General features: G+C 44.1%; 1 protein-coding gene across 1 annotated transcript; it reads right to left on the bottom strand.

Annotated features, from left to right (window-relative positions):
- Positions 1-40,433: 40,433 nt before the first annotated feature.
- Positions 40,434-136,931, bottom strand: Ppp1r14c (protein phosphatase 1 regulatory inhibitor subunit 14C). Its single transcript, XM_041679951.1, has 4 exons — positions 136,056-136,931; positions 76,393-76,476; positions 74,634-74,666; positions 40,434-42,008 (listed from the first exon to the last, which is right to left on the bottom strand). The coding sequence occupies exons 1-4, from the start codon at positions 136,356-136,358 to the stop codon at positions 41,934-41,936; spliced, it is 495 nt and encodes a 164-aa protein (XP_041535885.1). The 5' UTR covers positions 136,359-136,931; the 3' UTR covers positions 40,434-41,933.
- Between the last annotated feature and the right edge of the window lie 7,248 nt (positions 136,932-144,179).

Genomic DNA, 144,179 nt, shown 5'->3' with positions numbered 1-144,179 from the left:
TGGCCTTGGTGAGTTCCCAAATGAACATTATTTTTTGAGACACGACTTTTGTCAACCTGGAACTTTCTGATTCAGCTAGACTGACTAGGCTGCAAAGCCCCAGGACTCTTCTGTGTCTAGTGTTGCAACCTGCACTACCTTGCCTGGCTTTTTTACACTGCTTCCTGGAGGCTGAAGTGAGGTCGTCATGCTTGGGCAGTAAGAACCTTGCTAACTGAGCCATGTTCCTGGTCCTGTCTGCTTACACCCCACGACTGGGGCTTGTATATTCGCACCATGGCAGAGGAACGCCGGGAGACACTGAGATTGACAAGAAGCCACGGGTTTTCATTGAGCATCTGTGTGAGCCGTTTTCGCAGTGCTGTGTTGACAGTGAATTACATGCGCCAGCTGACGTGCTGTCCTGTAATTCACTATGAGTACTGGGAGAAGTAGGTCACGGTTGAGCTCTCATCATAGGCGCTGCGGTCTCTCCTCACACTCCCGGCCACTCCATTAGAGCTGGAGACCTCTTGGCCAGAGTGTTCATTTTTCAAAATGAGAATTGGGGTGGGGGTGGCGCAGTGGTTTCATAATCGGGGATGTCTAACTTAGACTTGCTTTATCTTTCCTGCTGGAGGCTGCTTTCCCTCTCTACTGGGCAGTGTACCAGCTGGCTTTCTGCCTCACTCAGCTCCACTCTGGCTCAGAACCAGAAACACAGAGGGCCTCTTTGAAGATTTTGCTTCAGTATCAAGCCCTATGGGAGTTTGAATAAGAATGGCTTCCATAGGCTCATGTATTTGAACGCCTAGTGTCTTAGTTAGGACACCATGACCGTGGCAACTCTTATAAAGGAAAACAATTAACTGGGGTGCCTTACAGTTTCAGAGATTTAGCCCATTTATCATGATGGTGTGACGTGGTGTGCAGGCAGACAGGGTGCTAGAGAACGAGCTGAGAGCCCTACATCTTGACCCACAGGCAACAGGAAGTGGTCTGAGTGTCACACTAAGCAAATCTTGAGCAAAGGAAACTTGAAAGCTCACCTCCACAGTGACATACTTCTTCCAACAAGGCTATACCTACTCTAACAAAGCCACACTTCCAAATAGTGCTACTCCCTACGAGCTTGTAGGGGCCAATTATATTCAAACTACCACACCTAGTCACCACAGAGTGGAATCATCTGAAAGCATTAGAAGGATTAGGAGGTGTGGCCTTGTTAGAGTATGGCTTTATTGAAGGAAGTCTGTCACTGGGGGTGGGCTGTGAGGTTTCAAAAGCCCACAAGTTCAGTGTCTCTCTTTTAACATGTGGATTAGGATGTAGCTCGCAGCTACTGCTCCAGAGGCACACATGCCCCATCCTCCCTGTCATGATGACAATGGACTAAACCTCTGAAACTGTAAGCAAGGCCCCCACTTAAGTGTTTTATTTTATGAGTTGCCTTGGTCATGGTGTCTTCTCACAGCCATAGAGCACCGACCACGAAAGCCCCATGGTTAACTCTGCTTCCTCATTTGGGCAAATGGTCAGACTGATGAAGAATCCTGTGGTTGTATATCACTCTCAGTAAAGATAAGAAGTTCACATCAGAATCCTTGGTGTATGGGGCTCAGTATGAACCAACAGTCAAGGAGTCTACTCTAAGGGAGTCACGTGCAGGCAAAACATCCACACATATAAAATATTTCTGATTCTTTTTTTCTCTGTTTCTAAGTTCTTAGGATTATTTTTGTCTTCCTATTTAACTTTTAGATTGGACACTCAGATTCTACTTTTTGTTGTTCCTGGTTTTGGTTGATTTCGTTCTGCCTCTATGAGACAGGGTCTTGTTGTACCCCACTCCTGGGGTTCTCATCTCTCATAAGGAAATATAAATGGTGCCTGCTTCTTAGTGCCTTTCAAAAGAGATAAGTGAAAATTTAACAGTTTCTACCATGTGATGGGGACCCTCTGTCAGCCAATAACCTTAAAGAGATTGGACCAGGTTAGGGTATGACCTTTTGGGTACCCAGAGAAAACCGCCGGCCCGCCCAGGGTTCACTCTCTCTGTGATTCCTGCACTACACATCTTAGGTTGGACTTCTTGTTCCTGTTTTGTGAGTTTGCCCCTTATAATAAAGATGTAATTAAAATATTTTGGATTTAGTCTGGGATTCTCTGACCCACATCCTCACCCCTCAGCAACCATGTGCATTGTGCTCAGCTCAGTAAATGCTTTAAGGTTTCTTTCTTGATTTTAGTTTCATGTTTAATACTGAATAAATGGAGAATGTGTTCTTATAAACAAACTTACATCCTCGTGTGTTTTTGTTTACAAGACAGAGAATCTGAACTGGGAATGCTAGACCCTAGGACAAAGTCTTTTTAAATTTTACTTGGATTGCAAGGAAAAATTGTAAGAATTTCAACATCTTTATTGGTTTTATTATTTTTACAATCAGCCAAAACTTCATACAGTAAAATAGAATAAATAAATAAGCACTCCAATGAGCAGAATAAGTTGGTTTTTCAGACAGAAAATGGCTAAAAAAAGCAGAAATAAAAGCCAGTGGATTGTCATTTCAAAGCTACCTTCCCTACAAATAGGGACAGAGATAATAGGAAAAGGATTGGCTGGTTGACATCAGATCACTCAAGTGATTTTCTCGTGTCTGGGAAACCCAGACATTATCTCTGTGGTCCTGATTTCTTGGAAGTTCAGCTAAATAGTCAAGTTTCCTCCTGGTGACATGGAACCTCACATGACACTTCCTGTTTTCATTTTTTCTGTTTGGGCTTGCTGCAGGAGACTAGTCCAAAATGATAGCCTTTAAAAATGTTTATTTCACTCTAGTTTACTATATACATGATAATAAAAATATGTAACAAATCTATAATAAATGGAATTCACAAATGTGGTATCCATTCACATTTTTGCTCACTTGTTCATAGAGGTTCTTTGTTAATTGTCAGTAAAGACATAATTGTCTTGTGCATTATATATCATTTTTCCCAAAAGATTCTGCTTGCTGATTTTGTATTATAATTTTTCCCTAAAAGATTTTTCATTTGTTTTAAATTTTAGCAATGTATTTAGCTTTTCTCTTATATCTTCTATGTAAGTTTTCAGTCCAAGACTTAGTGTGTGGAAATGCAGCCCCTGCTCTGATAATGAGTCCCTTGCTAGTGATTCCTCTCTTCTTGTGCCAGCTTTCTAAATTTTAAAGAAAGGTCGCAGTTAATTGACTAAATATTGAATGCTAAATAATCTTTCTTTAGATTTATAAAACCCAGAAAATATGGTGACCTTCAGGTAACAAAATATATAGCTCATGTAACACAAAGTGTATAATTTGCTTTAGATTTTAAGTTTCAGAAAAGTAAAATGTTTTGTCCAGAAAATTCTAGAAAGCAACTCCAGGAAGCCAAAACTGATTCTAATGAGTGTTCTAACCAGAAAAAAAGAAATTTAAGAAATGTGTGTCCTATGTGAGGAAGACCCCTCAACCCCCAATCAAGCATGGAGTCTTCTTGCCCATTGCCCTCTGCACCTTTTATCCCTTCATATCACAGTGGTAAAGCCTGTGATTACCCCATGGGAAGTCCTGGGTTCATGCTGTAGTACAGAATGAGTAAATAAACAAACAAACAAATTAATTAATTAAAAGGAAATAACTTTCACATATTTGAGTTCCCCAGTGAGAACTCTGAGACAGTGATTACTTCCATCTTCCAAGGTGCTGACCCTTGAATAAACCTAGGTTTCTTCCTAGTGACTCTTGTCTTCCTATTATTGGCCTATGAATAGGGAGCAGATATACTTGAGCCGAACTATAACATTATGAGATACCTAAAGGGTAGAAGCTTAATTTGGCCATGACATTTAGAAGTGGGACCTCTTAGAGGTAATGAAGATGAAGGTTGTTAGGGTTGAGTTCCCATAATTTGAATACAGACGGCTTTGTAAGAAGAGGTAGAAGAAACTCAGATCCATCCATTTCTTCCTCCTCTCTAATCCCATGATGCATCACATCAGGACTCTGATGGCAAAAAGGCCATCACTAGATATGACCACTCAGTGATACCTTAGAGACCACGAGTCAAAATAAACCCAATTTACAGAGCAGCACTTAGTCCTTGGCATTTAGTTATCAGCAAGAGATGTGGACCGAAATAGTTAAGAAGGCACCCTCACCCCCCTAGATAGTTGACACAGTCATCTAGATTATAGCACTTTTTTCCCTATTTATGTGTCAAATCGTGTTTCTGGAGCTCCACCATATCTATGGAAAACTCTTCTCCCAGGTGTTGCAACTGACATGAACACTTGGTCTCAGAATTCACAGCCTTCACAGTTCACAGGGACAAAAGTTACTTTTTTTCTACCACATGGACTGCTGCCCCACTCCTCCAACTTAGTCCTCCAAGTTGTGTATCTGAAGGGAAGGTTACATACATTCTAGGGGGACTCACACATCGATGAACAGACTCATACTACTCAGCCTCAGTAGACTGTGATCTATAAACCAACTTGTTGACAATGACACTGAGTTCATTTGCCACAGATGATATCTGAAATTCAGAGTGGCTCAGCTGAGTCTTGCCTCAGGCTTCTACTATAAAACACCATGACCAAAGAGCAACCTGGGGAGGAAAGTCAGTTTATGGTTCCTCATCATAGTTCTTTATTGAAGGGAGTCAGGGCAGGAACTCAAATAGCACAGGAACCTGGAGACAGGAACTGATCCAGTAACCATGGAGGGATGCTGCTGATTGCTGACTGGCTTACTCATGGCTTGCTACAGCCTTTTTGCTTCCTTGCTCTCTCTCTCTCTCTCTCTCTCTCTCTCTCTCTCTCTCTCTGTAGGGTTAAGACAGCCCCTTTAGGGGGCGGGGTTTGCCTCCGGCGTATGCCTGCCGATAGGCTCAGCGGCTTGGCCCTTTTTCCCCCCCGCCCTACCTCCTGTACTACTCTGGAACTTTGGTTCTGTAAGTTTATCATTAAAGTGGTAAATATTCTTTGATATCTGCATTGCATTTATTTTGCGCGGATACAATTGGCGCCCTCCCCGTGGGGCTTTGCCGAGAACCGGCCCAAAATCGGAGTCTCTTGCACCCCGGGCCGCTGCGGCGGTCTCTCTGGGCGCCCGCAGAAGCAGCTGAGATTCTGAGCAGCCTCTCTGGGCGTGCATTCTGAGCAACTCGATTTTCCCTGCTGCTTGCTAGAGAATCAAGCAGCGGGTTTGAAATCTACAGAGCCTTTTTAACACCGCCTAAATCTCCATTCCCCTCCCACCTCCACCGGAGCTCGGGTCACGTGACAGCGGCCTGCAAGCCCTGGCACAAAAACGCCAGCATCCCTTTGATTTGTTTACTTTGCTGACTTTTCTTTATTCCCTTTCTGGCCCAATTGCTACTTATCAGCCTGGTGTCTGTTTCAATTTTGTTTTTGAGTCATTTTATTTCAGATTTAGGACACGTAGATTCAACTGGACTCTTTCGCCACCACTGGCAGGAACCAGTCATTACAGGTAAGAGAATTTTTTCTTTTATAAATAATGTCTGACAACGTGACAATTTCGAATTTCAACAGTTTTTTTGAATGCACCATTTGGGAGATCTTACAAGAGGTGTCTACCACCCCACACCTATGGATATTCCTGGGATTTTTAATTTTCCTTAGCACTATTTGGTTTGATAATAGGAAAATGATCAAATCTCTTAAGGCAGAGGTTGAACGTTTAAAAACTATTGAGAATGACAACAATCTTCTCAAGAATCAGTTTGAAGTTCTCCAGGAAGAAAACAAATCTTTGTTTAACATGACTCGGTTAACTGAGCAAAATCTAGAAAAGGTACAGGCTGATGTTAAGGAGAAACTCATTACTATGGAAGAAGGAACAGCTGAATTAGATCATAAGTTCCAGCAGTCCCTTTCTGTAGGAACTGAAACATTAACTGAGAGAATCAAAACTGCTGAATGTGACAATCGGATTTTGTCTAAAGCTTATGACAGATTGGCGGAAAGATTGTCAATACAAGAAGGCACGGTTTATGCCATAAAAATTATGTCCAAAGATGACAAGTTATCTCTACTGGACAAATTTCATACTTTAGAATCCTCAATGAAGGCTTTAGAACATAATTCTGGGCAGGAGATTCAGACATTACAAAAAGCAATGGTGAATAGAATTAAAAAGATTGAGGAATTTCTAAATTCTGATGAAGAAGAGCAAAGGGTAGAAAGGCAAATTTTAACTACATCTGTGGATAAACCCCTCCGGGACAATTTCCACAAAGCTCTACCTACAGCTCTACATGCCTTTCCTGTAATAACAACAGAAAAGGTGATTGGTTCCAGAAACCCTAGGGTCATCAAGGAAGATACATGGGAGCCTGTCTATATGAATGATCTCAAAGAAATTAAACAGGCTGTCATGACTTTTGGGATGTACGCCTCTTTTGTTAAAGAGATGCTAAAATCTTGGGCCACAACAAGCAGAGCAACACCCTCGGACTGGCTCCAGCTGAGCTCCGCGGTCCTTGAGAGTGGACCGCAATTAAAATGGAAATGCTTATTCAGGCAAGAGGCTAGACTTTTAGAACAGCAGGAAAAGGCGAAGGGAATTGACGTTTCCCTAGATAAAATTCTAGGTGAAGGGCTCTTTTCCGACCCTCAGGAACAAGCTAATTTGGATGAAAACATACTCTCCATGTGTACTACAGCAGCCTTAAGGGCTTGGGACAGAGTACAAGACCCAGGACAGAGAATGGAATCATTTGTCGCAGTTAAACAGGGTCAGAGAGAACCCTTTAGTGACTTTTTACAAAGATTAACTAAGGCTGTACAAATAGGGATATCTGACCCAGAAGCAAGACGTATAATAATTGAGTCTTTGGCTTATGAAAATGCTAATGTGGAATGCAAAAAGCTCTTGGGGCCTTTAAAGTTCAGATCAGCATCTTTGGAAGAATGGGTCTTGCATACACTAAATGTTGACACATTTGACTATGGCACTGAAGCATGGGTAGAAGAAGCAATTTCCAATGGTAAAAGGAGACACCAGAATACCAAATGTTTTAATTGTGGCAAAATGGGTCATATGAAAAGGAATTGTAAACAACGGGTTTTCAAAAATAATAATAATGCATCTTCTAGAAATAACAGCAAAGGAGGACTCAGCCTTCAGGTTTATGTAGAAGATGTGGAAAGGGCAGACACTGGACGAATGAATGCAGGTCTACAAGAGATAGACAAGGCAACCTGATACAGACGGGAAACGTGAGAGAGGGGGCCTCTCAGGCCCCCATGGCAAACATGGTTCAGTCATTTCCAGTTTCTGCAGAGAACATGCCTCGTCAGGACAATTAGAAAGCCACATGCCTACTGTTACAAGCAATAGTAATCAGAAAGATGAGTTACGTGTGTTTTGGCAAACTTCTATAAATGATCAAAGACCTAAGCTGAGAGTGTGTGTAAATGGCATTTTTATTACTGGCCTGCTGGACACAGGTGCTGATGTAAGTATCATTACCCCAAAATCTTGGCGTCCATATTGGCCTCTTCAGAATGTAAATGTTCAGCTCCTGGGAATTGGAACCCTCTCTCGAGTAAGGCAGAGCACGAGATGGGTTGAATGTATAGGGCCTGAGGGACAAATAGAAAAATTAAGGCCATATGTAGCCAATATTGCAATGAATTTATGGGGTCGTGACCTATTACAACAATGGAATACCCAAATTAACATTCCTGCTACTTCTAGAGCCCATATTTCTGAAAATAATATTAAAAGTCATTACAAATGGAGAAAACCGGCCATTAGGGCTGTGCAAGAACAAGCAATTGATGTCCCTTCAGAAATGCCAACAGCCTTGCCTCTAAAATGGTTGACTGAGAAACCAATATGGATAAAGCAATGGCCTTTAGCTGAGGAAAAGTTACAGGCTTTAGAACAGCTGGTACAAGAACAACTAGATGCTGGACATATAGAAGAATCTACCAGCCCTTGGAATTCTCCTGTATTTGTGGTTAAGAAAAAATCAGGTAAATGGAGAATGGTGACAGATCTCAGGGCCATCAACAAGGTTATTCAACCTATGGGCCCTCTGCAATCTGGAATTCCTTTGCCCTCTTTATTACCAAAAGGATGGCCTCTCATAGTTATTGATTTAATGGATTGTTTTTTCACTATACCTTTACAAAAAGAAGATAGAGAAAAATTTGCCTTCACAGTGCCTACTTATAACAATTCTCAACCTTCAAGGGGTTTTATTTGGTTTAGTTCTGCCTTATTTAGACAAAAGGGGGAGATGTAGGGTTAAGACAGCCCCTTTAGGGGGCGGGGTTTGCCTCGGGCGTATACCTGCCGATAAATGGGCGCGCGGCTCAGCGGCTTGGCCCTTTTTTCCCCGCCCTACCTCCTGTACTACGCTGGAACTTTGGTTCTGTAAGTTTATCATTAAAGTGGTAAATATTCTTTGATATCTGCATTGCATTTATTTTGCGTGGATACATCTCTCTCTCTCTCTCTCTCTCTCTCTCTCTCTGTGTGTGTGTGTGTGTGTGTGTTTTGAAATAAGTAAGTCTCACTATGTAGCAAGAGCTGTCCTGGAACTCACTATGTAGACCACTCTGGCCTCAAACTCAAAGAGACCTACTTGCCTCTGCCTCCAATGTGCAGGAAATGAATTCATGGACCACTATACCCAGCACTAGCCTGTTTTTGTATAGAATCAGCAGCCCAGGGTGGCATAGCCTACACCAATCACCAATCAAGAAAATGCAGTGTAGGATTGCCCACAGGCCAATCTGGCAGGGATACTCTCTCAAGTAAAGTTCCCTCTTCCAAAATGACTCCAGCTTGTGCCAAGTTGACATAATGCTAGCTACACAAGTATTAATAGTTTAACTACTGAATTTTACAAAAGTTATATCTTTAGCTCTCTCTCTCTCTTTCTATCCCTCTTGATGTCACATTGAAGGGCACTCTGCCCTCAGCAGAAAGACTTATCAAAGTCAAAACTTGGAATTGATGATTAAATTATCTAGTCATGTATGGATGAATAGTCTGATTTAGAGCCTGGACTGATTAACCTTATTGGTGTCATTTTCCCAGCCTGAACTTCTAATGTCATTTCAGTTAGGCGAGAAGAATTAGAAAGGTACAGAGCATGCCTGGGTCTTGGCAACCATGAAGATCAAAGCCAAGTTCACCACTTACCATCTTTGTGACTTCGGGAGGTCACTCAGCCACTCTGGACTCTGTCTCCTTTCCTACAGCCACCAACCATGTGACAATGAAGAGCCTACTTGTTCTCTCTCAGGACTGCTTCAGAAACTACTGTTGTGTATGAGCCTGAGTCACTAGGAGCCCAGCATCCTGGGGTTTCTATTGATGGCTGTCATCCTTTGCAACACTATGTATTCCAAATCAAGCAGTACAAATATCAAAGTGTTATTTGGTATTTTGTGTATATGATGCATTCGTTACAATGTGTTGCCAAGTGCTTCTTAAGAAATATTATCCAGTCTTTTCTTACAGAGGATAGTGAGACTCAAAACTTTAATCTTTTCTGGTCTTTAATTATTTTAGTTTATGGTGTTCTTTGGGGGAAGTATGTAAATGACACATTTTGTGGCGAAATATATCAATAGGTTACAACTAAATGAGTACCACAAAATACCACCGAGATAAATAAAAAACCAAAAGTGTTGTAGAGGATTTTCTAGGCTATTATCTAGTTTCTCCCCATACCCCAAAGCAACTGCCAGCTTGTATTCTAAAACTCATACTTACTTTTGTGCATTTCTTACAATTACAATCAAAAGACAATGATTTTGTTGACTTCTCTGTAGTTATTCCTTTGGCTCAATATGTTTTTGAGACATAGTTATCTTTTTAGGGGCATAGCAGTAATGAACTTATTTGAACTTCCGAACAGAATTCCACGTTGTGCTCTCGTCCATCCATCCTACTGATGATTAACATTGTAGGCTACTCATTTATAGATATTCTGATGCTATAGAAACTCTTTATGCTTCTCTTTGTGTTGAAAACACCCTGGAGTAAGACTCCTAGATCACAGAGTGTGCATATATCTTCTCCTTCAGTAAACGTGAGCAGATATATTCCTAAGTATTTCCACTCACCTACATTCCTACCAGCCACATATTCACCACCAACAACCATATCTCATTATTCCATAATTTTCACCAGGTAGAAGAATATGATTTTCTGCATTGCTCTTATAGGCTCTGCTATCGTTGGTATCGATGCTATTTTATATAGTTATATTTTAAAATATGAAGATACTACATTTGTCATTTTATTGTTTGTTTGGGATTTAGTTATGTTCCAGTAGGCAAAGCACCATCTCCCTGTGCCTGGGCTACCAAACCTGCTTGGTCATGTGCCAGTGTGTCATCTGCACATGTGGAACACCACTCCTGTAAGAGATATCAGGATGCTTAACTAATTATTATTAACTAGAAATTTGTATATCATGTAGTTAAAATTTTCTCTTTTGCTCTGTAAAACCAAGTTAAATATGCAAAGAAAGCTGTAAAAAAAAACCCAGCTTTTACTTTCTGTGAGTTTTCATTGGGTTAGATATTTCTAAGCAGCAGCTCTTCTGCATATTGAATGGAATACTCTCAGACTTTTCGAGAAGATACCAAGTAAGTGTCCTTTATGTAAGCCATTTGCATGGACACTTTCTTGAAGGTCACAACCAAAGTACCAGGAAGAACTTAGAAAAGCCACTTTCGGATCACTAAAATTGACAATGAAAACCATGTTTTGTCCAAAGTGGGAGAACCATTTAAACAAACCAAACCAAGCAAATGATAACAAAATGGCAAACCAGAACTATCCTTGATTCTCATCAGAATGAACAAGGATGAGAACAGGGCTCAGTTGTTGGAAGCTTTACTCTGATCCTGCCAAAACAGTCTGGAATGAAGCCAACCTGCAGAAAGAAATGAACCATGTATTTGCTTCTACCTGAACTTCCTTTGGAACAGACTTTCACAAGACTCAGGAATCTGAGGTGCAGTTAAAGGATACAGGCTAGTTTGTTTGTTATTGCTGTTTTAATGGTTCATATCTTTAATGAGAGCAATGATAACTTAAAGCTGGGGGTAATGTAAAATGCTAGTGAACCCCACTATGAGCCACAAGAGCTACGAGCCTTGATGCAAGAGTCCCCAATAGTAGTGGGTCTCCCCTCTGGGCTCTCAGACGGTCCGGGCCAGGCTTACTACAATGCCTCCTTCTTTGCTTTGCTTTCATTTTGGCAGGAAATGTCCCTGGTTTAGAAGAAAAACTTCCTTTGGAAGTCAATCTCTGCCCTTCTTCTGAGTCCACAAGCTCAATGTTTTAAGGAAACAAAAGACATCTCTCCACAAAGTATTTCTGGGTTGATCTGAGAATATTTCAAGTTGTAGTAACATTGAACCCCTGTTGGATTCTACAGTGCACAGCACAAATGCACTGGGTAAATATATGTCTGAATCCTTTGGAATACTCAAGTATTTAGTATCATAGTCATACCCTTCCAATTTCTTTTTAATCTAAAATTGTATTATTATCACCACCTTTATCATCATTATCATCATTATTATTTTTTTTTTTTTTTGGTTTTTTGAGACAGGGTTTCTCTGTGGTTTTGGAGCCTGTCCTGGAACTAGCTCTTGTAGACCAGGCTGGTCTCGAACTCACAGAGATCCACCTGCCTCTGCCTCCCGAGTGCTGGGATTAAAGGCATGCACCACCACCGCCCGGCCTATCATCATCATTATTATAGTGTGTTGGTGTGTGTGTGTGTGTGTGTGAATATGGTGTGCATGAGTATACGTGCATATATTGTGGTAAATACATGGAGGCCATAAATAAATTTTAGGAGTCAGTTTTCTCCTTCCACTGTGAGGATTAAACAACTCTCATCAACAGGTTTACACAGCAAGTATTTTTATCTGCTGAGTCATCTTGCAGGCCCACTTGCTTCCGATTTTATTAAAATCTTTTCATAGTATGATTTAAGTGTTTTCTATGAAGATGCCACTTTCCAAGACTTTCTTTTGGAAGTCATCTTTCCTTTCAATATTCAAGAAAAATGGTGGGATTGAAGGCCAAGTATGATGCGACCCAGCTGTCATGCATCTTTTCAGATGTCTGCTCACCCCAGATAGGGCGTTGGCCATGGATTCTACTCAAGCCTAGCCTGGTGAATTTATTGGAATTACCCACGTGATCACAGGTGAGGGATTACTTGTAGGAGCATGGACAGCTCAATAGTGGCTGTATCACCAAAGGCTCACCAGCATAGACAAGAACTTGTGAAGGCTGGAGACCTAGAAATCGATGCACAATGTTCTGGTAGCTTAGCCTCTTCCAGGCAGTTTAGTCAGCCTGAGAGTCTCCTCAGCAATCCTTACTGCTTGGGGAAGGAGGGGTCTTGTACATCTGATTAGTTTCAGGGACTTCCTAGGACTTATGAATTGTTTACTTCCTGAATCTCAATGAGCCTCTCTTTGGAACAATGAATGGTTCCCAATCTGTGGGTCAAGAACCCTCTGTGGTTGAATGACCCTTTCACAAAGGTTGCCAAAGGCCATCAGAAAACATTTATATTATGATTTATAACAGTAACACAATTACAGTTGTAATGTAGAAAGGAAAATAATTTTATGGTAGAGGTCACCACAACACAAAGAACCGTATGAAAGGGCCACAGCACTAGGAAGGTTGATAACCACTACTTTAGAACTTCTTAGGTCTTAATGAGTGTCCTACAGGATTGAAAGTCTCCACACAGAGGAATTTGCTACGTAACAGCTTCTATGACAACATGGATATTTTTGAGTATTTGGTATATTTTAGAAATAATTGCTGAATGTCTATAAAGTACATAGCAGTGAAAAGCGGTGAGTTGTTTTCAGGAGCCCGTGTATCCAGTGGGTTTTCTTTTATCTCACCAAGCTTCCAAATAATACCTCAGTAAAGGCAGCTAGGGGTTGATTTTCTACAATGACTGGGAAAACAGGGCCTTGAGAGGCAAAGTCACTGTGGGCAGGGGTGACTCATACTGGTAGCCAATGACTAAAGCATCAGGACGTCACACAGTAGGGATGCTTGTGCAGACTCATTAGTAAGCTACCTGCTGTTTTTCTGTGGGTTTCAGGACCCTGCTGCTTTCCTCTCCTGGCTGGGAACCCTTGCCATCATGCTTGTTGACAAGCTTGTAGGTGCAACTGGGCGCTTCAGAGAATCTTACTGAGTTCCTTTAGGCCCTCTGTTCCTGGGAGGATGATATTTCTCTAATCAGCATTCCTATGAAGTCTCAAACAAATTTTGCTGGATTTCCAGTAAATTTCGAACAAAATTGGCATGTGGGGAATGTGGATTTGAAGAAGAAAAAGAAATGGAGGAAAATCCTTATTATGCTTTGGGTCAGAGAGAAGGGAAAGATAAGGAGACTTGTTGCCAGGCAACACCCCTCCAGCTCCTGGTTTGGGACCTTGACTGTGGAAATTATTTCCTTTGTCCTCATATGTGTCTCCCTAGCTGCTGAGAATCCTCTGGCAGCTCAGATTACCCCATGTATGACACCTCAATCTCAATGCTGATTTGTAGTGTCCTAGCAAAGGCCCATTTCGAAGCTTCTCTCATTCCCAAGACGCAGCAGTCTTTCTGTCCATGTCATGGACATTGTATGGTCTATTTGCAAACAGCGTGTGTGAACGAATCTCACATGCACACTGAGCCTTTCTCGGAAGGTCTCAGTTCTAGCCCTGTTAGCTGACAGTTTGGCAGTCCAGCTGACACTGAGCCATGACACTGTATTCATCTCTGTACAAAACTTGACTTTGGCTCCTCTCTTGCTAGGAATCACGAAATGCAAAGGCTGGAAGAGCTGAGGGAAATCCTTTCTTCTCCCTTGGCAACTCTGGCCCCTTCCTAGAGTTGAAAATAAGCATTTAGCTGCTCTCCGCTATTGTAAACCTGTCTCCCTCATGATAGAGTCCCTGCAGCAATTGTTCTTTGGGGAGCATTGAAATGAACCCAAAGAACAGCCAGATGGCATGGGGGAGGGCAGTAGCAGCCTCTCTAGGGAGGATCCATCAGGACCTCAGACTTCTACGGAAGGAACGTGTGGAGGATAGCATGGCTCTGGGATGTCAGCCTTTCTGATACAGCCCAGGCATTTGCTGTTCAGGCATCAATACTCAAATTTTATCAGACAATCCCTTGCTTTAACATCCAAGAGTTGTAGCTTAAGTGGCTGCACATTTATTCCAAAGTCCAGTGTCCCATGCCTCCTAGGAGTCCAAAAACAAGGTTCCCTCTGCTCCTCCTTACTTTTCAATTGAACCAGCCATCCTCATGAGTTATCATTTTAACCTAGGCTGTTCTTCCTTCATTCCCAAAGCAGCAGCCTAGGTCAGGGAGGGTTGAAGGCACTTCAGTGAAAGTTTCAGCACCAGAGAAAGGATCATGAGATAATTGAAGGGGCTGGGTAGATGGCTGTCAGGAAGGTGCTTGCTGTGGAAGCATGGGGACCTGATACAAAGCCAGACCTAGGCACACACCTGTAAGTTAACACTCCATAGGTAGAGACCTGAGCATCCTTTGGACTTGTTTGCTAGCCAGTCTGGCCCAATTAGTAAACTCCAATTTTTGTGCAAGACTTTAAAAAAAATAAGGTGGAGGTTCTACAAAATAGCTCAGAAGATAAAGGTGCTTGCCACCATCAAAGCTGATGACCTGAGTTCTGTTCCCAGAACCTACACAGTGGAAGGACAGAAGAGACTCCTGCCAGTTGCTTTCTGACCTTCAAAAGTCTGCACATAATCTAGTAATAAACAAACAAATACAAACATACTTTAAAATGTGGAGAATGGTAGAGGAAAACACCTGACCCTGATCTCTGTCCAACACATACACACACACACGTACATGCACACACATGCATGCACACTCACATACACATACACACACATGCAGGCATGCACACAAACACTCCCCTCCCCTCTCCCTTATAAGCACAAATATACAAATGCTTATACATATATATAAGCATTATATATATATATATATATATATATATATATATATATATATGATGGAGGAAGGTCATTGATTAAAAAATAAAGAAACTGCTTGGCTGGCCCTCATAGGTTAAAACATAGGTGGGAGGAGTAAACAGAACAGAAAGCTGGGAGGAAGAGGAAGTGAGCTCAGAGACACCATGCTCCCCACTCCTGGGCAGGCACACGTGATGAAGCTCCAAACCAGGATGGACGTAGGCTAGAATCTCCCTGGTAAGCCACCTCATGGGCTACACAGATTATTAGAAATGGGCTAAATTAATATGTGAGAATTAGCCTAGAAGAGGCTAGATAGAAATGGGCCAAGCAGTGATTAAATGAATACAGTTTGTGTGTTGTTATTTCGGGCATAAGCTAGCCAGGCAGCCAGGGTGCTGGGGACGCAGCCCCGCCGCCCTTATTACTACATATATACACCTCCCCCAAAGGATTATATGACAGTTGGTGAAATAACAAAAATCGAAGCACGCTAGCACTGGGACAACCCCAACTGTCTGTTTTCTACCAATATACTCTGGACAGCCAATGCAAAACCATTCTGTGAGCAGATGTGAGGAAACTTTTTTAGGGTAGTCAGTTCTCCAACATCGGTTGATTCAGTTCAGTTGTGACACTAGCTCCCTGGAGTTAGCATCAAATCCTACAAGTCAAGGACTTGGTTCCGTGGGATAGTCTCCCTCCTCTTCAGATTCCCATGGAAAACAGTTCAGGTGCTTGTGACCAAGTGACTCTAAATTGGAGCCTTGTCCCAACTCACCCTTGAGTTAAGTCATTTGCTAGAGTGTCTGAGACTTGGGAATAGACACATAGAAAAAATGCATAGGGCAGGGTTTGGAAAAAGGGGTGTGGAAGATAGGACTTGCCTACCTCATTAGCATATAAAAGACACTGGACTATTAGGAGATACCCGGAGTTTTAGAAGCTATATGCCAGGAAGAAGAAACTAAATAGCTTTTAAATTACTACATTGATGGAGGAGGGTCATCTGTCTATGTGTTGCTTTCATTGGTTAATTAATAAAGACACTGCTTGGCCTGATAGGTCAGAAAATTAAGTGAGTGGAGTAGATAGAACAGAATGCTGGGAAGACAGGAAGTGAGGCAGTTGCCATACTTCTCCTATCCAAGACAGATGTAGTCTAGAATCTTTCCCGATAAGCCACCATCTCATGGTGCTACACAGATTATTAGAAATGGGTTAATCAAGATGTGAGAATTAGCCAATAAGAGGCTGAAACTAATGGGCCAGACAGTGTTTAAAAGAATACAGTTTGTGTGTTGTTATTTTGGGGCATAAACTAGCCAGGCATGAGGGAGCCAGGTGGGAACGCAGCCCACCACTCCTTCTACACTACATCACAACACAAGCCATCATAGTCTATCTCCCCAACCATAACCCGTGGAGACTCTTTCTCTCATGGCCACTCCTTCCTGTCAGAATTACTGCCTATGGTGTTCACAGGAATCCTATGATCATTGACTTGACCTCAAGTTCTCACCAGTGACCCCCCTTTTTTAGGCTATAGTTCACAATCCAGGAATCCTGATACTTATAAAGTCAATTATCTTTTACTTATGTCTTCTACACCCCAGCAAATGAAAAATTTCATTCCAAATTAAAAATAAGCCAGACATTTGTATATCCAATCTAAAAATGAGATACATTTTCATCCCTACTTAAGTCCATCACTAGAAAGGTCTCATTAAGAAAACTATTATCATGTGATATTTCAAAATAACTGTAAAAAATAAAAAGAAGACTCAAAAGCCTTTGTCTTAGGGTTTGTGTTGCTGTGACAAAACTCCAGGACCAAAAAGCAAGTTGGGGAGCAAAGAGTTTATTTGGCTTGTACTTCCAGATTATTGTCCATCATTGGAGGAAGACAGAACAGGAACTCAAGCAGGAAGACCCTGGAGGCCAAAGCTGATGCAGAGGCCATGGGGAGAGTGCTGCCCACTGGCTTGTTTCCCCTAGCTTCCTTAGCCTGCTTTCTTATAGAACCCAGGGCCACCAGTGTAGGGATGGCACCACCCACCATGGCCCTCCCATTCATCATTAATTGAGAATAAGCCTTACAGTTGGGTCTCTTGGAGGCATTTTCTCAACCTAGACTCCTTTCTCTCTGATGGTTCTAGCTTGTGTCAAGTTGACACACAAAACTAGCTAGTACAACTGACCCCTTGTCATTTTGACACACAAACTCATCACTGTTAAGCCACAACCCTTCCCTTCTTATTTATCCCCAAGATCTCACATTAAAATCATAAATAATTTAAAATCCCACAGTCTTTACAAATTCAGAACATTAAAATTTCAGTCTCTTTAAAAATTCAGTCTCTTAAAAGTTCAAGTCTTTCATCTATGAACTCCTTTAAAACTCAAAATTAAATACCTTCTTCAAGAGGGAAGAACCAGGGCACAGTCACAGTCTGAACAAAGCAAATCCAAACTCCAACGGTATAAATAATTCAATGTCTGATGTCTAAGATTCACTCACTATCTTCTGGGCTCCTCCAAGGACCTTGAATCTCTTATCTAACTCTGCCCTCTGCAGCACACACAGCCTGTCTTCTTGGCTCCAGCTGGATCCACTCCACTGCTGCTGCTATTCTTGGGGGTCATCCCATGGTACTGGCATCCCTAAAATGCTGGGGTCTTCTGCTGAAACTGAGGAGCACTGTCACCAATAGCCTCTCATAGGCTCTCTTCATGGTGTCAATCCTCAACTTTTTTTGCATGACCCCTTCAGTCCTGGGCCTTCAACTGCCACTGGGGCTGCACCTTCACCGTGGCCCTAGCTGCTCTCCATGACCCCTTCATGCTTTCAAGTCCAGTATCACTTGAATGACTCTTATGTGTTATCAAGTTCAACTGCCACGTCTTAACACTCAATGGGTCTTTTAGTCAAAACTTCCAAACTCCTTCTATAACCCACTCCAAAACATGGTCAGGTCGGTCACAGCAACACCCCATGACACTAGTACCAGTTTCTCTTAGGTAGGGTTTGTATCTCTGTGACGAAACACCATGGCCAAAAGTAATTTGGGGAGGAAAAGGTTTATTTGGCTTACACTTCCAAATCATAGCCCATTATTGGAAGAAGTCAGGAACAGGAACTTAGAGGCAGGAGCTAATGCAGATGCCATGGAGGAGTGCTGCTTACTGGCTTGCTTCCCCCGACTTCCTCAGCCTGCTTTGTTAGAGAACCTAGGACCACCAGCCCAGGGATGGCACCACCCACCATGGGCTGGGCCCTCCCCCATTGATCACTAATCGAGAAAATGCCTTATAGCTGGATCTCATGGGGGCATTTCCTCAGCGGAGGCTCCTTCCTCTCTGATGACTCTAGTTTGTGTCAAGGGTCAAGTTGGCAGATAAAACCAACCAGTACAGCCTTTAGCTTAGAAATGACAGTTGTGTAGGGAAATGGAAATGCTTTTTTCTTCCATATTGTAGCTAAGTATCAAGTTATCCTATGTATTTGTATTCAAAAGCATACGTAATTACTATAGGACAATTAAGGATGAATAAATAAATGAATAAATTCCTCTCAAAACTAGCGTCAGACTTCAATTCTGATTTTCATTATTATACCTAAAGTAACTGTTAGCTGTAAGATTTCATTATTTCACACAACAATACGAAAGAAAATAAGAAAAATAATCTTGTGCAGTATTGGGAGACTTCAAATAAAGCAGCTTTGCCCAGGCAGGGGTCCAGTTTGATTTCTGTTGCTGTGATAGACATCACAACCAAAGCAGCTTGGAGAGGAGAAAGTTTATTTCAGGTTATGTTTCAGAGTTTATCATTGAGGGAAGCCAGGACAGGAACCTTAAGGCAGGAGCCTGAAGATAGGAACTGAAGCAGAGATCCCAGGGGAACACTGGTCTGCAGTGACTTGTCCAGTGATCTGTCCTATAAAGCCCAGGCCTCCTTCCTAGGGGTGACACTACCCACAGTGGGTTGGGTCCTCCTATACCAATTAGCAATTAAGAAAATGCTGCACAGACACTGATATGGGCAATCTTATCTGGGCAATTCAGCTGAGGTTCCTTCTTCTCAGATGACACACTGTGGTGAGTAGCAGAAGACTTCCAAGTCCCCCTAATAATTGATGCGAGAGAGGGAGAAAATGATTTCCTGGAAAATTTAAATTTGAACAATCAGACCACCAACCGAGACAACTTTAGACAGGACCATTTGCAAGTGTTTTTGAACAACTTGATTTCCAGCCCAACGAATAACAACTGCAGGGCAGATCCCCCCACAGAGGATGTGAAAATGTGGACGAACAAGGAAACAATCACGTCAGTGAAGACTCCAGAAAGCGAGCAGGGGTGGTTTCAAGTTGTCGTTCCTTAGGGCAAGATGATGAAAATGGAGTCTTATTTACGAAAAGGGACAGAATTACAGCCCATCTGCTGTGTTCCCTTAGCCAATGCTGTGTCCTTTCTCACATTCATTTCTTGGACGCAGATAATTGTAGACCAGAAAGACATAAAAAGTAGTGAGCTTCTGAAGGGAGCGAGTGTAAAATCCCTAGAAATAGAATGCATTCTGAGCTAGGCAGAGCCACTTAGGTCCATGTCTTGGATGTCTGTGTTATACTGAGCAAATCGCTTTGCTTCTCTGGGCTTCTGCTCGTATGACTTTCTAGCAATGCCAAGGCTGTACGCAGAGCTGTAGGAACTGATCTGCACATCCATAAAATGCTGAGTGTGGTGTACCTGGTATTTACTCAACAGTGATGGCTAGTATTGACACTGGAGGATATAGAGTTTCAGTGAGCACCCAGGAATTGGATAGAGGCAGGCACAGGAGCACCAACAGTTTACTGATAGACAATACACTTCCAAGGAGTGGAAACCAACAAAAATGGGGGTGGTTTTAGAAGCTCAAACAGCAGTAGTGGTCTAAATACGGGAGGTTTTGTCAGACGGTGTATACTTCGGGTATTAACTACATAGCATGGATGGAGGTGGCATTTACATGGACATAAAATTTCTTGCTCATGTTCCTTCTGTCATTAGTTTTACATATGACTTCATGCATGGCATGGCTCATTAGCATCTTGAATCTCCACCCAAGGGTAGACATTTTAGTATCATAATGAGTGACAGATCACCTTTAGATGCTGGACTGCTTGTGCACTGGCACCAGGGCCTACAGCCAGGTCTAGTGAGTCTCAGGCAGGATTTTCCAGTCCAGTCCAGTCCGGAGTTGATTTCTTTCATACGTTAACTCTGTTGCCTTTGTAAAAGGATTTCTGACCTTTATTCACATCTTGACTCTCCCGACTTGGTATTATAATCACTATCACTTTCAAAGACTCACTCTCTTTTAAAGAGGGCTTATTTTTTTGTTTTTTATTTTTTTGGTTTTTCGAGACAGGGTTTCTCTGTGGTTTTGGAGCCTGTCCTGGAACTAGCTCTTGTAGACCAGACTGGTCTTGAACTCACAGAGATCCGCCTGCCTCTGCCTTCCAGGTGCTGGGATTAAAGGCGTGCGCCACCACAGCCCGGCTAAGAGGGTTTATTTTTAAGACTCAACTCATAGGAAGCACAATACCTAAAGAAGACTCCATCCCTCTGGCTGCCCATTCACTAATAAATATGACTATTAGAACCAGACAGATGGTGCAAATGTTGAGTGTGGTTGCTATGAAATATGCACACGGGTGCAACAGAGACACAAATGCTGTGAGGGAAACCAACTGAATTCTGATTGGATATAAGGTCTGCTCCCCAAAAGGAAATGCATGCCTGCTATTGTAAATATGACCAAATATCCACAAATGGGGGTGCTCACAAGCCCCAGGGATGAACTTACTACTACTGTTTTATTAGACAGATACAGTACCAAGCTCCCTCTAAATCTGTACCTCTCTACCCATAGAGTAATGTAGCTGGAGATTGTGCTGTTGTTTCCTGGTCACCCAGACCCAAATAATCACACAGAAGCTATATTAATTACAACACTGTTCGGATGATGGCTCAGGTATATTTCTATTTAGTTCTTACATCTTAAATCAACACATTTCTATTAATCTATATATCACCACCAGGCTGTGGCTTACTAGTAATGTTGTGGCATCCTTCTCCTTTGGCACCTACATGGTGTCTCTTTGACTCTGCCTACTCTCTCTCTATATCTCTGATTGGATTTTCTGCCTGGCTTTATTCTGCTAAGCCATTGGCCGAAACAGCTTTATTCATCAACCAATAAAAGCAACATATATACAGAAGGACATTCCATATCAGATTAGTGCAGCTCTCAGACCTCATCAGAGAAGTTTCTTTGTGCAGAATATGAAGGTTAATGCAGACGCAACTGATCAAAGTTTAGAGGGTCAATGTCAGGGAAGTGCTTAGTTACAAATGGGATGTCAATATCACACCTTCTTCTCAAGGCTCAGGGGCCATCACAACAGAGGAGGCAAAAAAAGTATTTTAAGAGCCAAAGGTTGCCAAGGATGGGAGAGAAGTAATGTCTTCTGGGCATGGCAAGATGGCTGTACTCGTAACCTCACAGCTGGGCATGGCAGGATGATTGTACTCATGACCTCACAGGTGGGCGTGGCAGGATGGCTTCACTCATGACCTCGCAACTGGGCGTGAGGACACAGCACTTGTGACCTCACAGCAGCTGTGGCTGTCAGCACAAGACCTGTCTAAGATGAAACCAGTCAGCACTCTAGCCCAAGGCAAATGGGAGAAAGGAGTTCACAGGCCGCACCCTCACTGAGAGCTATTGACAATTGCTGGCTTCTGGGGAAGAGGGCCCCTCCCCCATTTTCCATTCCCCTTTCTACTGTGAACTGAAGCATCTTGAGTCTCTTACCAGGCACCAAACAGACGGCATCCGCAAGCTGCTCTGTTCAGCCTCCAGAACCGTAAGTCATACAATCCTCTTGCTTTTATAAACCACCAAGTCATGGGTAGTCTGTTAAAGCCACTTGTAAAAATGACTGCAGTGGTCCCTGTTCCCTGGTAAATGCTCAGTGGGTTTACACTGTTACTATGTTGTACATTGAAACATGAAGTCAGGCAAAAAAGATGAACATGAAAGAAGCTACAACGTTCTAGAAGCAGCCACTACAGGATCAGGGAGACAGAAGAGGCCTGGGGATCCTTAGTGACTCCCACAGCTCTCAGCTGTCACTGCTGCAAGGACTTATCAGACAGGATCTGACTGGATCAGAAAGACAGACTCAGGCATGAAAGCCGTGGGACACCAGGGTGTTCACCCTTTCAGAGAGAAGTGGGAAGACAGTAGGTAGGACTTCTTTGAACTGACCAGTGTCCTAGTCTGCTATGATAGGCACCACCACCAAAAACAAACTGGGCAGAAAGGTGTGCTAGGGCGGGTTGCTTCGGCTACCCGGCTCCCGCACCACTAGCTTTACCCGAAATAATTACATGGAAACTGTATTCTTTTAAACACTGCTTGGCCCATTAGTTCTAGCCTCTTATTGGCTAGCTCTTACATATTGATCTAACCCATTTCTAATATTCTGTATACCCCACGAGGTGGCTTACCAGGGAAGATCTTAACCTGCCGCTGTGTCAGGTGGGAGAATCATGGCGACTCCCTGACTCGGCTTCTTTCTCCCAGAATTCTGTTCAGTCTACCCCGCCTACCTAATTTTCTGTCCTATTAAAGGGCCAAGGCAGTCTCTTTATTTAACCAATGAAATTAACACAAAACAGAAGACTCTCCCCCATCAGAAAGGGGGTTAATTTATCTGGTTACAGTCTATCGTAAGTTAAGGGAGAACTTGAGCAAGGCAGGAACTTGAAGCAGAAACCGTAGAGGAAGGTTGCCTACCAGTCATGTCTCTCTGCCTTTGCTCAGTCAGCTATCCAGAGGTGGCCCCGCCCACAGTTGGCCAGACTCTTCCACATCAATCAGCAGTGAAGGAAATGCACCCATGGCTGTGCCCACAGTACAGTCTGTTTAAGGCAACTCTTCAATTGAGGTTTTCTATTCCCAGGTGACTCTAGGTTGTGTCCAGTTGGCGATAGCAGCTAATAAATACAGACAAACAATAAATAGTCCACGTGGTGCAGGCCAAAAGGTCAAACTCAACTACGCCATTTAGACACGTACAGGCGAGGGAAAATATTTTTATTGTGAATCTTGAAAACTGACTGGAATTCTAGAACATGGGGTATATATAACCTGTATACCCCTGCTTGATGGCACCAGTGATGCAAAGGCATTGCTTCACTGCTCCTGTCTTGATGGTCAGGCCCCTGCCCTGGAGTCCACATGGGTTAAAACCTCAGAGGAATACAGCCAGAAAGATTGAGGGACTTTGCTGTCTATGATTGTCAGCAAAATTCTTAACTCCCATTGAGTCAGCGGACTGTACCCCAGATCTCTACCTTCTCAACGCTATGGTCTGTTGTCTTTGGAGAAGCTGGCAACCAAAAATAAATTAAGACAAGTTAGTATCGGTTCAGGGCTGGAATGGAAGCTGCCCCACAGTGATTTATCGTGTGAGGAGCTGTGCTGACAGGGTAGCACAGGCTTTTGGAAACTACCTTGACTTTGTGGAGGAAGAGTTGTGCTATATGTCAGGCCAGCAAACACACGTGATCTGTATCCCAAGGGAATTTCATTTACGGATGCTAAAAGTATAATTTCATACAATTTTTACATGTCACGAAGTAACCTTCTCTCTCTCTCTCTCTCCCGACCATTTTAAAAAGGAAAACGCTATGCTTAGCTTGAGGATGCTATAAAAACCCACAGTGGGCTGGATTCAGCCTGCTGGCCATGGTTTCCTCCCCTTGTATTTCAAGCTAGTTCCTCCAAGTCCTTACCAAATCACATACCTTATGCAACAACTTGTATATTTAAGGGAGAAAAACAAGTGTCCTTGCTGCATGAGACAGCAAGGTCTCAAGGTGACTGTGTGAGGTCCTATGTCTCCTCCGTCTCTTTGGACACTGTTCCTCATTCCTCTGTAGTGGTAGGTGTCGCAGATGGCAGACACTCTGAAAAAAAAAAAACAAACTAATGATTCCAAATGCAGCCAATTCTGGCCTCCTGCCACCATTAAAAGAAAGCTTAGCCTGATGACTGTTGCCAAAACCATGGGCACAATTCAACTGCCAGCATTCATATTGGCAGCTGAGGGAATCTAGCCACACAGCCAGGGACTTCGACTGGGCCTAAAGAGAGCATCAGGAGAACAAGCAAGGATTGATCACACACAACTATGCCATTTCTCCCCAATCTCAGAAGAGAAAATTTGAAATTAGGAGTGATGCCCACAGATGCTGCCATTCACCCTGGTGCAGAATAAGGGACAGACACTAGATGAATAAGGGAAGATAATGTAAAAGAAGGACAGCTTTGGCATTGCACGACTCCAGTGCCCACCTGATACTCCAGAGCATGCTGTGTAGATACCCTTCATCTGCTCGGAGTCTTTCTTTCTTCTGTGCCTCTTCCTCTGCCTTGTGGTGGCTTAATAACCTTTTCCCTAAAACCAAAGGTGTGGTCCTCCTGGGTAGTTTTTGATTAATGAAAGATTCAATCAATCAGATAGTCCATGGTGGAAGGTCAAAGGGGAACAGGACATTGAGATTCACACAATCCAAAATGTTCTCTCCTTGTCCTGGTAGGGTCTAGATCTACTTTCTCAATGGCCTAGCCTTCAACCTACAGACCCACACACTCCTTTCACTGGGCCTTTAGGTTTTTTAATGCTTGACCTGAGGAAGAAAAAGGAAAAGCCTAGGTTAGAAAACACTGAAATTATTATACCACAAACATATCTGCTAGTCCTTTCTTCAACTACTAGATTTGGGGATAAAGTGTCCTCAGTCCACTGACTATTGAGTGAGTCCTTGGACATACACATTTTTATTAACCCAAAGCAACCGGCATTGGCTGGCATCGCACCACAAACAGGCAGAGGACTGACAGCTACTAGAGCTGCCAACACTGTTCTGCTTCTGGATTCTGACTTACAAGACTTTCTCTCTGAGCCTTTCTTCATATCACAATTAACTTCCTTTGGCCTGGCTGTGTTTCCTTGGAACTTCTTACTTCTAAACAATAAAAAGAGGAAAACATAGGGCAATATGGCAAGAGAAAAAAAATTGAGGAGGATGCTGAGAGCCCAGGTTGCTCTTCCCCATCAGCCCAGCACGCTTAGGTTAGGATGCTCAGAGCCCAGGGTGCTTTTCCCCATCAGCCCATTACACCCAGGTTAGTTTGCTGAGAGCCCATGGTGCTCATCCCCATCAGCCCATTACACCCAGGTTAGGATGCTGAGAGCCCAGGATGCTCTACCCCCATCAGACCATTACACCCAGGTTAGGATGCTGAGAGCCCAGGATGCTTTCCCCCCATCAACCCATTACACCCAGGTTAGGATGCTGAGAGCCCATGGTGCTCGTTCCCATCAGCCCAGCACACCCAGATTAGGATGCTGAGCGCCCAGGATGCTCTCCCCCCATCAGCCCATCACACCCAGATTAGGATGCTGAGAGCCCAGGATGCTCTCCCAACATCAGCCCATCACACCCAGATTAGGATGCTGAGAGCCCATGGTGCTCATCCCCATCAGCCCAGTACACCCAGATTAGGATGCTGAGAGCCCAGGATGCTCTCCCCCCATCAGCCCATTACACCCAGATTAGGATGCTGAGAGCCCAGGATGCTCTCCCCCCATCAGCCCATTATACCCAGGTCAGGATACTGAGAGCCCAGGATGCTCATCCCCATCATCCCAGTCACTCACGTCAGGCCATGCTGAGGAGTGTGGTAGGAAGAGCCACAAAGCCCTCTTGTTATACAGTGCTTTCACTCTTGGAGACCCAGGTGGCTCCAGGCAGAGGATGAAAGGATTTGACCCCAGAGGGACCATTTTTTTAAGACCTGTGCTTTGGCAAATTTTCACAGTGACTGAAGGAGATGTGTGGGGGTTAGGGTGCTGTCCCATTTGTTCTGCGGACAGTAGAATCCACCAGTAGACCTCCTTGCTCTCACAGACAACTTGTCAGGTGAACCAGATCTGCTGGGAGTCCCGTAGTGAATAGTTACTTACAGTAACACCTCTAATATGCCATCTTCCAGAAGGAAGGAGAACATTTATGTCCATCACACAAGCACACATATGTGTGCTTACACAGATATAAGTACATACTAACATGTAAATGTCTTGCTTGTGTGTATAAGAGAGTGTATTTTTTCCACATGTGTGTCTTATTGGTTATTTCCTTAGAGATTGCGGATACAATCAATATCTAGTTGGAAAAAAATCACAGTATTAAGTGTGGAAGACTTTCCACACGCCAGTTTTAGGTTATTCAGAAATTTCTGGAAGGGGTTCTGATCAGAACTTCAAATGAGCACATTGGTCAACCCTCAGCAGAGAAGATTCTTCTTAGAGTAGTTGGTGATCAACACAGAGGCCCACAACTGGTCAACTTGCAGAGACTGAAAGACTTGGGAGAGCTCAAGTCTGAATGGGACGTCTGTATCACACTCCTTCCCTCAAGGCTCAGGGATGGATGAAGATCCGAGGGTTTGGATAACTTCAAGGATATAGTGTTTTCCATGCACAACAGGGTTGATGTGCATATGAACTCACAGAGACTCTGACAGCATACAGAAGACAAAATCCCAGCACAGAAGAGAACTGGACAGGAAGTACCACTCCTCAAAAAGAAAATATTCACAACTGATCACTCCTGGGAGAGGAAAAATCAATTCCTCCACTCCAGCGGGATGACACTCGATATCAACCACACTCTAGGGCAGGCCCCATGTTCAGGAGCAGGAAGTCAACACAATTTAGACTCCAGTTTTTTTTTCTCCTCCTCCTTTTATTAAGAGGCAAACAGCATCAAGCTGTGTAGGTAGATGGGGAGGATTTGGGAGGAGTTGTGGGGTAATAGAGAATATGATCAAAATATATTGTCTAGAAAAGAATAAATAAAAATACTATTTAAAAATAATAAAATTTTGGAGGGCCTGAAACCCTCTTTAGACACTTCTATAATTTTAAATCCCCAAGTATAAAGTGACAGCAAAAGCATTTTTAAATGATCATTATTTTGCCTTATCTTCATGGAGTCATTGTGAACAGCAGGTGGCAGAGGTCAAAATACTTTTTAAACAGTAAAATGTCACTCTAATGTCAGTTATTAAATGTGGAGGGTGTATTTCCTACAGATAACAGTCAATCATTTCTTTGTTAACTCAGGGCTTACAAAATTGATCTCCAAGTAGGACAGTGAAAAGATGATGCTCAGTTTCAGATGGAAAGAATGTGCACCAGGCTGGGCTCAGGAACCCCATGAGTGGATCCAGGAAGTCATCAATGAAGACATTGCTCTCCTGACTGTCACTGTCCTGTACAAAGACTATGGAAGACAGACAGCTGCAGGTAGACAAAAAAGAGACAAGGAGCTTCCCATCTGTCCTGCAATCTCCAGAGGAGATGTGTGACCAGGAACTAGCAGTGTGGTCCTCCTCAGCTTTGTGACTGAAACTGCTGACCCCACACACCTGTGTCTGGGCTTGAGCCAAAACATGGTCTGAGCTAGTTATTTTCCCATGGGGGTGAAAAAGGGATGAGGGATGCTCTGACCTATTTGGGCCTCAGATGTGTGCACACTAGAGGGACAGTGTCAGTTGGGAGCAGCTGCATCTACTCTGTGCCTACTTGTATATAAGCAGATATGGGAAAGGAGGGTGTGGTTGAATGAGAATGACCGCCATAGGTTTATATGTTTTGAACTTTGATCTCTGGTTAGTGGAACTATTTGGGAAAGATTAAAAGGTGTGACCTTGTTGAAGGGGGTTGTCACTGAAATGGGCTTTAAGGTTTAAAAGCCCATGCTATTCCCCGTGTTCTCTTTCTCTCTCTCTCTCTCTCTCTCTCTCTCTCTCTCTCTCTCTCTCTCTCTCTGCTTCTCTCTGCACCTCTTGCTTGTGGATCATATGTAAGCTCTCAGCTACCATTCCAGAACCATGACTGCCTGTCTAGTGCCAAGTTCCTCACCATGATCATCATGAACTCTAACCCTCTGGAATCATGAAGTTCTAAACTAAATTCTTTTGTAAGTTGCATTGGTCATGGAATCTTATCACAGTAATAAAAATGTAAATAAGGCAGAGGGGGAAAGCACAATCATACAGTGCCAGGAGGACCACTGCATAATGTGCCTATGAGCCCCATTTGTGTACCATTGTGTACATACAGCATCATGTGACTACAGCATCTGTGAAGATGAAGGATGAGCAGTGACAGAGTCTACACGTGACTTGCCAAGAGAAGGCATGTATGACCTAGCTATTAATAAAAGCGTGTGTTCTAGAGCATCTGAGGTTTCCTTATGGGGACTGACGCTCTCAGGGATTCTTATGGGGATATCTGATGCAAGGGTGCCCAGAGGTCTGTATTTTCAACAATGCCCTCAGGGTCCCAGGATCGGGTAGTTTGGGAAGGAGTGCCTAAAGTAGAGTCTCATTTCTGTGATCAGTAGGAGCCTGGACCATCAGAGTAACACTCTGCATCACTGCAAGTCTGGGTTGCTGGGAACATACAAGCAGTAGAGCTATGATATGTCCTTTAGAGTAAGCAAGAAGGTCAAAATCACTGACACTGAATCTCCCCATAGAGACAGCAGGTTGCAGCTGGATCACTGAATCTGATACCATGGGAGGATGCTTTTAATGCATACATGTGGAACCTGCACAAATCAAAACATATGCATATATAAAACAAATAGCCACTTGAAGTCACCTCTATGAATGGAGAGGAAAGAGCCAGGGAGGAATCCAAAGACAACTTCCATTTCATCCATAATGTTTCATTTCCTGATGTAATGTCAGGCAGACTAATAGCAGAGCCATGTTACCCAGAAGACCCCTGACAGAAACAACTCGATGGAGGGGGTTTTGTTTTGGCTCAGGGTTCAGGAGAGTCCAGTCCTCCGTGGGGCTGAAGGTCTGGCGGAGTTCATGGCCATGAAAGTGCAGCTGAGACTCCTCAGATCTCATTGGATTAGCCGGCAGAGAGCTTGGGCCAGCACCAGAGCCTGGCTACACCATGAGGCCCACCTCTGGTGGCCTAGTTGCTCTGGCTAGGCCCCACCTCCTAAAGGTACTGCCACTCATCAAATCAAAACTACCATCTCACGACCATGCTGCCAAACACATGAGGCTGTGTGGGACATTTTATATTCAAACCAAAATAAACTGATTAATCTCAATATTATTCCCTAGGATTTTCCTATATTCAGAAATACTTTATATTGATTTCTAAGCAATCACTGCTGGGATGCTGGCTCCTTCAGTAATTGCTTGCTGGGAAGGCATGACGTCCTGCATTCAATCCATAGCACACATAAAAAGTCTTAGCATGGCTGTTCACTTGTAATCCCAGGACTCCGGTGCAGCTAGGCCCACCCACTGCCTAGTGGACGATTTCTAGGTCATTGAGAGCTCTTGTTGCAAAACAGGAGCATCCTGAGGAAGGGCACCTGGGTTTGTTCATGGGTTCCACATGTATGTGTGTGCGTGCGCGCGCGCGCACACACACACCACTGTAAAATGATTATAATTTTTAATTTCAGAACACCTAAGTCGGGAGTCTAATGTCTTAGTTGTAGGAAAGTTGCTTTAATTTTTTGGTGTCACTTAAGCACTTATTGAAGCTCTTTTTAAGAATCCTCTGACTTTTTTCAGTCACTTTGAGGGGCAGAGCCCACAAAGACATCCTCCATTGAGGGGTTGCTGCTGCTTCCCCTAGGAGGCCTTTTGTATTTCAGTTCTTCTAGCTGAAGGATGAACCTCTTTCCAGAAGGTTCTCTCTAGAAGCAGCACCTAAGGTTTAGTTCTTACAATGCCTTCCAAAAGCTGTTTATTAAAAGGCTTGGTCTCTAGTCTGTGGCACCACTGTGAGGGCGGCAGAATCTTCAGGAGGTGCAGCCTAATGGAAGGAAGTTAGCTAATGAGATGTTGAATACCTGCTCTCTCTCTCTCCCTCCCTCCTTCTCCTCCTCTTCCTCCTCCTCTTCACTCCCCTCTCCTTGCCTCTCCTCTCTTCTCCCTGCCCTACCATGAGCTTTTCCCACTATGCACTCTTGCTACCAGGCACAGGCCCAAAGCTACTACCAGGTCAAGTGACTCACCCCCAAAACTTTGAACCAAAACAAGTCATTCCTTTTTAAGGAATTCATCTCTTAAAATGAGAGAAAGCTGATTAATATACAGTTAGAAACACAGGCAGGCCAACATCTTTACTGAAATCTCATAGACAGACATATGGCAGTGCTGGGCAGAGTGTGGCCATTTAAGTTAGAAAGCATCCCCCAGCAGGGCTCTCAACAAAATGTGCACCAGGAAAGAAAATGAATGTGACCCAAGACAACAGAGAAACCGCACTGAGGATGTTTCCAGGGAGAGCCAAGCAGGTTACAGCTATGGAGAACGGACAGAGCTGTAAATAAAGCCTGGAGGCCAGGAGGAAGGATGCTGCTAATTGGAGTATGCGTTTGCAAAGGTGAACACTGCATGCTGCCCCAGAGGGACGGACTGCAGGTTTAATTAGAGATGATTATCTGTAGCCTTGTCCTTGATCTAACAACAGTGGCCCTAGAGATGCCTGGGAGACGTGAGCTCATTAGATTCAGCTCTTGTTCTTCGAATTTAGACAGGGTGGGTTGTTTTCCCACCTCTACGCTTCCCAGTTATGATTTAAGAATCTTGCTCTTCGACTACCTCCATTCTGGCCAAATATGGCCCTAAGAGGGAAGGATAAAATGAACACATTACAATACACATTACAATGTTTAAAAGGGTGAGACGCTGCACACAGACAATGTGTGTGTGTGTGTGTGTGTGTGTGTGTGTATAATTTTAAATCATTTTGTGCTTCCTTCCAGGTCTCCCAAATCTCCAACTATGGAGTTTAGGAGCTAGAGAGTTTGAGGGGAGAGTCCTTGATCCTGGAGGGCAGGCACTCCACTCTGTTTCTCAGGAGGTAGTTTATAGCCTGGCAGGCATATTGTGAGATACCAACCTCACTGCGGTCCCCTGTTTTAATGCCTGTTGCTAAGCAGTATCAAATATCAAAGAGTATCAAAGAGCCTGGGAAGAGGAGAAAACAAAGGCTTTAGGATAGTGGTGATTGCTCTTAAAATTGAAAATGAGTGAGAATATTCTATATAACTACGTGTAGGCTTCCACCTACAGAACAGCGAAAAAGTGCTTCATGTGTGCACATATATGTGTGTGTGTACATACATGTAAATATACATGCTTACACAGACAGGCCCTGACATGACAGATTTTGTGATGGGCATTCAGTAGCCATCACACTTTGAATTTCGAATTTCCCCCCAGGCTAGCAGCCTGCCCTCCAACCCTCTTTCCACCTTGGACAGAAACAGCAACTGGCGTCTGGTCAGGAGTACTGTCATGAGAAACAACACTCCCGTGTCTCAGAGGAGAAGGCTTCTAGCACTTTCTAAGCTCCAGCTATCACCATAAGCTTCACATGGTTTAGCAGAATTTGCTAGATAACTCAGTTATCAGTCTTGAAGTCAAAGCTCTCTCACCTGCTGATTGTATGAGCCCAGAATATGGGCTACTCTCTGCATCTGTGGGCTCTACTCCCATAGGTCTAGCTAACTGTGGGGTCAAAATGGCTTTTGGAAAATCTGGCTTCTAAGCTGGATATGTATAGATATTTTTGGCATTATTCCCTAAACAATAATTCTCTGCAATAACTAATTCCATAGCCGTCCCATTGTTAATGATTACAATTACTGAGAGTCGATCTGACAAGAGTTTGGGCTTGGGAGGATGCATGCAAGTTATGTGAAAATATTGTCACTTTATATGATAGACTTGCATGTACTGGGTTTTGTTATTCTGGGAGGGTTCTTGTAAGCGAGGTCCCGAGGATGGCAAGAGATGAGTGTATTTTCGGATCTAGGTTGGTGAGACTAACAACAGCAGGTATTGACTAAGGGAGTCTGTGAACCGGGCATCCGAGTTCACAGAGGCTGATACAGTGAGCACTCTGTAGTAGGCAGCTTGACCTCACTTGCTCGGCTGATGATGGGTATCTTAAGTTTAAAGCACATGAGTGAGGAAAGGGATGCCCTCCCATGTTCTTCGTGTTCACTGGGCAGGCAGGACAGGCAAAGGCTGGAGGATTCTGTTGGGATTATCAGAGCTAAGAGTGAAAGGGGGGGCAAAGCCTTACCCTGGAACATTCTCTCTACGAGTGCTTCCGATCATCTAGTGTGACAGATGGATGTACTCTCTGCCCAGCCTCTAAATCTTCAAAGTCTCTTCATGGATACTTTAACCATCCCTCAGTGTGTGTCCCCACCCCGTGGATCAGGGGAAGGGCTCTGGGGAGCAAGTCCTCTGGTTACTCCCATCTGCAAGGCTCACTGAAGGTATTCCACATGTGCACAGGTGCTTGAGGCCAGATGCAGGGGTCAGTTCTTGCTGACCGCTGTTAGCATGGGCACAAGAGCCTCACATGCGAGTCAATAGCACTGCCCATTAGCACTGTGACTTTTGGCAAATGTGTCATATTTTCAAATTTTGCTACCCATTAAACCCTCTCCTGAATTTTCTGTTACCTCTTAGTCACACCTGAAGCTGGTTCTACACAATTATCTCCGGGAGGGCATGGCTTGCTCCTCATTCGGATCCTCATTTACTATAAATATAAAAAGAACCATATGTGAATTTGCATACATATTAGGCATATTTGTGAAAGTGGAACTTAGGGGTTGAATGATATTTACACATAATATATTTTTAAAGATTTATTTGTATTATTTTTAAAAACATGCATATGTGTGGAGATATGATTTGAGTTCAGGTGCCCACAGAGATCAGAAGAAGGCATCGAACCCCCTGGTGTTGCAACTATAGAGGCTGAGAGCCCTTTCTGTGTGGTACTAGTAAGTAAACTCAGGTCCTCTTGTAAGAACAATATGCCAAGCCATCTCTCCAGCCCCTGCATGTTGTGTTTCATAGCTACTTCCAAGCGGCCTTCCAAAATTATGTCCCATTAGTTCCCCTCCCTTGCTCCATCAGTGGGCAGCATGGTCCTGAATGTGGATTTGATATTGCTTACATTACAAGGCTATAGACTGGCTTACTCTGTAAGCTGCCTAATGATATCTGAGTGACAGTTGTAATATCTTCCCCCACCATTCTCCACAAGTCTCTCACAGCCCTCACATTCAGGTAGTTCCCTCAATAAGGAATCTGACAGAAGCAGAAGTGATGGCTGCTGAGGACTCCCAGCGGGAGTTCATGAGTGTGTCCTAGATGAGAATGAATGGTGATTACGCAATCACAGACTTGGATGTGGTGGGGGACATGTTAGCTCCACTCTGCCTGCTAACTGATGTTTGTTGCCTGTGGATTTCTTCTCTTAAGATCTGTGGCATTATAGCCTGACCTCAGAAGCATGAACTGGAATGTGGGAGTAGGGGAAGACATGGCTACGGCTGGGTTATCTTTAAAAGCCAAGCGGAGGAGAGTGGGCAGGCTCCGCCCATTTCCTCATAGAGACTTCCTTGCCATACTCTATGGTCCTTTAAAAGTTCCAGGAAGCCTTGGTAAGCAGACCATGAGGCCTTCAGATTCAGGTAGCTCAATATGAGCATCCGACAGGTCAGTTAAAACACACCCTTTCTACTCTACAGCAGACATTACTTTCCCAATGGCCAGTGACTAATCCCCAAGGGCTTTTCTCCAATGCTCTATCAATGGAAAATGAATTTGCCTCTTGCTCATGAAGTGAGTATTCAAGGGAGGTCGGATCAGTGGCTATGAGTTTTAAAGCCCCTTCATTTCTGTCTGGCTTTCCCTGGATAATCCTCATTGAATGAATACTGTCTGATTTTGTTCTTGGCAACAAAATGAGGATTTCAGCTCTTACATGTTTTCTGCCTTCGGGCTCTGGCACTCATTAGACATGTGGCTTTGTCTTGTTCATTCACTGTGAATCATTCTTGATCACCAGTGGTAGAAAGCTGAGCAGGTACCTAAGCCAGGGTGGTTTCTGTTCCTAGCCTTGAATATATATATTCGAATTAAGAAGCAGTGCCTTAAGAGAAATGAAAGTCGCGATAAAACATGAGTGACAAAAAGAGCAATTAAGAGTGTACTTCCCCGGGCAGTGGTGGCGCATGCCTTTAATCCCAGCACTCGGGAGGCAGAGGCAGGCGGATCTCTGGGAGTTAGAGGCCAGCCTGGTCTACAAGAGCTAGTTCCGGGACAGGCACCAAAGCTACAGAGAAACCCTGTCTCAAAAAAAAAAAAAAAACCAAAAAAGTGTACTTCCTCCTGGAAGGTGTGCAATGTTTTATGGAAATAAAATTTCTAGCAAAGTATAATGCAATAGCTTTGCATTTACAGGGCTACACAACAATAAAAAAGATACATAAAAATGGGTTTCATCAAGACACAGCATTGCTACTATTCTGCTCCTTTTTATTTCTCCAGCGACAAGAAGACAGCATGTACACTTTTCCTGTGTCTATCACTCTGTATTTGCACACTATGGTTCATGGTGTTGTCTTAATTTTCCTGTTAGGTGAGCTAGACTGGACAGTGGAGAGTGGAAGGAGGTGGCAGCGGGGCAGAGTGTTCACTGTTGAGAAAGACATTGAAGGGGAATCTCCACAAAAGAACCCGTGGGGAGAAGTTATCACAGGAAAAAGGGAGATTCAATACTCACCCTTGTAAGAGTCCAGAAGAAAGGAAGGAAGAAAGGAAAGAAGGAAGGAAGGAAGGAAGGAAGGAAGGAAGGAAGGAAGGAAAACAGGAAATCCAATCAGGTTGAGGTCTGGGACTTGGAACAGGCCTCAGAACTCCACACCAGTTGCTACTGAGATAATGGGACTGGATCTCAGATTCTATGGGTCTGGGATCCAAGGTTCTTGGCCCCGTTCTTTGCCTCCATTAGTTGTAGGCATTCTCAGGATATGAAGGCAGTGTGGGTCCCTCCTTCCCAGATGTTCACATGATTCCCCTGAATGCTTTGTTACTTTTCTTTTGGCTTCTAATCTTCATGCTGTTCTCTCTCCCTCTTCGCTCTCTCCCTCTCCCCGCTCCCTTCCATGACTATAATGTATTTGTCTCATGTTTTCCATGGCTTGAAGACCCTATGGATCTACAGGAACTATAGCTTTAATAACTTCTAGTAAAATGATATGGCTAAGTTGAGTTTTCAACTCTAAAGGAAACAGTTGCTTGAAACAGAAAATAAGATTTAGGGGAGAAATAAAAATCTAAGTTACTTTTTTTAAAAAAATCTGTTTGAAGGGTTTCTTTAAAGACTAATGCCACTTACAAAGAGACACTTTGGCTAATGTCTGAAACATTCTTGGATGAAGATACAAGCAGACCGCACAGAATGTGCATGTTGGTCACTGCCTTAGGATTACAGCCCTGGTGGTCCAGACACTGCCCAAAGGGTCTTTAAAAGATGAAGAGTCTTGCCTGCCATCTGCCAGCCAGCATCTGCAGGGACATCTGAGCTGGTGGCACTGCTCTAACGGCTGCGCTGGCACTGAAGTGATAATTTGCTGCTACTAAACCGCAGGAAAAACAAACAGGAAGTCACTTACCTGCCAGCAAAGTTGACAAAGAGGGTGTCAGACTACCATAACCAGTCACCTAGGGACCAGACAAGAACCGATCTGGTGGCACCAGATATTATTTTTTTCCTGAGCTCAATTTCTATTTAAGTTTTAACAACAATTTGATGGACTGTGGTGCAACAAAGGAATTGAGCTCACTAACATCTTCCTGGGTTTGCTTTTATACATACGTGCTGTCTGTACAAGCTGATAGAGTTCCCTCACGATAGGCCCAACAAGTCTAGAGCACACACCCATTCACTTCAGCCCGCACGGGTCTGGCCAACCCCTGCTCAGATTGACCTCTTCAGTTTCCGCACATGGGAGGAAGTGTGTGCTCTTGGCATTCTGTGTCTGGTTTGTCTCAGTTTAATTGCCTCCATTTCTATTTTGTGGCAAATGACAGGATATTGCTGTTCTTCATGGCTGACCAGTATTCCTGTTGTCTGTTGGTGGATGGGAGGTCACTTGTATCTTAGGTATTGTGAATAGTCCTACTTCAGTGCCTTTCGATACATACTCTGGAGTGATCAGGAGATCATAAGGGAAACATATTGTTAGCTTTTTTATTTTAAAGAGAAAGATTCACAACAAAACTGCTGTGCTGTCTTCCCCACCTCATTCAAGGGGCTCATTTTGCTCTAAGCTCTTAAGCTGTTTAGAAGGAAGGGTATAACGTGGTTTCCACGAAAGTAAACCATTCCCAGGCATGAAGTCCCTTGTAAAGAAAAATGCCTGACTTTATATAGTTAAAAAGATTAACGAAGTTAGAGTCTAAATAAAGGAAAATTTTCATTATAAGAGCAATATACCCAGATCTAGGAAGGCTGAGGCAGGAGGATTGAAAATTTAAGGCTAGCTTGGACTACACAGTGAGACTCTGTCAAGATAAAAAAAGAAAGAAAAGAAAAGAGAATGGGAGGGAGAGAGGGAAAGAGAGAAAAGGGCAAAGAGAAAGATAGAGATGGTCTTGCAGAGCTAGGATGCCAACCAGTGTCAGGCTTGAGAAGGGCCAGAGAGTTTGCCCTCCCATAAGCTCTTGAGTTAACCTGCCACTGTGTATGGATGTTTACAGAAGACTAATGAAGCTCTTCAAGAAGGGCAATTTGTCACTCTCAGTAATTAGCGGCAGCGCGTGCTTGTGTGTGTGCATGCGGTGATTTTTAGTGTCAAGTTTTTGGAAGTCCTGGCTCCTCCAAACATGGTACGCGTGATGAGTTATAGTCTTAGATGAAGTTCGCTGAACTTAGGAAATCCAAACCAGTTATAACAGGCAGCAGGTACTCACTTTGCTCTCAAGGGTGGCACCCCAAACTTCCAAGGCTGTTTGCTACACTCCAAATGTTCTTGAAGAGGGAGCTCAGAACAAAGGTGACCTCTGCTCAGTCAAGAGGGACCCCTGCAGAACTGTCTCGCACCATCTGTAGCAGGGAATTCCAAACATGTATACAAATGGGATCGGGCCTTTGCAGCAACCGTGTTGAAAGCAAACCAATCATTCCTGCTTGCCAGGACCATCCACTTGTAGAATCTGCCAGAACAAGGTGAAGCCGAAGAAGGCTGACCAACTATCTTCACTTACTTCCTCACCCAGGAGCCTGAGCATGGAGAAAGCATGTACCAGAAACAAACCTAGCCTTGGTTACAAAGTTGAGCCGGTACCAGAAAGCAGATTATGAGGGCCTTGTCTGTAGCTGTTTTAACCTGAGTGCCCCATTGAGACATCAGGTGCGGTGCTGTGTGGTGCGGTGTGGTGTGAACGGAGTCAAGGGAGATGGGAAGGAATCAGGTCCTACAAAGCAATTCATCCTCAGGCAAAAATGCACCAGAATCAAGACAGAACCTGTGAGGATCTCTCCATGGTTCTTCATGGAGAAGTGTTCATTCAGTATGCTCCTGAGGTTGGTGGAAGGGCGCTCACAGAGCCTGGGCATCTGGGTCTCTGAGGCTGAGATGATGCTCTCCCATTCACAGGCAATTTATAAACTCATGAGAGATTATATTCCAAAATCACCAAGGAAATGGAGCTAGTTTTCAACAATAACCCTGCAGGCTTATTTAGGATAAGAGGAATTCAAGTAAAAAAAAAATACACTTGTGTCCAATATGAAAATGACTTCCAGAAAGTTCCAACTGTCAAGTGTACTTGTTTTTAGAAAGACCACAGATGAGAGCTCTGCTACCCACAGCATTTCTTTCTGCATCCTCCTGCACTTGACAGCACCATTGAAAGGTCATGAGCCTTGCACACAAAGGTGAGAGTCAGTCTTCCTTTCAGAGAGAGGGAGGGAGGGAAGCACCCCCAAAATGGATGGATTCCAGGCAAGATACCAAGAGAGACTCCCAATGATAATGGACCCATATGAAATTCAGTGCTGGAGTCACATGGATGGTGGTTCATGTTCCCAGCCATTGTGTGTTGTTCAAAAAGATCTGGATACAACCATACTCTCTTCTACTGTTGCTAAGCTCATTTTCAGTCTTTCAAGGAGACTCCAGGAGGTAAGTAAAAATCCAATATCTTATGTGTTCCAAACACCTTCCCCTGAGCTGGTTTTTTTTTTTTTTTTTTTTTTTTTTTTTTTTTTTTTTTTTTGCCTTTCCAGCAAATTGATGATGTGGCTACTCCATGCTTAGCTAATAGGCCAAGTCCAGGAGCATTATATTGGGTCAAGGGGTGAGGGAAGGCACATAAAGAGTTTTGAAACAGAGAGGTAGAACCAGGGTCGGGATGCTGAGCAGGGAGCCTCCTGTCTGCAGCCACGAGGAGGAGCTGAAGTGGCTAAAACCTGCCCAACATCAAAGCCTGCATCCCATCGCCACAGCTCAGAGATCTGAAGCAACTTAACTGAAGCTCTTCGATTTCACTCCTAGGCATGGTATCGATGGTGATGCCCCACAAGAGCCAGGAAATACAGTGGTCATGAGCCATGGGGAATGTTGGAGTTAAACTGGCTCCTGTTTGAGTCTGAGGTCTAAGGTTTAATTACCACCTTAGGGAGGCTGTCAACTCTCCTGAGTTTATCTTCTCGGATGTACAATGATGACGATATGGCCTGCTTCATGAGCTTTAAAGCCGGAATTAAATAAAGGTACAAAGGGGCTTCGCCCAGAGCGAATGCTTATAAGTGGAAGCATACCATCAAGTTTAATTTGTGTGTCCCAGGGTTCCGTGGAACCGGACGTTGACGTCATCCTGCCGTGACAAGCACCTGTATGGTAAAGAACCAGTGTGTCCATGGGCCAGCTGCCTCCTGCACCCATTGCATAAATAAAGGAAAGTGACCTCAAGTCAACATACTTTATAAGAGACTAGTGGGGTTCAGTGCGGGGATCTGGATAAACAAGTCCTGTGGACTTAGGGGATGAATGTAATGGGTCCAAGCTGACTGAGGCCTGTGTTGTTTTAAAGCTCAAGTAATTCCAACAAACACTCAGACCCCAGAACCACCACCCTAGCTGGGGAGGAAGGCGTCTTCTAGAAGACGCTTTAACATTCACTGACTTCTTTGATAAGCCAGGCATAGGACTGGATGCTGAGTTACAATCCATTCCCCAGAATGGCAATCCCAGGGCCTGATCTGAGGGATTCACATGAGGGCAAGCAGGTAGAACATTGTTGGTACGCTCTGTGACGGGGTACATACAGAGCTGTGGAGGACACCTTGGAGGACAGGGGGAATCTGTTCCAGCCCTCTCAACAGAGCCAGCCGGTGAAGAGGGTGTTCTAGGCCGAGGTAAAATATTTTACTAACCCTTGGTGAGAAAATTACATAGGGCATTCTAGAAACCACAAGGGTTCACTGATATCCAACAGGACCAAAAATTGAAACAGGGAGGCAAGGGCCATGTTCCTCTGAAGGTGTGACAAGGGGTTAGTTTTGTTAGACAAAGGTGATTGAATCATTCTAATTACTAGGTAGAAATAGCAAAACGAGATAAGACTGGACATGGAAAAGCCAGTTCTAAGATGGCTGGGCAATCTAAGGAGGTTCAGCATGGACAGGCTTAAAAAGTATTAGTTAAGCTTGGTGACTGGGTGTTTTGGAGAGGGAGAGGAACCAAGTATGTAGCCTAGCATCTAGCAGGATCACTCAGGAAGTCTGATGATGCCATCGAGCAAGGGAGAGAAGCAAGGCCAGAGCATGTACAAGTGGGATGAGAGACCTTGGGTGGAAATGGGACTCCTGCTTCACCTGCTGAACATGACGCCAGCTGGTCAAGCCTGATAGAAACCCTGCACATATCACATATTCCTGACTCTTACTGTGCATGACATACTATTAACAACGGGAATGCTTTCTTAATTTCAAATCTCTACAGGTTTGTCTCAGATGGGAAAAGGGGAGTCTGAATGAAATGAATGGGGGCGCAGCTTGGGAGAACCCAGGAATAGGAGCCCGCAGGGCAGAGTACACATTGCTGATCTGTTTCTTTCCCAGTCCAAGAACACGGTGGGTCCTCTGCTGAAGACACCAAGAAAAATGTCATGATTAAATGCTGGCACATACTTGGAAAATGAGGGGCTAGCCCTCTGAGTGCTCGGCATCTTCATCTGCAGAGCATGCAGCAAAGTGAACACGGCCTTGCATAGTCTGCAATCATACGCGCAAAGTGAACACGGCCTTGCATAATCTGGAATCATCATACGCACAAAGTGAACACGGCCTTGCATAATCTGCAATCATCATACGCACAGACAAGCTTGTAAGCAGCTCCCTTTATTTGAGTAAATAGCTTGTAAATAAATCATTGGTAAACATTACAAAATTAAATACATTTCCAAAAGCTTGCCAGTATACAGAAAATTCACAAACATAGTTCTTTTAAAAAATAAAATATGTTTAAAGCACCCTTGATATAAAATGCCTCGTCCCTGTCTTCAGACAGGGCCACCTGGAGACTTCTTACAGCAGGCAGGGTTTCCAGGGGGAGGCAGTAGGGGCTTCCTGGAAGAAAGGAAGGGTTTCTACTCACTTTTCACCCCGCCTACATCCCATATGAATTTTAATTCTTCTCTAAAGAGCTGGTATGTAACTGAAGGATAAGGGTAGGCACTCAGGCCTAACTCCCAACATGGAAATCAAAGTCACAATTAGGACCATGAACCACTGAGAGAAACCAGAGATGAAGCCATGCTTCTAAACCAACAAGCATCTTGTGGGGTCTTCCCATCGCTACATTTTCTCAATACTCAGTTTACACTTCCAGACTGATGGTATCCAAGCACAGAAGGGGCCAGAATCTACTTCTAAGGAGGAAGAGATTCAATCTGTTGGCTTCCCTTTGGCCGACTTTCACTGACAGAGATAATACACAGTATTGCATTGAAAGTAGAGAGCCCGTTGCTACATGGGGCTTCCTTTCTCCGTTGCAAAACTCTCTTCAGGAAGTGTGGGCATTTCTTTAGAAATCTGGTTGGTTCTTGAAATTAAAAGTTCATAAAACTTCAAAAGACCACAATGAGGCAATAAGGACTTGACCTGGCGAAGCATCTCAACCAATGAAAAAAAAAATGAAAGTCCATATAGTAAGCCCTTGACCAACTCAACATGTGTGTCGTATGGCTCATTATAATAATGAACACACCTAATTCTTCCACTTTGGCGAACAAAGTGGATGCCGAAGGTAGACCACACTTGTATGAAGAATGCCAGGAGGCATCTGGAAAACACACATCCTGTGACCTCTTCTATCAGGACAGGCACAGGTTTATTCCATTAACATGAGATAGAGGTCACATTCTATTTTTGACTTAGAGTTTGTAGATATATATATATATATATACAACCATGAGACATTTTTGACATCTCAGTCAAATGTATAACTTAAGAATGTCTCATCAAACTGACCACAAGAAAACCGTCTTCCCTGTAGAGTAAGATCCTAATTATGCTGAGTCCTTAACAGAAAACACTGCCTGGCTCCGCCCATCCTTACAGATACATCTGTTTTTACAGTCCTTGTTTGGGCTGCAGTCCAAGTTGTGATAGCTTTGCCATTAAAATATTACAGTAACAAAAACCCTTTAAAGTAACAAAAGAAGGAACACTTTTGAATAAATGTCTAACCCCCCCTCCACACACATACACACCAAAAAATGTTGTTTGTAAAAGACAACTATGGTTATTTAATAAAAGTCTTCGTGACGTCCAAATCCCAGGTCGCTTTCTTCGTCTCCGAGAGAATTCTACCCTGTTCCAAGATTATACATTCTTCTTCTGCGGAGGGCTCAGCTTCCTCATGCCTCTTATCCGGGAAAGCAGCTCCCTGATGAATTCCTAAAAGACATGAAGGAAGTTAATACAAGAGGCCACGTTATTAAAACCTGTGCCTAGAAATGTGTCTAGTGTCACTGATGTCAACTGCAGTGAGTGAATTGCTTACTTTATATATATGTGCGTGCACACACATACACACACACGTATATATAATGTTCTATACCCTGAAGTTTCAAATAATCAACCATGTTTACCTCTTTATGAAAAAATAAACAAGTACATTGCTAGAATAAAAAAGTTTTTGTTTTAATAAATGGTAAGCTACATGTATAACAAAGAATTGTTTTAAAATAAATTTCTTTATAATTTATAAATGTCTTTATAATTTACTGTCAGTGGGTGTTTTATTTGTATTCCTGTTTTAAATACCTATAATTTTTCTAAGGCAAATATCAAAGAATAAATATAAATATTATACTAATTACAGAGAAATTCTTGCATAAAAAGGTACTGCTAATAGATAAGGTTTTAGAAGCTCTGCTCTGGGGCATGCTAAGGATCCTTGAGATTTTTTCTTCTTCTGTAAATCATACAAGCAAACAAACAAACAACCAAAATCACATTTGGTGTTACAGATCGGTGTCTACACACACCTGCATTGAAACTTGCAGAATAAATCCCTGCTGTGCACGTGCTTCTGTTTTCTATTCTCACCAAATTTATTCACAAAGAAATGCTGGGGAGACCCACTGAAGTGGGTTCCTGATCTGCACTGTATGACTGATTTGTGCAGAGTTGGGGTGAAATCCAGGGCTTCGAGCAAGTTAGGCAAGCATCCCAGAGATGGAGTCATATCCCTAGTCCCGGTGATTGCCTGGAGACCAAAAACCAAAGGCTGAGTACTGACCCACAATAACTCTCTTGTACCATTAAGAAACTGTCATTTTTGCCTTGTATTTTTAAATGCTCATCTGCTATCAAAGTCGCATGTATTAAGAAGTGATTCCATCTTTTTCCTATTTTGTATTTGTAAAGACAAAGCTGGTAGCCAGCCGGACTTTCTGGCTGGTGAAAAATAATAAAATTACGTGTCATACCAGGGCCAACTGAGAGTAGACACAGATAAACTGATCTTATGAAAGTATCATGGCTTAACTATGTGGAGGCCTTTCAAAAACTAACTCTCTGGCAGTCTCCTCCTGCCAGCTACACCTGCAGTCATTAAGACCCAGGCTCTGTCAGTCCTGCACTGTTCTCTGACCCCACCCAACCCATAATAAGCTGTAGCATGTGATACTTTGCCTACCACCACCACAATTTGATTTTTAATAGTCTTTGCTAGTATAAAACTAATATGTGTTTTGCTTAAATATTTGGGAAACAGAAACCAGGAGTGGTATACTCTGAATTAATCGCACTTAACAGATTTGCTGCCGTAAACCTTGATTTTAGCTACTTAGATCACACTGTGTGATCCTTGTTTGTCTACTTGACATCATGCCAAGCTTTTCCCCACTTACAAGAAAGTCTTCCTAAAAGCTAATGCTCCTGGCTACACAGTCCTTTTATAGGCAGCATCAATTCTAAATTCCTCAGTACTAGATTCACGGATGCTTCTGGCATTTTCCAAATTATAAACAACGGTATAAGTGAAATCTATGTGTGTCAATAACTGTCCTCAGTCCAGACAATTCCTGTTGGAGACTGGTCCCACAAGCTGGGCAGAGAACTCACCCATCTTAATGCCTGCCATCCCTCACAGAGGACAGCAGAGGAGCAAGATGAAAGCCCCATTTTGTGTTTCCGCACACCTATCTAATTTAAAGAATGCTCATGATTGAAATGACATCATTTTCCCCATTTGTATCTAACTTGCATTTTGCAAAGCTAAGTTTCTCATTGTTCACAGCCCATAGCATCTGGCACGTTCAGTTTTCCTTTCACTGTTTTGGGAACGGCTATGCAAACCATTGTTACGTACACGAATGCCATGCAAACGAGCGGCAGGGGCCCAGTAGTCCACTGTGTGTTTCCTCTTTTGATAAAATCCAAGGTCAGAATCACTAACCTCATCATTTATTTCATGAATAACTCTGCTAATTTTCTACTGTTTTAATAAAATTTTCACAAAGTAAAGATAAAAATTCATGAGGAGCAGCATACCCTAAACAGAAGGCCTTCTCCCTCGAGACAAAAGTGGCTTTATCATTTAAATCAGATTCAAGTTCCACAAAAATTAATCATAATGTAGGTGAATCTCAGAGATTAAAATGTTTCAATATTACAATTTGTGCTTATAATTAATTGTGTGTGTGTGTGTGTGTGTGTGTGTGTGTTATACTATGACAAACATGTAGATCAGAGGACGACCTTGGGGTTTTGGTTTTGTCCTTCCACCAAGTGGTCCCAGGCATCAAACTCAGTCAAACTTGACAGCAAGTGCCTTTATCATCTGAGTCATCTTGCTGATCCTTCATTTTGATTTTATAGAAACATAACTTTGATAGACCTAATATACTGTCTGTACATGTGACAACTAATCCTGGTGGTCAATCAATCTGATTACATCCGGAATAAACTAAAATCTACCTTAATAGGCAACACCTCTGAGGGATTTTCTTAATCAGATTATATGAGGTAGGAAGACCTACCTTAAATCTGAGCTACACTTTCTAGTGCAGCCCACATAAAATACCACAGAAGGAGTCTTTTATTTTTTGGCTGCTTGCCTTCACTCTGACCCTTGTTTACCCTGTTGCTGAAGCAGGTATTAAACCCAACTTCTTTAGGATTCCAGCATAGACCGAAAACCATTAGCTCTCCAGAAACCCTCTGGGTCTCCAGCCCTAGACAGGGACTGCTCAGACATCCAGCCTTGTTGACTAAATGTTACTGAGTTCACTGGCTTCACTGGATGTCCCATTGTGACAGCTACCCTTGCACCAACCAGACTGGATCCTGGAGGTCAGTCTAATAACACTCCTTTTTTAATATACATCAGTTCTGTTCATTTAGAGTCCTGACTAACACAAATACATAATGCCTGTTTAAATTATCCATTAAATTTGCACATTTGGGTGCTCAGTTGAATATGTGAAAAACAAGAAGGCCAATATGTATTCCCCATATGGAGATGTGGCCATGGCCCTTGTCCAGAAAGACACAGTTAATTTTCCAGATGATTCTCCAGGAAGACTCAAGGATTTCTAATCAAGAATACCTAAATGACTCTATGTCTGTATCTTAAAGATACTTTCAACCAGTAACAATATAGCTCATTTATTAAAAAAAATAGCCTTGAACTGAGGACACAGATTTAGACAGGGGGTGGGGGCTGTCCCTTTGAAGAAGTGACCTCTGAACTGAGGCCTGAATTAGTTGGTGTGGTAGTTTGAAAAAAAAAATGGCTCCAAAACGAAGTGGAGGTATGGTTTTGTTGGAGTAGGTATGACCTTGTTGAAGAAAGTACGACACTGTGGAGGCAGATTTTGAGGTCTTATACGCTCAAGCCACAACAAGTATCTCAGACCACTTCCTGCTGCTTGTGCATCAAGATGCAAGAACTTGCAACCCCTTCTTTAGCACCAAGCTTTAGTTTGCCTGCATGCTGCCTTGCTTTCTACAATGGTGTAAATTGACTAAATCTCTGAACTGTAAGTAAGCCACCACAATTAAATCTTTTCCTTTGTAGTTGTTGCCATGGTCACTGTGTCTCTTCACAGCAATAGAAATCCTACTCAGAAAACTGGCCATTTTAGAGGAGGCTTGGAGGGGCTTGCTGACAGTACAAGTACAGAGACCTTCAAATGAGTAAGTCAGGAGATGGGTATCCCTGGAACAGAATGCCAGAGTGAGTGGGTAGGGAAATACTGGGGTTCATAGGGCCAGACAGTCAGGACATGGTTCGCCACATAGCAGAGTCTTGTCTTTGCCACGGAAAGCCACGGGAGGCCTTGAAGCATAGAGCAATGTGATTTAATTTAAGTGTCTGAAATAACCTTTTGGAAGCTGTATGGGCTTTGAAGACATGCATGGAAGGAAGGCACATCAATTTGGTGCTATGGTAGTGAACCTGGCAATCAATGCCACGGTCAACACTGAAATAAACAAGAGTATAGATTCTGCATGCATTTCAGAGGCAGAGCCAACAGACCTTCTTGCTAGGCTGAACATGGGTGTAGGATGCGGAGGGGAGAAGAGGCAGAGAAAGCCACCATGGCTCAGTAAAAAAGGGGATGTTGTTGGCTGAGATGAGGACAACTGGAGGGACAGTAGCAGGCTTGCAATGAGATGACAGACAAGATGAATGTCAGGACTGTGGCCCACACCAGCATCCTACCCATCAGAAGCTTTTAGCTTCAATACAAAGCAAATGGCCATTATTGAGGCACAAAGACTCAAGACCAAACAAAACAAACTTTCCTGAAAGAAATACAACTGTTACCATTCCATTTTGAACAAACACAGATCAAGATCAGCTAATAGGTTCATAGGGAGGACTTGTGAACAAAATAGCTTAGAATCACACTCTTCAGTACTGTGGCCGCTGAGTGCATACAGCCATTGAAATAAGTAAAACATAAAATACTTTTTGTTAGTCACACTGATCACATTTTAACCAATCCATACCTGTATGGGTACCCAACAGCACAATGCAGTCAGCTAGGTAATATTTACATTATACCAGAAAATTCTATGGGTCAGTGCAGATGATGACACCTTAAGCTGCACGGCTGGATGAGGAAACCTTGGAGGCATGTATAAGGACAGAAATGTAGATGGAAGAGCAAGGCAGGAGGCTAAGGAACAAGTGGGGACTGGTGGAGGACAGGGGGGCATAAGAGGTAGGGGGGATGCAGACAGGAAGTGGGAAAGGAGCCCAGAGAAGCATGTGCTTCTAGAAGGAAGAGGTTCTAATAAAGTCCCATGCTAAAATAACAATAACAATAGAATAAAAATGTTGGACAAATGAGGGACAGAGACAGACAGAGCCTCTGGAATGGGTGGGAAAGTCACTGTGTCCTGGAACAGAGAAACTTTAACATAATGGTTAGAAAAGAAGCCTCCATCCCTAAGAGGTTCCTAGGGATTTTTTAAAAGAAAGAAAACAATAATAACAAAACAAAACAAAATACAAGAACACCTCCTGCCCAGTGTATTAAGGTTTAATCGAGAAGCTACAAACTAAATATACTAAGGTGTACAACTACCACAAGCGTACTGTCTAGACCAGAAGTTTCCACTCAGCCTGTGGCTCACAACCCCATAGGGAAAGCTCTATCTCCAAAAATTTTCACAGTTCACTCCAGTAGCAAAATTACAGTCATGGAGTAGTAGCGAAAATAATTTTTTGGCTGCAGGCCACCACAACACAAGGAGCTATAATAAATGGTCACAGTATTGGGAAGGTTAAGAACCACTGAACTAGACAATCAACAGAAATTCAGAAATTTCTTCATGACTCTATAATCACTCCCTTTTCCCAACCCCAGGGAAACATGGCTTTGTTTTCTGACTATATGTTAATTTTTATTAACTAGATTATCACATAATTGGAATCCTAACACTGTTTGCTCTTTTATCTAACTTCTTTCAGTCAGCCTATTTTGAAAATCTAGCAGTATTGTGGTGTATATTAAGAGTCCCTTCCTTTTGATTGCCAAATAGTATTCTATTTTATAGATGTACCACAAGTGGTTTATCCATTCACCCACTGACAGAAATCTGTTGTTTCTGGTGTGGGACTGTTATAAATAAGATTGCTTAAAACACACACACACACACACGTATGTATATATGTCTTTGAATGAAATATGCTTCCATTTTCTTTGGTATAGGTTAGGTGTGGAAGAGCTAAATCTATTCATTTGTCTTTCTTTTATAACAACAGTGCACTGTCTCTGCAAATACAATCTGTAAGTCCTAATAATATTAGGTAATGTCATTCGGCCAAGTTTGGTGACTTTTCTCCAAATGAATTTGGCCATTCTAGGCCCTTTAAATTACCCTAAGAATTTTAGAACAAATATACGAGTTTACACTCAGCTCACACTATTCCAGGAAGTCCCTGCTGCCCCACTCCCATAATCCTTTTCTAATAGCATGCCAAGTCTATGCTGCACACTCACGCTTCATTTTCTAAACCCCATGGTTCCCTTGTTCTGCCTCCATGGAGCTTAAAGGGTCCCGCCTCCACTACTCAGTCTAACTCTAAATAAAGGATGAAGCCCATTTTTATGCCTCTGCTAACTTTTGTAATTGCACAGATTTCACCCTGCAGTTTCGCACAGGGCCCTCGGGGTCGCCTTTGTTCATGTTTCCCAGCCAGGCGTGAAGCACAGAGACTTCCCATTAACACTCCATCATATTCAGTCCCCAAATGGATGCATCGCCATTTATTTACAATCTGGAAGACTAGTGACAAAAATCAGGTAGGAAAAGAGTGCATAGGATGAGTATTTTACATGGCTGGGTGACAGTGTGAGGAATGTGTGGTCTCACCCTTCCTCAAAGGAGTGATGCTGGATTTTGAAGGGTGATCATTATTTTCAAATACTTGCCAATTTGGGACATCTGTGACCACAGGGATTGGGTTCTGTTATCCCCTTACTGTAAGACACAGCTCTCTCTAGCTCTTAGCTGGGTTTCTTGGTTTTTAGAGAAGCAAACAAATACTTCAAGTGAAATGCATGTCCTGCTTGGTTTCTGGCACACCGTCTCTACCAATCGCTTCTCTCAAGGCTGCGCCCACCTACTCGGGAACTGGATGAGATAAAGTTAGAGAAAATTCTATTATCTATTCATTAATTTGATTTTGATATTTTTGTGTTTGTATTTTTTTTTTGAGGCAGAGTTTATGTAACCCAAATTGGCATCAAACTCACTGTATAGCTGAGGGTGACCTTGAACTCCTGAGCCTCTTGCCTACTTCCACATCCCTAGTGCTGAGATGACAGGCAAACCAAATGACACCACACCCAGTTTATATGGCATCTGGGATCAAACCCAGGACTTCACACAGGCTAGACAAGCCCTTTACCAGCTGAGCCACAACCTCAAGCTGACTTAAGAGATACTCTATCAGAGACATTTAGTGATGTTTATTCCCCTCCAAGGACTGCTTGAACACATCTTTGATTTTCATTCAGTTTCAAAATATCTTCTTGCTGGGTGGTGGGGGCACCCACCTTTAATCTCAGCACTCAGGAGGCAAAGGCAGTGAATCTCTGTGGGTTCAAGGCCAGCCTGGTCTACAGAGTGAATTCCAGGATAGCCAGGACTGTTTCACAGAGAAACCCTGTCTTGAAAAACCAACCAACCAATCAACCAACCAACCAAACAAACAAACAAACAATGTTCTCATTTCCCTCTCATTTGAAGTGTGACTTGAATCCCTGCCAGTATGAGATTCGCTTTATGGCTCAGAACATTTCTATACTGGCTACTGTTCTGTGCACATTTTATCTAAAAACATAGCCTGTTTCCAAGCCCAACAATTTACCACTGCCTTTATATAGCTTCCTCTCTCCTAAGCCCCATGCACTACACATGCTGAGAGAAAGACTGGCTGCAAGTGGCTTCTCGCTGCATGCTGAAAAGTCGCTTCCCACTGCAAGCTGCTGGATTCCCATAGGAAAGTGAGGGTCATTCAAGGCAATGCCCTGTGCACAAAGGCTGTGACGTTTGCAATACTCAAAAGGGGTAATTCATCCTTTGGGGGACTTTCATTCTCTGGTGGCCTGGATGAGTGATGATGGATGGAGTGCTCCCTGGTGGCTGTGGATTCTGTACTAGGATCTGGCCCTGGGTGGGCTGCATACAAGAAAGAAGAAAACTCGGTAGTCCTCATTGCCCGCCACCGCAATGGGTTTTTGATCCTACTGCACATACTGGCTTTGTGGGAGCCTAGGCAGTTTAGATGCTCACCTTACTAGACCTGGATGGAGGTGGGTGGTCCTTGGACTTCCCACAGGGCAGGGAACCCTGATTGCTCTTTGGGCTGATGAGGGAGGGGGACTTGATTGGGGGAGGGGGAGAGAAATGGGAGGTGGTGGCAGGGAAGAGACAGAAATCTTTAATAAATAAATAAATTTAAAAAAAGAAAGAAGAAAACTAACAGTGATTCATATACTACTTTAGTAAAAGTTGTTCGTATTAAATCAAAAGACAAGTGTTTGAATGCAGGACTGTTGATGCCACCTGAATTGGACAAATGTGGGCTAAGCCCATACTTAGTCCTAGGTGGAATCCATAAGCGATTCTGTCCTAAGTTCTGAGCCATGCAGTGGAAGTGGCTGGAAATCCTGTATTCCAGGGGCTCCTATGCCAGCTGGGGAGGAAGATACAGAAACATGTCCATCAAACAAGGCATGAGATGCAGTGTTAAGTGTGTCTGTGTGTACACTGACAGAGGGGCAGCTATGGCGGCCAACACCTGGATCTTGTAACTGGACTCTCTCTCTCTCTGATGCCAGGGCAAATGAGGGCCATGGTCCTGAAAGTTTATGAAAGAGGAGCTGCCTGGTAAGTGTAAGGGTTGCAGCATCAAGACTGACTACTCTGGTCCATGCCCTTGACCTCAGCATTTGAGAGACAGAGGGAGAGGAATCTATGACACCAGCCTGGTCTACATAAAAAGTTGCAGCCACCCAGGCTACATTGTAAGACCCTATCTCTAAATATTTTTTAAAAAGAAGGAGAGATATGGAGAGGGAAGGGAAGGGGCGGGAAGGAGGAAGGAAGGGAGGGAAGGAAGGAGCAAGGAAGGAAAGGAAAGAGGCATTGCTTTGGAGTAAGGCCTTGTCCTCTACCACCTTCCCCTTCTTTCTCTCTTTATGAAACTTGTATTAGCTGGCCAAGTTTTAAAAATCTGTCCATTCTAGATCCCTGACCATCAAAAGACTGTTTGGATTAACAGGCAAAATTTTTAAAAGGCAAAAAAACATTTTTCTCTGAGCCCTGTGTCAAGATGAATTGTATATTTTATTTCTAGCTGCTTCAGCTGGTTTTGCTCAAACGTTCCTAAAGTAACACCTAAGAGATGCCTGGCACCACCTTAGAGTCACGCTCCAATGGTTGTTCCCTGTGTAGATTGGCCAACAGGAGAGAGTGGGACAAACTATAGCTCCCAGAGAGACCTTCTTGCTGCTTTTTAAGGAGGTGTGAGCCCAAGGTGTTGAAGACTGTAAAGTGAGTTGAGACCCAAGAAGCAGAGAACAGAAGATAAAGACTCCTAGCTGTGAACACAGGAAGGACCCTTTGAAGTAAATGCCTCAGAAAGTCATAATGGGTTTATTCTAGAAGAAAAGAGCTGAACTGTATACACTCGGTAATAAATGGTGCAATCACATGGCAAGGATTGGTGATTCTCATTCAGGAATTGCAGGGTGTAAAGGTTGTGTGCTTTTGCTCGGTTGAGTCCTCCAACTTGAAGCATCCTCTCTTGAAGGGAGCAGAGAACCTCAAGTAAAACACCAGGATCTCAAGAAGTTTCCAGATTCACAAGATCCTGTCCCAAGGTTATATAAGTAGAAACAGTTGCTCACCAGCCAGCTACCTCTGAGTTATGCTGGGCACTCCAGGATGTAGCTTTCCTGAGCTGTCACTGTTACGGAGGATTTGAATGACACTTCTTCATTTGAGTGCTGTAAGCAACACCAATGAAGTCACAGGTTCCCCTGTTTTGGGTGTGGGTGTCTTTTCTTTGTTCTGTCACCCATGCCCTATCTGGGGTGCATAGACATTTGTTATCTCCCCAGGAAAAGTGATACAGCAGTCAGTGTCCCTCTCTTCTAAGTGGGAGAGATGCTAGTGAAACTGCCCTCAAGTTCACTGGAAAAACTCAGCAAATTCACAGGTGAGAGGTGCTTAGGAAAAACCAGATCACAGTAAGTGCTGTGTAACTCCCTTGTCACCAGCCACCACTATCATGGCTTGGCTAGGAAGTGTTCTTCCAAAGCTTCTCATATTGACAATATGGTCCCAGTCAATGGAACTTCTCTGGAAGGTGCTCTACACTTTAGGAAGTGGGGCCTCACTGGATGAGTTAGCTCATAGGGTATCTTGTTCCTGGTGTTCCTTTCCCTAGAAGCCCATGACATGAAGAAGTTTCTCTGCAACTCTCATATGGCTAGGATGACTTATTGAGAAGAGCACAAGGCTCAGCCCTTGGGGAAGGAGGCCTCTAAAAATGGGAGTAAGATAAACCACCATGCTCCGAGGTCTGGGCAGCATCACCATCATGACAGATAGACCACCATGCCCCAAGGTCTGGGTACCACCATTGTGATAGGTAAACCACCACGACCAGAGGTCTGGGTAGTACCGCCATTGTGATCAAGACTTCTATTCCTAACTTTACAGCTATGTCCAGTCTTCTCTGGTTCAAACACATCCTACTAAATTCATGTGGAACTTGAATCACTATTATAACAGAATTAAGAGATATGGTCTGGAAGAGGTGAGTGGGCTCTGAGGTTCTCAGAGTGGATTAATGTCATGATCCTAAGAGAGGATTGGTTCTCTCAACAGTGGATTAGTTACCTTGAAAGTGGATTAGTTATCCTGAATTGTCCTGAAGATAAAGGGTATAGAGAATCATAAAATAAAATTAATGCTTTAAAAAAAGGTGGATTAAAAGGAGTTAAAAAAAAGTCACATAAAAATGGAAAATTCACAAAGAGTCTGTATTATGTATACTATTTGAATTTTTTGACTGTGAATGAGCTAAATACAGAAAGACATTTCATTGTATGGGCTGCTAAGCTAAACCAGCATGTATATTATAAAGGTATCATGACTTCCAAATTTGGGTCTAAGGATAAGGAAATTTGGGTCCTTGGAAAAGAGGTTCTTATCTTGTTTCCACAGAGGATGAGAACCTGTGGATTGCTTATAGACCAATATGGTTTGATGGACTAAGACCCCCTGAAAGGTCGCCTTGAACACCCCTCAAAAATTACTTTGCCCAACTGCTGATTGAGTTAAACCTAGCACACAGGATACACCACAAAAAACCTGATTAACAGTGCCCCCAATCAGCAGGAAACAGTATGGACAAAACTATGCCCATATTCCCAAATATTGTCTATAAATGTTTGTTTACATTTAAAGGGAAATATGATATAGATATAAATAATTTGCAATGGTATGAATCTTGGTTTATTGATAAAAATTAAGTTCAATTTTGTTATATGTATATGTATTTCTGATCTTGATTAAGATATTGTGTTTGTGTAGCTCATTTTAAAATGTAATGTATAATTAAGAAATATAAGTTAATAGATACTCATCTATAATAGTCAAGCTTGTAGCTATGTTAGAATTTCTAGATGTATAGAGATATATTTCAGTTAGATAGATATTCTTCAAATCTTTCAGAGACCTTCAGAATATGACATTTAAAATGTTTTAATAACTTAGGCCTTTTTATAATAATAAGACACATCTGATCCTGGCAACACCAATCTACTTTGAGAGGAAGATGGGCATCGAAAAGGCTCTTTATGGAGTTTGTTAACCATTTGGACAAGAAACTGCTCTTGCCTAACTGCTTAACTGGACATGCAGGACCCATGGAGAAATGACTGCTGAACTTGCCTAAAGCTGAGATGGTCCTTCAGGATTCCTGTTTCATGAAAGAGTCTGCTACACATTCTGCAGGACACAGAAAAATGTGACAGACAAACTGCCAGTATAGGGGGAACTGTCTCTGAAGTTTCCTGCATTGTGGAAAAGTCTGCTAGATACTATGGGCCTGTAGGCTGAAGATGGATGCTCCCAACAGTACAGAGGAACTTTGGGTGACTGTCCAGGCAGCAAGAAGTCTCTGTCAATTCTAGAGTTTTGGAAGTTGCTTACAATGCACTTCCTGTTTACTTAGGTAATATTATATCCTTCTGGAGTCTTTGATTAAGTTTAAGGATTTATAGTTATAGCTATAGGTTTTTAGTTATGATAAAAGATAAAGTATATATAAATATTTTACCTGTTTTGTTATATGTAATTTTACTATGTTAAAGTTGAAGCCTTCCTTTTTGTTTAAACAGAAAAAGGAAAATGGTGTGGGAGGTCCTTCTGTCTATGTGTTGTTTTTATTGGTTAATGAATAAAGAACTTCTTTGAGCTCATGATAGGACAAAACAGAGCTAGGTGGGGGAAAACTAGACTGAATGCTGGGAGGAAGAAGGCAGAGTCAGAGAGATGCAATGGAGCTGCCAGAGTTAGACATGACAAAACTTTAGCCAGTAAGCCACAGCTACAGCCACATGGTAATACACAGATTAATAGAAATGGGTTAAATTAATGTAAGAGCTAGCAGATAAGAAACAAGAGCTAACAGGCCAAGCAGTGATTTAATTAATACAGTTTCTGTGTGATTACTTTGGGGCTGAGCAGACGGGAATGACCAGGTAGCCTCTCTCTATGCAACAAGCCTCTCCCAGTACCTCTGAGCAGAGAGGGCCACAGTTCATCAGACTTCTGCCTTTTCCCTCTCCTTCCACAATCTGAAAGACAGCAGCTAACAAATCAGCCACTCCAATCCACTTGGGTTAAGTAACTTCCCCTCTCAAGGGCTTGCAAGTGAGTGTTTGCTCTTTTTCAAAAGGAGCTTGAAGTGAATGTGGAAACATTCCTTCAGCAGCATTTCTTAGCAGTCACCACCCACCACAATCCACACCATGCACAGACAGGCATGTGTCACAGACATGTGTCACACAAGCGCCCCCCCCCCCCCCGCAGCAGCAGCACAGCCACCACAACTGCCACCATACTATGCCAGAGTAACTTCTTTTAAAACAACCAAAAAGCTTTATATCTTCAATGAACACTTTTCTTCTAAATGACCTTTGGGCCATTCAGTGCTAGTGACTACCTTTGTATCTAAGAATGCCTCACACTTAGTCTTTATATATTTTAGTTTACCCAAAGCCTTTTCTTTCTCATGGTGTGTGCATTTTGCTTGGAATTGTACCATGTTCCGTTGGCACTCGGCGCCTGTCAAGGGTACCTTCCAAGTCAATGCTTCTTGAACTGTGTGCTGCAGCCCCTTGTGGGTCACTGAAATGAATGTGGGGATCGTGACACATGAGTGACATTAAAACGTTTCTGAACTCAAGTGATCCAAAACTTTGTAGCATATAGAGGGTCCCTTGTTTGTCCTAGTTCCCATAGCCAGCAATTCCCACAGAAATCACATAGAGAGTCTATATTAATAATAAATGGATTGGTCCATTAGCTCAGGCTTCGTATTAGCTCTTATCACTTATATTAACCATTATTCTTATCTATATTAGCCACATGGCTCGGTACCTATCTCAGCAGGGCAGGTCACATCTTGCTTCTTTCATGATCTGCGTAGTATTGGGAGGAATGGGCTTCTTTTTCCCAGAATATTTCTGCTTGCCCAGCCTCTACTTCCTGTCTGGTTGACCTGCCTATACTTCCTGACTGGCCAATCCGCGTTTATTTAAAACATGATTGACAAAATACAGACAATTCTCCTGCACCAAAACTTAAATAATAATCCACATGTAATGAAGTTGTGTTTGCCTGTGTCGCAGACCATGACTCCACCACAGCGTTGGTTATGACCGGAAACCAGTCATGTTTTGCACTGCGCATATGTGTTCTCATACCACACAATGCCACCAAATGCTCCCTGAAGCACCTCGGCTCAGATTTGGGGTATTTTGCTTACTTGTTTTTGAGATAGGACGTTACTATATAGCCTTGGCGGGCTTGTCAGCTTAGACCTGAGGCTACTTTCTGTCATGAACTGCACACAGGGTTCTGCTCTTGTAGACACAATGGTTTAATTATGGAAAACAAAGACTTTTTGTATTTTCCTACTGACATTCTTCAGCGTGAAAGCATCAAATTAATCTTTGAATTGGATTGTGCTAGATAAAAAGCACATTGATCTCATATGCAAATTCCTTTTATTATTTACACATGTTGATTTGCATGTATGATGATTATTTTAAGATAAATTTCTGACTTATTATTAGTAAGTCATAGTAATAATGGGTATGTAAAAATGTCTCAGGTGAAACGGGTTACAAGTAGAAAAAGCTTAAGAAGCTTGGTCCATGTGCCACCTGGCATGCCATGTACTGTCCGACTTAATCAGTACCAATGTCTAAGAAAACAGGATGCCAATTTAAAGCAGGAGATCCCAACCTGTGGGTTTTGACCATTTTGGAGGTCAAAGACCCTTCCACATAGGTTGCATGTCAGATATCTTGCATATCAGATATTTACATTATGATTGATAACAGTAACAAAATTATCACTATTAAGTAGCTATAAAATAATGTTATTGTTGGGAGTCATCACAATATGAAGAACTGTATTAAATGACTAATTTAGAGACTTTCTTGAGGTCATGCTGCTTCTGATTAATCAGACCAGGATTCAAATACCATGCTGATGCAAAGACATAAGGAACCTAGATCCACCCTGCCTCTGTGCTACCGATACTGAGGATGAGAAACTCCTTTTTTAGAGCTGTTGGGTTAGGTGATTTTAGTCTAATTACAAACAAAATTACTAAAGATACACATACCACAAAGAGCAGCCTTTTCATTGTGACAGAAAAAGGAGGAGAGAGACGTAAAATATTGTGTCCCTGGGGAGACTGTGCATTTTGTGCTGGGAATATGAACCTGTCTTCCAGTTTTGCCCATTGCCTCTTCCCAGCAACAGGCAGACAAAAGGTGGTCCTACGGGGAGGGAAACTCGGTGCCCCCCAGAAAGGTGTTACAGAACACTGGAGGTTAGGAACAGTTGGTATAATATAGCAAGATGTCAGATTAGATCACATTATAGCAAGATTTCAAATGAGATCCCTACCTCACACTCCACAGGCAGATAAAATGAAGGGGTTTTGAATGCATGGTTAAAGTAAATACATAAAAAGTTAATATTTAAAGTGAAATACCATGAGATTATTTTTAAGACAACCATGGCAATAAACAATTTTATTCAAAATATTTTATTTTTATTATTTTTAATCATGGGCATTTGGGGTATGAGCATGTGAGTACAGGGTCCATTGAGGCCAGATCCCCTCGAGCTGGAGTTACAGGCATTTGTATGCTGCCCTGCGTGGTTGCTGGGAACCAAACCCAGGTTCTCTGCAAGAGCAGGAAGTGTACTGGGCCATTTCTCCAGTCCCATAAACAATTTCTTAAATAAACTTCTAAGAGATTACTCATCACGAAAGATGTCATTGCTGAACTTGACACTAAAACTTATAATTTCTGTATATAAAAGGCATTACAAGTCGAAATAAACTCTAATCTGAATTGTCCTCCTGGATATTCACATATATAAAGAATTATTTAAAAATCAATAATGAAAATGCCAACACTTAAAAGAAACATGGATAAGAGCAGCTTCAAAATGGGATTTTCTAAAGAAGCACACACAAATGCACGTACACATAGACACACAGTTAAGCATACCAGCTCCCTCCTCCCCCCCCCCCCCCCCAAGCAAGGTCTACTGAAACAATGAGATCTCATCAGACTGGCAAATAAGGGTGAAGAAAATTCTCACACTTACTGGTGTGGAGCACGGAGCCAGCCCAACAACCAAGAGGAAAGTCAATTCCTCCTATATTCCTTGAAGAATTCTTCCATACCAGACATGAGGGCAATAGTAATATTAGTATTCTCAATAATGAAAAGTTGAACACAACACAAGCAATTACCAGTGGAAGAATGGATAACTATAGGCATGGCAGAAGAGAAAACTGACTTTTGTAGCATCCCTCTGACCTCCACATAAACACTGTGGTGCACACATAAGCACACACAGTGAATAAATGAGAAAAAGAATGCTATACACAACCAGACAGATGTCTTGGCAGATAAAAGCCTTTGTTGAGCAAGCCTGTGACCTGAGTTTGAGCTTCAAAATCTCCACACACAAAAACAAGCTGGATCCAGTAGTGTTAATCTGTGGTCCTGGGGCTCTTGCAGTGAAATGAGTGACAGAGACAGGAGAAACAGCCAGACGATTGCAGGCTAGCCATCTAAAGCATGCAGCATGGCAGAAACAAGAGAAACCTTGCCTCAACAGGGTGGAGGAAGAGAACCTGTTCTGAGGTATTTTGATTGCATTCTGAAAATAAGGTTTGCTTTGAATCAGAAGATGGAACTAGTGACTAGCTGACCAAAATTAAAATAGAGGTTTTTGAGGACTGAAGCTAGATATACAGGAAGTAGTAGGGTGGGGCTTAGAGAGGGTCTTGGTCCTTGTGGATGGAGGAACAACAGAGCTATATAGTAGGTCACTGGTCGCTTCGCCACCGCTTCTCTGATCATTCAGGTTCTTACCCTGATAACTGACACCCCAACTTTTTACTGGTGAAGAACAACTAGATAAACGCATCAAGAACCAACTCCTGAAGACTGTCTTCTGACTTCCACATAAGTGTCCTGGCACATATGTGTGCCCCCTCACACGCGCGCGCACATACACACACACACACACACACAATAATAATAACACATAGAAATAATTTTTGAAAAGGATGTATAGTAAAAGATAATGAGGAAGAATTAACAAAGTATACATCCCATTGCATTAATAATTAATACAATTGTTAATACCATTGATAGGCAAAATTAAGTAAGGTTTTAAAAAAGAGAACTGGTAACATAATTATAAATTGAAAAAGAACACAAAATACTCTATGTGTATGCTTGCCACCCCTGTGTCATCACAACAGCCTAGTTCCACATTGCTGTTTGGTCAAGACAAGACATTAGGAGAAGCTCAGCAAGGATCTATAGAGAATGACCCGAAGGAATGAGTGAATATGTACAGTGGCAGCATGGAAGGAAAGAAAGGGGTATGGGGAGTTGTAGACATGACTCTGCTGCTAAGAAGAGTGCTTGTTCCTCTTACAGAGGACCCAGGCTCACAACTGCCCATGACTTCAGTTCCAGGGGATCCAGCACCCCCTTCTGGCCTCCATCCACACCAGGCATGCATGTGGGACACAGACACACAAATAATCAACACTCACATACATACAATTAAAATACATAGATTTGGGGGTGGGCAGCACTAATGCCTTTAATGTCCATTAGGGAGAAAATATCCATTGACCCAAGGAACTCTGAAGACTTTCAGGGATATTTCTTTAAGACTGGATAAGAAATGAGTAATAAAAAAGTGGAGCCAATGTGTATGTATAGATAGATAGATAGATAGATAGATAGATAGATAGATAGATAGATAAGGGAGGGAAGAGTAGAGAAGACTGGATGGTAGGGGAGAGGGAGGGAGGGGAGGGAAGCGGAAGGGAGGGCAGGACAGGGGAGTCAACACAATCACAGAAAGGCTAGCTTTCCCAGGAGTTTGAAAAGTTAACTCCCAAAGCATGCTGTCACCAGATTACTAGACAGCTGAAAACGAAGTTAAGGCAGGTTCCGAGGTGCCCTGGCAGCAGCCCCGAGAACAGACGGCTCTTTCTAGAGGCAGAATTGGTAACACATCTACTCCGAGACCTTATTTTCCCGATCCCTCCTGGGCCCTTTGGCTTTCAGCATCCGCCCCCACTGCCCACACACAAGCCTGCCCCAGCCTGTGCCTCAGGCAGCAGATGGACACATGCTTTGTAATTATCCCCGTAGCCAGGTGTTGGGGGCCTTCCCGGGCCATCCAAAAAAATTAATCTGTTTCACCCATTAGTGACAGTGTTCTGCTTCAAAGAAGATGGGTCCCTGGAAACCAGTAAAGTAACAGCTCTCTGCTCTGTAGATAAACTACACTTAGGTCATCTCTCCTAGCATTCTGCACCACTTAGAAAAAAAATAAGATGAATAGATACTAAACAGCGACTCTTTAATTAGAAGTATTTCCCAATATAAGGACTCTTAAAAGCCACTCCCTGGAGAACGGTGTCACCAGCCACAGTGACAGTGCCAGGGAGGCAAGCTCTAACAAAGTGTGCCTGGAAGAACTATGGATGTTTAACCTGCTTTTCAAGGAAATATCACCTACTCCTGAAGCCGAGCTCAGGGCTGAGAGCAGAGATGGAAAACACATGGATTCTTAAGGGTGAGATACACAGGGGACACCAATCCTGCCCATGCCCACATGGCTGTGTGCCCTCCCTTCTTTGCTCCCAACAACAGCCACTGCCCTAAACCTGCATACTGACAGGAGCCACCCACCCCGGGGCCCAAGTTCACTGCCAACTTACTGCAAGTCAAAGGGTTTCTCTGGGGTTTTGGTTTGTTTGTCATTGCCGTTTGCTTTTGTTTTGTTTTGTGAGTCAGGGTCTTGCTATGTAGCCCAGGCTAGACTTAAATTCAGCCTTAGTGTCTCACGCACTGGGATTCCAGGTGTTCGCCACAACTGGCTTCAAGTGCGAGTTTGTGCTAATTAGCTTTTCATCAACACAATGAAAAGCAGAGTTGTCTGGAAAGAGGGAAACTCAACCAAGACAATGCTTCCATCAGATTGCTCGTAGGCAAGACCTTGGCACATTCTCATGACAAATGGTTGGTGTGGTCGTACTGGTTTTGGTCATGATGTTTATCACAGCAACAGAAGATGAACTAGAACAGTAGCCAAGGTAAGAATCGGGCAATGTGCCAACAGGGTGAAGAGCAGAAGAACCTGCCAGTTCAGCAAAGTTTAGATAAGCAGGTCGCATGGCTTTCGACAAGTGATGGCAACACCTGGAAACTGTTCAAAATAACAAAACCTTGATACAGAGAACCAGCTAGATATTATCAAAAAAATCACTTCAGAATTTTACTACTTTAACGGCGCGGGTTGCCCAGGAGACCAGGCAGGAAACAGCGAATCACCATGGCAGAATCCTGCTTCTGGGTGTGCTCAGCCCAGGGGATGCTGGGATATATTCCCAACCCTCACAGCCCTCCAGCAAGCTCCCTCCAGTCTCACTCACCACTGAGTGAGGAGAGTGTTCATTTCCTCTGGGTGCCAGGCGGGGATTACTTTTCTCTCCCTGTGCTGGGAGGGCATAATTGATCGTGCTTTTCATTATCTAAAAAGAGGCTTAAGGAATCTCCTCCAGGTAAAGTCTGTCTCGGCTGCTGTCACAGTGACCTCTGCCGGTGCCAATTCCCAGAGGCCTTAACTACAACCTGGTTTTGATTTCCCTCCTTTAACTTGAAGCCACAGATACCACATCGTCTGCTTGATTTCTGGACGTCTGCCTTTAAAGTTTAATTTATTTTCCTGCAAGGGCAGTCCCCTTAATTTCAGAGATTCGACCACTGCTCCTAGATGAATTGGTTTTTTTACCCGAAGTCTACCTGTGTCTGCATTCAGCAAAAGAAGCTCACTAGCGCTCCAAATTATCAACTTTAGGATATGTAACTCGTTCTTTGCTTACTAATGCGCTTCCTGGAATCTTTGCATTCACAATCCAAGCAATATTATGTAAAGTCCACATAAATATCCCAACCATGGAAAACAATTGACAGGACAGAAAAAAAATGAAATGCTAATTTCCCATTTTCTAATCACTAAAGAGACTAATGTAATTCTACCATAAGAATATTTGCTATGTCTTAATATTTGTTCAGGTGGTCTTTGAAGCAAAAAGGCATTTATTTGTGGTCTCAGAGCTGCAATTTAGGAAGCACAGATTCCCATGGAAACCAGGATGTGCCCCTTTAGGGAGGCTTAGAGATTCCTCTCAGGGTTAACAAAGAATGTGTATAAGTGGCTTACGTGGGCTCTTATCAAGGACAATGATTGGAGGATAAGTCTACTTCTGTAGTTAAGGGCCCAGCACAAATCCTACAGGGCTAAGAGAAAGTTCAGGATTTTTCCTTAAATGGCTCTCTTGTGATGTGTCACCAAGTTCAGACTAATCACCATGGCACAGGAGGGAGTACAGGTCACAAAATGAAGTCAGCTGTAACTTTATGTGGTGGCTTCAAATACCTCTTTTCTTTTTATCCTGGCCACATTTGCCAAAGATATAGAAATCTCAAATACCATGTGTTCATTAATCTTTAATTCCTATTTATTTAGGTTTATGTAATTCTAAACAGGGAGAAAACTGAAAAAGAGTGTCGTTTTGAATTTAATAATAATAATAAGCCATAAAGTTGCCAACAATTAGAAAATGTCAACTGGGCCCAGTGTTCTTTGTAGGTTGTGCATCATGGCTGGGGACACAGCTCAGTGGTAGAGTACCGGTCTCAAACTAGCAAGATTCTAGTTCTACTCCTCGCACAAAGAAAATAAAGTCTGTGTTTTATAAAAATAACATCATTAACTGGGGCTGGCAAGTATTCAAAAGCAAGATGTGGGTGGCTCTTCCCATGAAAACATCTGCTCTTTCCTTTTGCTATTGTTGCTGTCTTCATTGTCGTCGTCGTCATCATCATCATCATCATCATCATCATCATCATCATCATCACCATCACCCCTGTCACTGCCCTGTGCTCACCTGGTGCCTTAGTTAGGATTTCTATTGCTCTGAAGAGACACCATGATCACAGCAATTCTTATAAAGGAAACATTTAATTGGGGCTGGCTTACAGTTTCGGAGATTTAGTTCATTACCATTATGGTGAGGAGCATGGCAGCGTGCAGGCAGATGTGGTGCTGCTACATGCTGATATGCAGGCAACAGGAAGTAGACTATGATAGCGGTGTGGCTTGAGCATATATGAGATCTCAAAACCCACTCCCACAGTGACATACTTCCTCCAACAAGGTCATACCTATATGACAAAGCCATACCTCCTAATAGTGCTACTCCCTTTGGGAGCCATTTTCTTTCAAACCACCACACCTGGGATCTAAGACTGGGTGGCACAGAGGAGGTCTTCCCTCTGCCCTCGTGTCCTAAAAGGTCACTCCCTTAGTATGTCTTCCTCAACAAAGTCTTTTTATTTACTTTGGGCCAAAATGGTCTAATGAGGTGATTTCAAGTGGGGGTTTTGGGTCAGAGTATCACCTAGGGACTGAGGTCAGCTATGTGGGTAGTCAGTCATGTCAGTTCATTCAATTCCCCAGACAAACTCTGGACACCTAAGCTCAGAGGTGTAGTAATAGGAGCGGCGGGGCTGCGTCCCCAGCACCCTGGCTGCCTGGCTAGCTTATGCCCGAAATAACAACACACAAACTGTATTCATTTAATCACTGCTTGGCCCATTTCTATCTAGCCTCTTCTAGGCTAATTCTCACATATTAATTTAGCCCATTTCTAATCATCTGTGTAGCGCCCCTAGGTGCGCTTACCGGGAAGATTCTAGCCTATGTCCATCCTGAGTCGGAGCTTCATCACGTGCGTCTGCCTGGAAGCTGGGAGCATGGCGTCTCTCTGAGGCATCTGCTCCCGAGAGGAGAGCTGTGGAGTCTGAGCTCACTTCCTCTTCCTCCCAGCGTTCTGTTCTGTTTACTCCTCCCACCATCTTCTAACCAATGAGGGCCAAGCAGTTTCTTTTTATTTAACCAATGACCTTCCTCCATCACAGAGGAGCCTCCAATGCTGCCACTCTGAACATGGTGTCCCCCATCACTGATGAGAAAATTAACTGTCCAATTCACTGCGAGGAGGAAACTAGAAGAGAGGCAGCATGTCTAGAATCTTTCCAGCTTTGTCTCCTCGTAACTCTTCTCTTCTGTGATTTTAATCTGTTGTCTTGACAAGACAAATCGAACAACAAAGATAACAGATTTCAGTTATTCTGTGGGTTCCTCTAGAGAACCAGTCAACAAGCCCAAAGTTGGCCTGAGGTACCCCTCCATCTGCAATTGGCTTTTCAGTGAGGGTGGTCTTGTGAACAGTTCTGTAACTTTGCAGAGAGCTGAATCTTTACTAAACAGGAAATAAACACACACTTTTGTCCCATGACACATGTCGGGAAACTCTTCCGGGATGTTTTCTCTCCATAAGGACAGCCTTAATGGACTTTATAGATATCCCAGCAGGGAGCTGATGTTCACCATGTAGGAGTACAGAGAGGAGTAGCAAAGGGAAGAGAGAGCATGGGGTTTATTTTAAATGTCAGTCCAAATGTGCCAGCTCCAGCACACACTGGGCAGAGAGGCCTGGGGCATACAGAGTAGGAAGGCGCTGGGGATGCAGCTTAGTGGGCACAGTGCTTGCCTAGCAAGCTTGAGACCTAGGTTCAATCCCCAGCACCACACAAGGCCAGCATGGTGCATCCCTGTAACCCCAGAACTCTGCAGGTGGAAGGAAGCAGGAGAATCAAAAATTCAAGGTCACCCTCTGCTATGCAGTGTCTTTGAGGCCAGCCTGGCCTACATAGAACCTTAGAACAAAACAACACAAAAGGCTTGGAATGAAAATGTGCAGGGACAAGGATCCTGTAGCCATTTGCTACAGCCTCCTGGGTATCTCATTACGATTAGTGAGATTGCTTCTTTAGAATCTACTGTCTAGTTACTCTACAGAGCTTTAGGGCTATCCCACCCAATGGCTGCAGCACTGGAAAGCAGCTTCTTATGACTCTGGTTTTTCTTTGAAAGCACCCAGTTCTGTCTTCTGAGAATGGCAGCTTTGCTTTTCCTTTGTTCTTGGTAAGCCCATGATTATGGTGACTTTGCTCTTCCCCCAGCATTGTCTTATTAACTAGGGATATGTAAGAAGTTATCTGGGAATCATTTTTAATGAGGGGCAAAGCGTGATACCCTTTAAAGGACAAATTTCTTTTTTTGTTGTAGTTTTAAAATTTTTTATTCATTTTATACATCCAACCTTTCCCCTCCCTCCCCTCCTTCTACTCTTTCCCTTCCTCCCCCCCCCCACCCCACTCCCCCACCGCCACCTTCCTGCACTTCTCAGAAAAGGTAAGGCCTCCCTTGGGGAGAAGGGTATGTTTCCAACTCACTAATCTCTTGCTTCGACAAGCTCTGTCCCTCTTGCATCCTAAGACTGGTGTCTCTTTAGAAGAAGCCTCATCAGGAGCCAGATGGGGTCTAACAGGGACATAGCACAGGGTTTCTTGCCTGAGAACTCAGAGCCTTTAGGCTGAGCAGTGTGGTTGAACTGTGTTGGAACAGTCCCTCTAAGCCTGGCAACCACTTCAATTCCTAACTTAGAAAGCACTGATGGGCTGATCAAAGGGTGGTGACCCCTTCTTTCCTATTTTGATAATCTTTTGAGCATTTAAATTCCCACCAAAGTTGCCTTCTAAAGAGATTGCTTTTTAAATAGCGCTGCGCGTTCACTGTTGTGGCCCCATCTTTAAATCAATCACAGTCTGTAAACATGTGTGGAGTGAATGAGTAAAGCGGTTGAGGTAAAGCAAGGGCTGTGCCTTCTGCAGACACCCACACAGCATCTCTGTGCCATCAGGACGTCAGTACTCCGTTCATATGACCTCTCCACCCTAACCTATTTCAGGAAGACTGCACGGTCAGTCCACGGCAGCATAAACAGGATAACAGCTTGCAAGACTGCTTAGGATGCTACACGGACAGAGATCTGAAACACACATGATGAGCTAACCACAGCCACCACCAAAGCCCCTTAGAAAAGTGACATGCACCAGGCTTGAACAAGGAGAGTCTGCCTTCTTCCTGCCAGCAAGGGGAAGAGCAACAGGGCAGGCTGTCTTTCACAGAACATCAGTTTTTGTTGGTAAACCACGGCACGTTTACCACGGCACGCCCCTGACATTTCTGTGACTTCACAGATGACTAGGACCCAGAAATGCTTCTTATCACCCCTGCCTTTCAGGCTGAATCATCCTGAGGACCTCTGATTGCCCAGCAACTGACAGGCTTTGATTGTGCAAAGCCAAGCCTGTTGCACAACTGCTGGGCGAGCAAATGACATCACAGCCCTGACAGGAAAACCCGATGTTTCTACCCTAAGCAGCAGCACAAGCGCCTTCAGCTAGAAGTGGACTTTCCAGAACAGCCCACCCTTGGCCTTGCTGATCTGTTTTTATATCAACTACATCACAGATGGCATTCACTCATGAGGAAAAGCTCAGGACAGCACTCTTCTTGGCTTTAGACCTCTTCTTCCCCCATCCCCCTCTCTGTGCACATTTCTATGTGTGACTGTGGTCACGGCTGAACCATGACACATACGTGAAGATCACAAGGCAGGCTTGTGTTTTAGTCTCCACCTGTTCTTCCTATCTCCTCACTATACAGTGAGCCGGCCCTGACTACATTACGAGTTTGGATATGCGCAAGTCAAGAAAGGCATGTGTGCCAAGAGGCCATAGTGTGGATCTAAATTAAACCGAAGAATGAAGCCCTTCAGTCGTCTGCGGCACACAGAAGAGGAAACCGCAGCGGAAGAGAGGTGACAGAGAGTGACATGCCCAAAACAACGTACTTCTGAGAAATTAGCATGTTCTTTGAGAATGATTTTTTAATATCACCATTTGAAGAATGTAATGGGCGAATTGGGATATTTTGCATGTTTGCATGTAAGTGGGAGGTTACTTTATTAGATTCAAATTCAGCAAGCAGGTTATAGCTCTCTTGTGCACTAGGTTTACCTTATGGGGTTTCTTACGTACTTTCACCTGTCTGCAGACAAGCTTGGGGCCTTTGGCGGCCTTTCTATGTCTCAGATCCCTTAATGCTAGCAGTGGCCTTCAACTCCTAGCTATAGTGTAAAGATTAAATACATCTTCCTGTTTCCAGCCTGAGTCAGAGGCATTCCTACAGCCACTCCTTCCTACCAAGAAGCAGAAAGCCAGCAGGCAAATGGAAGCTCGACAACCCCTTTTCAGCTCTGTAAGAGAAGGGAGGCCACGGGAAAACCGATAACATGAATGCAGAGACTGGTGGGCCAATATACACGATTAAAACTGGAACTAGAAAACCACAGGAAGCAGTCTCTGTGGGGACCAACACCCAGATATGGGTGGGACCCAACCACAAATGAGAAGTTACTGGAGAGAAAAAAAAAACACAAAGGGGACTCCAGTCTGAGTGTGGCATCAATTTGTGAATTCTGTCAAGTCCTTACATTGAACATCAGAGGGGAATCCTTTGTGTTTCTAGAATCTAGGGCACGTGGTGGATGCAAAAAACCACAACTCTAGCTGTCTCTATACATTTCCGGGTGAGGGGGTGGAAGGCTAGAGCAAGGTGCAGTAGGGGTGCTGGGGTGGAGACTGAGAGGAACTGGTGAACTCTACAATCCAGGGACAAGAGCTCACCCAAAATCTGAGACTGTGTCATTAGGTTGAAGAATGAGTTCCCTCCCTGCCCAGACCTAGACTGCCAGTGATGACTATCAAGAAAAAAAAAAAAGATAACAAAAGAGGTCAAAGGTCACAATTTAAAGAAGCAGCAACCCTCATAATGAGATTCAGATATGACAGGAAACTTCTCAGGCTAAGAATCTAAACCAACTACGGCCTTGTATCAAAGGGTCTGGGGAATAGGCAGACAACACACAACCAAAGTAGAAAATACAGACAGAAAGTCCTGATGATGGAAAACACTCTCACAGAAATGTAGGCAAACTTTGGTGGTTTGGTGGCTGAAGAACAGATTGGATACAGCTAAGGAAAGAATTTCTAAGCTTGAGGCTATATGAATAAAAACAGACAGCAGGCCTGATGGTTGGTGTCAATTGTCAACTTGGTAGGATCTAGTATCAGCTAGGAGACAAGCCTATTGGTACCTATAGGGACGCCTATGAGGGATTACCTAGGTGAGGTTAGGAGGGGCTTGTGGGAGATTATTTCGGATGGATGGAGTGAGGTGTGAAGGCCTTCCCACTCTGGGCGGTGCCATTCTCTGGGTAGGGTCCTTGACCATATGGAAGTGAAGCGGGAGATCTGAGCACTGACATTCATCTTGCGTTCTGCTTTTGGTGTGGACGTGACATAGCCAGCGGCTTCACGCTCCTGCTGCCTTGACTTCCCTGCCATGAAGGACTTCATCTTGAACTGTGAGCCGAGATAAACCCTTCTTGTCTTCATTTGTTCTTGTCAGGGCATTTTATATCACAGCAATGGGGTTTAAAGAAACTAAGGCAGGGAGGGATCCCAGTTCTATCGGTGAGAAGATACAGTGTCGTCAAAATGGTGATTCTTCCCACAATCTCACAGGAAGCTTGAACACAATCTCACTCAAAACTCACAGTACGTTATTTTGTGGTTAATGCTAGCTGATTCTAGAGGCCCAGGACTGATAACAGTGATCTCAAAACCAATAGAAGAATGCTTCGGAGAACTGATGCTATCTCTCTTCAATCCTTACTCTCAGTAATTGAGACTGTGTGGTATTATGAAAGAATGAAAAACCCATCTATGACATAGAATAGATATCCAAGAAATAGAGCCATAGAAATATCATAAACTAATCTTTGATAAAGGATCAAAGGCAATAGAGTGAAACAAGAATAAACTTTTCGCTAAATGGTGCTGAGACGATTGGACATGCATATTCAAGAGAAAAGCAAATAACGTAGACACAGCTTTTCTCTCTCCAAAAATTAACTCAGATCGACCAAATATAGACCTAAATGTCAAACAATAGCACTCCTATAAGACATCGCAGGAGCAAACAGCAATGGCTATTAGCATCAACAAAGACAAAAATCCATGCAAGAGAGGATTGATAAGCTGGGCTTCCTTAAAATAAGCCACGTGTTCTGTAAAAGACACTGAAGAGAGTGAAGAGAGAAGCACAGACTGGGAAAAAAGACACTCAAAAGACAAACCAGTTAATACAAGCCTGGAGGCCAAAATAATCAATCCCTTACCACTCTCTCCCCTTTGTGTGTGATACACAGCCATTCTACCTGCGATCTATATCCCCAGTCATGAAGTATCCTAAAAATTCAACAACAGGAGCTGGAGAGACAGCTCAGTGGCTAAGAGCATTTGCTGCTGTTACAGGAGATGTGGGTCTGGTTTCCCCCAGCACACATGGTGGTTTGCAACTGCCTGGAACTCCATTTCCAGGACTCCAGTGTCATCTTTAAGACTCTATAGGCACTGCACGCATGTGATATACTTAAATATATGCAGACAAAATACTCACACACATAAAATAAAAAGCAAAGTAAATACATGTTTAAATTCGACAACAGCAAAAAGACTTCAGTAGACCTCTCACCCCCAAGGAAATACACAGGTAGCAAATAAATATGCAAATAGGTGTTTCAGATTATATATCATGTAATCAAAAGAACGAAGCATCACTATACACTTCTCAGAATGGCTCAAAGTCCGGAGCACCAAAAACTCCAAATGTTGTGGGGGATTGGGGGCAGGAGGAACATTCATTTCTGATGAGAATGAAAAATGACCTGGCTACCTTAAAAGGATTTGACAGTTAACCACAAACTCAAATATAGTCTTAAGATACAATACTGCAATCATGTCCCTTGGACTGTACCCTAAAGACATGGAACCAGGTCATTATAAAACCTGCACACGAATATTCAGAGCAGCAATGTAAACCCTTGAAGGCAGTCAAGACATCCTTCAGTAGGTGAGTGGAAGGGAGTGAGCTGTCAAGCCACGGAAAGACACAGAGGAGCCCGAAATGTGTGGGTACAAAGAAGCCAGTCTGTTGGGCGACGTGATGTACGACTCCATCTGAACGACAAGCTGAGGAAACTATGGAGACAGCCAAGAAACCAGTGTTGTGTCCCAGGAAGAAAGAAGGGATGAGAAGGCAGGATGCAAGGTAGTGAAGCTACTCTGTAAGACTCTATGATGATGGACACTGGCCAAAAATCCCTGAAAACTTGAGGTAGGACAAGTGTGAACCCTAGCGTAGACCATGGACTTGCATGGTTACCATGTGTCATGTTCATCAGGACCTACAGATGTGCTGCTCTGGTGGGGATGCTGATCATAGATTAGGTTGGAGGTCTGGCAGGAAATCTTTCTGTCCTCTGGTCTATTAATTTGTGGACCTAAAACTACTCTGAAAATCTTAGTCTATGTAAAACACTGAGCCATGAATGATTTAATAAGTGTTTAAAGTGTTCATAAAGAAACAGTCAATACATGAGATGTGATTAGATCAATGCTCGGCTTATTAACTAACTATTACTGTTGTTATGGCTGTTAAATTTTTCACTGCAAATAACCGTTACAGAAATGCAGGGGGATGGATGTCTATGATGCTTCCATTCACAGGGGCCTCGATGACGAGAGGAAATGGAGGCTCAGAGAAGTTGAGAGCAGGAATTAAGCTTACTCAGCACTAGCTGGTTCTGCCTGAAAGACTTAGCTAACTCAGAACCCATTCTCCTTCCCACCGCCCATCCCCTCTCCACAGCAAGAGTCTGTAAACCAATCTATCTCCATCAGCAATGACTCCTAATTTACATTCCTGACTTCTCAGTGACATGACTGTCTATAAAGAGACTTTGATCAAATACAGCAGTCCAGAGATGGCAGGGGGTGCTTCAATTATTCAGTATCTCATTCAGATTGGGTAACACTCTCTAAAGTTCTGAACCTCTCGCTGAGGCTGGGCACTTGGAGGACTGGTGGGATGTAACGACAGAGCCCCAGGCCCAGTGTCAGAACTCAGGGTCAGGCACTGGCTCCCTGGCTCCCTGCTCTGGCCCTGCAGACAAGGTACCCGAACCCTCTGCAATCTAACTGATGGCTGTGTAGATTAAATATGACAATGTAGGTTGATACGGTGTGAACCACTTAACTGATAAAATAGAAGCCGGTGGCTTCTCTCACAGTCCAGGTGTCGCAAACTGTGTCATACGAGCGTACAACAAAACACAAAGCACTCCTCCTTTCTCGGGGAACCCTTTAGGGTAAATGAACAGAGTCCCTCACTCGGCACCGTTTCCATTCCTCGAAACCGTAGGCTAAAAAAAGAATCCAGAGACGTTCGCTTGGAAACTCCAGCTCACTTCCCTCCTTTTGGAATAGTCAAAGCCTGCATTTTTATTATTTCTTTTTTTAAAAAAAGTCTTCTAAACCTCCACATCATGCGTGGAGGTTGAGGCTAAGGAGAAAGATAACTCATCTGGCAAAGTGCTTGCTGAGGAGGAGCATGAGGAGCCAAGTTCAACCCCTAGTCAAGGGTGGTAGTTAAGGCTCTAATCCCAGCCCTGGGGAGGTAGAGGATGGAGGATTCCTAGGGCTTGCTGACCAACCAGCCTATGCGGAGAGCTCCAGGCCAAGGAGATAGCCTCTCTCACAGAACCAACAAACCACAAAACCAGACCAAGGTGGACAGCACCTGGGGAACGACAGGCAAGGTTGATCTCTAGCCTCATGCATCCACATGTGCTTACATCCACACACGGACCCATGTGAAGAAGTATGCACAAATGAACACGCGAAAAGGGGGGAGGTGAATTAGCCGAGCTTGGCTGCAGGGACAGGGCCCTCTGTGTTCATTTATAGGCATAGCTGTGAACCACTGGAGAATTTTGATCTCTAGGTACAGCAAAAATTAGGGGACACAAAGAGGGTTTTTAGGAGTCCTGTCTATGGGGCTGATCAAAATATCTACCAGCCAGTCCATGTTGTCTCATTTAAACAGCCATCCAGTTAAGGGGAACAGAACAAAAAGGGAGTGAGTGTCTGAGAAGTGACATCCTGCACCTACCAATGCCGTTGCTCTCAGCAGCAACCAGAGCCTCTCCACAGTGTAGGTTACCCATCTGCATAAGCCATTGCTTTTTACCTCAGCCCTGTGGATGGAACTCAAGGCCCTGCTCATGCTAGGCAAGCACTGCACACCGAGCTACATGTCCAGCGGAAGCTCCATTCCCAGCAGCCTTCTCTAACCTGCCAGAACAGCTTTAAACCCGTCTCCAAACATCAGACTGTCGTAATTCAGACTCATTCCCCAGCGCTCTGTAGCTAAACAAGCTCTATTCCCCAAACAGCTAAGGAGGGAGACTCTCCTGCCTCCTCTGCTTCCAGAAAACCTGGACTCAAGCTGGCACTATTCTGGCAGGCGGCTAGACCAATCAATTTGACAAAACCTGAATCTCCCTGGTATGGGGGGAAGAGCGACGAAGTGAGATACCCAAGTAGTCATCCAGCACTTAGAGCGGGGGATCTTTTCTCAGGAAAGTGTGAGATTTTTGTTGTGTAAACAGAAATCTCTGTGTTTATGGCAACAATGGTGACAGCTCACTATAATGTAATTTTAAGGGACCAACATTTTTATGTTGCTCATGATTATATTGACCTTCTCTCTTTGCACATAAAACAGCATGAAAAGTCTTACTGCCAGGCTGCTCACCCCATAAAATCCAATAATAAAATTGAAAAGAAAACACCTGATTAAAATCCTCACATGGAAAAGGGAATAAAATTGACTCCTGAACCAGAAAGAAAAACTAAAACAAATGGAAACCAGTCCAAAAAGACATCTTGGCTGTTAGATGTCATTATAAGATGTCAATAAAATTACTAGAATAACTACAATCCAGGAAGTCTTTCAGAAGCTGGGATGAAGTGAAGGACAGGGAAACTGAAATGGGAATGAGCTTCGAGGTTCCTTCTCAAGTTGATTTCTAAATAAGAAGAAAGCCCAAGATGCAGAAAGCTGAGGAAGAAATAAATAAAATCAATGAGTAAAACAAAGGTGATTTCTGAAACACAGAAAGCTGTGGTTTTAATCTGTAAGAGTTAATAGAATACACAGCATCACACCAGAGAAAGCCACTATGAAATTTCAAAATATAGAAAGAACCCCACAAGATCACTGGAAAAAAGTCATCACATGCAAAAGTCTAAGAGCAGAAATGGCTTTGGACTTCTTACCACTATAAATGATACCCACTGCCATAGAATAGTGTATTTCTACTTGAGTTTAATTATGACTTTATCTTAGACTTCTATTATATTTTCTGTTAAAATTTATTGAGGTATAGTATCCCATATACTGGAATTCAAAAAAATGTACCTATAAATATCCTTTTCAAAAATATTACTGGATGGTGGGTTCCAACCATCTCCAAAGTACAGGAGACTGGGGTGTGGAGGCTGATGATCTGGGACAGCAATGAACAGAAATCTCAGGTTGAGTTCTCAGCAGTGCCCGGGAACAGCGTTTCCAAACCACTGAGCAGCAGCTCCAGGAGAAAAGTTTTAGGGAGAAGGGGCGAGAGTGAAGCACTGAGCATGTGGGAAACATTATGGACAGACAAAAACAGTGGAAGTCGACAAAAATAACATCGGGGACGAGACTAGATGAAAGGCCCGGAACTTGTCAACTCCAGGAAAAGTCAAAGGGACACACACACACACATACACACACACACACACACACACACACACACACACACACGCGCGCGCACGCATGCCCGTACACACGCACGCAGGCACGCACACACAAAAGGAGCCATGGCCCTAGTTTACTGTTGGCTTAGTAGTGAAAACACTTCAATCATAATATTATAAGCTTCAACTATTGATTTAATAAAATATGGCTAGATTACTTTATTGAGGTGATTTATGGAAAGGAATTATGGCAATACTAAAGGAACTATCATTTTTCTTCTCAAGTCAACAGACAGATGAAGAATAAAAGCAATAAATACGTATCTAGGGATATAATAGCAAATGAAAAGAAATAGACAAACGTGTTAAATATAAATGTTAAATTTATGATTCTAGAGAGACGGGAGAAGGAACACAACCTTTGTTTTCTCAGTATTATAACATTTGGAGGTTTTCAAAAGTATGAATGTATGTTATGTTCACCAAAATGCACTTTTAATAGACAAAATTAATCATTTAAATTTCCATAGGATGTAATCAAAACTGGAGGCTTTAAATATATAGTTCTCACTGATATCTACCCTCAACCAAATGATCACAAAACACTTTCAACTCACACATACACACACCTAAAAGCATTTTTCCTACATAATTTACTACATCAGAAATCAGAAGAATTACTGCCATGCTTTGGTATTAAGTAACCCCCCCCAAACACCTGATAGGTTTTCTAATTTCTCTGGTTTACCATAAGAACAAACTGAAAGTATTTTTTGGGGGGGGCAATAGTTTCATAACTTTAATATCTTAACATCTTAATATCTTAAAATCTTAATATCTCCTCTGTTTTTGCTTTTAATCGTTTAGATACTACATCGATTGATTTGGTCTAATTAGCAATATCCATTTTTTCCTATGCTAAGGCATATCACTTGAGAAATACCCAGAAGGCATAACATTTTTCTCCTAATAAAGGCAATCATGTGTATGTTTTTTCTTGCACGTATGTATATACACCATATGTATAGGTGTATGTCTAGTACCCACAGATGTCAGAAACGGGGCACTGAATCCCTCAGAACTGGACTTACAGGTGGTTGTGAGCTGCCATGGAGCTGCAGGGAACTGAACCCAGGTCCTCTGGAAAAGCAACCAGTGCTCTTAACCACTAATCCATCTCTCCAGCCCTGGTTTTAAGCATTCTTTAAAAATGCATACCCATAAAGCCATACGGTATATTCTCCCTCTATAATGATTCTGCATCCCCTCACAATTTTCTGTGGAGTGAAGATTTTTCTCTACAGCATAAGCACACCCTGTTCCATTAGCATCTTCCTAAACTAAACAGGTTGAGAAACAACAATGCCAGCACAGTGAGAGCACAGGCACTCAAGGATGGAAACCGGCCATTTGTATTCACTTGCTGTAGCTAAGCTTTCAAAACAGACAAATTGATTTGACAAAAACAATTCTAGCACAGCACTTTGTAGAGTAATTTGCTTACCTCTGTTGGTTTATAGCAGTCTACGAGAGCTTCCTAGAATTAAACACACAGAAAGTCAGTTTTTATTTTTAAATTCATTGCCTTCAAAGTAAAATTAAAAAGTCATTTCTTCTTAATTTAATTTATCTCAAAGTATTATATGGTATGTCTGTGGAGTATGTACACGTGTGTGCAGTATTTATGAAGGCCACACGAGGATACTGGACATCCCACGGAGCTGGAGTAACAGGCAGTTGTGAGCTACCTGATATGGGAGCTGGGAACTGACTTCTAACCCTCTGCAAGAGCAGCAGGTGCTCTTCATTGCTGAGCCTTCTCTCCTGGCCCCTCATTTCATCTTTAAATTATTATTTTACAACCGTCTGCCAAGACTTCCTTTTGACTATCTACAATCACATTTTATTTCAGTTTCACTTGGTCAGCTAAGATATGCAGCCATGTGTTGTCCTTAGCATGGGTATATATGCACACAGATGCTCATAAAGTTTTCGATTTACAAAAGACTTGCTTTGGGGACTATTAGGGTTTGGAAAATCCGATATAACCCTCACTAGGTTATAAAGGCCTTGTCGAGCAGACTTGCTTTAAAGATTTTTTTTTTTACCTTTTTCTACATACACACACACACACACACACACACACACACATATTCACACCCTTCCCTTTGAACTCTCTACCTGGTTAATATTAAACTAGACATACTTAGAGCTGAGACCCTGCCTATGTAAGATGGTGGTAACCACCGTGGATGTGGAGAGAGGGCACTGGCCATACTTCAGCCATAGATGGTCCTAGGTCCGTCTTTCCTCACTCACCTGGACCAAGCAAAAAAGAGGACTGGAGGCTAAAAACCTTTCCCAGTTCTCAGCTTATTGTATGTCATTTTATTTTCTACAGAACTAACACCTATTTCATTTTTTAAAAAAAACAAAACTATTGTCTCCCAGTGAAATCTACACACAAGGAATAATCACTCTAGCACAGGCTGCTCTCCACTTCCAGGGCACTGGTAATTATGAACACATTAATCACATCAATGAAATAAAATGGGCACTTTGGTGCCAGTCACCCTGTGCCACTGGGGATTGTCAACAGCCACCAACAGTGATTACCAGTGGGCGTTAAGAACAATGGCAGTCCACAGGTTAATCAGTTTTAGAAACTGCACAGTGCAGATGGAGAAGTGGTGGACCCGACCTCCCATGGGAAGAACTGTGTTTCATTGCTTTCTGATATGGAACATTAAACACTTCAATCCCAGCTGTTCTGACACAATACAATCAAGTGAGCACCTAATAAAAAGATACTTTGCTAAACTGAATCACATTCCAAGCCTTCTAATTCTAAGAATTGCTCTCATGAACGATTTAATCCACAGTTGCAAGACCAGTGCCCAGGGCTTGGATATTCCCCAGTCTGGCACAGTTTCTTTCCTTCGTACCTGCCTGCATGGTAACCCTCTCTTCCCTGGAGATTGACTTTTCAAGGTAGAGACAACTCTGTCTCCCAAGATAATACGCCTCAGGAGCACTGCCCCAGAAGGTCCCTGGAACACTGTCTGCTGTCAGCAGCTGATCAGACCTGCACCAATTGGTGAAAAGCTAGCACTAATGCCCTCTGCTCTGCCAAATGCCATTGTTCAAACCCTGGTGACCGCCAGTGTCCCCACCGGGCAACACCAGTTCTGCCCAGGTTTTGGAAACCCAAGTAGACTCAAACATCCATGCTCAGAAGAGTCTAGATTCTGAAAGCTGTTTACCTGTAATTTCGAAGCTCTTTCTTCCTCACTGTCGGCATCAAGAAGGTCATCAATGTCAATTTCTACATCTGGCATTTCTTCTTCCTGGCGGGAGCGAAGAGGAAGACTTTAGTGCAGGGAGAAACGAGGTAGTACACACTGGGGACTCAGTTATCTAGCCAGAAGGGTGATAGGTAAGAAGGAGAGAGCAAGGATAGAGGAATGGGTGGCAGTGGAGAAAGAGGGTGAAGAAAAGGGGGGAGAGATGAGAGGTGGGACAGGAAGGGGAGACAGGAAAGGAGGGATGAGGGGAAACGAAGGAGCAGTTAGCATCACATTCTGCTTATAACAGTAAATTACACCTTTGCATAGACGACAGACTGGCAGAGCAGAGTATAAAAATGGTGAGAACTACAGTTCCTGATCCAGCATAAGCTCCTCTCTCAGTGACCACGCCAGTCTTTATTGTGGGCTCCGTCTTCCCTCACACTTCCCGGTCTGTAGAAAACCTGAGGTCACCTACTCAGGTACAGACCCACCAAGAATTTGGCACCCAAGACCCAAAGGGATTCTGAGAAAGGTTCTCTCCCTCTGGACAAGTTCAGACTGAGGAAGTGGGGAGCCCTGGACATTGCTGGTAGCCCTTGCTGCCAAAAAAGAGACCAAGTTTAGGACAAGGTTGACACAAGAGTGGGGAGAGCTGGGAGGACCAGGACAGTCACAGCGGGACAATCTCATATCTATAAAATAGGACAGGAAGGGTGGGAGAAGGATGGACCTGGAGGGAGTAGTGGGGAGGAGAGGGGAATAAATATGGTCAAGATATGTTGTATGAAATTCTCTAAGAAATAATAAAAATATTTTTAAAACATTTTATAGATAAAACTAAGACACCAGGTCAAAGCACATCTGAGCAGATGTCTTATATTGTTCCAGCTGACTTGGGCTGAGTAATCAAAGACATCCAGGCCAGAAAAGGGGGCAGGAAGGGTGAAAGCCTTCACTGGTTTGGAAGCAGAGTATACAGCACTCGGTAGCCTCGGTCCCCTTGCCCTCCGCTTTGCCCCTTGAGTCTTCCCTTTACTCTCTGAGTAACACAGTCAAATGTGAAAATAAACCAAAATGCAAGAGAGACCTGCACCTGTGTGTTTCATCTTGCCCCGCGCAATCACCAACTGCGTGACTCTGTTCAGCCACAGTGAGAACTGAGGGGAGTCAGCAGTGGCTGGAAGGAAGCTACATATGCACATGCGCCGGGGGTCACATGGCCTTAGCCACTCCTTCTAAATAAATTACCTGGTCTTGACTTCCAGGCAAGGCTCACATTCTGAACCTCTCCAACAATCTGATTTTTATATATATTTGAAATCTTTTTTTGAAGTTGTATATTTGCAATCAGGGCAGAAAGGAATACTGGCAGGGGGAGATAGGGACTGGGGGTGGGAGACATGGTAAACAGATTAGCAGTAGCTGTGTAGACTTTTGATAGATTCTCCGCAGTGAAAGGACCAGTGAGGATGCAGATATCAACAGTGAAGCCCAACAGAACAACGGGCAGAGTCCAGCAGGGATCCAGGGTACTGTGGGAGGACATGCACTGGCGATTCATCTGTAGGTGGTACCAGGCCGGTCATTTACCCTGTAGGCATCCCCAGGCCAAAGGATGAACGAGCCCTATTGATGAGCCCCCAGAAAGCGAAGCTGGGGAATTCAGCTTCATCCACAGCTCATCACATCTTCAATCAGTCCCTCTTAACGCAAGAACACCTTTGCAGGTCCATTCAAGCCGCAGGTGACGGTGCCTCCCTCTTGCCTTTGTCCCCACTCCTCACTAGAACAGATCCCTGGGTTCAGTATTTATCCTCTGTGGACACCGAATCTTTAGCTCATGGCTTTGTGAAAACAAACAGAGGAACCTGGCATAGACCCTGCTCAAGAAATGGGAGCTGTGGGCAGCTTAGAGTCCTCCGTTCTAGGACACAAAAGCACAGTCAATAATGACTACCTTCTCAGAACAGTACAGCAGTAGGGTCCCTCCCCGCCCCAAAAAAGGATCACAGGAACAGAAACTGTTTGTTGGTGAGTCAAGCATTATCAAACCAGCTTGGACTTGTGTGATGATGCTTTCCCCAGGCACAGGCACCTCAGTCAGATGTCCTCTCATTAGGAGTGCACAGGGCTGTGGCTCTCTGTTAGCGCCAATGCTTGACCCCTTTCCCCAGACCTGGAGAGCGAGGTTGTCTAACATGGTTGCCATGGTGGTATCTGAACACCTTGCAATGCAAGCCAGACATGGATTCAGTTTTTCATCACACCAGCCAGATTTCAAGAGCTCGAGAGCGCGTGTGCAGCGCACGGCTTCTGCACTAGATTTAGAACGTTTCCTCATCACAAAAGGTCCCGATGGGTAGCATGACCGTGAGGCCACTAGTCCTCTGGACCAGAGTCAAGAAGCAAAGTCTCAATCCTACAAAACCTTAGTCTCAGCAGAGATTAAGAGGTACAGAGGAAATAGTGAGTCTTGAGGTCACTCCTGGGTCACGGCTGAGACAGGAGGTCACCTGACTGGAAACCTCTGCGCTCCTTTATAAGAGGCAATGCTGACACATGGGAAGGGCTGACTGAGTAATAATCACAGGCACCTAAGGTAGCCATGAAGTCTCCACCTGACCAGATGCCTCAGAGGCCTGGGGCAGCCACATGCAGCCTGCACACACAGCAGGTTTTCAAAGGCTGGTAATTCTACATGCATGGAGGTTCTCTTTGGCTGTGGACTGTGGATGTTGATCCTAGAATGACAGGGACCCAATCATTTCCTGGGCAGCGAAGGCTCCCAGAGTCTACAGTGGCCTAAGAGAGTTTGACTGTCTTTCGATATTTGCCCCATATTAAAGATGTATCCCCACACAGAGGCTCTGGTGTCCAGAAGTGAAGCCATGGTCTTCAGAGTGCTGGAGAATGCTAGCAGCCCTGCCTCCACGCTTCTTTAGGCAAGAGTCTGCTGGTACTGAGGCTGTGACCCAAAGTCCCCATGGGAGAGAAGTGATTCTGAGAGACACTTGATTTCTCCCTTCAGCTATCAAGATAACACATTTTTATTTTCAGATATAAAATTAGTGCATTTAACAGGCACTCAAGAGTGAAACCCGAACCTGACCTCCAAAGGCTTCCATTCACCACCTATCACAGGAATGGGCCACGGAATAAAAACCCCAAATGGATGGGGTTTTTTTGTTCTGTGGTTTTGGGGGTTTCTGTGATGGGTGTATTCCACCACCCACAAAAACCCTAAAGATGCCTCTCTTTTAAAAATTACAGATCTTTAAAACATCCCACACATTCTCTCAGCCTGGACTCCAATAAAAACAGTTTCTATAACAGGAAGGAGGCAGAAAGGGACCCAGGTCACTTGCCCCAGAGCAAACAACAAGCAAGCAAACAAACAAACAAACAAAAGCCGTTTAGCCTAACCAACAGTCAAACTGAAGTATGTTCCCGCCATTGTCTCATGGTTTTCAATAAACTGAGTCGGTAAGAATTAGACGCCCACCTCCCCAAAGTTGGCCAAACTGTCACCCTTAATGAAAAAAAAAAACATACAAAAATCTCAGTTTTAAAAGATTTGCCAGGAAGTAGGAGTAGGGGAAATGAACTTGGACAGTCATGGCTTATGTCACCTTGCTGAGATCATGGCTGCTGAAGGCCCCTGAGCAAGGGCTGGAAAGGACAAAGGAAGGAGCTGGGCCAGTTACAGGTGCTGATGGGGAAGCTGGAGGCTGCATGGACAGGGCTAGTCTCATCCAGGTGTGAGGCAGCTGGACTGGAGTGGGAGCCCTCAAGAATGGAAGGAAAAGTTAGAGAGTGTGAACACCAGGGAAGGAGAAGAGAGGACATCAGGAAAGAACTGGATGCTGGAGAAGGAAAAAGAGAAGATCAGACCCAGGTTCTGGGCCCAAGATGTTCTAGAGAACGAGGGAAACAACAGGGACACTGGTACCGTGAAGACTTTGCCAACCTACCCAGCAGCTGTGAGGTCAGCATGGCCAGTCTCCCTACAGCTATGAGGAAGAGGCAGGATACCCACTCTGCAATGCTCATGGCCACACTGCAGCACTGAGTGACAATGTGTGGCCCTGATAGGCGGCCCCGGTAGCCAGGAGCTCATCACGGGCTCTGACGTTAGAACATGGTGCTGCAGCTGAGGCAGACTATGAAGTGAAGTCCTCCTGCAGCATTAACAAATGCCCTCACATACACAACACCACGGACACACACACGTGTATCTATCTATACCACCACACCACACACATGTCCACATGCACCAACGTGAACACTGCTCATACCACCACACACCACACCGTGCATGCTTCCTTTCACCTGCACACTCTCACACATACACATGTATGCATACAAACTACCCGGATTACAATCTTACTGCCATACACCACACCACGCATAATCTTTCTCTCCCGCTCCTCTCCCCCCCAACTCCCTTGCACCCCCACATATATACATATACATATACATATTTCTAACTAGCCAGAAGGTGCACACTGAGAGTGGTCAATGCAAATGCCACCCTGTCCCAGCAGGGCAAGGCCAGCAGGATGCTCAAGCTAAACTCAAATTTGGAAAAATATAGTGTTTTCAAGCTCTGTACAACACAGCTCCTCTGCAGGGCTCAGAAGCCTCCATCCCAAAGCAGGCATGGCAGGACACAATGGTATGAACTGCTATGTAGGCTGTGGCATCTCTAGAGAAGCAGGGGGCAGCAGAGGGGGAAACCGAGGAGCCTAGTAAACACCAGCTATTGTGGACTGTCCAGACACTCACGAGAAAACCATCTAAACATCTGATGTCTCACCTCTGTATAAGACTGTGTGGAGCAGGGAAGATTGCCATGGGAGAGACAAGATGAGAACAGAACCCTTAGTGGTGTGTGAGCGCTCTATGAAAACATTGATACCTCATGTTTTCCTTCTAACGACAATCCCCTAAACTTCCCATAAAAACATCATCAACAACAACAAAACTTATCACCCATGACCACATCAAGTTGGTCCAACTGTATTTACACATTATGCCAAACAAAATTTACATTATTTGCTATGGGCTAATGAGACAAAGGTCAGAGGGCATTCTAAATTTATACAAATTTAATAATAGGAATGACTCATTCACACCAAGTGATGCTGGGAGATGTCATCCAGCGGACCCTGAGCCGCAGCAATAGGTACAGATTTTCTGCTACAGAAAGAATGACGTCAGCCATCCCAGTAGGTAAATGGTGTACATTTAAGATGCTTGTGGCTTATGTTTAATTTGCAATTCCAGTATAATTTCATAATTGGAAGAAGCATAAGCATCAGGAGTTTATACCTGTTTTAATGGATACATATGCAAATGATATGATAATATTAAATATATAAATTAGCAATCTGCAAGAAATTAGTCCCATGGAAAAGTATCAAAACCCTGGGAATTAAAGGCAGACCAGAAGCTTTCACGAGGAATCAGGTTGCCCACATTAGGTTAGAGCACCAAAGCCAGCAGGCTTCCCAACAGCACACCAAGTGCTCAACACCAGGAACCAGCCCTTCATCTGTTTTGTGTAGCTGTAACACAGAACCTAAAGCTGAAAGACTTATATAGAAAAGAGGTTTATTCAGCTCACTCTTCTGGAAATCCAAGAGGATGACATCAGCATGCTCCTCTGAAAGCATCATAGTGGCATCACACAGTAAGACACATGTAAGAAGTCAGATGGGAGTCAGGAAGCAAGGGGTAGGGGAGGGGCTGGGGTCACTCTTCAATGATAGTTAACTCATTTGGAAACTGACCCATGCCTGTGAAACAAGCCCACTCCACTTTGCAATGCTGACTAACCTCTTCATGAGGGGACAGTTCGCATGATCTAAGTACCTCCCCCCCTTAAAGATTCTACCAATTCAATATCACCACATTGGGGACCGAGCTTGGAGCACACGAACCTTCAGAGACAAGCCATACCCAATGCAGAACAAGCAGGGACTCCAGAATCCCAAGAAAAGATGTTTTCTAACTATGACACATCTCCTCCCCATTAGGTCAGTCGAGAGTGACAGGAAAAACCATAGGCATGTTGACACTTCAGGTCTTGAATCTTAATGTGTTTACCTCCTATAAAAGAAGCACTCTGGAGAAGCAGAGAAATCAACTGAGGAAGAAGAATCTGGAGAGCTAGCTGACAAAGCTCAGAGGGGACAAAATAAAATCGTGACTGAGGAGAGACAAGCAGGCAGGGGCTTGAGGAGCCATGGCCCACTAGCAGTGTGTCTGGGAGCCTCACGACCAAGACATATGGCCGGTGCCCAACCCCCACGCACACCACAGAGGCAGCATGGCCTCCTAGCAGGGCCAGGGTGCCCTCAGCTTGAGTGGTGAACAACAGGAGCAGATAGGAGACACTGTTCCAATCTGAGAGCACACTGTAGTGGTTGTCTAGCGCACGCTCACTTTAAAGACTTATTGAACTCATTCAGCGGAAGTCTCCGAGCTTCACCAGTCTCACCAACTGCTCCTTTAAAAACATCACAGCAACCAGACAGGCTGACACCTGCCCGCTACCCCAGCGTTCAGGAGGTGGGGCAGGACGATCAGGAGCTCAAGTTTATGGTCAGAGGCCATCCCTGGCTACCTGGATGACACATATGCATGCACACACATACAAGTGCACGTACACACACACATACAAATGCACACACACACACACACACGCACGCACGCACGCACGCACGCACGCACACGCATGCGCACACCTGGCCGCAGAAGACTCTACAGTAAAGGGATGTTTCACACTCTATTTATAGGAATTATTGTTTTTGTCTCTCAAGACAGCAAGGCTTAGCACCCCCTTGCCACACACCCCATAGCTTATGCTCTTTTCAGAGCCACTCAACACCATGACAAGTGACAACTGCTGCAGATGGCACCAGGCTGCCGCATGTGCCGTCCCAACCCCCGAACATTCTGTCTCCCTTGCTTCCTGTTCATGAAAGCACATAGGATACAACTGACCACGAGTTGCATTATTTTACAAACACCTTGCAATGTGTTTGAAGTTTTGACAGCTCCCAGGCACCATTTAGCACTTCCAGTTTTATTAACAAAGGGCTCGTGACACAGCCGCATGTCATAGCAGCCCAGATCTCACTGCTGTCTCCACACAACTGCAGCATCAATCAAACAAACGCTGCTGCTAGACAGGAAAACTGACATTCCTGGTGGTGAGAAATGAGTCTAGAGCAGAGGTTCTCAACCTGTGGGTGGAGCCCCCTTGCGAGTAGACAGGTTGAATGGCAGATATCCTGCATATCAGATACTTAGATTACAATTTATTCATAACAGTGGCAAAAGTACGGTTATAAAATAGCAACAAAAATAATTTTATACTTAGGGGTCACCATGACATGAGGAACTGTGTTAAAGGGCCGCAGCGTTAGGAAGGTTGGGAACCACTGCTGTAGAAACAGGCAGACTACAGTAGGATCTCAGGACTCCAGGAGAGTCCAGAGTGTCTTACCCCTTGGCAGAGAGAAGTGACCCACTTTAGGGGGAGACAGAGGACAAGGACATTGGTTCAGGGTGGTTCTCTTTACCTAAGACGCACAGGACCAGAGGCAATCAGATCTTAAGTTTTGGAGTATCCTCAAAAACTGTACGTTTGACCACCCCTAATCTGAAAACCCAATGTGCAAAATTCCAAATTTTTAAAAAATGTTTTATTTGCCTTATCGTCATTGTGGATGGGGGTGTGGACGTATGTATGTGCACACAAATGTGTGCTCACTCCACGATGGATATGCGAAAGTCAGAGGATAGTCATTTCTCTCCCTCCACCGTGTGGGTTTACGGGGATGGCACTTAGGTCATCAGGTCTGAGCAACAGGGGCTGGGACACTATGTTCGCTGTGCTTCTGTTGCTGTGATTAAAACAGGAAACCAAGGTCACTGTGGTTTATGGTTCTAGAGGGTATGAGTTCACCGTGGCAGGGAGGCAAGGCAGCAAGCGGAGGCAAGTGTGGCAGCGGGAGAAAGAAGCTAAGGGCTCATGGCTTCAAATACAGTCTGGAAGCAGTGAGTGAACAGGAAATGGCTTCAGGCTTAAGCTTTCAAAGCTCACCTCTAATGACACACTTCCTCCTAACCATCACCAAACAGCACCACCAACTCAGGATCAAGGGTTCAAATACCTGATCCTATGGGGGACATTCTCACTCAGATGAGACGATTTCTCTACCGCCATGCTGCATCCCAGCTCCCAAATCTAATGCTTTTGGGGTGGTAACATGACCTCAGAAAGTACAGATTTGGGAGTGCTTTTGGATTACAATATTTCAGATATTGCATAAAATATCATGTGGTAAGAGGTGACAAGCCTTTCAGGGGAAAAAGTCTAAGCAGGAGAGAAGGGGGGAGGGGTGGGATCAGGGCAGTAACAGGATAGGGCTCAGTGAGATAGCTCATGAGAAGATCTTGACAAGAAAGAGAGACAGTCTTTGGGGGAAGAACAGGTACCAATCTGTCGCTAAGAAGATGCAAGTGGCAGGGGCACAGGGTTCCCAGTGGAGGGAGGACCAGTGAGGAGGGAGTCACCTGCCAGGAATCACAGGGCCCTATAAAGCATCTAGCATGTGCAAGAAGCAGGAGCAGCTGCTTGCGGCTCTGCATGGAGAGATTACATGACCCGGTTTGCCTTTGAAAGGTTTCCCGCCTGCGACTTGCTGAAGCATGGGCTTTGGGGAGGGGAGAACATACACAGAGACAACTTACACAGTCCCAGAAATAACTGGGGAAAGGCAACACAGGCTCGGAGCAGAGCAGTCACATGATGTATATTCTGCTCTTACAACTAGGCTCTTATGTGGGTCACTGCCAACGCAAACTTCACAGCCAACGGAGGTGTTTCTTTGCATCTCTGCTAGAGACTGAAGTGGGTGAGGGCAGAAGTCTTTGGGTGGAGATGTATACATCTAGCCTGCAGTGACAAAGCAGCAGAAGGCTGTGAGACGGCCCTGCAGATCAATGGGTGAGAGAGGGCACTGGCTGACGAAACGCCTAGTCTTAGAAGGTAACAGGACTATTTGACTTGGGATGAGCAGCAAACAACCAAGCTGAGCAGAGGTCCCCTAGACTGTCACTGCTGGCCATGTTGCTTCTCCCTTCTTATAACTCTCCCTACCCATAGCAATGCATTTTAGGGACATATCTGAAGAACTGCTTACACTCTCCAAACACGTCTAAATAAAATCCTCTAAAAGATTCTAAGAGGACCACGGAGACAGCTTCGCTGGTAAAGTATTTGCCTCGCAAGAATGAAGACGTGAGTTCAAGTCCCAGGACCCATGTTTAAAGAACAAAACAGAAAACAACCAGGCATGATCGCACATATAAGGAGAGACATGCAAATACTTGAGGTTCTTCTGCCAGCCTACTTGGAAAATTCCAAGCCAATGAGACACTGCCTCCATTGTCACAAAAAATCTAGATGGAAGATGGAAGACATCTGAGAAGTGACAGTTGAGGTTGTCGTGTGCGTGTGTGCATGCATGCCCACACACATACACACATGTACTCAGACACATAAACCTACACACACAGGTGCACGTGCACACTCACAGTCACCCGATACGGAGTCGGGCAAAAGTGATAGATACACCCATCTTTTGTCTCAAATGTCTTTTGATGCCACTTCCTTATAAAGTAAAAGGAAGTCGAAGAGTCTGGGTGATAAAGCTCAGAGTGGGAATCAGAGGGCCTAAACCTCACTTTCCTGCATCTGCTCTGGCTGACCTGCTCAGCAGCGAGACAGCAGGTCAGAGCCAGGGAGTGGTGGCCTGCCCAGAGCAGGGGTTAAGGAGAGCCTGTGGGTGCTGGGACACCCACCTCCCACCATGTACCATGCTGTCACCAAGGGCTACTGTCTGATTCTCAGGCTGGATGAAGAGAGGCCATGGTCAGGCTCAGGCATGTGGTGCAAGCCCAGTACATAGCAAAGGGACCAGAGTGGACATGAAGTGATCACCATATCCAGTCAATCAGCTTCTCTCTCAAACACAAATAAATTCTCAATGTAAATGTCTCTTCCAGGAAATTTGTCATTGCTCATGTATAAAAAAAAAAAACACAAATGAAGGCCTAACACATTATCAACTTGCTCAAAACCACAAGGATTAAAATGAGAGAAGAGAAAAGAATAGAAAAGAAAAGAGGAGAAAAGTCAAACAAAAGTCCAAAGATACCGTGCCAGGAAAGAGTCCGCACTGCCCAGAAAGGGACTTCCACTCAGTGTCGAGAGAAGCCAGGGCCACAGCTGACAGACAGCATCCTGGCCAAACTTCAAAACAGACAAGAGTCCAAATGAAAAAATGCCAGATAGGCTAAGCCAAGGCGCAGAGAGCCTGGAGCAGGGCGCTATGAGTAGGAGGGAGCAGTTGGGTCATGACATTTCCACGGTGCCCAGTCAGCATGGCATGGTGGTTGAGACCTGGGGAGGGGCAGAGAGAGAAACTCAGACACCATTCTGGCAAGCCCACCTGTAGGGCTGCTCTGCATGAACTTGCTGGAATGTTCCTTCCTTTACTTCCCCTACAGCACAGAGGAGAGGATCTCCCATTGGGTACACCAGGGTCGGAGGATACATTTTGCACATCTGCCTTTGGGAAAAATCCAGTCTTCGAGGGGCCATTCATAAAACAAGTCAGCTGCTACCAGAGCTTGCCTGCGAAATGAGCAGACCAAAGGGCAGGGCTCCTTTGTAAACAATATGCATAACCTTTTCCGACTCATGGGTGTGTTCTGTGTGGGCAGAGTGACTGTTCACAGGACCCCTGCGTGGACCCTCCTCTTCCTAACCTATCCTGTAACTCCCTACGATGACCGGTCACTCTATAGCCCAAGTGTCCCTGAATTTGTATTTTTTACAGTGAGTTGACTGCCTCCTGGCTGTGCTGTAGGACACTTTGAGCTGGTTCCCACACATACATCCTTACCCTTCTCTAGTACAACTCTACTCTATAGCCAGCTTGGCAGATTCAAGAATACAGATCTGTCCCCTTCTCAGAGCATTTGAGTGGCTGCAAACTTCTCTTGAAGAATAAAGTCTTCATTGTACAGGACTGTTTTGACTATCATAAGTTTTTTTGTTTTTCCATATGAAGTTGAATCTTGTTCTTTCGAGGTCTGTGAAGAATTGTGTTGGGATTTTGATGGGGATTGCGTTGAATCTGTAGATTGCTTTTGATAGGATTGCCATTTTTACAATGTTAATCCTACCTATCCATGAACATGGGAGATCTTTCCATTTTCTGATAAAGACTTAAAGTTCTTGTCCTACAGGTCTTTGACTTGTTTGGTTAGAATTACCCCCAAGATATTTTATATTATTTGTGACTACTGTAAAGTGCATTGTTTTCCTGATTTCTTTGCATGTTGTTGTAGTACAGGATATCAGAGAGGAAGCCATGTCTGCTCCTGAGAGACTGTCAAGACTGAGATAAATTAGGGGATAAAACACAGTGTGCCTCCACTACCTAAACCTGGACATGTGTACTTTGTCTGTAGACTTGGTGAGCACAGGGTTGAATAAAGATTGCCAAGAGGGAAGAGGTTAGCTCTCTCTGGAGACAAGTAGTGAATGGCCTACCACCAACCAAACCAGTGTCTAAGTGAGGGCCCAAGGAAGATTTATCGTGATAAGTGGCAGTGTCTGGGAGCTAAAATCAAGTCCATTTAAGACTGTCTGCCTTGGAAATATATGCATTTACATTTGAATCTCCAGTAGTAATTTTTTTTTTAATAAAAGTACTACACCAAGTAGTTTCAACTGTGTTGCTGAAAAAAAATAAGCTGGTGGCACATGTCTTTAATCCTAGAGATTGGGAGGCAGAAGAAGGTGGATCTCTGAGTTCGAGGCCAGCCTGGTCTACAGAGCGAGTTCCAGGACAGTCACAAATACACAGAGAAACCCTGTTTCAAAAAACCACCACCACTAATTATAATAATAATAATAATAACAACAAATAATTAATAAATTCAAAATAATTGCAATGTTTATCTAGAACAGGAGTTCTCAACCTTCCTAATGCTGCAGCCCTTTTATACAGTTCCTCATGTTTTGGTGACCCCAACCATAAAATTATTTTAGTTGCCACTCCACAACTATACTTTTGTTCTGTTATGAATCATCCTAATGTAAATATCCGTGTTTTCTGATGGTTTTAGGTGTCCCTTGTGAAAGGGTCCTTTGACTCCCAAAAGGGCTGCCGCCTACAGGTTGAAAACTGCCGCCCTAGAAGATTAAGTAAGAAGACACAAAAGTAAACAAAGTGTGGACAAAACCCAAGTGTAAAATAAAGTATTGGAAATAAGTCAAGGTCTGTGGTCGTTTGAAAGTAAGTGGCCCCTATAATCGCATAGGGAGTGGCACTATTAGGAGGTGTGGCTTTGTTGGAGGAAGTGTGTCACTCTGTGAGTGGGCTTTGAGGTCTTAAATATGCCCAAGCCACGCCCAGTGTGTCATTTCACTTCCTGTTGCCTGTGGGTCAAGATGTAGGACTCTTAGCTCCTTATCCAGCACCATGTCTGCCTGTATGCCACCTTGTCACACCTTGATGATAATGGGCTAAATCTCTGATCTGTAAGCCACATCAGTTAAATGTTTTCCTTTATAAGAGTTGCCATGGTCATGGTGTCTCTTCATAGCAATAGAACACCGGTGAAGACAAGGTCCCACTTTCAGTGTTTATTTCAAACTTGGAAAGTGTCTTTCTAGAGAGCACATCTATATCTTAGTCAGTTTGTGCTATTACAAAAAAAAAACCAACAATAAACAACAACAATAAAAAAAACCAAATACCACAGAAGGACTCCTTCACAAGTATGGAAATTCATTCCCATGTTCTGGAAGCAGGGAAATCCAAGGCCGAGAAGGTAGCAGCTTTGTTGTCTGGCAAGAGACTCCATCTCCATCTACACTTCCAAGATGGTGTCCACCCAACCGGAGGAACGTTGTGTTCTCACCTCAGAGGTTGAAAGACAGAAGCAAAGTGGGCTGTACACTTTAACACCAAATGAAGCCCATTCCCAAGGGAGGCCTCCCTGTAGCTGAACCACCTTGTAAAGATCTGCTTCAGACTGTCACATTGGCTGTTCCGTTTCAACACGTGACTTTTGAAGCAATATTTCCACACTGCAGCAGCGCTTCACTGGGAAGCCTGGAGAACGGTTTTCAAGTCATGACTCAGGAGCATCCACTTGGAGTCTCCTGTGGACTCATAAAAATGGCAGATTCCTAGAGACTCCTTTCACCACCAACCAAACCAGTGTCTAAGTGAGGGCCCAAGGAAGAATGATGGCTGCAACTGTGAAGGTTTTGAGTTCCTTTTAAATATAGGAAGCTTTTCATTGCAAATAATGACAAGAAAAAGAAAAAAAAGGGAGGGAGGGAGCAAGGGAGGGAGGGAGGGAGCAAAGGAGGGAGGGAAGGAGCAAGCGAGGGAGGGAGGGAGCAAAGGAGGGAGGGAGCAAGGGAGGGAGGGAGCAAGGGAGGGAGGGAGGGAGCAAAGGAGGGAGGGAAGGAGCAAGGGAGGGAAGAAGAGAGGGAGAAAGAAAGGGAAAGGAAGGGAAGGGAAAGAAAGAAAGGACAGGAGGGAGGGAGGGATAGAGAGAGAGAAAAGAGAGAGAGAAGTAGGAAGGAAAGAAGGAAGGAAGGATGGAAGAAAGAAAGAAAGAAAGAAAAGAAAAGAAAAGAAAAGAAAAAAGAAAAGAAAGAAAAAGCAAGCAAGCCATGGAAATGGGGGCCCTGACTTCTTTAACACTTTTGGAGAGAATCACACTTTCTACTCCATTTCCTGACTGCACACTGTGGTCTGGGCATTGTTCAGAGATCGGCAAGCTATAAGAGTCACATCTACAGTTTGGGGCGGCAGGCAACAAGAGTTTAAACAAGTAATGTCGAAGGAAGCAGATGGCCACTACATGAGATGCTCTTCCCCTTGGCACAGGGGCAACATTGAGTAACCTGAGGGTTGTTGTCAGGGGCATGTCACTCAGCTGCCTACAGTCTTGGCTTCTTCAGAGACCCTCTGAGAACAGATGGCTCTGATGTGGCCACCTTAGTACTTCTCAGAACTTGCTGGCACCTCCATTTGGAAAGAGAGTTGAGGAACTAGTCTTCTATTGCTTTTGTCAAGTGCATATGTGGCTCTTCCCCCCAGGAAGGACATCAGTGACAAACTGGGGAGAGGCTGCTCTGGATGTGTGTGTTTACAAGGTACCACTGAGCCCTTCACTCTGGCCTTGGTGGGAAGCTGTCCACCCTCCGAGGAGAAGAACTACTGATACCCACGCAGCCAAAGCCCAAGCATACAAAACCAGGCAGGCATGTTTGCTCCTCCTCCGAACAGGCAGGGGACAGGTGTCACGGCAGATTGCCGCCACACTGGAAACAGGACCACCTTTGTCTCTGCCCAACTTCAATAACATGAATGCCCACCCCAGGCATCCTGTGACAGTCTGGAAACCATTTTGCCTCTCTGTGAAAGCAGCCTGTCAGCTTTGGGCCATCTGTTCCCTCCTCCCTAACCTCAGAGACCCCAGGCGAACAGTAAACGCTCAATCCAGTTTGAACACTGATTGTCAAGTCATGGCAAGACAAGCGACCCCAGAGCCTGGATCTGGAGTCATCTCCTACCAGTAACTGCTGGGGATAAGATTTAGGAAATATGTTCCCTGATTAACTCTCTAGACAAAGAGCAAGAGTCCTGGTCAGGTCGCTCACAAGTGTTAGGCCTGAGGTAAGTGCAACCTAACTTCAGGAGAACTGAGTTTGTGCCTCATTTCTTACCTAATCTTCTGTGTCCCCATAAAGAACTGGACTGGGGATGTGGCTCTGTGGTAGAGTGTTTGTCTAGCATGTGAGAGGCCTTGGGTTCAATCGAGGGGGGGGGGGGGAGGGACGCAGAGAGAGAAGGGAGCTTTGCCTTATACTTCATGTCTGGGCAAGGCAACAGTCCTTGCAAGCCTTCTACCAGTCTTCATTGTGAAAGAGCGCCCCCCAAGGTTACATGGCAAGAGGCAGTAATTGAAGCCAGAAAGAAGGCTCGGAGGGTAAAAGCCCTTCTGCACAAGTTTGGTGACCTGAGAGTGGTGATTTGAACGGCATGCCCTCCTAACCTGGCATTAAGTACTCATTGCCAGTTAATGGAGCTGTTTGGGAGATTTAGGAGGTGTGACCTTGCTGGAGAAAGAATGTGACCAAGGGTGGGCTTGGAGGTTTCAAGAGCCAGATGCATTCCCAGTCAGCTCTCTCCACTCCCAGCTTACAGTCTGAGATGCAAGTTCTCAGCTGCTCCAGCCACAAGGTAATGGTGAGGGATTCTTATCCCTCTGGAACCCTGAGTCCCAAATAAACCTTGGTCATGGTGTTGTATCACAGCAATGGAAGACTAGCTTATACACTCTGACCCCCTGAACCCTGAGGGAGAGGACACTCCACAAAGTTGCCCTCCAACTTCTACATACACGGAAGTGGCATATATGCTAACCCCATCTCCCAATAATAATCAAAATAAAATTATAAAGAGGCAGCAGTTCCAGGTTTAGGTCTTGCAGAGTAGTTATGTTCATAGGGGACAATCAGAGACTCTGGGCTCTTCCTGGCCAGCAGAAAGTCTTGCCTTTCCTCCCCAAGATGTTGTCAGCCTGGTTAGGACACATTCGCCTTCATAATGCAGCTTGGGTGCTTATACTCGAGGCAAGCAGCTTCTAATCACACTCCACTTTAGAGGCCCCAATTTTGTTATTCTGACTCAGTAGCAAAGCAAGTTCCATCTCCCTCTCCCCACCACATCTGTCCTTTTCACTACTACAACACATTCTGATTAGGAATCTAGACATTCGCATTGGCAGAGGGAAGGAGGGCCAAGATTCCATTTTAACTTTGTGAGCCGACAGGAGCATGCGTTTCTTGTAATAGAAAAGAAAGGTGACAAAAATAAGGGGCAGGCTCATTATGATAATCTTTGTTTTTATTTACAGAAAGAGGCATTAAATGCTTAAAATCTTTCCACGACACCTCATTTTCCCACCGCACGGGGTAGATTTTGAATTGAACACAACAGATTCAACCATGTGGACGTGGGGTGGGAGGAGCTTGAAACAAAAATGAGATTCAAGATTCTAATGCCTTGCTCTGACTCCAGCTAAATATTAATAGAAGAGGAAAGGCCACAGGACACTTCATACCCAGTGGATGCCCCTTAATTGTCTGCTGCCAAGTGACAAGTGTGTGATTTGGTATGAGTTTCAGTGGCTCTAGGGAGCTTGCTCTCTTATCATGAAGGCAAGCAAGCATGACTCACAATTTATGGTTGCTCAGCTGCCCTTGATGACCATAAATCCTTGCTTGTTTCTAAGCTGTCCCAGGTGGCTCAGCTAATAGTTGAGTAGACAGAATGAGAGAATATTGTGATGGTTCCCTTAAGGTCAAGGCTCTTATTTAGAAAGGGGGACGTTAAAAGGGAACACGGTCCTTGTTCCGTGTGTCCCAGGAAAGGAACATGCTGGTCTCCACTCATGGTGACACACTCTTCAGTTCAAATAAGGGCCAGACTCAAGAGTCTTGTGTCTTTAGCCTTTGGTCTCTTGTATACATTGGAGATGGGGTGAAGGCCATTCAAGCAGAGCCCTGACATTTTTCTGACACAGCATCAGCACAGGAAGGTCCTGTCCTCGGCTACCACACCTCTGTGGTCACTCATATGTTAAAATGCATCATGAGTGGCCCCCGGGTTCCTGTCTGGGGAAATGAGAAAGTCAAGAGAAAGCTGATGGGGATGATGGTGCAATGATGTGAGGTTCTTAGTTCCACTGAAGGGAATGCTTAACGATGGTGAATTTTATGTCATGTGTATTCTACTACAGTAAAATCAAAACAGAACGTCAAGATGCGCTCCATCATCTCCACATGCAAACTGAGCTTTTTGAGGTCAGGACCACACTCATTCCTCTCTGAGATCCCTAGACACAGCATGGGATTCACACTCAAACCCAAGCTGTGTGATTTCTACTGAGTGGTGAAACTTGATAAATAAACTGAATGACAAAAAAATGGTGAATAAAAAGATAAACAGAAGTTATTCGCAATAAGATGCTTGAGCCTGCAATCATCACTAGTGCATTTTCTAATGTTCAAGTTAATAAGAGTAACCCAGTGGCTCACACTTTTAATCCAAGAACTAGGGAGGCAGAAGCAGGGGAGTATTTGTGAGTTTGAGGTCAGCCTGGTCTATAGAGTGAGTTCCAGGACAGCCAGGGTGACACAGAGAAACGCTGTCCAGAAAAAACAAAACCAAACAAACAAATAAAAAAAACTCCAGGTACTTGGGATTTTCAAACTGACCCACATTTTCAGAGAAGATTATGAGAGCCAAGGTTTGTAACTATGAGAGAATAACTATAGTTATTTGTACGATAGCCATAAGTACCAACTGCTCTAACTACAAACTGCCAAGTCGAATAACGCAAAGGGCAAGTGCACATATATTATGCTTTCTTTTACAGCTTTTGCCTTTTCCCCCAATTCATCCTAGACACAGTGACTGTTGAATCAAATGTTTTATTCGAGTGGGTTTAGCCTCACCTTTAGCTATGAGCCAGTAACTCCAGGAGTATGTGGAACTAGCAGACTTCCTCTAAAGTCAGACACTGAAACATGGGAAATATCTATGAGTAGCAGTTCAGACACAGGGAGCGGCATTCTGCAAGAACCTCTTACCTTTTTACTGCAGTTAGGCAAGGCATTTTATTGGGTCATCAAAAGACAGAATTGCTTGTGCTAAAGAGGGGAGCAGTAGGAGGCCCAGGTGATTAAATAAGGTGTAAAATTTTTTAAATGCAACGCTACTTAATCATTTTGATGACATGTTTTAAGAACACCCTGGGACAGTAAACTATTCCTTGATAAAGAATCCTTCCTTTAATGAATGTCAAAAAATTACGATTGCTGGGCGGTGGTGGCGCACACCTTTAATCCCAGCACTTGGGAGGCAGAGGCAGGAGGATCTCTGTGAGTTCGAGGCCAGCCTGGTCTACAAGAGCTAGTTCCAGGACAGGAACCAAAAAAAAGCTACGGAAAACCCCTGTCTCGAAAATCCAAAAAAAAAAAAAAAATTACAATTGACATATAAATTATGGTAGAACATAATTCACTTCATGGTGAAATTATACATACCACTTCAAATCCTGCTTATGGTATCACTGTACATGCTTCCCAGAAAGTAAATTAGAGTTTCCTGTACAAAGAGAATTTTTAGCTCACACTGATCACATTCTCAGAAGGGTTTTGAATTCATTGATCGTTTCTTGGGCTAAGGGAAAGGTGACAGAAGTAAAAGAGAAGATTGAAGGACAAAGGGAGAAAGGGAGTAAAGAAAAGCAGGCTCACACATCAGACATCCAATAAATGTTTGCTGACGAAGTGTCTAAGAGCCAGAGGGAGAAGTTAGAGAGGGCTCCAGGGCTGAACCAGATAAATGTCAAAGGAAATAAATAAGGAGTAAGCTGTAACTGGGAATGGAGCCTTCCAGATATGAGAGAGGCAGATGTGAGCAGCCCAGCAGAGGTTGAGGAGTGCTGCATCCCCACTATGCCTCTTGCTCCCTCCCATTCGCCCTCCAGTCTTCTTTTCCCACCATACCACTGTCCTTGTTTCACATCTCAGCCCCCTCCTAAGCACCCTAATGTCTTACTCACTTCTGGGAATTCTCTAGAAAACAGAGACTTTGGCACAGACAGTCATCCATACCAACTGGGTAAAGCAAATGGACTCTGTGTTGTTGTTGTTGTTGTTGTTGTTGTTATTGTCGTCATTGTTGTTCCTTGTGCACATTTTCCTACTTTCTGGGCAGTCTGGTATCGGGGAGTCACTGACACAGCCAAGGTTTCGCCTGACACAGCAGTCTCTGTGATCTTCCCACATTCTGAGACATATCTGTTGCTGCCACTACCTCTGCCTTCTCTTCCTTTTTAATATGGATTCTTGGGCCCATTCCCTGGAGATGCTGATTTAACAAGACCCAGACAATTTTGAAAACCTCCCTTACCCCAGTGATTCTTGAAATTTTTAGTCCTGAGAAAGCCTGGTCTAAGTAACTCCTACCCTCTTTCTTTGTGAATCTCTGCTGGGGCAAGCCTGCAGAAATGGCGCTTGCTTTACAGTTAAATAGAGGTTTAAAAGACAAAAAGTGTGTGTGTGTGTGTGTGTGTGTGTGTGTGTGTGTGTTTGTGTTATGTTATTATGTTCTCTTTGAATTGTTTGAATGATGAGGAAGGAGCAACAGCTGCTAAGAGACATTTGATTATAAATGTTGCTGGATTAATCCATATTTTGAAAATGCTTTGACTTCAAAATTTAAGTCAAAAGGTATGTTACTTTGGAGAAGAGGTTTTGTTTTTGTTTCCACAGGAAATGAGAGGCTGTGGATTCATTCTGGGCTAAGAAAAATCATGTTTGATCAAATAAGACCCCCTGAGAAATCTCTGATAGGAACGGATGGCCCAGATGTCTGAGTTCTATATCCAGAACAGATTCAAGACTGCTGCCTGAGATGATCAAGCCTCACAGGAAACTCTAGTCAAGCCTTGATCATAATTCTAAAATTTTATTAGGTCCCTGTAAGATTATCAATACCCATAATCAGCAGAAAGTATCCTGGAAAACTACACCCACATTCCCAAAAGAATGGATTATGGATATTTATCTTTGTTTAGAGTGTTGGTTACAAGATGTCATGGATAATGGTCTGGACAAAAAGCTAAACAAAGGATATTTGATTTAGAGTTCTTGTTTTGAAAAAACAGAGTGGGGAGTACTGTGGGACAATGGTCTGTACCTTGTCACTTGTGTTTTAATAGAACACTGATTGGCCAGTAGCTAGGCAGGAAGTCTAGGCAAGGTGACCAGGCAGGAAGTAGAGGCAGGGTGATGAGAACAGGAAAATTCTGGGAAGAGGAAAGATGCAATCTGCAATTGTTACCTAGATGCAGAGAAAGCAAGATGAGAAGGTCTCGCAAATAAAAGGCACCAAGGCATGCAGCTAACACAGATAAGAATTATGGACTAATATAAGTTATAAGAGTTAATAAGAAAAGCCTGAGCTACTAGGCCAACTAGTTTATAATTTAAAAAAGTGTTGTGTGTATATACACACACGCGCGTACACACACACACACACACACACACACACAAATTGATCATCAGAATATTCCAGAGTTAGTCAAGCATGTGATTGTGCCCATGTCACCTCTAGCATTCTCAAGTGCAGAGGTGTAGGCGGAAGCTGTTTGTTCATACCTGGCTGCCCTGACCTGAAATATTCACACAGAAACTGTATTAATTACAACATTGCTTGGCCTATTAGCTAGATAACTAATAGTTATTAGCTAAATAACTCTTACATCTTAAATCAACCCATTTCAATTCATCTTTGCATTACCACAGGTTGTGACCTACTGGCAAGGTTCCAGCATCTGTCTCCTCTGGCAGTGGCTACATGGCATCTACTTGACTCCTCTTTCTTTCCTCTTCTATCTGCTTGGAGTTCCCACCTAGCCCTATTCTTCTAAGCCACTGTCCAAAACAGCTTTATTCATTAACCAATAAAAGCAACACAAATACACAAAGACTTCCCATACCACAGAGGGAATAACCTAACTGGTTTCATACAGCCAATGGGGGAAAAAAACTACAGAGAATGGCCGGGATCCAAGTCAAGTGCACAGAATGAGTGTGCAAAGACAAAATGAACCTGCTGAAATCTGCATCTACTCACACCTCAGTCATAGAATTTCCGAGCCTGGGGGCGGGGTGTGTGTGTGACAAGATAACAGAGAAGAGGACAGCACAGACGACCTAGAAACAAGCAAAACCAATGTATTCATTCCCCACACTACCAGAAAGCTCAGTCTCAACAGGCCTGGTCACGTGTTCCTCCACACCTGGAAGGTTCTGTCCTCCTGCCTACACCTTGATTCCCAGCTCAGAAGCTAATCTGTAGCCAAGATCCATTTCTTTCCTTGATACTCAAAAGGACAGGCCTCTTTTCAAGTCTCTCCTTTACATTCTCCACCAATAACTATGTGCCCCATGAATACATTCTCCAACACTTGACCTTTTCTCTGAGAGGTTGATAAGGCAATCATGTGCCACTAAGCAGTTCAATAAACAAACAGGTATGTGGACCTATGCAATGAGAGGAGGGGCCGTCTCTGTCTTTGCTCTCTCTCACTGCTGTGAACTCCAGGGCTTCATGCACTGCTGGTTATTCTTTCTATCCCTTCTAATTCTGAGCCTCATTCTCAACAAGTGAAAAACAAGATCAAACATTCCCTGGGTATATTCCGTGTTTACAACACACCAAGAAGTGTTCTAGGTGCCAGGGAGAGGGTGGGTGACAGTTGATCTGAATCCTCACTTGATGGGACTTAGAATTGCCTGACATACCTCTGGGTGTGTCTGTGAGGTCATGTCTGGAAAGGTTTAACTGTTAGGGAAATCCCATCCTGAATGTGGGCACCCATTCCATGGTCTTCCTGACTATGGACACAGTGTGAACAGATGGTCACATTCCTGCTGCCCTGCGTTCCAAACATGATGGCTGTCCTGTCTTCCAAGTCACAATGTGTTCTATCAAAATCATGAGCTTAAGAAAATCCTTCCTCCAGTTGCTTGTGTTGGGTGGGTATTTTGTTACAGAAAATGAGGAAAGTAATTAATACAGAATGAAAGACAATATAGACAGAACCTTGTCCTTTGGGTCCTTTCTGAAATGCAAATTTTCCACCAAGGGAAGAGCAACTGGGGAAAGAAAAGTAGCAAAGAGATACAGGAGGAGGGGCCTTGGCAGCAACTTCTCATCAGTGCTGGGGCCAGTCCCTGGACATTGATCATCTGTGAACAGAGTTGTAAAGGCCCCTCGGAAACATAGAGGGAGAAATTTTACAAGCTACAAAATAACCCACACAAAAGAAATTGGCCACAAAGGACCAGGGCAGAGGGGTTGCACTTTGGGGATACATTGAGGGAACTTGTGCTATGATTGAGCAAGCAATGCAAAACCAAGGATGGCTCTAAGATGGTTTTGAGTGGCAGTTAGGCTAGTACTCCATTAGATAAGAAGAAGGCAGGAAAATGGTTGGTGAAGGAAGAAGAAGAAAACTCAGAAGTTCAGCTTCAGGTGGACCCGGGATCTCCATGTGAGCTTCCTGCTAACACGGAGATGTCAGAGAAGCAGTGGATAGGTAAAAATAGAGTCCGATGAAGGGGTTGGGCGAGAGATGCTAACCTGGATTCACTAGTGTAGTATTATCATTGAATCCTGAAAGATAGAATATATTCTATCAAGAGAAGAGTAGCAACTGGACAACTGTGGTTGGACCAGCAAAAGGGCTCAGCCATTCTGATGCCTGGGCAGCGGGATAAAGCAGAGCAGTCTGGGGGAAGGTTGAGCTACAATCCTGCCTGGGAGATACGGACGCTGAGTGGACAGAATGAAGAGCATAGAATCCATTGGCTTCCCAATGAAGCAGCTGCTACATGATGCAGGCACAAAACCCACAGTTAGTTCAAGAGATGACAGAGAGCCAAGACTAGGTTCGGAGCGCAGTCTGGCTAGCTCTAAACAGAAACCAGCCAACGTCCACTTCTGCCCCTTGCTGTTGGAGACACCCTGAACTGTTTGGAGTTATAACCACCTTTCCCCTGAAACTCTCGTCCACACAGACCACATTCAGGAACTCACACAAAGGTCAAGGCCAGGATTGGTATGGCTCAGCAAAGCTTCTGGGCTCTTAGCTACACCCTGATTCTCACTTACAGGTTTAAAAAAAAAACACCCCAGTGGTTTTGGTCTACCTATCACACCTCTGCTCATCCTCCAGCCCCACTTCCACCCCCACGCCAGCTGCCTGACGGGGGGCAAATCATGTCTCCTTTCCATGTCTTCCTCGTGTGTTACCATAGCACCCATTCCTCAACCACTGTTGGGGTGAGCATCAAGACATTGACTATGAGAGTCATCAGCACAGTGCTTAGCACAGGGGTCTGGGTCGATAGCAGCTATTACTGCTTTGAAAAGAGGACACTGTCAGTTTTGTACTTGTAACAAGATTGAGGACATCACCATGCTGCTGAGAGAAAAATAAGGCACAGATTTATGGCTGATGAATCCATCTTTTATCCATAATCAATGAATGAAACAGTCATTAAGACTCACTGACCCTCACAAGTGCAAATCTGTCCCCACTGGGCAGGCTTATGGAGAGAGGCCAGAAACTGGACAAATGGCCTACTGGAATACAGTCTGAGCATGAAACAAAACATCACCCATAATGCTGTAGACTTGGGATCCATGTGGATCTCTTGCTGCTGGTCACCTGTGTAGCTGGGAAACCCACGGCCTCAAGTAGGCACTCTTACTACTCATTCCCCTTTATAGGTGCAGTGGGCTCATTGCACAGATAGTGAATGGTGGAACTGGGACCAGAACCCTGGCTTTCTAAGCTCTACAGTCAATGCTTTCCTGTTTAATTGATGATTCCTGTTCAATTACCACGATGTAATTACCGATTACACCTTCGGATGGAGTCTGCACATGGCAGGCTGTGACCTCGGCTGAAGTTTTACAGATGCTGTTACTGTACACAGGCATTCTGTATTGATCCGAGAAAAGCTCTCAAAGGCTCCAATGTGGACACTTCCACAAGATGAGATCAGGAAAGGTTCCTACTGAGAGGAAGGCTGAGCAATCACTAGTGGATGAGACTAGCTGTCACAAGAAATCCCTGTTGCATGAAAGAGAGCTAAATGTCATACTGTATTGGAGACGTAAGTGCTAAGTGCTGCTCCAGACACCCGCACAGACAGAGGAATGTCTCCCAAACTCACTCAAGGCCACACTGGAATTGCCGTCATATCCATTCAAGCTACCAGAGTTTCCTTCATATCTAGTATGAGTGGCTAAGGAAAAGAGAGTCAATTATAAAACAGTTCACAAAATAATGTTGGCATAGAGCCAGGTATGGTGGCTTGTGCCTGTAATTCCATCACTCTAGAGGCTGGATCACACTGAGGCCAGCCTGGCCTACACAGTGGGCTCCAGTCTGCTTAATCTACAGAATGAGACCTTGATGCACAAATAAAAGAGTAACAGCAACAACAAAAGCTTACTGGAGCCGTGTGTGTGTGTGTGTGTGTGTGTGTGTGTGTGTGTGTTTCTGTGCGGACTCTTAAAAACTGACTTCAGAGCAAGGAAATAAAACTTATAAAAATGGATAATTGAGTACTTGAACAACTGTCAGCTGGAACGTCCCATAAGAAAGAAATGTCTTGCTCTGTGCTTTCTTGAGCAGACCTGCGCTCCAGCACAGGATAGCTAGTGGCCTGAACACATGACCTGTATCCTATCTCCCCCCATCATTGCAGTCACAGCCTGTCCCTTATGACTTCCTGTCTCCTAGGAGAGCTGGAAGCTCCCCTAACCTTCAGAACTGTCCTCTCCACCTCACCTCCTGAAGGTAGAACACTCTCTTGAAAATTCTAGTCCCCTGAAACCACTTAGCAACAAAATCTCTGGTTTTGGAATGTGTCGTGGAAATACTTGTCCAACCATCTAATTAAAGCTATTAGCAGAAGAGTCACACAAATGAATTCATCGCCATAAAACTGGAAGTATATTAATTAGCTCGAAATTAGAAACTCTGGTGTTTTAAGTCCATAACCACAAGGTTCAGATTTGACAAAACAACCAATCACAACATTTGCCTAATGAAATAAGAAATCTGGATAATTTAACCTCCCCTAAGAGTGACTGGAGCCATGGTAGAATATAACATTCTGTTTTGCTTTTTTTTATATTGTCAAACATTTTCTGTAAATAAAAAATACTGGAAAGAATTAACATTAAAGGCAATAGGCTTAGTCTGTGTGAAACATAAAGTTTGACTTAACAAAAATATTATAGAAAGAAAATAGTTGTGGAAATAAAAATTATAATAATAATTAAGGCAAGTATAAAATAAAAATGGCAAGTCTGAGTTAAAATAGAAATTTAAACTGTATTACTATCAACTCTTGACCAATGAATTTCCCTTAAACTTAAAATTCTGTCCTCTTACTTGGCCCATGGAGGTCTCAAGATGGGAGACAGACAACTTCCCCAGCCTCACCTCATGCAATGGAACTCATGCAACCAAAATTTAAAAAAATATAATGAACTGAACAGGCCAGTGCTGGATTACACAGAACTTCTTAGAGAGTGGCCATCGTATCTTCAAAGTAGATTGGGGTTGCTCTGGTTCACTTTCTGGGCTGTGTGAAAAGAAACAAACAAAACCACGCTGACCAAAGCAGTTTAGAAGGGGAGGGGGTTATGTGACTTACACTTCTAGGCCACAATCTACCATTGAGTCAAAACAAGAGCTTAGACAAGAACTTAGACAGAAACCACAGAAACCTACTCGTTCACCCATGCGTAGGCTCATGCTCGGCTAACTTTCTTGTGCTGCTCAAAACCACCTGCCTAGGGATGGTGCTGCCCACATGCACAGTGGGCTTGGCCTGCCACACCAGTTAACAATCAAGACAAATCCCCCGCAGACATGGCCACAGATCAATCTGGTTTATGCAAGTCCTCAATCAATGCTTCCTCTAAGGTGACACCAGGCTGTGTCAGGTTGACAATTAAACCTAGCCAGGAGGGGGACTTTCCACAGAGAAAAACTGTAACTGATTCATCTTCAAGAGCCAAAAGGACCACTCGTCCTGTTACTAAGAGTAAAACTCAAACACTGAGAGAGGTGTGAATGCCCCCAAATAAGCATTGCACCCCGTCTAATCTCGGCTATTGTTTTTTTAAATATATATATATATATATATATATATATGGAAAGAGAGAGTGTGTGTGTGGTGTGTTTGTCTTGGTGAGGTGTGTGTGTGTTTGTAGTATGTGTGTGTGGTGTGTGTGTGTGGTATGGCTTCTGTGATGTGTGTGTGTGGTGTGGTATGTGTGATATAGTGTGCCGTGTGTGCAGATGTATAGTGCACGTGGTGTATGTATGGTATGGGGGTGTAGTATGTGTGTAGGGTATGTGTGCTTGGTATATATGTGCTGTGTGCTGCATGTATGTGTGTGTTGTATGGTGTGTGGGGCTGGGGATATGGCTAAGTGGCTAAGTGTTTCCTGCTCAAGTGTGAGGACCAGGGTTCAGATCCTCAGAACTCAGGTAAAGCTGGCCTCTGAAGGCAAAGATGGGGGTCAACCCACAGCGAGCTGACTCAAGAAATAAGATGGATGTGTGCCTAAGGGTGATAAACCAACACCAACCTCAAGTCTCCACATGTATGGAAACATACATTCAGTGTATACACACACACACACACATACACACACAGAGACAGACATGTACACATTCATACACACATACATACCACATACATACATTGAAAGTGGAAAATAGATTTGTTATTAAATGCTATGCTCATCATTGAGACTTCCCTGTTTCGTTCACCCATTTTAAGAAATGTCCCCTTTTGGTTACTCAGCAGTAGGTTCTTGATGACTCTGAAATCCAACTTTTGGAAGAATCTTTTTGGGCACTGAAACCCCCTGAATTCCTAAAGGAAAATACATTTTTTATTCTACTTATTTTCCATAGAGACAGATAAATAAAATTGAATTTATGAAACATGTTCAACTCACTCCTTTTTAAAATTTCAGTGTTAACTGTGTTACAGCAAAGTCAAATAAAGTTTATGACTAACACCAGCCAGAATTACTTGCTAATAGTCAAAGATGACTCATATAGAAAAAAAAGTCATTCTTTCCCCAGTGTGAAAGTCTAATGTACCGCAACAACTATGAAAGATACAATATGAAAACCACTGAATATTTATTTATATTCATCAATCTCTACAACATATCACATTTGTGGTATCAGGCACGATCCTCTTAGCCTTACATATATTATTTAAGCCCAAGAACATCCCTCTAAAATATGTCTATGCCCTATTCTCTTCACTTTACTGCTTACAAGTTGACAATGCTATAGAATAAAACTGAACGTGGACCGAAATTATTCTGTTGATGTCCTAGACTTGACATAAGGTCATTAGGAGATGTGATCGTTGGGAGGTAATTTGGTCATGGGGGTGGGCCCCTCAAGAATGAGATTAGTGCCCTCATAAGAGATCATGAAAGATGAACCCTATGAAGACAAAGGGAAAATGTGGCCCTCTGTAAACCAGGAAGAGGCCTTGCGAGACAACAAATCCGCTGACACCTTGGCCTTGAGCTTTCCTGCTTCTGCCTGTGGAGAGCAGCAGCTACGTGAGCTCCCTCAGCTATAGTGGTCTCTTCACCAGTAGCTGTCTTTACCTGCATCAACAGACAGACAGAGAGACTGAATCATTTGGCTCAAGATATACAATGTGAAAATGGGAGGCATAAAATCCGGCAGGCCCTGGTGTGACAGACGCTGTGTATCTAAAGGCTACACTAACTAAAACTGCTGCATCTGATCACTACTGGAAGGTAACAAGTATCTCATTTGATAAAAATGCCTGGATTTAGTCCAAGGACAAAATTGAGTTTAAATTGTATTTAGTATCGTTTACACCCATGCTAGTTAGCTATGTTGCCAACTTGACACTCAGGATTTGGGAAAACAAAAAGAAAAAAAGCTAATTCTTATTCCACCCCTGAATCCTATTTCCCACTTCAACTAGCAACGGCTAGGGGAGGGGAGGAAGCAAACAAACAGCCTGCAAACCATTTACTGCAGGAAGCAGTTCTAGCTCACGACAAATTAGGGCAGCAATGAGAAGAGAAATCTGCCATCGCTCTAAATCCCGAATAAATCAAGTCACAGTTAATGAAAGATCACAAGCTTACATACAAAGTATGCTGTGTTTGTTAGAAAGATGGCTCACACAGACTGAGCAAAGCCAGACGCTTAGCCCTCCAGTGTGCCACAACCACCACAGGGGTACCGTGCTAGGTTTGGAAACACAGCTAAGGTCACATAGGCCATTTTCCCTCATTTAGACACACAAGAAGAATAGAAACTTGTGTGGTGAGCATTTTTAAACTGGAGAACTGGATGCCCCGAGGTCAAGGCGATGCTTCTAAATGCCCCACTGTATTATTAAGGCCTCGGGTTGGGGGTGTAACGCAGTGCTGAAGCACTTACCTAGCATGTGGAACTCCCTGAGTTTATCCCCAGAGTCACAGTTAGTTAATTAACCAGTCAATTAACTGAGTGTCCCCTAAAGACAACTCAAAGCCAAGAACTGAAAGAGAAAATACCCACCAGGCCCCCAAAAGCAGGCGCTAAGCAATAACCTCCAGGGGGCGCTATGCCAGGCAGTCTTTATCAGTTGCCTCCCTGATCCTGACCCTGTTGTAGCACCTGTTGGCACATGGTTTAAAGGTGATAAACACTGCACTTCGCAAGAGAGCACTACAGAATTTCACATCTAAGAAAAAAGGTAAATTTGTTAACTGACCCTAAAGATAAACATGACCTGCAGTTCTTTAGAAGTCCTGTCCCTCTGATTTCCACTTCGCAAAACAAACCTCAACTGGGACTTTGCCCTCATGAATATGGACGTTGACTGTAGCGAAGCTGCAGATTTGCCCCACTCATGTCTCGTTCCATCCAGGTGCCCTCTAGGACCCGCTCAATGTAGCCCAGGGTTGTCAGACAGCCCTGAGAACCTCACTCCAACAAAGAACTTAGCAGCCAGTCTGACTTCCATTTCATCCAACCTGGATTCCCACACCTTGCTCACCATCCCCTGGCCACACTATTGGGTTACAGTCCCAAACCATCACGCACTCCTTTTGATCTCTTAGTGTGGCTTCTAATTTCACATTACAAATTCTCCAGTGTCTTATTTTTCGTGCAACCCACGGATATGACCCTGGCACATCTTCAAGACACACGAGAACATCTACATTCAAGAGACAGAGGGAAAACTAAGGCATAGCACGGACACTTACTTTATAGATAGGAAAATCAAAGGCCAAAGCTTGACTCATTCTCCAAGGTGACAGTCATTAGTGTGGGGCTGAGTCATGACTGAAGCCCTTGTCTTTCTCACTGGCCTATGGGTGGATATTGCTTTCCAGTTTTGTCACAGCTGTGGCATTTTTTTTTTCAAATCGTTTTATCTCATATATACAGCAGGGTTTACATGGATGTATGATTAGTTTTTCTAACAGTTGAGGAGACCAGCAGCACAGATTTACCGTGAGACTTGATGCTAGGATTTAGAATCTAGGAAAGGGCAGCTCTGAAGAGTTGGTTTCTGTTTTCACAGGCACACACAGAACCTCTACCCTGGCCAGGTCTGGATGCTACATGAGTATCCTGTCTCTGTGTGTGTGTGTCGCCATGGCCATGGCCCTGCCTGTGAAGATGAAGACTCCTCACAGACAGGCTGGCTCTCTACTCCCTCCGACATGCCCAGACCATTCCACCCAGTTCTAATCTGAGGTCGGGGAGACACCACAGCTCTCCAGAGGAAGTAGGCTATGAGATATTTTAGGAAGTGGAGCAGAGCATTGAAAAGCACAGCAGCATGGCTTCCCTAGAGAACTTGCTTTGCCACTAGCTCACACTCGGTGGGTTCCACAGCAGCTCCCCGTATTTTTTCTGTTCTTCCCTGATGATGGAGAAGTTTCTCACCTATGAGCCTTGAGAATCTCCTTGTCATAGAGAGCACCTAGATGCTCGGGTCGCTTCAACCCACTCTCTCTTCACTCTACCCACTGACCATTGCTGTGACAAGACCGAAAAATTAGTCAATGACCTGATGACACTCCTGTCTTTCCATTACTTTATTTTGTATCCCAATTTTGAAAGCCAAAAGTAATGATAGCATACATAATTTCATGTCAATGAAAGAGGAAATAAAGCAGCCATGGCAGCAGCCATGACTATGTTTACGTTAGAGGCAACAATCAGGCCTTTGTCTGAGACATATGTGGTTGGTCTGTAAATAAATCCGATTGGCTTAGCTTAGGTTGGAGAATCGAACTTCAATATCCAGTCCTGCTAAGCAGCAGTCATCAGTCCCCACTTTCAGGAGCCTCTTCCCTCTCAGACCTACCCTAGGGTCTCCTAAAGATACCAAAGTTTGCCGTACTCCTCCGTCACAGAAGCAGACTTTGCTGCCTGCCTTTGGGGTTTCCTCCCGTCTCTGCCACAATTAGACTAACTGGTACCCAAACCCCCTGAGGTATCTTCTAGGCAGAGCCAAGAAAGAGGAAAGTGAAGCCTGCAGGGGACATGGAGCATTCACAGTTGACACTAGTGGAAACACGCAAGCTTTCTAAGAGGTAGACCACGTCCCAGGGCCTTCTGGGAAAAACACATTCACAAGTAAGTGGCATTAACCACTGGGTGGCTCCACAGCCTCTCTCCATTGGCAGAAGGGCAGCATGTTCATGAATGAGGCAAGAAAGATAAAACAGAAGGTAACGGTAAATCAAGATGGGGGCTTCTCTGAAGAGTCTGTCCCTAGCCCAGTGGTTGGTAGGTTGGGCTCCAAGGGTCCAGCTGTCAGCCTGACTGACTTCTACCTACTCTCTCCCTTTGCCATGTGTCCTGAATTGAACCCAGAGGACCTGGCCAGACTAATCTCCGAGCAGAATACAGGATCATGGGGTGGGAGGGGGGACAGGTTGTAAAGGAGGGAGAGGAAACTGATTTGGTATTGTTCCTGGACATGCACCCCATAGCCCTACTGGGAAAAGAGATGGACAGGGATGGGAAGGGGGTGGGGGTGCTGGCATGGCTACCATGATAATACCAGACCCTTACAGAAGCTATAGCCATAGACCCAGGATTCCACACATGACCTCTGCCTGTTCCCCTTGGCTGTCAACACATTCCAGCCTTCAGGCTCACTGGCAAGAATTTCCACTTATCTTCCAAGATAGTTTCCTTCCCAATATAAACCTGGCCTAAGCTGCCATGAAATGTGACTACGCATGGCCACAGATAATCTCTATGTTCTCTGGCTTTTCTCTCCACTTCCTTTCACACACAGCAACCACCAAGGAAATGGTACGTCTTCCCTCTTTAGGACACGCAGAGAAAATTTCTCCTTTCAGATGGGTGGGCAGTAGAGGGAAGGCTGGCCTTGTCTGTCAGGTGTGAAGCTGGCTCAGCCCTGTTTCGAGAGCAGTTTAGTGTCACACAGGACATCTATAGCACAGTCAATCAGCAGGGAGCCCCTGAGAACCAGGGCTCTGGTTGCAGCTAGACCTCAAGATTGGGGTAAAGGGGGACAGCAAACAGGATGTGAGGTCAGGAACACAGGAAGCCAGAAGGTAGAGAAACTCGTGAGCCAGCACACAGGGAAAGTCAGATCACTTGGCGGTCGGACCAATCAAAGAGAATTAGCCACTACTGTTGTTCACTCACCCCACTTCACTGGGTGGGGTGAAGGCCACTGATTGGCCTCAGCATGCCCACACCACCAAGACTCTCCTCATGTAAGCCACTCCTTCAAGTCCTCTGCAAAGGCAACCACCTGTGTCAAGGGTAGGGCCCTGTGCTTACACAGGCCTTATTCCTAAAACTAGCCTAGGAGTAAGCTCACTGTCAAGATCCAAGAGATGGTTAGACTATAGATACGAGTCTCCCTTAGATACGAGTCTACTATCCCCAGAGACAACACAGTAAGTCTCCAAAATGTCAGTAGAAAGGCATGGGTCGTGAATTGGATTAGGAACATTTCCCTCGAATAACTTAAGGAGGGCCTCACATCTCCTGAGGCCTGAACTCTCCGCACTTTAGCTAAAATGGCAGAGGAGGAAGCAGAGCTGTTTCCCTGCGTCTCTGTGGCCTGAGAGTCAGGCAAGGGAACAGTTGTGTTGAATTGAAAGACAGCAGGAAGTGAGACAAGAAGTGGTTGCCAAGGAAGTCAGACACAAATTGCACATGGCATCCTGCCTCGTTTCATTTTTAGGAGCCAATTCCAGGCTGGAGAACTCTGGCAGGCTATGGGCACCTCTGGAGAAGGAGAATAAGAGCCTGCCAAGCTTGGGCCACCCAGACAGGCCAGCTGGGCTGGTTGCCCATATTGCTTGGGATCTACCTCACACTCCACAGCCTGACCTCACAGGGCCTACAGGGTCCCTCCTGTCCACTCTAGTCTTAAGACTCTATTTCCCACAAAAGGGGCACTCAGGGGGGATGCCCTACAGAGGGAAAATAGGACCAAACCTTAGGAAGCCTGTGTTCTAAATGCTCTGGTGGAGTTTCAGATTTTTCTTTACTGAAGGTAACACATTTAGAGATCTTGTTACAGAGAGAGAATCTCGGAAATTTCTAACGGCCCACTATTACAAACAAATCTTGCCAACCAAGAAGTTCTCTGAAGCAAGACAGATATGTTGTGCCTGCGGTTCAAACTGCAGTTTCTACCTAGAGCCTACCATCCAGGTTTTAGTTCAACTGATCTGGCCGAGAGAAAAAACAGCAGCCCTAAGCATAGCATCAAGAGCCGTGTGTTAGGTTACCCAGTAACAGGGCTAGAGGATGTGTTTGACCAGGGAAAAGCACACAAAGCCAGAATCCTGGCAACTACTCGTACACACACACAGACATGTACACAGACACAAACACACAGACACATGCACACAACCACACAGACACATCCATAGACACAAATATACAGACATCGTAGACATGAATAGACAGATACACACAGAGACACAGGCAGACAGACACACAGAGACACATGCACAGACAGAAAGACACAGATACACAGATACAGACACACACATGCGCGCGCGCGCGCACACACACACACACACACACACATATCACAGAGTAGCCAAATCACTCCTAGAGAAATGTCAGGGAATCCACGTACTTGGGCATTTGCTTTTATCAAGTCTTTTTGTTACTGAAGTGATTTTTAAAATTAAAACTACTAAACAGCCGTAAAAAGAAAGGATTTTATAGTCATTGTATCAGCAAACTGTCCTTCCCCACAATGCATTTAACATATCCAAATTTTATATCTTTAGTGAATGGTTACTCCTTACAAAAAAAATAAAAAGGTTCAGTCTGGGTTCACATGTGACCTCTGTCAGCAAAGACCCCATCACCACAGAACCTAGCCCACAAGAGAAGCCCTTGTGTGTATCATCTTCTCTATGGTTCAGAGTTAGTTACCAAACCTCTCCGGAGCTTCCCGGGTTCCATTCTTTGAAACCAGACTAATAATAAAGTAGACTCCATTCTCTGTAGGGTTACAATAAACTCAGATCTTGAGTGGATGCAGACACCATCTATTGTATGGAGCCCTGTACACAATTTTTCTGAGACCATTGCTGACTCCTTGTATGAGTGTATAAGCTTATAAAAAGTATTGACATTTGAGGAAGCTGAGCAAAGGGTGCATGGGAGACTGTGCCATCTTTGTATATCTTAAATGTCTTTTAAAAACAAAGGCTAAGACCCTGCAGGCCTTTTCCTCTGACTCAACAGATCATGGATGGAAAGGGAGGCGAGGGCAAGCCCCGGCTTGGAACAGAAGTGATGAGCTGATTGAGGAAACAGACAGCCCAGTGAGGAGAGGCTACGGAGATGGTCACGCCACTGTGGAACCCAGCCATGTGACGAGCATGCGCAAATATGGCTTTTTAGGGACATGGACTGGCTGACTGCTGGCTCGGGTTTCCAGATTCACCTCTGCTGCCACTGGATGTCCCTCCACGATGTCCACAGCTCAGCTCCTACCCACCAGGAAAGGTGCCAAGCACCATTCCCAAACACTTTCATCTGCGGGTGAGAGGCTTCTATTTTAAGGAGCATAATAAACATAAAGAATGAAAAAAAGAATCCATCAGCTCTCAGTAGTCTAAATGAAGAATAATCACACACCTCACAAGCAACTGACTGTAATTTTGACTCAGTTCTGCTTTTCCCAGCATGTTTCCCATGCTACCATGGGGCCTCAAACAGCAAGCCATATAAAGTCAAGGGTCCATGAGCAAGTGTATACACACACACACACACACACACACACACACACACACACACACACCATAAAAGAGCTTCATCCCAGTGTGAAAACACTTATACTGGGGATTAAAGAGATCTTCCAGAAAACTGCCTGCTCTAACTGAACAGAGAAAATCAAGTGTTTCCTTCATATGGTCATTATCCGTTTGAGCCGTTAGTCTTAAATGTAAAAGCACTACTAATAAATACATGTATTTTGCTTATATATGTTATACATACACACATGTATACTATATAATGAATATACATAGTTGCCTATAACCTAGTTCTTCATGACTAAAATAAAAAACTAAATACCTAATAAGCACTAGTAGTCATTCACCGACTACTTAATTACATGATTTTGAGGTCTTTGAAGTCATCCCCACTTTAATGAAACATGTCTTAGGCTAATTATAAAATCAGGAATGGGGTTGTTTATGTGAGACTAAAATTAGGGAAGAGCAAGAGGAAGGGATTAAATTGCAACCCTGGTCTGAGCCTAAGAAGGTCCCCTGCATTTCAAGTGTGTGTGTCAATCACTGATTCTGGGCAGGATGTGAGAAATCTGAACCTTGCAGCCCCGGGAGAGCCTTTGACTGGCTACAGATGGAATCAGTGTGTCAGTCAGAGAGGTTAGAAGCAGCCATCTCAAGAAGCATCTCTTCTAGCTGTGGGCTTCTGCTATTTTCTTAGAGTGTCATCGGGGTCAAGTAAAATAGCAAAGTGTTCCTCAGTTATGGGGTGTTCGGTGTGCAATGGTGTGCCTGTGCTGGCTTTACCAGTTCAGGACAGACTGCTGTATTTTTAGAAATATCACAATCCAACTAACTACTAATCCTATTTAACTACCGTTAAACACGGTAGGCAGAGGATTTTCAGGTCAGTGAAACTATTCTGAATGGTGGTATAGCATTAGATGTTATATATTTATTGACATCTACAGAAAGTACCACTTAGACAATAAACAGCATAAATGATGCACTTTGGGTAACAATGAGTTTCAATATAATCAAGTCCGTTGATTATAAGAAATGCACTGCTCTGGTTTAGGGTCTTGGCAGTCAGGGAGGCTATGCATATGTGGAGCAAGAAGTATATAAGAGTGCTGTGGGACAATGGTCTTTTATCCCGTCACTTGTAGTATTGTTAATAAAATGCTGATTGGTCAGTAGTCAGACAGGAAGTACAGGCGGGGCAATGGCAATCAGGAAGGAAGTAAAGGCGTAGCAATGAGAATTCTGGAACGAGGAAAGGTTCAGTCTGCCTTTGTCACCCAGACACAGAGGAAGCCAGACACAGAGCAAGCAAGATGTGATTGCCTCGCCGTAAAAGTACCAAGCCATGTGGCTAATATAGACAGAAATCATGGACTAATATAAGTTATAAGAGTAAATAAGAAGCCTGAGGTTCTAGGCCAATCAGTTTAAAATTAATGTAGACCTCTATGTGATTTCTTTGGAACATAATAGCTACGGGAACTGGGCAGGACAGAAGCCACAAATCAATATTGGAGTCAGGCACTGATCACAGCACACCCCTTTAATCTTGGCCCTTGGGTGGCAGAGGCAAGTGGATCTCTGTGAGTTCAAGGCACAGTAAGTTCCAAGACAGCCAGGACTACACAGTGAAACCCTATCTCAGGAAAAAAAAAAGATTATATGTAAGGAATTTGCAATTTGTTCTTAAGTAGGATAGCTTTACTAGGCAAATAGCATGACCTCCAAGGCTGTCTGTATCCATCACTCCTCTCTATCACCCCTGTCCTCATTCATTTCACAGAAGGAAGAAAGAAAAGAGGTAACTTTCATCTCTTTTGTTTTCTTGTGCCTCATAAGTGTGTCCATGGACTCTAGCACATGATAAAGTCTACTGAATATTTTAATTCCTTCTCATCTGTGTCTTATTCCTCTGTGGCTTACTGTGGGATAATGCTTTTGTATGTGGTAAAGACTTATCGCTCATATTGGTTTAATAACATGTTGATTGGCCAGGAAGTATAGGCGGGGTGACCAGACTAGAAGAATTCTGGGAAGCGGAAAGGCTCAGTCTGCAGTCACCAGTCAGACACTGAGGAAGCAAGATGAGAATGCCTCACTGATAAAAGGTACCAAGTCATGTGGCTAAATATAAACAAGCATTATGAGTAAATTTAAGTTGTAAGAATTAGTTAATAATAAACCCGAGCTAATAGGCCAAACAGTTTATAATTAATATAATCCTCTGTATGTTTCTTTGGGACTGAATGGCTGTGGAACTGGGTGGGACAGAAACTCCATTTACTGTGGCTACTTGCATTTCCAAAGTGTGGATTCAACACTGTTTTCACTCTAGCTCCCCATTTCACTAAATGTCTTTGCTTGACTTCTCCCCACCCCACACACACACATCAGAAAGAGAGATCCACCTTTCCCTTTCTTGGAATCTGGGTGGATTAGAGACTAGAACCCAAGGGATACCACTGTAACTTCCAAACTTCTTGCTTGGTTTCTTAAAATGTTTCCTAAGAACCAGTCACTAGACTGCAAAGAAACTAAATAGCATGTGGGAAACCTCCTGTGTTGTAATAGGAGTGGCGGAGCTGTGTCCCCAGCACCCCGGCCGCTGGCTAGCTTATGCCCTGAAATAACAACACACAACTGTATTCATTTAAATACTGCTTGGCCCATTTCTATCTAGCCTCTTCTAGGCTAATTCTCACATATTAATTTAGCCCATTTCTAATCATCTGTGTAGCACCGCTAGGTGTGCTTACCAGGAAGATTCTAGCCTACGTCCATCCTGGGTCGGAGCTTCATCACATGTGTCTCAGAAAGGGGAGCATGGCATCTGCTCCAGAGAGCAGAGCTGTCGAGTCTGAGCTCACTTCCTCTTCCTCCCAGCATTCTGTTCTGTTTACTCCTCCCACCTATGTTTTAACCTATCAGGGCCAAGCAGTTTCTTTATTGCTTAACCAATGAAATCAACAGATTGATATATGACACTCCCACATCACTCCTGTGTGAAAAAAAATGGCACAATGGTTCACAACCCCAATTATTTGCTGAACCTCTGACAATGGACACATCAGCATTAAGCTAGCCCCCAACCAATTCCTCACACAGCAGAGAAGAGTCATCCCCATGAAACGCTGCCCAACTGCAGAATAGTAAAAAGGAGATTCGAGGAGGTCTGTCACCTGGCATGGGTAAATAATATCAACTCTTCACATGTAGTATTTTTTTTCACTTTCAGATTCTTCTCTCTGCAAGTTTCTCACCCAGAACTTATCCTGTGCCCTCACTCCCTACAAGTCTTTGGTCCATGTGTCAACTTTTCTTTCCATCTCTTTATTAGAGGAGGGTCATCTGTCTATGTGTTACTCTCATTGGTTAATAAAGAAACTGCCTTGGCTTTTTGATAGGGCAGGATTTAGATAGGTGGAGTAGACAGAACAGAATGCTGGGAGAAAGAAAGCATAGTAGGTCAGTCGCCATGATTCCCATGATTCTTCAACCCGAGATGGATGTAGGCTAGAATCTTTCCCGGTAAGCCACCACCTCGTGGTACTACACAGATTATTAGAAATGGGTTAATCAAGATGTGAAAATTAGCCAATAAGAGGCTAGAACTAATGGGCCAGGCAGTGTTTAAAAGAATACAATTTGTGTGTTGTTATTTCATGGCATAAACTAGCCAGGCAGACAAGCAGCCAGAACACAACCCGCTGCTCCTTCTACACTCATATAAATAAGAGCAATGGCATAATTGGGCATAGCCACACATGTTTAGGGCCTCAGCATTTGGGAGGCAGAAGCAGGAGTTCAAGGTCATCTGCACCACATAAAGAATTTGATCCCTGCCTTGGCTACATTGAGGTCTCCTCCACCCCATTAAAGTGAAACAAGATTCTTAACAGCAGCTATGGGACCAACTTTTCCTTTCTTGCCCTTAACAGAGAAAACCAAACTAATTGGCTAATGGTGTGTGTTCAACAACAGTTCAAAGATGCCAAGGTGAGCTCTCTTTTTGTTTTGTTTTTTGTTCATTGTTTCTTTCTTCTTCTGTTTACACACAGGAAGTCTGAGAAACAATAAACGTTCTATACCAACAACAACAACAGCAAAACACTAAAAAGTCATTAAACACTCCATATAGTGAACTCCATTGTCATCCCATTGATCCAAATTAAGAAGATCCCCCTAAATACACTGCAAAATTATATATTTTAAGAGAACAAAATATTTTATTAATAATTTCATATTGATTATATACTAACCATTTTGGATAATTGCATTAAATAAGGTATTTTGGAAATCTGGGCCCACAAGATGGTTCAGTGGATAAAAACAATTGCAACCAAGCCTAACAATTTGAACTAGATCCCTAACCCCACATGATGGGAAGAGAGAACCAATTCCTGAAAGTTGTTCTCTGACTTCCACATGCAGGCCATGAGATGCACACATGTGTATATACTCACATGTGCACACGTGCACAATAACTTAATATTAAATAACAATTAATTACATTATATAAACATGCACATGAATTAACTACATGAAAATAAAGTAGATATTAATTTTCAAGTTATCATATTTTCTGTGATCTATGAAGTTGAGGTTATTTAAGTCCATGGCATTTGTGTTCCCCGGACCACACCCAGCTTTGTAATAAAAGCCAGGGAAAGGGTGCTCACCCCAGGGAGTATGTTATCAGTATAGGGCTTTTCTTCCTGGGAACCACTGTTAAACATTTACCAGCAGCCCACTGAATAGAGGTAAAACTCGAAGACGTGGAAAACATAAAAGAGTGTTTTGTAGGGGTGGCACAGGAAGAGAGGAGGAGAGACACAATAAAAGACAGAAGCAGCACAATGATGAGAAGAGTCAGAAGTGAGGGGGGAATAACGAAAGGGAGGGGAAAAACACAAAAGCCCAAGGAGGAGGGAGAGAGAGGCAGGGAGACCACTCCCAAAAGGAATTGGTTTGGTTTATTGACTATTCTTAGGAAAATGTTCATTACATATATAGAGATGATTTGAAATAACTAAAACAAGCCCTTTTTTCTGCAAGTCTCTAATGCATTCACTGCCCATGTGCTGGCTTTCAGTGATAAAGAACTTCAATATAGTCAAGCTTCCTTAATGGTTTAGGTTTCCCATAAGCAAACGTCCTATTGCACTGCTCTGGGGCAACAACCTCCCAGCTCCTGGCACATGAAGGGAGCTCTCTTGTCTTGTATAAAAAATGGTCCTAGTCTTCAAGATTTTTTTGGATGCTGTCTTCCCATCTTGCCATCAGGCTGTCAGTCATCACTCCCCTAAACACACACATACACACACACACACACACACACACACACACACACACACAGCATTTACATGTAGCAGCTTTATTTACTGCTTCCAAACCAAGATGCCAGAAGAATGAACTTGCTAGGATTATGTCTAAAATAAACAAGCTCAGCCTGACCACCAAGGCTATCTCCAGGAAGGAATGGACACAACAGTAGAATTTTGCTGGGTCCCTAAAGTCACTCCTGTTTTCTTTTAGGTTCTCCAAGAGCCCCAAGTGGTTGATATTGTAGAATTCAGAGTTTCTAGGTAGGTGAGGCTTCATGAACTATATGAAATATTCAGTGGAAAGGAACTAAAAAGGAAAGAAAATGGAGAAGTATTAATTAGGCAAGAATTGAAGTTCCATCATGTCAGACATGGTGAGCAAAAGCACTAGATGCCCTGGTCCCTTAGCAGGGTAGTCCCTTTTCCTAAGGTAGACCCAGCTCCAAGGCTACCTCTCTTCTTGTCCACAAAGGATTTGAAGAAGCAGAGTGGCAATTAGTCATAGTCAGAGGTAGACAAGAAATGTTAATGGAGACAGCCCCACCTTTCAACAGCCAGCACCTGGGAGCTGACCCAGCCCCCTTGCCCACCTCTGACACTCTTCACTCTTGTGGCATCTTTTTTTATGCAGTGAAGATGTGTCTCTGCCAAGACACCTTCTTATCCATTTAATAAAGAGCTGAATGGTCACTAGCTAGGCAGGAGAGGATAGGCGAAACTTCTGGGAAGAGAGAGGAGCCATGAAGAATCTGAGGTGAGCAGCATTCACTAGAGAGAGTGAGTGGAGGGAGTCGGGCTTACAGTATGGAGGAAAGGTAACAAGCCAACTGGCAGAATATAGATTAATATAAATGGGTTAATTTGGATTATAAGAGCTAGTTATAAGGAACAAGCCTAGCCTAAGACAGAGCTTTCATACTTAGTAAGACGTCTCCATGTCATTATTTGGGAGCTGGTAGTCCAAAGAAAGTCCAGCTACACTTCACTCTCATTATTCCAGAGAGGAAGGAGAAGACAGGCTTTTGGACATGAGTCAAGGACCTAGAGCATTGGTTCTCAACTGCAGCCCTTTAATACCGTTCCTCGTGTTGTGGTGATCCCAACCATAACATTATTTCTGTTGCTACTTTATAACTGTAATTTTGCTACTGTTATGAATCATAACATATTTTCTGATGGTGTTATGTGAGCCCTGTGTAAGGGTCAGTCAACCCCCAAAGGAGTCACCATCCACAGGTTAAGAACTACTGCCCTAGGGTAACTGAGACAGTTGCCAAAGGAGTGGTGTCCAGGTCTCTTTGACTCTGAGTGGGCAGGAGCAATAGCAGCATGGACCTCCTGCAATGCAGTCTGATGTAATGACTCCGATGGGTATTATCTGAGTCTACACTAACCTCCTACAAGCGCATGTTCCTGCTACTGTGAACTGAGTCATTGGTCACAACACAAAATTTTGAAAAGCATATTTTACTGAATTCACTGTGTTTAATACTGTGAATTAAAAAATGTTCATTTCATGGAGTTTGTTTATTTTCGAATGTGCTCTGATAGCAACATAAAAGCTAATTCTTTGGCTAACTGCATGTTTGCCCAGACTGTCACACACAGAAAATAATTTAAATAGCTATGATACACAAAGCTATCCCAGAAATAAAATTTCCAAAATTACCTTCTCTGTGCTGAGCATTTCACTTGTAAAGAAAGAATCAACAAATGTTCTAAAAGTAAAAATAGAAATTCTGGAAAGAACCCCGTTATTTAATTCCACTTTCTGCCTGGCACCAAATAGGGCAACAGGAAAGTCGGCTGACCTTCTCAAGGAATCTTGTGGGTAGGGTTGGTCAAAAGCCACATTTAGATTTCTTGTAAAAAAAATAATATAACTGTTCTAGTTAATTGTCTGAAACAAAATTTTCATATGTTTGTTCTGAGCCTAAAACTTCTGGAAAAAGACTTGTATGTTAAGGGCAACATCAAACTCATTTGTCAACCAACTGCTATTTATAGACTACTTTGGGTAAGGGTCTTGGTACCATAGGGATGAAATATAAATAGCAAGATAGGAAGCCCCACCCAACATTAAAATTTACACACCAAACTCTATCTCAGTGGTTCTCAACTCCTCTGGGAGTTGACTGACCCTTTCACAGAGGTTACCTAAGACCACCAGAAAACACAGATATTTACATTACAGTTCATAATAGTAACAAAATTACAATTATGTAATATCAAGGGAAATTTTATGGTTGGGGGTCACCACAGCATGAGGAACTGTATTAAAGGGTTGCAGAATTAGGAAGATTGAGAATCACTGCTTTGTCTTGAGACACATAAGCATAGCCCTCTGTTTGGGTCAGTTTGGGGATGCTATAACAGAACAGAATAAGCTAAAAATACTTAATAAAACAAATACTTATCATGTTCTAGGAGCTGGAAAATGCAAGTTCAAGGTGCCAACAGATGCCTTGCCCAGCGAATACCAACTTCCGAATTCCTGTAGGTGTGCCTTTCTTTGGGTTCTCTTTGATCTCTGGTAGAGAACACAGAGAAAGGAGCTCTATCATGTCTTGTGAGGACACTAGTCCTCTTGACAAGAGTCCCATTATCATGACTCACTTCTCACAGGCACTGTCTCTCAATACCATCATGGACGTGAGGATTGCTCACTAGCTGGGGAGGGAAAGCACAAGCATTCAGTCCTACACACACATGGCATCATCCTCTGACATATGGCGACAGCATTGGAAGAGCAGCATCTTTACAATGAATGGTGCTGGGTCAATAAATGTCCACGGAGGACACATTCAATCTTAATCCACATGTCACATCATATACAAAACCAGTGCCCTGTGGACTATAGATCTAAATGTAGAAAGCAAACCACTAAGACACAGAAGAGAGAGCATCCATGCCTTGGAACAAAGGATGTTCAAGGATGCAGAATGAATGAGCCAACTGAAGGGGTAAAGGACGGAGTGAGAAATAGTAACACATAAAGCAGTGTAAAGGGCAACTCCTGGGTAGGAGGACACACTCGCCGTGCTTATTTCTGACAACAGGGTCTGTTGTCTATAGATAAGTCCAGGATCCACTAGACAGACAACATGAATCCCCAAATGGGCTTTTGCTGTTATTTTGTTTTTTTTTTTTTTAAACAGAAACTTTATAATGAGCATTTTCAAAAACCAATCTATGGATGGGGCTATCCTCCTAAGCACACTTGGAGGAGGTGGGAGGGTCAGGGCTCCCACCCACAAGTGGAGGGTCATCTGCCTGCCTCTCTGTCTTTCCACACATACCAAACATCCGACAGTGTTTTAGGTGCCCATTCTGAAGATATGGAGTAACTGATTTGAATAAATAGGCTAGCTTATTTTTTTTTTTGTAAATATTTACAATTGAATTTTTTATCTTCTTCAAAAAGAGAAGATGCCAAAACACAGCCCTAAGGGGCCTCTTTGCTCCAGCCTTGAGTTATTCTAAGCATGTCGTAGCTATGATTCCCAAGTCCCTCCATCATGCCTGCTGAATTAACTACCTTTGTAGCTGGATTCTGAAGCAGAACCTCAGAGGGCCAGTGAGGTAATGAGGATTCTGACTTCACCAATGCTATTACTCCAGGGAAGGTTTACTTACACGGAATTTCTAATAGAAAGGTTGTGGTTGCTTAGCCCAATCTCTCTCTCTCTCTCTCTCTCTCTCTCTCTCTCTCTCTCTCTCTCATTTACCCTTCCAACATACTATCCCACATTTCGAAGACTCTCTCCCTGATGCCAGCCCCCCAGCGCCATACCCTTGAACCACCCCTCCTCCAGAATGTGACCCAAACAACCTTCTACTATTTGCAAAGTATCCAGGCTTTGATATTCTGATCCAGTGTCAGCACAGCATAAAGCCATGCTCTTTCTTACCTCTGACTACATAGAGAGTAGGCTATTTAGGCCACCTACGTTTTCAAAATAACCTCCAGGTTCTTCCTATATAAAATAGCTATACACATTTATCACACAAAACATAAGCAAAATTAAAATTACCCCTCCAGATACTAAAAAGGACAATTAATGTTTTTATATGTTGCTCTGGATCTTTTCTAGACACACATAAAACATACCCAAATCATTTATGATTTACATATGTAGATGCTTTGAGAAGGTAATTCCCTGAAGGAAACCAATCAGGATTTTCCCTTTTGATATACAGATTATTACTCTATGTAACTGAACTCAGTATATTCTATAAAAATGTCAAAACAGAATAACACAAAAAGACTTCATAAGGCTCTGCTTCCTCATTGGTCAAATAATAGAACTTTAATTTAAATACATTCTTTAACAAAACAGCATCAGGTGTGATGAAGACCAGTAGATGCTGCTAGCAGTGATTTCATTTATGCACTGAGCTTTTCTTTTTCTTTTTTATTATTATTTATTTATTTATTAAAGATTTCTGTCTCTTCCCCACTACCATCTCCCATTTCCTTCCTCCTCCCCCAATCAACTCCCCCTCTCTCAGCCTGAAGAGCAGTCAGGGTTCCCTGCCCTGTGGGGAGTCCAAGGACCTCATTTTTTTTTCTCTTTTTCTTTACTTGGGATGGTTTCAGTATTTATTTTGTTTTAAGGTAATCTCTGAGAAGACTAGAACATTTAAAGGGGAAGGCCAAGAAGAGGGATTTGTAGCCCCTCAAGAAGCTAAGGAGGATGGGGGTGGGTGGACCAGTCCATCTTAGAAGGCAAAGCCGCTACAAGAGTCACATAAAACTGTGGTGGTGACCAATGGAGCTTTGCAATAGAAAACTATGTCACACCAATAGCAAGAGGCCAAATACTGAAGACTTTTTAGTCTCAGTGTTATAAAGTTGGGCCAGAGGGAGGCAGATATGACCTAGATAAAGGTCTGGGGAGGAAGGCTGGGTGCACACATAGCCCTTCTCCCTAAGCCTTGCACCCATGGTGTACAGATAGCAGTGTGGCAATGTCCCAGTGCAATGACTAACACGAGAGTTTCTGACTCACCACTCAGGGGATCTTAGATCTCTTCACCTCCCTTCCCAGTTTACAACATCTTATCAGCACAAAAGCCGTTCCTCACTTGTTCAGTTGTAGAGCGAAGCATTAACCGAACTTCAGGTCGGCTCACTCATCGGCCACAGTCCACCATTCATCCATCTCCAAGTTTAACATGGGCATATTTCAGAGCACTGAAGTCTGACCAGGCACTGTTTTCAGAGTCTGGGGCAAGATAAGGTGACGGCTTGTCCAAAACCGGACAGGTTTCATTCGCTAGACATCTGCCCATGTAAACTGTTTCTGTTATGAGATTGCTCAGTTCTTAGCCTCCTGAAGTCCGATGAAGACACGGATTATTCTAGCTGAACAAAAGGCACTTGTCTACCAGAGACGCTCCATGCTGTTCTTGGACTTGTGCTATTTGTAGGATGCTTTCATTGTAGCAAGCGTAGTCATGTTTTAGCACCAAGTCAATGACTCATTTGCTTTTGACTTGTCAGGGAACTGCCCCACCCAGTGAAAACATAAGAATTCAGCCGACTAATTAGAATCGTAGCGTATTTGCTCATGGGAACTTGGCAGGAAAACCTCTGTCTGTGTGTGTGTGTGCCAGTCTGAAGACTCTGCACCTTACCTTGCCTTAAACAGATTTAATTCCATTAATATGAGCAGAAATGAAGTGACAATTACACCCGTAACACACACGCATAAAATTTAAGAGAAGGAAATTAATAGATCATTGGCCACAGCTAAGGACCTGAACAAAAGTCCCCACTAATATCAGCAAGCAAGTTAAGGGATTTTCGCATTTTATTTAGAGAAACAATGTCTTTCTTTCTGTCCATCAAAGATAGTATCTTGTACTTTCAGGCATGAAGGGTAGAACACTTGCTATAACCTGGGGCTTACTCACAGTGAGTCTCCAGGGGGCTGACGATGTAGTTCGGTGGGAAAGCGCATGAGTAGCGCAGGAATGGCCTGGATTTGGTCACCGACACTGAAATCACAACCATAACAATAATAACGACAGAAGTGAGCTTCTAGCTTTAAACCGCAAACTAGACTGGACCTATAGCCAATTTTGTCCAACTAGGTAGACGGAAAGCATAGGATCTGTTGCTAGTTACTGGTGTGCAAACTGGTCATCAAAGAAGTAATCCATTTTCTCATTCTGGTGTCCAGAGCAAATATTTTTCCTAAAGAAATTGTTGAAATGGTTCATCAAAGAAATGACAGAATCCCATCCATAGTTCAACAAATAGACAAAGCCCTTTGGAAAGTGTATCAGACATATAGCACCACTTGCCTGGTGGAGGGGTCAGACATGCTAGCATTCATGGCCCTATCAGGGGTATGAGAGTGAAGCTGAGATCCACAGTCGCCGGGGCCATGCTTGCCCTTTGCTTCCCCTTTCCTTGGCCCGATTAAGCTTGTACATGTCATGAGGGTTCTTTGAGCTTTGTTGTCTCATCTTAGAAATGGGGTAACTACTTGCATTCTACCATTCTGGTAGGGGCTGGGTGATATTATCTGATGATAATTCAGGATACCATCATTATACAAAGTAAGCACACAAGTACATAAAAGTAACAACTCCTGCTTCTCACATCCTTCCATAACTGCCTTAGTCGGGGTTTCTATTGCTGTGAAGAGGCGACATGACCATGGCAATTCTTTTAAAGGAAAACATTCAGTTAGGACTGCCTAACAGACTCAGAGGTTTACTCCATTACTGGCATGACAGGAAACATGACAGCAAGCTGGCAGACACGGTTCTGGACAGGTAACCAAGAGTTCTATACCCGGATGACAGGCAGCAGGAAGAGAGAGAGAGAGAGAGAGAGAGAGAGAGAGAGAGAGAGAGAGAGACTGACAGAGACAGAGAGAGAGAGAGAGAGAGAGACTGACAGAGACAGAGAGAGAGAGAGAGAGAGAGAGACTGACAGAGAGAGAGAGACTGACAGAGAGAGAGAGAGAGAGAGACTGACTGGACCTGGCTTCAGTACCTAGAACCCCAAAGTCCATCCCCAGTGACACACTTCTTCCAACAAGGCTACACCTACCACAACAAGGTTACACTTCCAAATAGTGCCGCTCCATAGAGACCAAGCATTCAATATATGAGCCTATGGGGGCCATTTTTTTTCCAAGTCCATCACAATAACCACAATAAAGCCTTAATTTCTTTGTGTCATCCTGTCATATTAATTCTAAAAATAACTATAAAATTCCCCAGCACAAATCTTGTACATTTTACCTTTTGAATTTTTATTGCTCAAGCTTTTTGTGATTTTTCTTTCTCTGAAACTCATTTTTTAATCTTAACTCAATCTTAACTTAAAACAAATGCCATCATTACTGCACTGTGAGCTAACAAGGTAAAGGACAATAATACAGGGAAGGCCACTGCTGACGGCCAGTATTGTAAGCTATAGGCCTAAAATATTTATGCCAAATATGTTGCTTTTCTTAAAGGTCAACCCAATTAAATGCAAAAAAAAATGTAATAAGGGTGATGCTTAATGTCTATACTGTCAGACTTCAATTTTAACTCAAAAGCTGATAATTGAGAAATTTATTTTTTGGAGAAAGAAATATCATTTTAAAACAATTTTCAATGGGTCTAGCGAGATAAACCAGTAAGCAAAATGCTTGCCACACAAGCATAAGGTCCCAAGTTTGATCCCGAGAACCCTTGTAAACAGCTGGATGTGGCGGGGGTATATTGTAATCCCCACACTGGGGAGGAGAAAAGGGTGATTCCCTGGGGCTCAGTGGCCAGCTGGCCTCCCTCACAGGAGAGTTTCAGGCCACTGAGAAACCTTGTCTCAAAAGACAAAGTGGGCAGCACCTGAGACACTGTGCGTAAAACTGACCTTTACGTGTGCCTATAGCTCACTCTTTCTGTGTGTCTGTTTCTCACTGTCTGTCTCTGTCTTTCTGTTGCTCTCTGTCACACACACACACACACACACACACACACACACACGCACGCACGCGCACGCACGCACACACATGCACACACACACACACGCACACACACACGCACACGCACGCACACACACACACGTGCACACTCATCCTCACTGAGACACGGTGCCCAGGGCAGGACAGCTTTGCTCCCACTCAGACTGGAGGCTGCATCGGATGACTGGCTGTTTGGTGAGCTACTCTACCAGAGTCTCTGGCTCTCATTTCTCTGCTTTAGAAATCGCCACTCCGTAATAAACTTCATTTTCTGAGGTGCACATCAAGCTTTCTAGAAAAAAATCTCTAAAGTTCAGAGCTGCAAAAACACAGGTCTCCCTCGTTTTGTTTTTCTGTTTCTTGTGTTTTCACATGAGGAAAGAAAACTTGAAAATAAAACCCAGTGGCAAAAATAATTTTTCAAGGGTATAGGCTGATAAACCACAGCCTGCCTAGAAGCGAGTTCAGGCATCCAGGGCCCTTCCCACTGCATCATGGGAAAGTGAGCAAGCCTGATTTGATGTCAGAGATGCCAGGGAGATTTCCACAGCCCACGAGGAACACATCCTGCCCTGGTGCACTGCACTCATCCACAAAGTCATGTGACAGCTCACTTTCTCTTCCCTGAGACCCAACACTTCCCACAAAAGTAAAAGGTAATTAAATCAGTTCAGGTTATTTGTATTATAACTTCAATGAGCTTGTCATATCCTCCCTGGAAAACTGACTGGGGCTGAAGGAAGAGGTTACGAACAGACATGATGATCTGAATAAATGTATTAACAAATTCATTGACACACAGGGAACAGACATAGGTTCTGATGTCATATGCTACCAACCATCCAGAACTTTTTCCTTCTTCTATAATGGCTTCTTGACAACCTCACCTTTGCCCTTATGTGTCTGAGAAGGATGATGCCTTCTCATTCTCTCTGTGGTGGGAGGCTTGAGCACATGGTCCCAGGATGGTGGCACTATTTTGGAAGGTTTCAGCACTTTTAGGAGGGGGAGCCTCATGGGAGGAAGTGAGTCACTCAAGAGTGGGCTTTGAGGTTATATAGGCTCCACTTCTGTCCATCCTCTGCTTCCTGTCCAAAGATGTAAGATTTTCTAGCTGCATACTCCTGATACCAATGGTGTCACCTACTGCCATCCCTTCCCCTCCACGATGGACTGTTTTCCCTAAACTGTAAGCCTCCCTTCCTTAAGTTGCTGTTTCTTGGCTATTTGGTCACAGGAACAAGAAAAGTATTAAATCCATCCCTCCCCTTTGACCTATGTAATCATCTCCTGAATGAATGAATTGGTGAATGGATGAAGGAAGCAAAGACAGAGGGAAGGAAGTAGGAAGGGAGGGAGGGAGGAAGGAAGGGAGGAAAGGAGGGAGGAAGGAAAAGAAGAAAGAAGGAAGGGAGGAAAGAAGGAAGGGAGGGAGGAAAGAAGGAAGGAAGGAAAGAAGGGAGGAGGGGAGAGAAGGAGGGAGGGAGGGAGGAAGGAATCATGTGCCCTCCACAATTCATTCCATATTTGCCATAAAGGAGTTCTATAAAAAAGAAAAGCCCCATTTTCTTCATTTCCCCCTTCCATCATGAAAACAATACTTTGAGACTAGAATATGCTTTTGTCTCACTGGAACAGGTCTCCAAAAGCATCAGTGCTGAATAAGAAAACCATGGTGGGAGTTTATTGGCCTGGACTTTTCAGGGGAGTCAGAAACCAGGGCCATCATTCTGAGCTTGGTGGAGACCTGAGTGAGCCCATCGCTCTGAGTCTGCCTTTGCAGATGTCAGGTGCTTATCCCATCAGAGCACCATCCAACCGTTGGTGTTCCAATGCTATAGGACAGTGTCCTCATGAATACCAAGATCTCCAAATGACAGAGGAGGCCATGCTGACCTGTGGTTGCCTCCTCCGAAGACTTTTATCCCCCCTCCCCTCGCCCATGAATCTGTCCTTTATTTGGGGCAACTTCCTTCAGCTCCCAGGTTCAAAGGAACACACAGTTATAATTTGCAGTCAAGCAAAAAGAGCCTTGACTTCAAATCAACAATGAAAGAGCAGGCACAGCAACATGAAATCAATGGAGTTAATTTAGAGTATGCAACTAAGCTGAGAAATGCCGCTGCGGCTCTGAAGGGTCAATTTCGACCTGTCTCACTCCACTGTCAGATATGGGACATTCGGGGGCCAAGTCTGACTGCTACAGCACAAGCCCACGGACTAGGACTAGACAGCGGCCCTTCACCTCTCCCGCTGTCGGAAGCCAGAAATCTAAGAGAGTGTCAGCATGACAGCTTCCCACTGAGAGACCTCTTCTAAGACATAGCAATGAGGCACTAGTAAACTAGATGAAGGGGAAGGGAGAGAGAGAGAGAGAGAGAGAGAGAGAGAGAGAGAGAGAGAGAGAGCTCTGTTCTCTTCATCCCTCTATAGGAGCACTAAGACCACCAAAGGAGCTGTACTCTCATGATCTTATGGAGCACAGTCATCTCCCTAAAGCCCCATGTCCGAATACTATCATTTTAGAGATAAACATTTCTAATTAGGAACTGGTGTCAAAGAAACATGGTTACGCCATAGCAGGGACACCTAGGAGCAGCCAAGAGGGTGAATCATTGGAGCTACAGACAGTACAAGAGTCCATCCTTACAAAGGTGTGGCAAGGCAGGGGATAGGATAGTAGAGAGGACTGCCTATAAAGGCCTAGCATAGTAGAGAGGGCTGCCTAGAAAGGCCTAGGATAGTAGAGAGGGCTGCCTAGAAAGGCCTAGCATAGTAGAGAGTGCGGTCTAGAAGGGCCTAAGATAGTAGAGAGGACTGCCTATAAAGGCCTAGGATAGTAGAGAGGGCCGCCTAGAAAGGCCTAGGATAGTAGAGAGGGCTACCTAGAAAGGCCTAGGATAGGATAGTAGAGAGGGCTGTCTAGAAATGCCTAGATAGGCTGCCTAGAAAGACCTATCAGCCAGCCTCCTGGGAAGATGGGATAGAGTGGCTTCCTGGAGGAGAAACTGCCTGTGTCTATTTGAAACAAGGCGAAAGCAACGTGTAACATGAAGGAAGTGGGGACATATGATTCTGGCCAACGGACTTCCTGATGACCTGTATGGAGAGCCTGAAAAGAGCAGCCTGGTGTGAGGCAGGAAGTGAACAGCTCCACAGACAACTCCAGAGAAGCGAATAGGATAGATCTCTGAGCCCTGGGTTGCTCCACCCTAAGAGGCCAGGGGAGAGAGGGATACAAATTTTCTATTCGTATTCTAGAAAACAACCAAGCTTCTGGAGCTGGCTTTTCCAAAGCATTAAGACACAGAGGCAGAGGGCTGGAGGCAAAGGTGAAGGAAACCATGTCCCCAGGACCATGGCCCGTGGCTCAAGCACACTGCACCTTGGCCTCTTCAGTTCCTCTTTAGCGATGGGAAATCAGTAAGAACTTCGTGCATTCATATGTCAGGAGCAATGGCAGCATCCTGGCTAAGTGACTTAGGAATGAGTATGGCGCTGAACAAGGACAAATGACACCTCTGATCTCAGTTTCTTCACTATAAAAGGAAGAAGGAAGACAATATCCAATATTCCCCCACATATACAATTCATAGAATTATGGAGAGAACTGAGAAATGAAATGGATGAGTCTCCTGAGATATGGATTAATGGCAGAAGCAGTAGTAACAGATGCAGCTGTGGTCAGGGGTGCTGATGGCTGCAGGAGTACTGGTCCTTTAAAGGCAATGAGTGGCCCTTGCTGTAAAGCAAGCGACAAATGAAAAGGTACTGGACTTCAATGGTAGCTGGGAGAAGTCAGGAAAACTAGACACAACCAATCTGAGCAACAAGCACCAACAAGACTTTGGGACTACTGGGTGTGCCAGGCTAGGGAGATGCCATCGATAAGGATGCCACATATTTTCCTGGAATGACTATGAATACCCAGAGGGAACTGAGGAAGAAGAGCAAATTTGTAGAAGAACATAAGCAACGCCCTCACAGACAGCTGGCCATGAGCCTCCCTTGAGGCATCTAGGGAAGATGTCCATTTCAAAGTGCCTTGCAGATGCCTGGAATTCAGGCTAAAAAAGACAGATTTAGAAGTTGTCAACAGACGGACATCAACTGGAGGCACTGGTAGGGAGAGTTACATCACCCAGAAAGACTATGCACAAATGAAAGAGGCAGAAAAGGAGGTGAGCGGGGGCTGGAGATGGGCCCTGAGAGGTGTCATCGTGGAGGCAGATCTGGGAATGGGAACTCAATGAGAGTGAGGGGATGAATCTCCTGGGGGGAGGGTGCAGCGCTGACTTAAGATGCTCAGGGACAAGGGAGAACTTCAAAAGGAACACAGGCTGCCTATACTGTTAGAGGTCAAATCAAAGTCAGTAGTAAGCAAAGCCACTTGACTAAGACAGAAGGCGGTCCTTAAACCAGTGGTGGTGGGATCTGACATCATTTTTTCTGTGGCCGAAAGAAGTATGTCTCGTGGGTGGAGAAAGACCTGGGAAAAAATAGAAAAGAAAAGGAAAAGATAGGATGGTACCCAGGGTACTTGGCAGAAAATGAGAAGTGCTGGTTTGGGTAAAAAAACAAAATGGCGGTAGCTACTTTAAACAGAGGAGAAAGATTTCAATTTACAGGCTAGTGAGATTGAAAGTGTGGATAGAAAAACAGGCTCTGACAACACAGACACAGAGGGAACATAGTCAGTGGAGAGGTGTGCCTAGAGCAGCCTCCTGGGACACCAGCTAAGAAGACACCAGTGGAGAAAGGAGGAGATAACAAGAGCCTTAAAAGTCTGCCAAAGCTTGAAATACCCAAGTGCAGGAAATAAGAGAGAGTAGCGAGGGACAGGGGATAAAATGAAGCCATGCAGAGAAAGCACAGAAAATAAAATTCAAAAAAATGTAGCACTCACTTCCCTCACTCCAGGGCTAGGCCAGGTTGTGTGCAGACTGAGACAAGGATAGACAACATCAGAAGCAAACACACATCATCAATGGGCCTGGCAGAGTAGCATGGCAGGGTCACCTGAGAGCAGTCTGGAGACCCATGAAAGGTTGGCTTTTCTAAAGCACTCCCTCAGTTGAAATGTACACAGCCATTATCCATCACGGCCTCCTTGATATAGCTGTTTGGAGCCATGAAGTAGGCATATATTCAACAACGCCAAGATACAACAATAAGGATCCAAGATAAGATAAAAGTTACAGTAACAAAATAGATGGACTTTTCTTTCTTTACTGCATCTACAATAAACATTGCTAGCTAATTCTAATCCTAAAACACCATGACTCTCTGTCTTTGTTAGGGTTTCTATTGCTGTGATGAAACACCATGACCAAAAGCAAGTTGGAGAGCAAAGGGTTTATTTGGCTTATACTTCGACATTGCTGTTCATCAGTCACTGAAGGAAGTCAGGACAGGAACTCAAACAGGGCAGGATCCCTGAGACAGAAGCTGATACAGAAGCCAGGGAGGAGTGCTGCTTACTGGCTTGCTCCCCATGGCTTGCTTAGTCTGCTTTCTTATAGAACCCAGGACCACCAGCCTAGGGATGGCACCATGAATCATGGGCTGGTGGTTGGGACCTCCCCACATTGATCACTAATTGAGAAAATGCCTTACAGCTAGATTTCATGGAAGAATTTCTTCAACTGAGGCTCCTTTCTCTCTGATGGCTCTAGTTTGTGTCAAATTGACACACAACCAGCAAGTAGACTTTCTTAGCACTTTCTGGTTAGTCCGTTTTCCTTCATCCAAACTAATCCTTAAAAGTTCAGGAACCGTGCCCTACTAGAGACAAGCACAATGAAAAGTAACATGGCTCTTGTTTTCAAATAGTTAAATCCACTGAATTATCTAAGATCAGGAAGACCCTAGAACATATTTGCTTATGTTCAGCTGAAACAACAGACAAGCCTTCTATCTACAGTGGATGCAGATATGCTTCCCCAAAGCTTAACATTTGATTGACACCAGCACCTTGTTTCCTGACTCCCAGTCCACTTTCTCCATATCACAAAGAGTCAGCAAGGGTTAGTGGCCAGTTAGAAAGCCAACAAAAACAACAAAGACATACCAACTATTATACTATCCTTGATGTTTTGTCAGCCAGGTGAAGCGCGAATAATAAAAACTCAAGAGAGAGAAGTTGGGGTTCAACCTGAAGATCAGGAAAACAAAAGAGCCAGTCATTGGCTCTTACCTATACCTCAGTCTGAATTGGTGATCCTGCATCCAAGAATCTCAGAATGAGACTGAGCCTGAGCCTGAGAGCTGTCTACTCCCATTTTTATAATCATGTCTAGGGCTGAGATTAAAGGCATGCACCACTGGGATTAAAGACCAGCACCACCCAATTTCTATGCAACTAGTGTGGTTACTGGGATTAAAGGTGCGTGTTACCACTGCCTGGTCTGTAAGACTGGCCAGTGGGGTTGTTTTTCTCTCTGATCTCCAGGCAGGCCTGCAACAAGTATGATTCCTACAACACAGAGGGGCGAAAAAGGAGACTCAAGAGATCAAAGGAATTGTCTAATCTCATACCCCATTGGTAAATGAGGGACAACAATAAAAACGCAAGCTAATCCAGCTATAGAGTACAAGTTCCTAACCTCAGCTCCCCCTATTTATCATACCTCTAAAGGGAGGTGGGATTATTACTTTGCCCACTACTGCAACAAAATATTTGACTAAAAGCAACTTTGGGCTTACTCTGGCTCACGGTTTGAGGAAGCACAGTCCACTGTGGTGGTAATACAGAGTGATGAAGTGACTGGTCTCAGTGCTGCTGAGTTAGAGAGAAGAGAAAGGTGAATGCTGGCATTCCCATCACTTTCTGCTCTTTATTCAGTCCAGGACCCTAGATGTCCAGGTTCACACTGAGTCTTCCCACCATCTGTTAAATCTCTCTGGAAACAACCTCACAAGACACTCCAGTGAGTTTGCCTCCTATAGGAGGCTAAGTGTGTCTTTCTTTTCTTACGTTGGAAATTCAGAATTCTTTTATCCATAGTGTTGGTTTTTTGTTTTGCTTTTGTTATTTTGTTTTTCTCTGCTTACTTTTTTTTTGTCTATTTAATTTATTCTTTTGTACTAAGGGCCTGAAGGTCTTTGTGCTTACAGATATGCACTAGGGGAACCTGGAATGTTACACACAGAGTTGTTCCTTCAAGGGAGGGAATGAAAAGTCTGTTTTCCACAGGGAAGGCTGGAGTGGACGAACTTTCTAGCCCCATGACCTGTGACCCGTGCGATATCTGTGTGGCTGGAGCTAGCACTATAGCCTCCTCCAGACACTTAACATAAATTTATTTTTTCCCAGTAAATTGCAAACCCATTTTTTCTCAGTTGATATCTAGAACCTGTCTTTATGGACTTTGCAAAGAGGTTCAATGTAGCCATGTCTGACCTCTGTTTTAGCTTACTTTGTTCCTCAAGAAGACCCATGTATACTTTGTTGTGTGCAGGACATTAAGTTAATCATCACCAGAATAATTTTTGACAAATTGATTCTTGATTAAATATGCCTAAAATAAACCAGTTGTGGTCAGACTCTCAGAATCTGAACCAGCATCAACTATTGAGTCGCGATGAACCGACTGCCTTCCTGCCTCCCTCAGCTTATCTCTCCACTACCTGTGAAGGTTACAGAGATCTCCACACCTTAGTACTACTCTCTGTAGGTTGCATTTATGGTGATTAAAGAAATAATAAAGCTTTAAAGTCCATTCCTAAATACCCGAGAAGCAGGAATTCAGCACATGTCCCACAGGCTGAGTTCTAGGTAGCAGCTTTATCTCCCAGCTGCGATGCCAAAGCTGAAGCAAGGCAGGCTAACTCGATGCTGGCGAGCAGAGAGGTATGCTCAAAACAAGGACTTAATGCAGAAAATGAGAGCTCTCTTCTGAACATGAGACTGAACCCACTGAGAGACTGTGCCCTGTAGGCCACACAGGGCCATAAGACATGATCTGCCCAAATACAGAAAGGTCACAGTGAAACATGGTAATCTGTACAATTGGCACACCTATGTGAATAACGATGTTTTTTAATTTTTTAAAAATAATAGGATGGAGCCAGGCGGTGGTGGCACATGCCTTTAATCCCAGCACTCGGGAGGCAGAGGCAGGAGGATCTCTGTGAGTTCGAGGCCAGCCTGGTCTAGAAGAGCTAGTTCCAGGACAGGAACCAAAAGCTACAGAGAAACCCTGTCTCGAAAATACAAATGAATGAATAAATAAATAAATAAATAATAGGATGGGACTAGCAAGATTACTCAGTGGGTAACAGTGCTGTGGTTCAAATCTGACTGCCTGGATTCAATATTCAATTCCCAGGACCTGTGGTAGAAGCAGAAAACTGACTCCTGTGAGTTGTCCACTGACCCTTCATATGGGTGCTATGACATATGTGCATCTATTCTCTCTGTCTCTGTTTCCCTCTCTCTCTCTCTCTCTCACGCACGCACGCACGCACACACACACACACACAGAAGAATAACAAATTAAGAAAAAACAATAGTATGATTTTGTAGTATGATCTTAGAACACTAATAATCATAGGTCCATAAGTCAACTAAAAAGTAAAGACTTGGAGTTTGAAGAGTTGGCTCCCTTGCTCAGCAAGCAGGAAGACCTGATTTCAGATCCGTAGCACCCAGGTGAAAAACTGGGCGTGGCTCCACATGCCTGAAACACCAATGTTGGAGGGGCCAATAAGTCAGAAGACCACTTTCAAAAAGCAAAAAGACGTCAAATGTGGAGGATGAGCCAGCATTGGAGAATGTTCATGGCTAAGGTATGCTGCCATCCCAATGATTTGCACTTAGCAACAGATTTTAATTTCCAAAGCAAACCGAATTGCAAAATTAGAAATGCAGACGTCACCTTGAGGCTGGGAAAGCTTGGAAGAAAATGACAGGATTTACCCTGCAAACCGTCTTGGAACACTTGTCAGTGTAGACATTATGCCAGATTTCAAGTCTCTTAAAAAAAACAGTTTGGAAGATAGCAAGAATGCCTTAAAACAGAATTCCTTACATATGGATGCAGATTTAACCTAGCAGTTCTGTTACAATCAGATTCCTACCTCAAAATCTCACTGTGTAAGCTTTCTCACAAGATAAAAAAAAAGAGCTGTAAGCACATAACCCATCACTACAGGATTTAATGACCATGTTTATCTATGAACACAAGTCTCTTGGACTGGGTGAGAAGGGGCCTAGTCCTGAACTCGACTCCTTCCATGCCAAATGGGCCTCGAAATAATTTTAGCTTATGCTCCAATTGACCAGAATTCCATCATCTATTGTCAAGAAGCTTTCGGAGCAAGAACAAGCTCCACCTGGATGGGCATGAGCCAGAGGCATGGGCACAGGAAGAAAAGAAGATGTGTACAAATCCCAGACACAGACTGAAGGGATGGCTGAGTTGGTAGAGGCACACACCATCAAGTCTGAGCCCCCAGAGCCCACGTGTTGGAAGGAAAGCCTAGCAGTACATGTGGCCAAATGCCCTCCACCAGCCAGGACTGTCCCGGGGGGGGGGGCACCAAAAGAGTGCCTTGGGAAGATTTTTCTCAATTCTATTCCAACTCAGAATGCTCGGGGGCATGTGAGAACTCAACATCCCACACTTAGCCTTGCGATTAATTCATGATAAGGATGCAGTTATCAAAGTAGACGGGTAGAACACATTTACAGTCACACCTATTAGCTTAAATACATAGCGTTCCCAATATTGAGACACCGAGACATGACCTCTGTGAGTCATCCGTTTTGTGCAGCTACAGCTGGGCCCATAGTTACATGGCGGTCACACTGCCCCTCTCCCAAGACACTCCCACCTATGTGAGCCTGTTCAAGCCTCTTAGCCTTTCCCAAGCTGGTTTCCTTATTTGTCAAGACAATGACAGCAAGAGCCCTCTCATCTTAGGAGTGCCGTGACCAGGAAATGAACTGGTGCATGCCAAGTGGCTCAAACAGCTCCTAGGACCAAACAAGGGCTCTCTACACCTCCACTCCACTAATCACCAAACAAAGTTGCCTGCCTCCTGGAAATTCTATGTAAAAATCTCAGCCAGGCCTATGTGTTGCTTCTTCCCCTTTCCTGTCTAGCTTCAAATGTTTTGTTTTATGGTTTGCAAAGGAAAATTGTTTCCCACCCTCAAAAGGACAGCTCATCTAACTGCCGATATGTCTGGTACAAGTCCTTCTAAAATTAAATATGCGTTCTTTACTGCCCAGCTCAGCAGATAACGCAGGCCTCTTGCTGGTATGAAGCTCGACGTCTAGCCAACTGGCTTGCTGTGCCACTAAGCATTTGAAAGACATGACCATTTCCAGTTTTAAATACTAAAGTAATACTTCCTAGTCTTCATATTCATAGGGTTCAAAGCTACAAGTCAGGGTTCTCATCATGAAGCCAAGGAAGCGGTGAGAAACTCCCACTCAAAACAGAGCCCCTCAGTGGAGAAAGAGATGGGAAAAGGTCCACTACGGTTGTGTAGTACCCTACATGTTTCTTTATTAGTTAGCAGGGTCCCCATCATTACGGTACCCTCTAACTGCTTACACTCTCTGATTGACTTCTGTCCCTCCAGCCTCCAACGACTGACAGAGTTGAAGGGAAATACGGACACACTGAAATATGTGCAGACTAATCTTACAGAATTTCACACACACTCTAGTTGTAAGGCCTAAAACCTCCAAAGGAAAGAGTCAAGGTCATATTTACCCCTTGGAAATACTGGTCTAAACTACACATTCAATGCGGTGAACATTCGAACTTACACCAGCAGCAGCCACCACCAACTACTCTGAAGAATTTGCAGAATGTATTATTTGTTGGGCTAAGCAGGTAGAACGCTTCTCCTTTCCCAAGGTATCTCTAATGAAGCATTGCTAAACTCACAACAGTTCCTCTAGTAACTCAAGTCTTCTCCAAACCTAACCAAGGATACAAAACTCAACAGGAAATAAAGGAAAATTAATTGTATTCTACAGAGGCCTGACTGAACACATCCATTCACCCAGCAAGAATTCCATCACAATCAAACACATCTTTTCTCTAAGGAGTTTCACCAACTCCCTATTTTAAAAACCCACGATCTTGTCCAATTTGGCCAATTTTTCCTTAAGTAACTAAATGGGCTTTCGTGAAAGCTAGACCAGAAAAATAATTTTTACAAGCTTATTGTTTATACAGTCAAACTTCATTATATTGCAATCATTCATCGGTAGCCAGCATGGAGAATGCTGTTGCCTTGTGCAATATGAGTGCTAAAGAAAATATGTGTTCACAATAGGCCATAAAATATGTGAAAACAGGATGGCCACACGGTAAATGATGGTAAAGTCAGCGAGCTCATCTGGCTTTCATTTTTGTCCAAGAGCCTACCAGTTACAAGAACGCAAATCTAGCTTTAACTTGGAAACCACATTCTTAATAATTAATCTCCTCCACGCTTGTTTTTATGCCTTCCAAACTCTACTAGGCTAACCGAAGTAGAACACTTCACTGAGAACCCCTGTTGCTAATGACTCTTGGGAAATCATTTGGCCTTGGTCATTTTTCTCCCTACATCAAATGTATGTGTGTCAGACCTGTGCATGACCTCACACCCTGAACTATGGGGTACCGGGGGCTGTTGGGAAGAGCTTGGCTACCCTGAGCACGCAGCTTGGGCAAAGTAGCCACAACAAAGCTCAACCTGAGCAGCTTGGGGAAGAGCCTTGAGGACTCACGAGCAGGGGAGGTGGGAGGCTGAAAAAGAGAGAGAGCGTTGGATTCACAAAGGACTCTGAGACCCCCAGAACTTCTCCTCTCCATAAGCTTCTTAAGGTTCTTTCTCTTCATTCCCACAGAAATCCGGGCTACCCCGCATCAGGGCACTCACTAAAGGCTCTCCTTTCCCCAGTCTCTACTAGGGTGCAGTCAAGGCGAGGCACTCCGAGTGCCACTGGGTGTAGTTAGGGCTGTGCAGACAAGCGCTGAAAACTCGGAGGAAAACCCTGGGCTTCTCGAGACCCAACCCTCTTCCCACGCCATCAAGGGAGCCCGCAGCTCTCCGGGTACTAGGCTGCTGAACCCAAGTAGAGGAGTCCCAAGTGCTGCGCCCCAGCACCCAGGAGAAGAGAGATCGCGCAGTGACCCGCTCTGGGGTTTGGTCCCCAAGAACCAGAGCAACGCACACGCGGGAGTCGGAGCCACTGAAAATTCCCGGGAGGGCACAGAGGGGCGAAAGAGAACCCAACCCTCCAGCCAGTGTCCAAGTACCTCGCAGCCATACAGCTGACCCAGCTGCTCCACGATCCATTCCTCCAGCACCAACCGTTTCCGAAGCTCCTTACGGTCGTATTTCACTGTCACTTTTCCCTGCTGGTGACGTCGTTGTTGCTGTTGCACCTGCCCGGCAGCGGCCACTGTGGCCACTGGCGCCGAATCTTCCCTTGAGGAGCCCGAGCCGCTGCTGGATCCCGGGCTGCCGCCTGTGCTACCACGGGGACTCTGGAAGAAGACGCGCGCACCGCCGCCACCGGCACCGCCGGCCGCCTCGCCACCGCCAGTCACCACCGACATGTCCCCGAGTGCCGGAGCCCGAGAGTGGCCCGGAGAAGGGGCGGGCGAGCGCCCCGCGCCGCTACCACCGCGGCCCTGGCAGCCTCATACGAGGGCCCGCACCTGCTCCGCGAGTCTGGCCGCTGGATCCAGGCGGAGGGAGGAGGGAGGAGGGCGGGCAATGAGGGCGGGACCGCAGCCTTAAAGACGCCTCCAAGGACCCTGGTGCTGTAGCCCCAGAGACCGCCCCCGGTTCAAGAGTCGTCTGAGGTGGAGAATCTGTCCCGGGGGAACCGGCAGGTGTTGGGTTGTGTAGTCCAGAGAGCAGACTGGCATGGATTGTCTGGATGGCAGGGGAGAGGCGGTCTTGCACACGGGTGTCCTCGTCTCTTGCTCTGCTGATTCGAACTGTGCTTCTTTCGCAGTCCTGGGGAGCACGAAATCTGTGGACTCCCACAATCTGGGTCAGCTCTTTCCCACAGGGTAAAAGGTCGTGGGAAATCGAGCTGCGAGGTCCTCTGGCCCGAGGGTCTTCCAGGATGACAGGGAATGTCTTTTCCCCTCTCCTTTGGCTGGCCCCACCCGGTTGTTCCAAGCACACATTCCTATTCACGCCATGGCCACCACGGATTCCACTTCCTCTGTCAGATTGGTAAGAAAATTGACGAGGCGATGTTTGTGCAATCAGGCAATCACCACGGTTGAGAAATTATTCCCAGACCGGTTTTTCCTTTTCTTACTAAGCGCCTTTGATTCACCCTAAGCTGGGAATCAAAGGTTTGAACAGCCCAGAGGGTGGGGGGCTAGTGCCATCAGGACCCCAAGCGTTTCAGGGTTAGCTGGGCTTAAAATCTACTGTTGTGTTCTCAGCTCAGACAGCTTTCCTCCCAGGGCCATTTCTAAACAACCTCTTTTTTTTCCCCCGCTCAGGAAGGCAGCCGCATTGACTAGCTTACTTGAAAAACATCATGCAACCAAATAGAATTACGAATGAATGAGCTTATTATAAGGTTGAGGGCGAAGAGGTGGGATGTGGAATTATAAACAGAAAAGCAAGCGCGCGCGCATGTGTGTGTGTGTGTGTGTGTGTGTGTGTGTGTGTGTATAAAATCAGAGGGAGACACTAACATATTCCTGTTGTACATAACAACTCATTTCTGTTCGGACAACTGGGAGAAATCACAAAGACATTCAAAGAGAAGTAATCAACGGTTAAGATTGTAAAAACAAGCTGGTGAAGGTTCCCAGAAGCTCTCAGAAGGAAAGAAGCCACCATGTCAGCTCCCTCTGAGCCGTTTCCCCTGGAGAAATGTCCAGGTGGGCTTCTCCGTTGTAAGACAGAAAACGAAGCCACGGTCAGCGGGTCAGGCTGTGCATCACCCACTGGCTCTTCGGTTCTACCCCGGTTCTAAGATGCCTTTGTTTCTCCAATGTGGGGTTTTCCAGCGAGAATGTGAGGGAATTTTCCCAGGCTCCCATGCCTGCGGTTCACTGGGAGGACACCATGAGGCCTTGAGAATCACAAAGGAAGGACCTTAGAGAGGGTGTCCTATACCAGGCTGTTTCTTTGGGGCCACCAAGCAGCTCCCAAAATATGACAGAGACTTGTTATTAGTTTTGAATGCTCAGCCTAGCTTAGGCATGTTTCTGACTATCTCTAACTTAAATCAACCTGTTTCTCTTTATCTACCATTTTGCCTGGGGCTTATCACCTTTGCTACTTCTGTGTGTCGTACTTTTTCTGCTTCTCTAAGTCTGTCTGTCTGGCATCTGCCTGGCTTCTTGCCCCCAGGCAAGTACCCCATTCTCTCCTCCATCCCCTCTCCTTTTTTTCTTGTTCCTCCCTTTTCTTGAACCTACATCTTTTCCTATTTATTCTCTCTGCCAAGTAGCCTTGCCTATCCCTCTTCTGCCTAGCTATTGGCCATTCAGCTCTTTATTGGATCAATCAGGCATCTTAGGAAGGCCAGATGAAGCAAATGCAGCCCACCTTTACAGAATTAATTCTTGCATTCTTACATTGTTTAACAGATGCAGCATAGACAAAACTAACACACGTTTACACAGTTAAAGTAATATTCTGCAGTATAAACAAGTGTTACAAATCTTTGCCTGCCTGGTTAAACAAATATTCCACAACAGTGTCCTACCATAGGGTGGATAAGGTAGGTCTTGAACTCCTCTCAGAAGAGAGTCAAGACCAAAAAAACCAGATTTCTGGAGAATGCAGAGGCCATCTGAGCACTAGGTGAGCTTCCCTGAAAATCTATCAGAGATGAACAAAATGAATTGCCATGATAAGACCCTGGAGACAACAGCCATTCTCTACGTCATCCACCCATGGTTGCCTTGTAGGGTATTTCTGATTGTCTTAAACACCAAAGGCATAGCCAAGTGATGAGCGTCTTCACAAAATCCACCTGCTTGCCAGGAGGATGTGGAGGGATGGAGGGAGCACAAAAGTCTACAGTGATCCCCTCCTGTGTGAGCTCCTCCTCCAGTCAGACAGTGGGTTCCTTGCCAAGTTCTCGAGACCAGTCCTAACCAACTGCACTAACCAGAGTCTAAATCAAAACAGAAACCACCGAAATGTTAGTGAAGGAGAAGCTATACAACATGTCTGCCCTGGCCTGGCACTGAGACCCTACAATACTAGTTATTTTGGAAGCTGGTGTGATCCTAAAGCATGGCGAACGGTGGGAAATTCCTGCGCCCTGCCCTGAAGTTTTGGACAATGAAGTCAGTCATTGAAGCAAGGCTTCAAAAGTAATCATGAAATTTTCACAAAGTTCTTTCTGAAGAATTCTGGAGTCAATTCTTTCTCGCTGCATAGGATGGGAGTCCCCCCCCCCCCCCCTTGTTGCTTAACACTCAGTTTTAACTTGCGATTTCAAATGGGACAAAAGATGTAGATGCCACACACCGACCCTGTAGGAGCAATCACCAGTGAGTCGCACAGCCTTCCATCCCCTAATGAGTCACTGTTACAGACAAGTGAAAATGGAACTAACCCGGAGCCCCTCTTTTAGAACACATTTTTCTCTAACCCGTACATCACTGATGTTGGAAGTGAACTCCACCACCCTACACCCCCAAACACACACTTCATTCCGTGCTTGAAAACACAAACCTTCACACGCAGATCTCTGTAGACTCTTCACCAACTGCTTTGTAGATTTCCCAAGGCAAAGCCCAAATGTTTGGGAATAAAGTAATTATTTTTTGGACTGGGTCCTTTTATTAAGATGAGTAGTTAAGCTGGCAGAATTCAGCCTTCAAGAGCTCTTGTCTCACACCAGCAAGGTCCTGGGAGCCATCTCCATGCCAAAAGAAACAAAAATGAGAGCAAACTCAGCAAAACTGAGAGTTGTTCTCATTTATAGTATATATACATATGTGCATATTATATATGTATACATACACAGGGGCATTTTTTTTATTCTGGTGAATCACAAATGTTTGCTTTTGTTTTTTAGTAAATGCAATGGAAGGATTTTAGAAAACAAGAGATGAACTTTCCCCATAGGCAATTATTTCCTCCTGAGAGCGACCTAAGAATTTGATTTAAGTTAGTGCTAAGTGGCTGTTGTCAATCTCCACTCTTCAGATCTTTGCTTTCTTATTTTGGATGTTCTTTTCCTCCCTTGATATTTGATTTGGGTGAAGGTGTTTTGTTTTCTGGAGTTATATAGGTCTTCTATCTAAATACGGTTTTTATATCTGATGTTAGAATTATTTAAGAAGCGGTTCTGGGCGTTCTTCAACCTCCCATGAAACAGATGCTTCATGAATGTTTATGCTCAGACACAAATTTCCTTGCCACCAAAAAGACCAGATATCATCATAATTACACAACACCTGGAGATCTCCCTTGGGGATGTTATAATTACACCCTAAGGTCACAAACTTAAACACAGTGTTCTTAGCAAGAGTAATAAGGCCAGTAATGCTATGTTTAAATCCTTGGGCTGGCAGGATGGCGCAATGGGTACGGACACTTGCTGCCAAGGCAAGTTGTCCTCTGACCTCCTCACAAGCTGTGTGTGTGCACGCACGTACACACGCTCCCACATGCATGTGCGCGCGCGCACACACACACACACACACACACAGGTAATAGAAGATGCATATATCTTAATTTTCTCAGGGGTATGTTAAGACAATTAAACAGTGCTTTTAAGTCTGGTTTTCATCTTAAACAAGGAAAAAATCAAATGTGTGCCTTGGGAATCTATCCATGATGCACGATATTTTCAGTTGTCAGAATAAAGTTAAATAGAACAGGGTTGTTCCCAGTATAGAAAGCTGTAGTCTTTCTTTTGATCTGTGTGTCATCTGTTTTGAGCTTCTTCTACTTCTAGGCCTTTGATTCTATAATTTAGTCATAGTTCCGACATGAATCCAGCTCTTACTTGCATAAACACCAGAAGTTATTAATCACAAGTCTAAAACTTTGTCTCCATGAAAATGTTTCCCTGGCCATCCATACAAGATAAAAGATATGGGTTGATAGGGTATTGGAAGGGGGGGTGGAGTGAGGGTGGTGTGGTGGTGGGGTGAAGGAGTGGGGTGGTGTGGGATGGAGTAGTGTGGGGATGTGGGGGAGTGGGGCGGATGGTGGGGTGGGTGGCAGGTGTGGGGGGGTGAGGTGGGAGGATTCACAGTTTTAAAAAGTTTAAAATCCTTCCCATTCTATTGACTCTAACTCATAGTACATCTTGTCTCTCTCTGTAGAACAAGGTTTAAGTTTATGGAAGACGTTATCCTCCCATCTAGTCAAGGACTTTTGTCTTCTTCCCTTTCTTTGTTTGAAGCCTCATCTTTTCTCCTGTCTCTGTCTGCTCCTCCACAGTTCTGTCCCTACCGGAAGTGCCCTCAACAAGGTCATCAGCCAACTCCCAACTCCTGCGACAGGAGTCCTTGATAACAATTCACCACTTTTGTAGTTTGACCTCCTGCCTTCTTTGATAACCTTGATCTCCAAGCCCTCTCCACTAAGGTCTCTATCTCAGCATCCTCCCTGGTTCTCGGTTGCCTACCGATTGAGGGCTGGCAGTGGGGTTTGTGCCTTTTTTCCCCTTAAAGGTAGGTGGTTCCCAGCTCTACTCATGACCTGTTCTTTGCTCATTACTTATGTCAACTTACACAACAAATAGATCCTTCAAAGGTAGCGAGTTTATCTGGGCTATGGGTGAATGGAGATGCATGTGGGCCGACTCAAAGAGAGGGAAGGAAGGGGAAATTCTAAAGGCATAATGGGAAACATTGCACAAGCTCTTTTGTAGGAATAGTCCTGGGGTACAGGAACCAGCAGCGAGGGTGATGACAACCCCAGGCAGGGAGATGTGGCACAGATGCCGCTGCAGAGATGGCCTTTGGTTAAAGTCATGGTGGTCATTGTGCAAGGCTGTCATTTGCCAGAACTGCAGCTTCTGGCAACTCTTACTACACCTACCTGCCACAGACATCCCATGAGACTGAGCTGGTCTTGGGTCCCAGCTTCAGATGGACAGCACAGGCGTTCAGTGCTGAGGCACTGGGCAGACATGGTTAAACAAGTACAGGCTTTTATTGAATCATTAGAGGAAAAAAAAACTTACATAGTGATTATTTGGGGTTATTTACACTAGGCAATGTAAAAGGTGTTCCGTCCCAGTGTCCTTTAAGTATTTCTAGCCAGTCACAATAAGCAATATACTTTTGTTGTGACCCAAATATCTACACCCATATATAATTCCTCATATTGCATGTGATCCACTTTGACACTCTAGAGTCTGTATTCTATTCTGTTCCACTAAGTTTAAAGAATGATGTCACAACTGGCTAAACTGATTTCCCAGTCCAGTAGTACAAATACTTCAGCATGCCCAGTGCTGCTGTTGGCGGAGTGTGTCTGTAAGGCCCAGCCCCGGCTGGTTATTGGTCCACCTGGCATTTTCTTCCCCCAATATTAAACATCCTAGCTAGCAATTTTGACCCTGGGTAACTGACAGAGATCATATGCAAGATCTTTCCAAAAAGAGGTGCCACAAAGAAACCAGAGAGAGCCTGCGGTATGTATCTCAGTGGTATGGTGCTTACCTAGCATGTGTAGGCTCTGGGCTCAAGACCAGATCATGTGAGTGAATGTTAATGATTCCATGATTTGTTTCTGTCTCAGCTCTGTCCCTCTCTCCCAGACTTCTGCCCTCTCCTGTTCTGGTTCTGGATCCCTCCATCCTGAAAGCCTTCCTTCCATTCTTGCTGTTGCTAATGCAAATATGGCCATGTCATGATGAGTGAAAAGGGCTTGCAACGCCTCCCGAAGTTTCCATTCCCTTCAGGCTACAGTCCAAAACAAGCTGGCCTTGTGCACGGGCTTGTCTTGAGCTGGCCCTGGCTCTATGTTTCAGTGTCTTCTCAAACACTCTCCCACCCTGTTCTCAGGAAATCCTTTCAGCCCTCTTTTTCCTGTGTCCCCAATCTGTGTCTTCACAGGTTCCCCGGTGTCAAGCTGGCCTTCGTTCGGCCTCTGCACTAGCTCTGTTCTCGGCTTTGACCAAGTCCTTCCTGACGACTCTAGTCTGAGGGAGCCTCTGCTTTCACACTTGCTCTTGGTCACCATGCCTGCCGATCTCCTGTCACCCAGGAAGCGTTCATGTGACCCACTCTTTGCTCAGATGTCATTCCCCAGACAGGCCTTGCCTCTACACCTTCTGGCATCTGCCCTCCCTCTCTTTCTTTTATTTGTTTGGAAGTTATATGTGTATGTGTTCATCAGCAGAACGTATATTCATAAGGACAGGGATTTTGTAACTCACATTGATATTTCTACTTTCTATAACTATGAAACAAACAATGGCCACTATATCTCATTAATGACAGGTTAGTGGTCATCTGCCTTTCCCACTAAACTGAGAGCTCTCCGAGATAATGGCGTAGCTAGTGGTTGTATCTACTTTCAAGCACAAGAGCAATGCTTCACACATGATAGATGTCACACACTAGTGAGAGATTAGGCCTGTCTACACACACCGTTTCTTCCGATTCTCCAGCACAAATATGGAAAAACTCAGATCTAAGGCTCGAGGTTTAGCTCAGAAGTAGAGCACTTGCCAAACATGTATAAGATTCTGAGTTCAATCCCTATTACCAAGACATAGGAAAAGAGGGAAGAGGAGAGGAGAGGGAGGGGATGGAAGGGAAGGGGAAGACATGGGATGGAAGGGGAGGGGAGGGCATGAGATGAGAGAGGAGGAGATGTAAAATGGGAGGGGAGGAGATGAGATGGAAGGGAAGGGGAGGACATGGGATGGGAAGGGAGGGGAGGTGATGGGATGGGACAGGAGGTGAGGGAAGGAAAGTTTGGGTTTGTTTCATCTCCCTTCAGCACAGACCCTGATAGAACGGTACTGGTTTCAGGTCCTAGGGAGCAGTCCTTCTCACTCCAAAGAGACACTCCCCTGAGTTTTATTATATTTCCATAATGAACAAAGACACAATTGTCTCCCAGTTCTACTCATGATCCTTTAAGCATCCACCTTAGCTTTCCAATCCACCACTGTGAACAAGGGACTGAGGAAGCAGGTGGCAAGCCAGTCCGTAACTCTGACTCTGTAACCTCACCCAGGAGATCCATGGGCTCTTTCTCTTGCCACAGCTGCATAAGTAGGAATAATCTCAAAGCTGCCCCTAAGGCTGCAGAGGCCTTGTTTTGTTTTTACCAGATTCACTGTAGAGCAATGTGTGGTCTTGTAGTTACAGCTAACATGTAGCTGATGTCACTGTGAGTCACTGTATATGACAGCATTCTGACTAGCTTGGAGCCCTTTCTATGTCTGTGCTCTGAGTCTAATGACCCAG

Source organism: Microtus oregoni, unplaced genomic scaffold (genome assembly GCF_018167655.1).
Source record: "Microtus oregoni isolate MIOR12 unplaced genomic scaffold, Mior012 000033F_ref0000390, whole genome shotgun sequence".
Taxonomy (NCBI): Eukaryota; Metazoa; Chordata; class Mammalia; order Rodentia; family Cricetidae; genus Microtus; species Microtus oregoni.
The sequence above is the reverse complement of the archived record's forward strand: the minus strand, read 5'-3'. Positions and strand labels throughout refer to the sequence as shown.

What these genes read in the sequence shown, in the direction of transcription:
- Ppp1r14c (XM_041679951.1), bottom strand. Translation starts at nt 136,358, where the DNA reads ATGTCGGTGGTGACTGGCGGTGGCGAGGCGGCCGGCGGTGCCGGTGGC. An exon ending in GTCAGCTGTATGGCTGCGAG is followed by an intron (nt 76,477 to 136,055) that starts GTACTTGGACAC and finishes CGCTCCCGCCAG; the next exon opens with GAAGAAGAAATGCCAGATGT. An exon ending in AAAGAGCTTCGAAATTACAG is followed by an intron (nt 74,667 to 76,392) that starts GTAAACAGCTTT and finishes GTTTAATTCTAG; the next exon opens with GAAGCTCTCGTAGACTGCTA.